The sequence below is a fragment of the Alosa pseudoharengus genome, unplaced genomic scaffold, assembly GCF_046254945.1.
Source record: "Alosa pseudoharengus isolate Yale_2024_CS ecotype anadromous, Long Island Sound unplaced genomic scaffold, YU_APseudo_1.1 YU_APseudo_1.1_scf_22, whole genome shotgun sequence".
NCBI lineage: Eukaryota > Metazoa > Chordata > Actinopteri > Clupeiformes > Clupeidae > Alosa > Alosa pseudoharengus.
This window is the reverse complement of record NW_027468680.1, coordinates 30495778-30608475: the sequence shown is the minus strand read 5'-3', so window position 1 is coordinate 30608475 and position 112698 is coordinate 30495778. Positions and strand designations below refer to the sequence as shown.

At 41.3% G+C, this 112698-nt stretch overlaps 7 protein-coding genes and 1 pseudogene across 10 annotated transcripts; 4 read left to right on the top strand and 4 right to left on the bottom strand.

Moving 5' to 3' along the window:
- Positions 1-2622: 2622 nt before the first annotated feature.
- Positions 2623-6125, top strand: ccdc28a (coiled-coil domain containing 28A). 2 transcript variants are annotated; one of them, XM_076299681.1, is made up of 6 exons: positions 2623-2762; positions 3330-3490; positions 3696-3859; positions 4101-4255; positions 4657-4679; positions 5043-6125. In XM_076299681.1, the coding sequence occupies exons 2-6, from the start codon at positions 3339-3341 to the stop codon at positions 5095-5097; spliced, it is 549 nt and encodes a 182-aa protein (XP_076155796.1). In that variant the 5' UTR covers positions 2623-2762; positions 3330-3338; the 3' UTR covers positions 5098-6125. The 2 variants fall into 2 exon arrangements, with proteins under 2 accessions (XP_076155796.1, XP_076155797.1); XM_076299682.1 differs by having other exon boundaries at positions 3316-3490.
- Positions 6126-6479: 354 nt separating this feature from the next.
- ect2l (epithelial cell transforming 2 like) lies at positions 6480-33301 on the top strand. The gene is made up of 21 exons (XM_076299680.1): positions 6480-6817; positions 6903-7015; positions 7205-7367; positions 7512-7764; positions 9770-9897; positions 11762-11862; positions 11986-12076; positions 12233-12401; positions 15191-15319; positions 15547-15639; positions 17422-17598; positions 18147-18250; positions 19471-19605; positions 19742-19947; positions 20477-20624; positions 20848-20921; positions 22167-22323; positions 22626-22691; positions 24191-24279; positions 24576-24748; positions 32422-33301. The coding sequence occupies exons 1-21, from the start codon at positions 6647-6649 to the stop codon at positions 32550-32552; spliced, it is 2871 nt and encodes a 956-aa protein (XP_076155795.1). The 5' UTR covers positions 6480-6646; the 3' UTR covers positions 32553-33301.
- A 5972-nt stretch (positions 33302-39273) lies between these two features.
- On the bottom strand, positions 39274-58481 carry LOC143139108 (C3a anaphylatoxin chemotactic receptor-like). 2 transcript variants are annotated; one of them, XM_076299677.1, is made up of 5 exons: positions 57930-58475; positions 57552-57668; positions 41332-41381; positions 40890-40960; positions 39274-40760 (listed from the first exon to the last, which is right to left on the bottom strand). In XM_076299677.1, the coding sequence occupies exons 4-5, from the start codon at positions 40915-40917 to the stop codon at positions 39700-39702; spliced, it is 1089 nt and encodes a 362-aa protein (XP_076155792.1). In that variant the 5' UTR covers positions 40918-40960; positions 41332-41381; positions 57552-57668; positions 57930-58475; the 3' UTR covers positions 39274-39699. The 2 variants fall into 2 exon arrangements, with proteins under 2 accessions (XP_076155792.1, XP_076155794.1); XM_076299679.1 differs by lacking the exons at positions 39274-40760; positions 40890-40960; positions 41332-41381 and adding an exon at positions 56025-57107 and having other exon boundaries at positions 57930-58481.
- Positions 46328-48603, top strand: LOC143139443 (C3a anaphylatoxin chemotactic receptor-like). Its single transcript, XM_076300036.1, has 2 exons — positions 46328-46614; positions 46967-48603. The coding sequence occupies exons 1-2, from the start codon at positions 46611-46613 to the stop codon at positions 48055-48057; spliced, it is 1095 nt and encodes a 364-aa protein (XP_076156151.1). The 5' UTR covers positions 46328-46610; the 3' UTR covers positions 48058-48603.
- A 3367-nt stretch (positions 58482-61848) lies between the features above and the next one.
- Positions 61849-67241, bottom strand: LOC143139107 (Golgi resident protein GCP60). 2 transcript variants are annotated; one of them, XM_076299675.1, is made up of 8 exons: positions 66716-67241; positions 66195-66336; positions 65809-65949; positions 65149-65307; positions 64186-64354; positions 63840-63987; positions 63092-63364; positions 61849-62638 (listed from the first exon to the last, which is right to left on the bottom strand). In XM_076299675.1, exons 1-8 carry the CDS (start codon positions 66951-66953, stop codon positions 62436-62438), a joined length of 1473 nt encoding a protein of 490 aa, XP_076155790.1. In that variant the 5' UTR covers positions 66954-67241; the 3' UTR covers positions 61849-62435. The 2 variants fall into 2 exon arrangements, with proteins under 2 accessions (XP_076155790.1, XP_076155791.1); XM_076299676.1 differs by having other exon boundaries at positions 63840-63984.
- A 207-nt stretch (positions 67242-67448) lies between these two features.
- LOC143139106 (protein lin-9 homolog) lies at positions 67449-75561 on the bottom strand. Its single transcript, XM_076299674.1, has 15 exons — positions 75516-75561; positions 74684-74716; positions 74388-74473; positions 74152-74253; positions 73598-73728; positions 73370-73495; positions 72911-73068; positions 72291-72424; positions 71484-71609; positions 71120-71221; positions 70928-71008; positions 70711-70836; positions 69911-70093; positions 69261-69358; positions 67449-68721 (listed from the first exon to the last, which is right to left on the bottom strand). The coding sequence occupies exons 1-15, from the start codon at positions 75544-75546 to the stop codon at positions 68616-68618; spliced, it is 1623 nt and encodes a 540-aa protein (XP_076155789.1). The 5' UTR covers positions 75547-75561; the 3' UTR covers positions 67449-68615.
- A 9611-nt stretch (positions 75562-85172) lies between these two features.
- Positions 85173-86174, top strand: LOC143139214 (adenosine receptor A2a pseudogene; annotated as a pseudogene).
- A 753-nt stretch (positions 86175-86927) lies between these two features.
- On the bottom strand, positions 86928-109035 carry xdh (xanthine dehydrogenase). Its single transcript, XM_076299816.1, has 36 exons — positions 108988-109035; positions 108602-108659; positions 107654-107750; positions 107206-107314; positions 106438-106564; positions 106167-106228; positions 105829-105924; positions 105296-105391; positions 104918-105059; positions 104402-104494; positions 103940-104091; positions 103104-103197; positions 102332-102441; positions 101612-101796; positions 101220-101382; positions 100164-100253; positions 99647-99816; positions 99179-99305; positions 98136-98255; positions 97772-97868; positions 95838-95962; positions 95510-95643; positions 95305-95392; positions 95046-95132; positions 94490-94681; positions 93559-93704; positions 93099-93180; positions 92849-92944; positions 92259-92387; positions 92050-92124; positions 90601-90653; positions 90370-90484; positions 90008-90073; positions 89561-89749; positions 87196-87363; positions 86928-87014 (listed from the first exon to the last, which is right to left on the bottom strand). The coding sequence occupies exons 1-36, from the start codon at positions 109033-109035 to the stop codon at positions 86964-86966; spliced, it is 4032 nt and encodes a 1343-aa protein (XP_076155931.1). The 3' UTR covers positions 86928-86963.
- Positions 109036-112698: the final 3663 nt, after the last annotated feature.

Below are 112698 nucleotides of genomic sequence, written 5' to 3'. Positions count from 1 at the left end.
TCTACTATTCTGTAAGATCTCAACTTAATACATTAATTACTACTAAATATTTGTTTGTTCTCATTTCATTAATAGTATTAACAACTAAAATACATAAGTGTACCACCAAGTGCTTTATTTACAGTGTAAGTAGTCTATAAGGTAACTCAAAATGTTTCAGTGCTTGATCTTGTGGCTCCTTAGTCCTTCATTTCACTGTTGAGAGAACAGATGACATACTTTAAACAACTTCATGAAAGTCTTTTATTTTCAAATAACTGCCTCTCCCAGTTACATCCAGCTGTACTTACCTAAGGACTGTTGCTCTCTCTGCCCATTTTAGTCACACATTGCCTTTTCCTGTTCCAATACCCCATTTCACCCTGGGCAGGAAACAGCTTCCTTTTGAAAAGTGAATCATGACCTGAGATATAGTCAGGTGGCTGTGTTCCTGTCTCTTGACTGTTTTCATTGGATTGACCATGCAAAGACTGCACACAATCACCTCCATCAGTCAACAGCACGGGGCTAGGTGAGTCAGAAAGAGATTTGGTGAACACGCCGCTATCTTCTAACACCTTTGCCTCTGAATCGTTCACATCACTAGATGGCCAGTGTCCCTTCTGGTTGGTGATATCAATCTCTGGGTCGCTTAACATGTGGATGTCTCCTGCACCATCAGCTGGGCCACTCCTCTTTACCTCCTTGGGGAGAGGGCCATGCATGGCTGACCCTCTCCGGAACTTTACCCAAAACCGGCAGCTGCCCTTCTTTGGCCGTCTGGAATCATTTGTGGAGGTGCAGGAATCCTCTGAGCTTCCATCATACGGATCTATACACTGAAGGGGTGTATCAGCAATGTTACATAAACACACATTTATTGTGGTCTGCCTATTTACCTATCTATCTATTGTACTCTTATGGTTAGTACCACTTATGTTGTTTTATTTTATTCTTGTTTTGTGTTTACTTTCTATGGGATGGTTTGTATAATTTATTGTTTTATGGATTGAGAGTTATGAGTGGGTGGTTAACTGTTATGCATGTTTTGCCTTCTGTGTTTGTGAGCACACTAAGCCAAATCCCCATTAAACACATTGATATGGCAATAAAGTACTGAATCTTGAAATGGGGGCCTGCAGACCACTGATTGTTTTATTTTGCCAGTACCATTTGGAACATTTTCAATAGTAGCTGATCTTCTGTTTGTTATTCATTTGTTTCTATTGACATTAATCAAGTCTACAAATAAATGAACAGACTGGAAACACAGATACCAGCTGACTGTAAGAGGTCTCTGGTTCCAAAGTCAGGTGCTCTCTGTTTCACACGCTCAGTAATGTTCATCATAACTCACCACATTATGCCATCCAGTCGGTTTATGTGTCATTGATGGCAGTTTCTGTGCAGCTTTTCTTTCTGCTGCACTGCTGACATTGCCCTGACACCAAAGAGATCCAGACAGGTAAAGATAACATTGTAATTGTTTTCCATTGTGCATATAATGTTATTTCCATGCCATTGGGTGAGAAAGAGAAGGTGCAGTGATGTATCATCAGGGTTTTAAAATCAGTGTCAGGTGTAAATTAAACATTCATGAAGATAGTTGCTGGCTGCTGACAGTGATTTATCCATAGCCCCACCTTGCTGCTGGTGTCTGACCACCTAGGGCTCGCGTCGGACTCTGAATCAGAGCTTGAGTCCATTTTACACATTTCCTAATGCAAAAACATGTATTTTCAGGCGTGTGGCAGATTACAGTTCATTCACATATTTTGTTAACATGAATTAGGCCATTGGGTGGACATTTCAACTTTAAATGGCAATTAAGGAGAACCCCACCTTGTATTTAAATGTTAGTATATCCACTCTGTCTGGGCCTCTGTGGACATGTTTGTCTTCTCGATTTGCTGTAAAGGGAAAGTGGCAAAACACTGCTATCTGAAAGCAATCATTAATGGCGTGTGCAGGTGAATGAAGCAGTAGCACGTGCTTGAGGCGCGAGAAATATGCCTATAATCCAAAACGAATACAGATAGATAGATAGATAGATACTTTATTGATCACCAAAAATTCAAGCATACACAAAGTAACGTAAGTTCATGAAGCTATACTTGATTCAAGTGGTTACCTTTGCAATTATATTTTGACCGTCGCCTCCACGTTGACATCTTAGTGATTGGTGATAGACTGACAAGCGCCGTGGTCCTCTATCTAATCAGAACATGGCCTGCTTGCTTGCACAGCAGCAAACTTGGCCAAAAGGTTAAGCATCATTGTCCCTGTATTGTAAGCATAGTAGTCCGAAATTACTGACAATCGTGAAAATCTAAACACTGTTACGTTGTTTAATTGGTCCAAACAACTTGAAACTTTAATTTATTAAAATAGATCAAAATATTTAGTATTTAGAAATAGTCTGGTTATCTACACGCCAGCTAAGGCCTATAGCATAGAATGCAGTTATTATTCTTTGACATTGTCAGTATCTATTTACACGGTTCTACTTTAGTGTTAACTGTTAAACATACAGGTTATACTAAGCATTTTGCAGGCCAAATAGGCCAAAATTGTTTACATCCAGTGTAGTGCTGTGTGCGATGACGTATCTTCTACAGCTGAACGTAGTGATGACAGCACGTAAAGACCAGGAAGTGGAATGTCAACTCGCGAGGATGCGGCAGCTGTAGTTACTTTTAAGTTATATTTCAGTGATAAAATAGTGTCTGTTTTTATGCTAAGGCGTAGTGGAAACATCGTACACACAGTAACATTAACTCAAGGTTTGTTTACTTTTCATTGATATACTAAAGTTAGTGGTTTGTGTGCAGTCAAGCCAAATACAGGATTAGCTAACCCGACTAACTAATGCAACTCGTTTTTTAGCCTGAGCTAGACCTGTTGGTAGTGGTTCATGTTTTTATGAGAGCTATTGGCTTTCAGTCGTGACTATCTGCTTAACTTAAACTGTATATGTAAATATGTAAATTAATTTTGGTTGTCACCGTTTGAAGGATTGTTTTAGCAAAGTGATTTGGTGACGCATGGAAGATCAGCCGTTGATTAGCATGGTAGCTAAAGTGAATAGCTTGGAACCAAATAGCTAGACAACGATTTAGAACAGGTTATTTTACTAGTTATGTCATATGCAGCAGAGTGCTTAATGGTCAATTTACAATGTGTGTGAATAAGTATCATGGCGGGTGGAATCGTTTGACCGTTTTCTATTCAACAGTATCATTTGAAGTCGATTCATTTTCACTTATCATTTCTAAAACTGTGACTGGTGTATGGCACTGTTTTGTTTATGCTTGCTGTTCCGTTGACATTTTCAAGGTGTGTACACATAGGTTTGCACAATGGAGGAAAGGAAGATTAAACGTAAAAGCCCTAGGCCAGCCACAAACTCCCAATCTGGTCCTCCCAGCACAGCCAGGAAAAATGCATCAAGTAAAAACCTTGGCTTTAGTGGCATGGGTACGCATTCTAGTCAGAAGAACAAGTATAAAAGGTATGGATTTGGAACAAGTGAGCATGTAAAATACTGTGTTTAGATTATCACTCAACACTTTTCAAACACCCTTTTCCTGAAATAGCATATAGGATATTGTAATATACTGTAGAGACAATCATATAGCCATATGTGCACTGAAATAATAAGTTCATAGGGTTGTGCTGCCTTGAAGTGTTTGATCAATGGATACATTCTGCTTTAGGGGAATGAGAGACAAGCCAAGACCACAGAGCCAATCAGGCAAGAGCGGACAGACTGCCCCCACCCAACACACCTTCCTCACAGATGTCTCCGATGTCCAGGAGATGGAAAAGGGCCTTCTCAGTTTACTGAATGATTTTCACTCCGGTAAACTTCAAGCTTTTGGTAAGTCATACGCAACACCTGGTGTAAACTGAAATGAAGTGTACTGTTTCTTTTTCTTTTTATATGATGTCATCTAACAACAAGCTTTGGGGGCTTATTTCAATCTTTCTAAGTAAGAAAATAATATTTAGGCCGATTTCATCCAAAGCATTAGATAGATAGATACTTTATTGATCCCCAGGGGAAATTCAAGAATTATTCAACATCACAGCAATTCTGTCCCTCTTCTCTATTGGTTCAGGTAACGAGTGCTCTATTGATCAAATGGAACATGTCAGAGAGATGCAGGAGAAACTTGCCAGGCTGCACTTTGATCTGTACGGAGAGATGGATGAGAAGCCAGAAGACCAGCACAAGCAAGCCTGTGACGCCAACATGGATAAATTACTATTGAATGTGAGTAAAGCATGTAGGCAGTCACAACTCACTTGAGTCACGCATTTTACTCCAATATGTTATACATATTGTGATAAGTGATAAGTATTTTTCTTGGCAAACACCGCGCTCTCCCGATTATTCTCTTGTTTCTTTGTGGGTGCGTGATCCAGGGAACTCATAGAAAATAACAAATGGTCGCACTCCAAAAATATTTTCTTGCTTTTAATCCATTTAAGCACAGGGGTTAAAACACACTGACGAAGGCCATCAGGCCGAAACGTTTCTCTATTAACCCCTGTGCTTAAATGGATTAAAAGCAAGAAAAGATTTTTGGAGTGCGACCATTTGTTATTTTCGATAAGTGATAAGTAGAAATAAATTTTACTGATTGAAGTTATTTCCCCTGTTTTCTTTTTCAGCTGGAAGAGCTCAGTTCATCAATGTATCCTTTATCCTCTGTACTGTATGCTTACCATAAACCCCAATTCACACCAAAGATTTGCAACGAGATGAGCTGCAACATTCTATAAACCAGCAATTTGCTGCAACGTTCTAAAACCTTGCAACTGCGACTAGACATGGAGAATGCTTTGTGACTGCTTGCAACAGCTGGCAACGACGTGCAACATTTAATTCACATCGCTGCAACTCCTTACTGCAATGGTTTCGTCTCGTCGCGAATCTTTGGTGTGAATTGGGCTTAAGAGAGAATCCTACATTTCACCATAGAATGTTTTTATTGTGTTCATGGTAACTGTAATGGCTAAGCAGCAGATTGGAAATCCTTAACTGATTTTGCCTGTAGACTAAAGCTCAACCTTGCAGATAGTCAAGACGTGCCCCGGACATCCAGCATGTAATGTCCCAGGACTGTGCCATGCCTACAAAGGAGAGCTCCATTTGCTGTACATATCTCTTTACCTGCACCATCAAGCATCAAAATAGGGTGAAGCAGCAATACATATGACACATTATCACATGGATTCAGTATTATGTGAATGAGAGTGGCTTCAGGGGCATGCTTTGCTTGCCCCATGTGTGTGCGTCGTGTTAGATGACACACTGAGACAAATGCTCATTTGTCTTTGATCAAATGTGGACTATGTCCAACTGATCACAATTTGGGAATGATTCCCAAAGCATCTGTGGTAATGTCATGCCTTTGGGTGTTAAGGCGAGCAGTTTGAGTCCAGTCAAACTTCTTTATGCATATCTATGCTTTTGTCACATCAAGCACTTTCCTAATTAGTCTGTATTACCACTGTAATGTACTTGATGTTGTGATCATGCCAGCATTCACCTCTTACAGTACCAATATACTGGTGAGTTATTGTGTTTTTAAACCATATGTACACTCTTACAGTAAATGTTTTACCTACATGTATAACTTTCAAGGGTTTCTCAGCTTGCCTTCAGAGAAGCAGACGTTCTGACACCTTAATGGTTCTGTCTAGAACTTTTAAGTCTTGTAGAACTTGCCAGTGTAGTCTTTAAATGTTCCTCCATTTGATCAAACTGAAAAAACACTTTTTTCCCCCCTAAGAGTGTGCATTTGGTAAAATGTCCACAATGGGTGAAAGGTATTAACATATAACATGTAATGCACTGAGTAAAGGTATCAAAAGACAACAATATTTTACTATTTGCCTTACTTTTACGATTTTATGAAATAGTTTAATGTTTTAATTACAGCCTCTGAAACTAAGGTGATTGTAAGGTGTATTTTATTTTTTTCCTAATATTGTATATTTCAGATTTTGTTTACTTTAAATTTAAGGTGAATTTTAATAGAAATTATTGTCTTGGGAACGGGTTGATTTTTCCTGATTTGTTTGAATTTTATTTTTAGAGGTTTATGAATGTCAATAAAAATCAAATTCAGAGAAAACGTATTTGTTTATTATGTGTCCACTTCTCTCGAAAGACTCTGCATGCGTTCCATTTGCATGTGATGTAATAAGAAGAGATGGCCTGCATTATTCAATGGATAGATAGAAAAATGTGATTATTTGAGCCTTGCATTTCCACTTCGTTGGGTCCGACCCATAGTAAACACCGACCATGGAGGCGCAATTGTTTGGACCAGTAGCCTGCTTCCTTTGTTATTATGTTTCTAAGGAAACCTAGCTGGGTAATGTGGTACAACCATAGGTATGTGGAGAATGCTCGTGGGGAATACAGGAGTGATTCGCTCATAGGTTTATGCTAAAACATTGTCTGAAAACCTCAGAAATTGCTCTCTATTCAAATGTAGTTTCCTTTATGTTTGATGTCGACGCCAACCCTTTCGTTGCGAATTGTGTTACACTGCAATGATTTGCATTAGGTAATCACCAAAGTTTGTTCTGTGAAGCAATTGCAGAGGCCTCTGGATCTTTAGGCCTATGTGCCGTCAATTTGACTGGCTAGATGGAATTTGAGTCGCTAAATTCTAGCAGCAAGCAACGTCCTTGGCATCGTAGGTCCAGAGACTACCAACCCCCATTAATGGACGGAATCGACGGATTACTGAATGAAAATGTTTCGGATGTCAGATTTAGTGCTTGGACACCAATCATTAATAAATCATCAAATCAGCAGGTAAGCTAGAAACAGCCTTTTATATTCCCTGATTTGCCATCTAATGGAAGTATTAAGCTGCGAATGCTGTTGCCTGTTTTGTCAGCTCTTTCAGGAGAGAACAACTCTAATATTTCACTGGTTTGACCTGTGGACTGACCAGCAGAGGAAACAGTTTATGGATGACCTACTTTTGAGATGCTCCCATTCACAGCGGAAGTAAAGCCAATTAAAACGTTGACCATCACACTATTGTTTGTCAACTAATTGCATAACCAGAACAGACTATCTGTTATATTTGATAATATTTTGATAATTATAGACCTATTTGCCTGTTTATTTGATTAGGTTGTAAACCAGATAGTTACATGAGTTTTGAATTATGGCTATTCTTAATCATGTAAACAGGTTTGCTAGAGACTGGCTGATAGAAGTGGTGCCAATCAAACACATGGATTTCACATCAGTGCTACCTCGTTACCTCTCTCTCTACATCTTCTCCTTCCTTAATCCCATGGAGCTCTGCAAGGCTGTGCAGGTGTCCTGGCACTGGAAGTTTCTGGCAGAACAGGTGAATTGAAACCATAGTCTATCCTCATGCATTCCCCTTGTGTTGTTAGTGTAATATAAATTAAAGCAATCTTATATAGTATTCTGTATTATTATTTGTAATGATCAGTGTGTTGCTATTCTCAAAATACTTGATATCTGTTAGGACTGCTTATGGTCGGACAGGTGTGTGGGACGGGGCTGGTTCCTGCCATACACACCATCCAACAGGGAGTTTGGGGCTTGGAAAACTCACTACATCAACTGTGCCTCAAGCCTAGACTACCTGACACCAAGGGAGGCTGCGGAGGTGTATGGCACCCTGAACGAGACCGTTGGCGAGACCGAGGAGAAGAAGGAGAGACTGAGAGAGCACATGATACGAAAGGCCATCAGGGAAAAGGCCGCAGAATTTAAGAGTATGTACTACCGTATATTCCAGATAAGGTCCACCTGTGAGCCCAATATGCAGTTTTGATTCTAACTTTTACTTTTGGGTCAACTAGATAATTATATGATTTACTATTCATGTACACTAACCAAGATCTATGGTGAATGTCTGTAAATGTCTTTAATCACACAGTTGTTGGGTTAACTTAGACCTATAGCATGGATGTCAGACTCATATTAGGCAGTGGGCCAGATTTATAGAAGGAGACTCATCATGGTCATTATAATTGTCCTGAATGGTATCAGATTGTAGTTTACTACACCCACTTATGAGCTGTCAAGGCATATAAGTTTATCATGTACTGCATGTACGTACTGCTGTCATACTGCTCTTTTTATCCTAGCTTCCATATCAGCCTTTCACCAGCATAGAGCATACAGAGGGGAATAAGCATTGAACGCATACAAAGTATACTTCCATTGAGGCTATTCGCATGAATACCAGACATTAGTATTAACTCAAGTAATCCACACATATAAAAAAATTCAAACAATAAAGTAAGTAGAGTTATGACCATAAGTAGAGTTATGTCTACAGTAATTTCCTGTGTATTAGCGACATTGTGTTTAAGCTGCAGGACAGTGGTTTATGCAAGTTAAAAAAACAAAACCATATTAATACCCCCCGTGTATTAACCTCATAGCTGAAGAAATTTTGCAAAATCAACGTATAAACCGTGGTTAATAGTTGGGAAATTACAGTTGGGAAATAAAGTGGAATGACGAAAAAAGTATTAAATACGTTTAGAAAAAACAGTACACCAAGGCAAGGAATGAGCTGAAATCTATAAGTTGTTAAAGAGTAATTATCCCTCTTATCTGTGCAAATTAATATAAGCTGGGTTAGTACATATTGATGGGCTATAAAAAGGTTTTTCGTTACCAAGGTGTCACACAAGAAACATTTAATGATGGGTACAAGCAAATAGCTCTCCCAAGACCTTCGCAACCTTATTATTGCAAAACATATCAATAGAACTGGTCACAGATACATTTCAAAACTTCAGAATCTTCCAGTAAGCAGCATTAGGGCCATTATCTGCAAGTGGAAAGAACATCACTGCATCTTCCATTACTGAAGAAAAACATGTCGAAGCTTGTTTAAAGTTTGTTACCTAAAATTTGGACAAGCTTATGGAATACTGAGTGGATGTATTCTGGTTAGGTGAGAGCAAAATGTAACGTTTTGGATGTCACGCTACACACCGTGTTTGGATGAAAAATGGCACTGTTTTTCCAGGAGCATCTTGCCATCCACCAGGATGATGAGAATGAGACATGGCTAGACCTTCCAGCAGGACAATGATTCAAAGCATACAGCAAAGGAAACTCTCAATTGGTTTCAGAGAAAGGAAATCAAGGCCCTGACTTAAGTCCAATTGAACAGTTCTGACAATTATCAGGATTCACAAGAGGGACCCCTGGAATCTTCAAGATTTAAAGACTTGTTTAGAAGAATGGGCCAAAATCACACCTGAATACTGCGACTGATTAGTTTCGTCATACAGCAAATGTCTTGAAGCTGTCATTACAAATAATTTACAAGGGATTTAATAAATTATTTAATAAATAACTTACAAAGTATTTAAGACATTTCAGGAGGCACGTTCAATACTTTTTTCCTGTGTCATTTCACAATTACACATAACTACTACCTGAGTTAATACTAATGTCTGGTGAAAATGTCATGCAAATAGCCTCACTGGAAGTATACTTACTGAAGAAAATGTGTTCAATACTTCCCCGGCTAGGCCAACAAAATATAATTGTCAGTGCAGCAAACCTTATTTTTCCTGTTCTGCATCTTCCTACTTCAGGATGGTTTGTAGTGTTAGGTTTAATTAATTGATCGTATCATATCGATGCTTATTATATAACACATAGTCGATGTATAAGGCCTGTTTATGGGCTGTATCTAACCCCCAGGGCTGTATATTTGACACCCCTAACCTACAGGTTTGTGTTCTCCAATAGGAGGCTCAGTGAAATCTAGAAGAGCCTGGTTAAGTAACAGCTGGACCGCTGGATCACAGGCCAGTAGTGTTCATGGCCACCAGAAACCATCAGGAATGGGACTAACCTCATCTCTGGTCATTTTAGGGGTAAGGCAAGGACTTCACATTTAAGTTCTAGTGGATATTAATTTGGTGTATATGTTAAAATACATTATCATTACAAAATAGTATTTTGTCCGTTGTATTTTATTGGGTTGGTATCAAAATACTTATGTTATTAGTGTGTGTTTTTGTAGTTTTAAAAATATTGCCAACTATGTTTGGTAAAATCAATACTTTTGGTGATGTGATGACATAAAACTGCAAAAAAATAAATCACTGGAGCCTCTCACTGGTTGGTGCAAGATGAGTAACGTGTAGGTTGCTCACACACACATACAATAGACTCCCTCTCACACCAACCTCAAGTTTCTTGAGAACTTGAATCATTCAAAACATATATATATATAACATATACATATATAACATATATAAAAAGTTACGTCATGTACCACCTAAAGCAACACGATGGAAAATTCATATTTATGCCTCTTGGCTAGCCTGGCGGGTCATCCTATATCATTGAAATGTATAGTCTGGAATCGACCCATTCACCTCGCTTAATCCAAGGGGCAGTCTTTCAAACTGCCTAGGCATGCAATAGGCCAGCGCTACGACCAATCAGAACAAAGAGCAGGATGACGTTAGCTAGCAAATACATCCTTCTTCGAAAGGAATGACTTAAGTGCATTGTGTTGTTCAACTTTCAAAGAAAAGCACAAGTCCAACTCCTCCAAAGTTGACGCCAACGGCGATTCAAACAAACGCTCTTCGTTCGCCATAGCCACCTTCCTTGTTGTTCACCGTCGCAGGACTGTCGTCATCCTGTTAAGCCCGCCTCTCTAACAAAATAGAGCGCTGTGATTGGATGACGTCCACGGCGTCAGCCAATAGAAATCCCTATGGTTTGCTACTAGACGTACAGGCTGAGCAAATTAATTTGCCGCCGCTAGGGTGCGTCTAGATTTCTAGGCTGCCTCTTGGCGTCAATATATCACCATTTAGCGCTTACACAGTACCCAGTTAGTTAAAAACCAACAAAAGGATCATGATCCTTCCTGGACAGCATTACATCAAGCAATATGGGCATGCATTGGCAATGTCAGAGACTTGTCTCCACTTTGTACCAGTTGACAAGTTTAGTCGTAACTTTTTGAGTGCATCTCTGATACAGTATTTAGACTATGAGATGTAACAGGCAGGTCAGCATAATTTATCTGTTGACTGTTTGCAGGTTTATGGCATGTCTCATAGGCAGAGAAAAGCTGTTGCTCTCTAACACTGTCCACTGAATCAATAGTCAGTGTATTGGTGAAGGAATATATTAAATAGACAGATAACATTATGGATATGCAAAGTGATTTCATGCTCCCTGTAAAGAGTGTTTTTAGTATTTTCCAAATACAAACATACAGTATTTTATTTTGATACATGGCGTGGCTTCTATATTTTGTAGTTTATTTTTAACTTAAAAGTAGGGAATTTAATATTTTATTTTAAAGGGACACCAGGCAACGTTTTTCTGTTAATTACTCATCTTCGTAAGTTGGTATATGGTTAAATGACTCATTACAGGGCGAATGAAGACTCTCTCGCCCGCCCCTACTGCCTGTAGGAAGAATATCCCGCTTGCAAGATCAGTGTATCATACCCGCAGACCGAAGTTTACATCCTGCATCCACAGCACAGAGGCAGGCTAACGAAACGCTAGCGATTGTTACAAACGTGTGTATAATGGCAGAGCCGGCGAAGAAGCAGCGAAAACCATTGACAGAAGATGCAAAGAAAATGAAAAGAGCTTCAGACGGAGCGAGGGGGAGTTTTGTAGAGAAAAAGCATCAGACTTGCCTGGTGTCCCTTTAAAATACATTTTGATGTGTTTTTGCCCATCCCTGTTTTCATCTGTGTCTAGGAAAAGTGCCGGTCACAGTTGTCACTGCAAAATAAAGAAGATGTGGTTTTTCCAAGCAAAAGATCCAACATGGAGCAGACATCACTTACAACATCAATGAGGTATCTTAATCTGTCTGCAGCTTTAAAGTGAGACATTGCTTGGTAAGAATGAAATGCTGATTTGGTGTTGTGGCCTACCAAAATATGACACATGCTCAACAACACATCCTTTTTTCCACACAGGTCACATATTAAGCTGTCAAGTTTCAGAACATGTACAGGTCCAACTTGTGTTAACCTGGTCCTGATCTCATCCAGAGTACCTGCATATGAGGTAAGCCAGAAGAATGCTGACATAAATAGTTGCTGTATTTAAAGAATATTGTTTAGTCAGTAGTTCTTCCTCTTTTGTCTTTTCTTGCTCTTGTACAAGTTTGCGCAATTGCAAATACAAGAGCAAGTGACTTGCTCAACAATGCTTGTGTTGCAGCTGCTGCTGGCTGGCGCCCGTGTCTCAGTGGAGCCGCTGCTGTATGACCACAGCACTGCCACCCTGGAGCTGCTTCTGATTCAGGCTGAGAGGCTCACACAGGGCCGGAGGGTCCAGAGCATAGGCCTCATCACAGATGGGAGCACTGAGGAGATTCATATCATACAAGGTGTGATTACATCATACAGTAATACACATTTACACACATCCTCACAGTGTTGGGAAAGTTCACTTTCTACGTGAACTAGTTCAAAGTTCAGTTCACAAATTTTAAAATGAACTAGTTCAGTTCATAGTTCAATATTCAAAATTTTGAACTAAGTTCACAGTTCCAAAGAATGAACTAGTTCATAGTTCTTTTTTCATATGTTGTTGGTATTATTACCAGAGCCCATATAGAACACAGTTAATGGGATTAGGGTCGAGGATCTATCTTGACTGTCTTTTGATCTTTTATTGGCTTGCACATACCTTGGAAGGCTAGCCGGGTGCTTCAGTTCAATGTGCCGTTTCAGGTTTGCTGTGGATGTGACTGAAGTGCAGATTTTCTTTTTGAAAGCCGGCGAGCAAAGTTTGCACAAAAATTTAAGTATCCCCCATCCTCACCAACCTTGTTATCAAACTCATTTAAATGATCATTTGACGCCTTCTTGCTGCATGTCACCTTTCTCAAACTTCTTTGACCTGAGGCCCAGTCAAGGCATACTTTGGGGTCATAGTACTCACCCCCCATCAAATTATCATTATGATATCACAATTATTATTGGTATGCTATATTATTATACATGCACTTCAAAGCTGTCAATGTTTAAAGTGCTAAGATTGTTAACACAAGTTTGTGAAAACATGCACATCAGGACTTTAATTACATTAGTTTCATTGTTTTTGCATGGTTGCATTATGCTTGCATGAGAAATACTTCTCAAAGCAACAGCAACTATATGGGTACCATTGTTTTTGGATGTTTCCCTTGTGCAAGCATCTGGGAGGCAGAAAGAATATGCCATTTAATTACATTTCCTTTGAATGCCTGAATGTAAGGATTCAGGAAACACAATACCAGCTTTTGTGAATTGTAAATGGCGGATCAGATAGGCCTAAATCACTGATCTGGAGATCTTAGTAATTAAGACTAATTAATAGGTTTTTTTAGATTAATTTGGCCACTTTATATCATTACAATCATGCGAATAGTGCCCATTTAGCAGTGAGCAGGGAAGAATACGGAGAAGTGTCTCTGGGGCAGCTGTGGTTAGCACTTCGGACTTGTAACCGGAGGGTTGCCGGTTCGAACCCTGACCGGTAGGCCACGGCTGAAGTGCCCTTGAGCAAGGCACCTCACTGCTCCCCGAGCGCCGCTGTTGTTGCAGGCAGCTCACTGCGCCGGGATTAGTGTGTGCTTCACCTCACTGTGTGCTGAGTGTGTTTCACTAATTCACGGATTAGGATAAATGCAGAGACCAAATTTCCCTCACGGGATCAAAAGAGTATATATACTTATACTTACTATACATATATTAAAATTTGACTCCATAGAAATCTGGCACCCTATTGAAGGAAGTTTAACTGAGAGAGCGTGCAGTTCACAGACACCAGAATGAACGAGTTCACAGTAAAGTTTATCAGGCAGTAATACAGTACGTTCACTTCACGTTCGCCCAAAATATGAACGAGTTCATGAACTTTCGTTCAATAAACGCGCTCAGGCACAACACTGCACCCTCAATCTTTAGAGAAAAACAAAAAAAACGTCTGTTTGGTTGTCTGTCTGTCCACTCTTTCTTTGTACATGCATGTGTGGTAAAAATAAAGTATCAATCCACAAAGAACCAAAAAGTATCCCACAGGCAAGCCGACCGTACGGCAGAGTACAAAGCTTTATCCACGACACCGGAGACAGGTTGCAAACACACAAGCATTCTAGGCAAGCATGAGAACAACAAGTCTCTCGTAGACAAAGTCTTACCGATATTTATAGGACAGGGAATTCTTGAAAATGAAAGTAAAAAAAAAACTGTCATGATAAAAAAGTTAATTATAAGAAGGCTGTTATTACTCCAGACTCCCTAAGACAGTTGACCTCAAAGGTCATGGACAAGAGGACGAGCTGTGGAGGTCACAGCTAAGAGAAAAACAAAATACAAGGTTCCCACGGGTCTTTGAAATCCTTGAAAGTTTGCGAATCTGAAAGTTTTTGAAAACAGACATAAATAAATGGAGGTCCTTGAAAGTCGTTGAATTTCTTTTTGAGGAAAAAAATCCATACAATTCCGTCTGCTAATTAACATGTTTCCATTATTTCACCACCACTTCTGTCGATATCCATATGCGTAGGGCCTATGCCTGATTTACGTTGGTTAGAACTACACGGCCAGCGTGATTTCCCGCATGTAGTGTTTGTTGTCCAAATATTTAATTTAACATATTGATGAATAAACCAACAGGTTCATGGTAACAAGTTTAACTTTTCAGTTAAAAAGTTTATTTCAGCTAATTTTTATGCAAAATACAAACATGAAAAATAGAATAGGCCTACCATCTGTCAAATAAAAGAAAACTGAGACAAGGTATCCTTGGTCTGTTGAGGTAACATGATTTAACCATGCCCGCGCTTAAAATGTATCGACACATTAGGTCCTTGAATTTGAGGATATTGGGCCTGGAAAGTCCTTGAAAGGTCCTTGAACTTGATCTTAACCAAGATGTGGGAACCCTGAACTGAGATCATCCTTGTAATGTTTACATTTCTTTAAAGTGTACTGTAGACTAATAGACAACAACCACCCCAGTAGACATTTAACAGCTAAAGTGTTGTCTAATTACTGGAAAATTCCCTACACATGGCCATCCTTTGTATGGGCTCTGCACTAGTCAGATGACTTTGCTGTGTTGCTAGTGCTTGGTCTGTGATCTTTACAAAAATTGATGAAGGTGGATGTCTGTCAAATGTATTTACAGGACTGACGGTTAGTGAGAGCACAGTCCTTAACCCCAAGGTGAGGGAATTCTGGGAAAAGATATCAGGTTGGATCATTCCCCAGACTGAGGGGGGAAGCCTGGATATATTCCTACCTCTGGCAGCGTCCAGTGAGTCAAAATATGTTTTTTGATTAATCCAATTCATCGAGAGAAGATTATTTTATATGACATTGGGCGGTTTGAATTCTGCATGTAAGAACCCTCTAACCGGCAGTTGTATGGCTGTAGTATGTGGCCAAGATATTATACTAATCTTTCTGAATGTCAATGTGTTAAACCTCGCGTATGGGGTGACTTAATAACACTCTCTGGTCTATTCCTCAACCTACGGAAAGCCTCGGGAGCCAACCTAGTGAGGAAGCTGGCCTCTCTGACTGGGCTGGACATTAGGGTCCCCTCTGGCATCTGCACCGGCTCCTACCAGCTCAGTAAGTCCCCACTGGCTGTTAAGTCCTGAAACGCCAACAAATTACTACTGCACTTTCACATTCTGGTGGCTGTCCAATACACATTAGGGACTGTACGATATTTAGGGGGGGAGGGGGGGGGGCGGTCGCCAGACGATCGGGTTAAAAATGTTCTGCCTGGCCCTCCCCCCTGGTCAAATTTTTTCCCCCAGGGGCCTCCCCCGGCTCAAAAAAATTCTCCTAGGCCCTCCCCCCTACGTGAATCAAATAAAACTGGTCGAAAAATGACGTTTACAAGGTTAAAACGGCCAGCAAATGTCATAAGCACACATACACACACGGGGCTACAAACCAGTGTTGCGCGGGTTTGGTCACAAGCGGCCCGCGGTCGCCCGATATTTTAATCAACCCGACCGCAACTCAGACCGCGAATATTAATTAGGACAAAATTATACCTGACCTGCGATCCGACCCGCTTATTTACAAAATGTGTGCTTTTGGTTATAGCCTGCATGCAGTAGTCCATTTCTGTAAAACAAACTAATTTATTTGCAAAACTTTATGCAGTAGAAAGTACACGCAGGCATGCAGGACATAATGTTTGCGCAGGAGAGAGAATGAGAATAAGAGCGCAAGCACGCACGCAACCACCAAGGATTAGAACACTAGGATAAGATTTGGCCATGGACATACTTCTTTCGAAAATAGAAATGGGGAGGCAAGGTAGGGAAGAGAGATACATTGCTGGTCAAAACGTTAGCGTAAGAACTGGTTTAAAATGCTGAATGAAGCACAAAGCTTTACTAAAGCACATCCACTGTTTAAAGTCACAAACACAACGAACTAAGGTAACTTTTATGCATGCGCGAACCATACCGGTAGATATGGCTGTGTAGTCTGTGCCATAAGATTTATTCCTGCAGGCTGCCCGTTTCGGCTGTCATACTTTTAAATGGCTTCGCAAGAAGTAGGCCTACATAGACCATAACTTGTACTACTGTCATCTTCTTTAAGAACTTTTCCCAATATTTCCCATAGCCTATATCGCTTTTCCTGAAGGGGTGTCTTTATTATTTTAACTGGCGTCTTCAGCTTCTTTACTGTTGACTTACTGTATTGATGCTTTACTGTATTGATGCTAGCCTTCTCGTGATATTTTAAGTAGGCCTATTTGTAGAAAATATATATTTAATTAATTTTAACTGACCCGCCCGCAAATGACCCGAATATCATTAAAATATTTGGTTTATGACTCATAACCGCGGGTGACCTGCAAGCTTACGAGGGGAGTTGTGGGAGATTCAGGTAGGGTTGCGACTTTTTGGACTCGCCCATTCTGTCAAAGAGACGTGAATCATGTTTTGGCCTACAAACCTTTTAAAATATCGAAAACGGATCATTGATCAGGGTAAAAAAATATCATGGATCAGGAAAAAATTATTTTCCTCGGCCCTCCCCCCAGGCCAAAAAATTTCTCCTGGGCCTTCCCCTAAGGCTTAAAAAATTATCTTAGCCCCCCCCCCCCCGTAAATATCGTACAGTCCCTTAGAACATAACATTGGTTTATTCAGAAGAGTAAAATATTTAAAGTTTTCTACAATATTTAGTTCAGGCAAACTCGGTCAGAACTCAGAGTATGCACTATATCTCACTCTACCAGATTAGACTAGTATTCTTTTCTATTAGGGTTAAATTGTTGGATTAAAGAATCTGAAAGATTGTAGTGTATGCTCAATCTATAGACCATTCTATGTGAGTGAGAAATGGATTTACCCACATCACCCTTATTCTCTCCATCTCCAGTCCTCAGTGAGTGGTGGGGGGCAGGCCAGTTCCCTCCGCTGACGTACTTCAGTGAGGGGCCCCTGCTGAGCTGGTGCTGGCAGGCCGAGTGGCTGGAGGAGGCCCTTGGGGGCCTCAGGGAGCACATGGGGCCACAGCTCCACAGGCTGAGTAGGGAGACACAGGGCCGCATGCTGGGTGAGTCTCTGGGTGAAGATCTGGGATGCCTTGATGAACTTGAACAATGGCGCACTTATCTTAAATTGGGCATATTCAAAGACTTTTGAAGGATTATTTTTAAATGGACTTCCCTGGACACAATGGGGATAACAACGAGTAGGACAACACTATTTTACCATCAGTACAAATAGAAGGGTGCCTGGCCTTAAAAATCTGTGTGGCGATTAAAAAGTCTATTTGAAGTGCTGTCTTATATTTTTTTAATGTTCACTTCATGGAAGATTCAGCACCCATTTTTCAAGTTATTGAAGTGTTTTAAATCATGTTTTATACCAACTGCTTGAGACATTCCTTTTGGTATGGATAACTTTGCTAGTCTGTCAAAGATACTGCAATGTATATCATTGATACAACAATGTTTACCCAGCCCTTGTTTGCTTCATGTTGCTTTGAGCAAGTTCATTTATTGTGTTGTTCAACGTGGGTTCATGAGTTTCAAAAGATCTGGTTCAATAGTCACTTTTAAAATAAATCCTATTATTCTGTCTCTCATATTATCTCTTCAGGTCAGTTTCTGTGTGACAGAGTGAACCTACCAGACACCCTTGTCAAATCTGAGGTCACAGCAGCGTTGACTGAAGCCCTGATGGCACTGTGTGTAGAAAGACCTGTGAGATTATTTGAAACTATTATCTTTTACTATTATTTTACATTTTAAAACTATTATTTTTAAGTAATGTTAGTGTAAGTAGTGTTCATATACTGTTGGACAAAAGTGTCTGCCAAATACCATAACTATAATCATAACAATAATATTACTGTACATGTGTTCTCACCCATTACAAATCAGTATAGCTTTATTTACACTTACTGACCATTACCTTATTATAAAGTATTTAACATGGATAAAACACTGAAGACGGCACTTACAGTAATATCTATTGATGTTTACTAATCCTGAAGTTAATGGGCCCTATCTTGGTGATGTAAAACGCATGGTCATCTGGCGTATAGCTTAAATACATTTAGGGGTTTGTTCAGTCCACATTCGGGGTGGTTTTGTTATCAAACGTCGGGCACTTGATGCAAAAAGGTGGTTCTTATGTTTCTTAATCAGTCATGGGTGTGTTTTGGGTGTAACATCCTTTAAACCAATGAAAATGACATCTGTCATCAAGCAGCGCAACTTCAAACAGCGCATCGGTATTTTGATAGTCAGCGGCACATTTGAAGGAATCTGCTTGCACGCGAGACCGTATGAAACAGGTATTCCACTAAACCATGTTTAACTAAAACCTGTTTGTGACATCTGCACTCGTCAATATTTGAACTCATAGGCAAAGTGAAACTACCTTCACCGTAGTCAACGACAAAACACTTTACTTTCACTATTGACTGACAATGGGTTACCATCAAAAACATAGCCTGAAAAAAGCAACACTTACCACAATATTGTTCGAATGACTGAATAAAAAACCTCAGGACATTTATCTTGCAGAGGAGTTGCTGCTTACATCTCTTGACAGTGCGTCTTCAGCTGTGCTTCATATGCGCCTTTCGCTATAGACCAGGTTTTTCTTAATCAGTGGCGTAATAGTTTTTAGATGGTGTAAGATAGCGATTAATTGTTGTCGTTAATTGCCACACCCCTGGGTGCATTGTTTAATAAAAGAGAAGCGCATGGCGAAAAATTTGAGATAGGAATACGCTTTGCGTCGTGATAAGAATACGCTTTTGCGCTGCATTTCTGAGCATCCTAATAGGGCCCTAAATCTTGATTATGTTATCCAACAGATTAACTGATGTTAGTTAAGGGGGGGCTGATGTGAAACCTTAGCCATGGTCATGTGAGTGGTTGTCCATCAACTTCCTAAATGTGTGGTGGTGCAGGAGAGGCCTGTGGAATTTCTAGGGAGGTTCTTGCAGAGAAGATCCGAGGGCACTGCTGGCTTGGAGTCTGACACGGTGGGCCAGACCAAGAGCACAAATAAAGGAGTCCTCAGTCCACTCACTGAGCTGCCACAGGTCCGTGGTCATGTCCTACGCTGTGTATAATATTTCTTTCTTCTTCTCCTTCTTCTGCTTCATCCTCTCCTTCTCCATCGTCTCTTCTCTGCATGCCTGTCCCGTCCTCACCTCTCCCCGTCCATCTCCCCCGCAGGACATTGTCAGTGAGGCGGACAGGCGCTGGGCGGTGGTCAGAGAGCTGAAGTGGAGTGAGAGCCGATACATCCAGCGCCTCCAGAGTGTGAGAAGAGAGTACTACACCCCTCTCAGGGCGGCCCTGGACTCCAACCGGGCCCTCCTCAGCTCTGCCAACATTCTCATGGTCTTCGCTCCTGTCCTCGATATACTGGAGGTCAACAGGTAAGGGTTTGGTCTTTTTTGGAGAGTTATGTCCTGAAAGTAGAAGGCTTGGCCCTGTAAAAACCAAAGAAAAAAAAAAGAAAAGGTACATGCTGGCTGGAAATCTGGAAAAAATAGACACTAAGTGGAAGCCTTCTGTGGAGGCCACGTGTCTCAAGGCACAAAGAGGACTGATGTAAAATGAAGTAGCATAGATTAGAGTAGAGTAGAGTACAGTTAAGTAGGGTGGGAAACTGCTTTGGTTGGATTTTAAAAAGTCAGCAGATTGATGCAGTTGAACTCTGTACTGTGGGTATATTCTAGTTATAGCCAGTGTTGTAGTTTCAAACAACACTGTCAAATTCCAGATAATCAGTACTTATGTACATTATGTGTCAGTACTGTGACAAGAAGAATATTGGACAAAAGTATAGAATATTGTACAAAAATAGTATAGATAGATACTTTATTGATCCCCAAGGGGAAATTCAAGAACCTAACCTAAAGTCGATCCTCAACCCCCCTTTTCATAACAGTGTCTTCTGTGAAGTGTCTTTCTCAGGGACCTGACTGAGCGTCTAGAGGAATGGAATCCACAGCAGTGTGTTGGTGACATATTCAAAAAGCTCTGCACCAAGCTGTGGGTCTACACCAATTTCTTCAATAACTATCCGACTATCCTCAAAACCATAGACAAGGTAATGTGCTGGCACATGTTGGCGAACTAAAAATGTGATGTTTTCGTAACAATGCAGTCTGTGGTAATGCAGCCTTTACGAAGCCAATTTGATGGATATGAGATGCCATTCACTTATCACTTATCATGTTGACCTAATCATATTGCCAAGCAAACAGTGTGCAAAACATGACACAAAAATACTGAACGTGTTAATGTTTGTTAATGTTGCTGTCTTCTTACAGTGCAAAGAAATGCTACCTGCATTTCGATCCTTTTTGAAAAGGCACGATAGAACACCCAACACATTCATGCTGAGGTACGGATCATATTAATCCATGTGAGACATTTTTTAGTTGCTTATTAATGCTACGGATTCAACTTACATAAAACATTTATTAAATTCTTGGGATCATCAGATGGTGGCTTGCAGTGGTCTGACAACTTCTATTGTAGTTCTTAATTTACTAAAAGAGGAATCCCATGTTACTTTAACGACTGTTAAGCTGTTTTTGGTACTGTATCATTAAAAAGTTTTGAATCATTTTGTTGTAGGCTAAATGATCGGATGATCAGATGAATGAATAAAAGTGACATTTTCTACAACCATCACTCTTGTGTTTTAATGGCACATTATGATAACAATTCCTAAGTTAAAGGCACACTATGCAAGATGTTCACCTTTACGAAGCCAATTTGATGGTAAACAAACTTGTAATAGGTGAATCCTTCACCTAGCATAGCTATAGTCCCTACCGAGAAAACCAGCCATACGACTTCCAAGAGAGGCGCCCCGCCAAATCTCGTGAGAAACATTACCTTGTCAGTTTAAAGCTCTTTGGAGAGAGTTTTTGCCTGTTCTTAATTCTTCACCTCCACAACAAAGCATTTGCATTGTGTACAGGGGGGCTAAGTCGCAAGAGGTTTGCTATTTACAATAGCAGAGTAAAATATACATCACGACTCAAGAGGGAGCTCTACACTCGCCAAAAATACCTAAACCTGCATAGTATAACTTTAACATATAAGCCATTTATAATTCACTATAACCATCAATAATCCCATTTGCAGCTACGTTGGGGTGCATTTGAAATGTGTAGTTTGCTGAAGCAATAAATCTGCCCTTTTTTGGGCAACTTGAACATCGGCACTTGATGATTTGATCATGGTCTTTCAAAAGCAAGATTACATTACATTACATTTGGCTAACGCATTTCATTGGCTGACGCATTTGGCTGTGCCATTTTCATGGCACAAGATCAGAGGCTTTCCTCATACTTTACGGAACAGCACAAACTAGCCCCTAATCAAACTACAGTCAGAAGTGTCCAGTGCACAGTTGTGCTGGAACTGAAATTGTACCCACAAAACACCATTTATGTCTTGCCAGGCTTTCAAGGCAGAGTTCTTAAGAAGAAACTCAGTTCTGTGATCATGGGTGACACAGAATTGAGTTTCTTAAGTGCTCTATTTGATGTTCCTGGAAGCATTAGTGTAGCTTAAAGTAATGCACTGTATGTTTAATCTCCCTCCTTTTTGTTTTCCAATATTCCTCACCATGCAGTCTCCAGGAGCTGCTGCTAGCTCCGTCTGCTCGTGTTGAGGAGTATGTGACTCTACTGCAGGCCCTTTCTGTGCACTCCCCTCCTGAACACAAAGAGCACGGTCACTTAACGTCTTCCCTGAACACGATGTCCAGCTACAGGTCCTTCTTACGCAAGGTGCACCACCTACACAACCATTTTGGTGTAATTCTTAAATGGCATGATAAAAAAGACAGTGGTTATATTTTTTATTATATTATTTTTTTATATTATTAGTTATTTTAACAGCTGTGTGTACATTTGCTTGTTTGCATAATCAAGATGCTGAAATATGCCTGCCAATGTCCTTTCCTCAAGAAAATGCTGCACATATAATAATTTATCACAGTGTGAGGTATTGATTCAGTTATCTCATTTCTGTCTTCCTCATCTAAAATGTGTCCAATTCCCTTCACATGTTCCCCATGATCTGGTTTCAGTTGAAGAGGAGTGTGGACAGTGACGTGCGAATGCAGGAGACCCAGCGGATGATTCAGAGCTGCCCTGTAACATATTCCCCAAAGTCAAACACCTACATTATTCATGATAGCCGCCAGTTTTGACAGAGCTTAATAGGAAGAGACTCAGGCAAAGATGTATGAGTCATGCTCAGGGTTGCAGAGATAGACCACACACATAAAGTGTCAAGGGAAGTTAAGCCTGTTATTGCCCCAACAAAGTGTGTTACAAGGATACAAGGAAGTTTATTGTCACATGCATATAGTTACTGGAGGTAAGAAATGCAGTGAAATTATGTCTGGTGTCAGCCTATTTGTGCATTAATGGGGGGGGGGGTAAAAAGTGCAGTAGAAGAGGGGTTTAGTAGATTAAGTGGCAAGGGCTGCATAAGAAAGGTGAGGGAGGATTGGGATTGGGGGGGGGGGGGGGGGGCGGCACCAACAAGGAGCACCCAAGAGCAACAGGGGCAAGGAAAAACTCCCTTACTAAGGAAGAAACCTTGGGCAGATCCACGGCTCAAGGGGCTAACCCAACAGCCAGGGGTCTTGGTGTGTGTGTTGGGGGGATGACAAGGGAGATGGGATAGTGTGCTGTGTATGTGGGGAGAGGGCAGTGTGCAATATGTGTGTTGGAGAAGCTTCCTCATGAGACAATGTGCTGTGTATGTAGGGGAGAGGGGGGGGGGCAGTGTACTGCAAGTATGGTGAAGGGACTTACTATTGCAAGCAGAGTACTGTATGTATGATGTATGTGAGTGATGACAGATAAGATGTGTGTGTGGGCGGGAGGGGAGTGGAGCAGTGACTGTGTGTGTGTGTGTAGTGTGTGTGTGTGGGTAGGTGGGGGCAGTGTGCTGTAAGTAAGTAGAGGATGTGTGTTGGAGAAGATCTTGAAGACAATGTGCTGTGTATGTAGGGAGGGGGGGGGCAGTGTGCAGCAAGTATGTAGAGGAGGCTTACTGTAGCAAGCAGTGTGCTGTATGTATGTGAGGTGATGACAGTGATGATGTAAGTGTGTGTGTTTTTTGTGTGTGTGTTGGGGATGGGGTGGGATGGGGGGGGGGGGCAGAAAGGCTAGGCAATCAAGGACATGGGTAGATGGAGGAGAAATCAAAAATAATAAATAAAAAGTTCTATGGAGATGTGCAAAAGAGAAAGTCAGATATGTGTGTGTGTGTGTGTGTGTGTTTTGACGTGTGATGAAATAAGAAAATAAGTAAAAGGTCTGTAGCATAGGGTGAGGGATGTAAAAGGGCTAAAAGTCTTGTAGGTGTGTGTGTGTGTGTGTGGGGGGGGGGGGTCATGAGTGCTGAGGAGTGAATGAGTGCAAAGTCAGTATAGTGTGACAGTTCAGGGGTATGTTTGGCACAGCATTGCTTCAGTGTGCACTAGGGCTGTGCAATTAATTTGAATCAAATTCCGATCAAACATAATTGAGATACAAAGATTATTTTTCTGTATTCTGTCTTGCAATTAAGCAAAACAATATACAGTTCTGCAGTTTCTATTAAATATGGTGGGAATTGATACAAAACTTGTAATTTCAGAATTTAAAAGAGGGGGACAGATATTTAATCACAACACAAGATGTGGCATTATTGAAGTGCTCAAATGAGGACATCATTGCATCCCTCAGGTAAGACAAGAAGCCAGAGACAAAATGTAATATTTGTAATACGTTCGATCATCAAATGAATGAGAATGAGAAGAAAAGAAGGTAAACTAATTGCATTACTAACCAAGCCCCTAAGATAATACCGAAGTTGTTACAGATCAGCACAACAATCATTTTGATGATATGTGTTGTACATGACGCACACATAATCTTCATTGTAATAAGATAGGAAATCATATGACTTCATCAAAGAATCATAGACAACTTGTTTGTTGTTATTAATTCCTTTCTCTTTACTCTATGGTGCTTCTTGTCAGGATGTACGAGCAGGTCAGAGACTTGGGACTGTTCCTTTTTAATGATGCTCTGGTGCTAAGTGAGAGGCACGTCTCCAGCCAGCCATACAGCCATGCTCTCAGGACATCCCATACCTTTTTGGCCTCTGTGGCGCTCCATAGTCTTGTCCTCAGAGACATAGCTGACACCAAATGTAAGTGTACTATATGACTTCTCAATATCTCTGCAGTGGTGTAGTGGGGATTTTTAAAGTGGGGGTATGCTATTTTAATGGCATCATTGCAAAAACTGTCCCACTCGCACCTCCACATACATCGGTGTGTAAGGCCAAGGCCAAATTACCACAGGGTTCCCACGGGTCCTTGAAATCCTTGAAAGTTTGTGAATCTGGAAAAAAAATTCAAGGCCCTTGAAAGTTTTTGAAAACAGACATAAATAAATAGAGGTCCTTGAAAGTCCTTGAATTTCTTTTTGACGAAAAAAATCCATACGCTTATTAACATGTTTCCATTATTTCGCCACCACTTCTGTCGATATCCTATGCGTATGCCTGATTTACGTTGGTTAGAACTACACAGCCAGCGTGATTTCTGCGTGTTACCCTCGTGTAGTGTTTGTTGCCCAAATATTTAATTTAACATATTGATGAATAAACCAACAGGTTCATGGTAACGAGTTTAACTTGTTTAGAAAAAGTTTATTTCAGTTCATTTTTATGCAAAATACAAACATGAAAAATAGAATAGGCCTACCATCTGTCATATGACCAAAAATAAAAGAAGACTGCGACAAGGTATCCTTGGTCTGTTGAAGGTAACATGATTTAACCATGCCCGCACTTGAAATTTATCGACACATGAGGTCCTTGATTTTGAGGATATTGGGCCTGGAAAGTCCTTGAAAGGTCCTTGAATTTGATCTTAACCAAGGTGTGGGCAGGGATGGGCAGTATTTCTAATACATGTATTTAAAATACGTATTTCAAATACAAAATACTATTTTGTAATTTGTATTTTATTGAGATAATGAAAATGCCTTCGTATTTTGTATCAAAATACTTCAGTGTTGTGTATTTTTGTATTTTCAAAATACTGTAAAATACTTTCTGTGAAACACTGTGATGACATCTATCTAACTATCTATAAAGCACAAAATCTCTGTCTCTGTCTGTCTGTGGTACCCTTGCATGGTCAAGCCCCTCTGCTTCAGTAGAGAGTTTATTTTCCTTTGCTGGACTGCTTTTTCTAGACAAAATTTGTCTATGTTCTCTGATCTGTGAAATATTTCAGTGCTATGGTAACTTGACAAGATACCTCAAACGAGGACATTTCCAATTTTACACATTTTAAATAAGAAATTATTGATAATGTCATAATACTTGGCTTCTAATTGGCTTAACTGATTGGATGGTATTAATGTTTTTTTTACTTTTTTTTACATTGATAGAGGTTGTGCACACATCAGTTTCAGGTGTATACAAAATTATTCATCTGTGATGAAATGCTACCTAGCTTAAATTTCTAAATAAGTCATCCATTTGAATTGTTTGTCTTTGAATTATTGTCACTGATTCAAAGTGGGCAATCTATTACGCCAACTGGCTGGGAAGTGCAACAGTTGTAGAGTCGGCATTCCTGTTGCTGTAAAACAGTACATCTCTAAACTCAAACAGTAGACTAACAGTCAATAAAAGTGGACTGTCAGAGCAGATACTAAAAGCCATGCCGAGTGTCCTGTTCGCCCTTTCCATCACATTTGGTGCCTCTGCCTAGCCACATAGCCTGGCTAACGCCAGACCTCATCTCGTTGAGTTTGGGTCTGGGAACTACACATTAATTTTCTCGTATTTGAGACGTGGTTTATGAATGCCCAGAGCCGTTTATTGGGCGCTACGAATGTCTATCAAATGCGTCTGTACGTAGCTCATAACCGCTTCAGTGTGTCATCATTGTCTTGCTGTCCCCCCTCCGTTCTGTGATTGGTTCCTTTGTTGAGGTCCATGGAATCCAATCGTAAATGTGTTAGAGTTATATACTTTAAAGAACATTTCGAGCGATCACATAGTCTACGTTCAATGTTGCAATATTATCAGAAGGCCCTATGTACAATTGGCTTTTGAGCAGGATCTTACAAGAACATTTCAAAATGAATGGAAAGACACAGTGATGATGAGATTTTGCACTCAGCTGTAGCCTAGGCCTGATAGTGGTGAGTCTGTTATAGGCTATTTGCTTGTATTGTAGCCTATGCAACTATTCTATTTAACGCTGTGTGAGCCCCATGAACATATTGTTTCAGTTATCCAAAAGGCTCGAAGGATGCTCTTATATGGCAATTTTGGAAAAATAATAAGTGAGGTCAGTGCTCATGCCCCACCCCCACCCGCTGACACCGACCCTGGCATAGGTTTATATTGGGATGTCTAACATGAGGGGTCAGCATATCTAATCTGTTGACTGATTATGGAAGGAGTCTCTTGTTTTCAAGGGATGGACGAAAAAGGCTTTTAGAAAAAAGTATTTTGTCGTATTTTGAAAATACAAAAATACAGTATTTTATTTTGATAAATTTTTTGGCTGCTGTATTTTGTTGTTTATTTTGATACATTTTTAAGGTGGGTATTTGGTATTTTATTTGGAAATACATTTTGATGTATTTGTGCCCATCCCTGGGTGTGGGAACCCTGTTACCAGCTTTCGTGAACATGAAACCGAATTCAAAAAAACAATTAAATGACTTGGATTAGCTTCAAAATGTAATGTCTTCACCCAAACTACACTTTTCCACCAAAGTCTATGAATATGGTCTGTCGCTTTTCATTTCGTTGTATCATACAATAAACAGACAAACCATAATGTAGAGTAGCCTATGTAATCTAGCGTAATCTAATCTCCTTGACGCTCACATGCGGCATGGCTTCATTCATTACCACACGTAAACCATGGCAATAACAATAGCACATGCAGGATTCCCACGCATTCAACATGCTGTGGGCAGTGTAGCTCTCATCCTCCTTGACCCCTTAGTGCTGCTTTCGATATCATCAACCACAATGTTCTAATCTCCTGTCTGTCTGCTATTGGTGTTTCTGGCACAGCCCTCAATTGGTTTCAGTCATACCTGACCATACTAACAGCAAACAGTTTGTAACACTTGGTTCACATCAGTCCTCCAAGTCCCCTGTCACTCATGGTGTCCCCCAGGGTTCTGTACTTGGGCCCCTCATCTTTCTCATATACATCCTCCCTCTTGGCCAGATTATTCGCAGCCACGGTCTCAACTTCCACTGCTATGCAGAAGACATCCAACTCTATCTTACCACTCCCTCTCCCTCTGACCCCCACCACGCTTCCTCACTGACTGCCTCTCTGACTTAAAAGTATGGATGCAAAACAATTGTCTCAAGCTCAACACAGACAAAACCGAAATTCTGCTGATTGGTCCTAAAAGCATCCTCACCAAATCTCCCCGTCTCACTCTCAACATTGATGGTTCATCTGTCCACTCTACCCCTGTTGTTAAAAACCTTGGCATTCAGCTTGAATCCACCCTTAGCTTTGATCCTCATATCAAATCACTCACTAGGACTGCCTTCTTTCAGCTCCGTAACATTGCCCGCCTCGGACCCTTCCTTTCTGTTAGTGATGCACAGACCTTGGTTCACTCCTTCATTATGTCCCGTCTAGATTACTGCAATTCACTTTTCCTTGGTCTCCCCACTAAATCCCTTCAAAGACTACAATATATTCAAAACTCTGCAGCCAGGCTCCTCACCCATACCAGACGATTAGCACACATCACCCCCATTCTCCATCAACTCCAAGGATACAAGGATACAAGGAAGTTTATTGTCACATGCATATAGTTACTGGAAGTAAGAAATGCAGTGAAATTAAGTATGGTGTCAGCCTATTTGTGCATTTATGGGGGGGGGGGGTAAAAAGTGCAGTAGAAGAGGGGTTTAGTAGATTAAGTGGCAAGGGCTGCATAAGAAAGGTGGGGGAGGATTGCGATTGGGGGGGGGGGGGGGGGGGGGCACCAACAAGGAGCACCCAAGAGCAACAGGGGCAAGGAAAAACTCCCTTACCAAGGAAGAAACCTTGGGCAGATCCACGGCTCAAGGGGCTAACCCAACTGCCAAGGGTCTTGGTGTGTGTGTTGGGGGGATGACAAGGGAGATGGGATAGTGTGCTGTGTATGTGGGGAGAGGGCAGTGTGCAATATGTGTGTTGGAGAAGCTTCCTCATGAGACAATGTGCTGTGTATTGGGGGGCGGGGGCAGTGTGCTGTAAGTATGTTGGGGATGTGTGTTGGAGAAGCTTCCTGATGAAATAATGTGCTGTGTATGTAGGGGAGAGGGGGGGGGCAGTGTACTGCAAGTATGATGTATGTGAGTGATGACAGTGAAGATGTGTGTGTGGGCGGGAGGGGAGTGGAGCAGTGACTGTGTGTGTGTGTGTGTAGTGTGTGTGTGGGTAGGTGGGGGCAGTATGCTGTAAGTATGTAGAGGATGTGTGTTGGAGAAGATCCTGAAGACAATGTGCTGTGTATGTAGGGGGGGGGGGCAGTGTGCTGTAAGTATGTTGGGGATGTGTGTTGGAGAAGCTTCCTGATGGAATAATGTGCTGTGTATGTAGGGGAGAGGGGGGGGCAGTGTACTGCAAGTATGATGTATGTGAGTGATGACAGTGAAGATGTGTGTGTGGGCGGGAGGGGAGTGAAGCAGTGACTGTGTGTGTGTGTGTGTATAGTGTGTGTGTGGGTAGGTGGGGGCAGTATGCTGTAAGTAAGTAGAGGATGTGTGTTGGAGAAGATCCTGAAGACAATGTGCTGTGTATGTAGGGAGGGGGGGGGGCAGTGTGCAGCAAGTATGTAGAGGAGGCTTACTGTAGCAAGCAGTGTGCTGTATGTATGTGAGGTGATGACAGTGATGATGTAAGAGTGTGTGTTTTTTTGTGTGTGTGTGTTGGGGATGGGGGTGGGGGGGTGGGGGGGGGGCAGAAAGGCTAGGCAATCAAGGACATGGGTAGATAGATGGAGGAGAAATCAAAAATAATAAATAAAAAGTTCTATAGAGATGTGCAAAAGTTGGAGAAAGTCAGATATGTGTGTGTGTGTGTGTGTGTGTGTGTGTGTGTGTGTGTGTGTGTGTGTGTGTGTGTGTGTGTTTTGACGTGTGATGAATAAGAAAATAAATAAAAGGTCTGCAGCATAGGGAGAGGGATGTAAAAGTGCTAAAAGTCATGTAGGTGTGTGTGTGTGTGTGTGTGTGTGGGGGGGGGGGGGGGTCATGAGTGCTGAGGAGTGGATGAGTGCAAAGTCAGTATAGTGTGAGTTCAGAGTTGGGAACTGTTTGAGAGTGCTGAGGAGTGAATGTGTGCAAAGTCAGTATAGTGTGAGTTCAGTGTTCGGATGGCCTGGGGATAAAAACTTCTCCTGAGTCTCTCAGTTCTGGCTTTGTGACTACAAAGGGCGTCTTCTTGATTTCAGCGGTAGGAATAATCCATTGTTAGGATGAGAAGAGTCCTTCAGAATCTTTTGGGCTCTTAGGAGTACTCTTCTGGAATAGATTTCTTGTAGAGCAGGGAGTTGAGTTCTTATAGTACGTTCAGCTGAGCGCACTACTCTCTGCAGAGTACTACAATCTCTAACTGTGGAGTTCCCATACCAGGTGATGATGCTACCAGTTAGAACACTCTCAACCGCTGAAGTGTAGAAGGCCTTCATGATGGATGTAGAAACTTTGAATTTCCTTAGCTGACGAAGGAAGTAGAGTCGTTGTCTGGACTTCTTCAGAACATGTTGAGTGTTAACAGTCCATGTTAAGTCTTCAGTAATGTGGACACCAAGGTATTTAAAACTTGTGACTCTCTCTACAGGTTGCCCGCTGATCATTAGTGGGGTGTAACTGTAGTTCTGCTGCTTCCTTCTGTAATCCACTACCATTTCCTTGGTTTTATTGATATTCAGTGTCAAGCTGTTAGATTGACACCACTGTGCCACCTCATCAACCTGATCCAAGTAGAGCTGTTCATTGTTGTTACTAATCAGGCCCAAGATCACTGTGTCATCTGCAAACTTGATGATGGAGGTATGACTACTGTTGGCTTTGCAGTCATGTGTGTAGATGTTGTACAGCAGTGGACTCAAAACACAGCCTTGGGGAGCACCAGTGCTGATGGTTAATGAGTCAGATGTCAGACCCCCCACTCTAACCACTTGTGAACGGTTGGTGAGGAAGTCAAATATCCAGTGACACAGGGTGGTGTTCAGTCCTAAGGCCTTCATCTTTGTGACCAAGGTGAGAGGTACTATCGTGTTGAATGCTGAACTAAAGTCAATGAACAGCATCCTCACATAATTCCCATTCCCCTCCTCCAGGTGAGTTAAGGTGGTGTGCATGAGGTTTGAGATGGCATCCTCTGTAGACCTGTTGGCTCTGTAAGCAAATTGGAGGGGGTCGAAGGAGGCAGGGAGGGATGAGCAGATAATGTTTTTCACAAGCTTCTCAAAACACTTCATCACTGTAGACGTCAGGGCTACTGGGCGGTAGTCATTCAGTGGCTACCAGTTCCGTCCCGGATCAAATACAAAGTACTACTACTCGCCTTCAAAGCCCTTCACAACCTTGCTCCCCACTACAGTACATCCGCGACCTCCTGACCCCTTACACTCCTTCCCGCTCAGATCCTAGCCCCCAAACTCTGGAACTCCCTCCCCCAACCTCTTTGTGCCTGTCCTTCTCTTCCTTTATTCAAAGCACATCTCAAGACCTTTCTGTTTAATGATCACTTCTCCTCCACACCCAACACATACAGTAGCTCCATACAGATAACCTGCCTTTGCTGTATTGTTTTGTTTGTTTGTTGTTGTGTTTCCTTGCCTCCCTACTATGTAAAGCGACCTTGGGTTTGAGAAAGGCGCTATATAAAATAAACATATTATTATTATTATTATTATTATTATTATTATTTATTAGCTCAATTTGAGGGGAATCATATCAACGTCATTGCAAATGATTAAAATGCAGAGGTGCATAGTCAATAAAACAAAACAAAAAAAATAACAGAAAGAACATTGGGCAGGCAATTGCCAGTCATTGCTGTCTTTGAAAAGTTTTTGTTTGGATGAAAGTAGCTGCACCAATCAAAAGTGTTTCCTAAAGTTGTTTCGTGCGCAGGTTCACCGTTGGGTCATTACTTATGGTTATATAGTCTATCACTTATATTGGAGCTCCCTCGATAAAAATCACTCGTATAACTCACACATGCTTATCGTGTCATTTTGACCACTGGATTAGCCTACCTGCCTTCTGCAAAACACAAACGAAGGAATTGCAACAGTGGGCCATGAAGATGCCTGCTAGATTCGGATACAGGCAGTTGTATAATCTATGGTTCTCTAGCCACTTTCTAGCTACTTTTGGGTAACGCGGAATGACTAGCTGCATAGTTTTCTAATGCCTTTACGCATGGTGGAGTGCTACACCATGACGCTCATTCTTGTAACGAATTTTATGAGAAAGAGGCCTAATTGGAGACGTTTGCGTAATGCGTTGTTATCACTGGTAACGATTGTTATATTAATACTTTTTTGAACATCTGATCAATTCTGACTCTTCAGTGTAACTGCAGGTAGATCAGGTTGGCAAATGGAGCCAAACTAGCTGTCTGTGTGCTTGGTACAGTACAGGCAATAGTACATGTTCTTTTTCATCTGTCCTTTTGGCTTGTTCTTCTGATGACTTCAAGGAGAACTGAAACTGCATGTGTTGCAAATTTTTATTGTATGTGGTGCTACTACCAAATATGTTTTGCATTCAGTCTGCTGAAATACATTGACTCCGTTCTGGTGTTCCTTTCATAGATGTTCAGAACGCGTTTGTGCTGGAGGGCCCAAAGCGTCAGTGGATCTGTGCAACTGAGAAAGAGGACAACAAGCTCACGTGGCTGTCTGCCTTGAAGAGTGCCATCAGTGCTGCCCTAAAGGAGCGCTAGGACAGTGGTAGTGCTGGACTGCTTGGTTCATTGTGTGGATGGCTACAGATGAAGCCCTTGCCTTGAATTGATCTCAATGCAGGCCAACACCCGGGTCAAACAGTTAATGAAATGGATGACATTATGAAGAATGTCCTTAACTGCAGCTTCTTGTTTTTATTGACCCCTTCACAGTTCACGTCACAAGAAAAATGTGTGCACATATCGGGGTCAGAAAGCTTTCCATCCCATTGAATTGTGTGTGTGTGAAATGACTGAAATATCAAGAAACGTCAAGAAAAATTACGGGCCAATTAATCTCTGGCCACCGATGGATTACTGCACGGGCCTACCGGGCCCAGGCCCAGGGGCCCAAGGGGTCAGGGGGCCCTGAAGCTAAAGCCTTTGCATGGAATCATTGCCTCAATGTCAACAAATCAGGATGTAGGCTATGAATCTGATTGAATTTAGTATTGGCCATCCCCAAAATGCACCAGAATACAGGAAATCAAACAAATTAAAAAAGATTCTGGGGAGGACCCCCACCATGGTTTTCTTTCTGGGCCAGAAGACTTTGCAAACAAATAAGCAATAAATGATCATGCATTACAAATTTAGCCGTGTTAGAGTTAAGTTGTCGGCTTGTAGGCTGGGTGTCCAGTAAACAATTTCAAGCTTAGAGGGCAAACAACTTTTGTTTTTCATGAAATCTGCATTTTGAATTGATGGTCTACCCATGAGGCTGTAGAGTATCGCGACACAATAGTTGCAAAAAGATCTTGAAAAGATATGCTCAAGAGATCCATAACTTTCAGAATTTTTTTTTACTTTTGTTATGGATGAATATTATGTTTTGTTTTCATTCATGTAAATAAAATGTTTTTCTCATAATCAAAGTGTAATTTCTCATGTAACAGAATAGGTAGGAGAGTACTAATAGTACAATTTTAAATCACACTAATATTATACATAAATTGCAATATACTTATCTTAAGACTATACTTTTATTAACATAACTGCAAACTTTCAAGGCACTTATTGTAGTCAGGAAGTACATTTGAAGTTAATTTAAAATATTACAGAAGCATGCCAAATGAATAGAAATGAGGATGATAAGAGTGTATTCAAAATACACCACTACACTATTATTAGTTATACTGTAATGCCTTTTAAAGAAGCCCTATGCAGGTCTGGTTATTCCTTCGCTGTTTCTGGGTTTTCGCCTGATTTGGGCTCACATTTTTCACGACATAGCTCCCCCTGCAGCTTCGGTAGCAAGTGACTGCTACGCTAAACCCCCACTAGCCATCAATAAACCAAGCTAAACACATAGGGCTCACAATAAAACGGTCAAGCAAACACATTGTTCAAGAGACTATCAAATCACAAGTTCACCCAAGGGTAGGGTACAGCAAAAAAGCCAATAGATTTTAAGTTGAACTTAATACATAATTGAATACACTTAACTACACTTGGATTTGACGAAAAAAGTACGCACTGTACTTAGTACACTTTTAAAAAGTATATTTTTAATAGATTTTTTTTCACCTGGGCAATCAGACCATACCTACTGTAACCCAACACATACTCCCTCTCTTCCCTCCTCTAGGCCTACCTCCTCTTCTACCACTTCTCCTCACACTTTGACTACTGTAGTACTTAAAATACAGACACTTCTATCCTTTAGTACTACTGACAGATGCAGTGGTAATTCCTCGATATGGTCTCTTCACTGTAGCTTAAATGTTATTCTATTGCTGTCGCTGTAACTATGTAGCTTCAATGTTATTCCATTGCTGTAGGTCGCTTTGGAAAAAAGCATTTGCCAAATGTAAATGTAGCCAGGAATACTGATTAACCAGTGACTGGACTCTCCAGTGACCTCGACTGTACACTGTATTACAATATTAAATTAGGATTCATCCTTCCTTTATGCTTTATGTTACTTTCCTTGACAAGACCACTGAAACCTGGGACACAAATTCAGTGGTCAACACTGGGACCGACAAATGGTAACGTGTTGTTGTTGTTGGTTAGGACAAGAATGTGCAGAATAATGCAGCTTATGGTGTTGCTTTTGTAAACCAGATATGTAGTGTTCACTTGAGACTTCTGTCGTGGTGCGTAAGACTTTCCTAACACTTTGACACTTTGGGCTCTATCATGCGTCCCACGCCCTGTTGTTAAAGGGAATGTGAGATGACGCTCTGATTGGTTAATTGCACGTTACGCCCAAACCACACTCATGATTAATGTAGCTACTTCAGACCACCCCATTTTAGATTTGCGTCGGGCGCAACAGTCAAATATCCCGCCGGTAAAATAGCATCAGCGGCCAAGATCCGCCCACAAAGTGACTTGCGTTTTGCGCAAAGATACTCCCGTTTCAGACCGTTAAAATATAGCCCTTTGTGTCTAGGCTGAAGTGCTATGATTATGACAGTAGAGGAAACTTTCAAAATAGCAATGGGTTGCTTGACACTCACAGCATAACGTTATGTTACCAATTTGAGTCAGAGATTCAGGTAGAAGCTGGAGTGTATTGTGAATAGTCATTGGCAATTAATATGGATGTCAAAACACCATAAGGGGGCACTAGATATCTCCTAAAATGGACCGTTTTATTCCCCAGTCTAATTATAGGGTTATAAATTGGCTTGTAAAATAACATCTTATTATCAGATCATTTTTTGACAGACTAATGTTGCATACCTTCTATTATCTGACTTCTATTATCTATTATCTGATTACCTGACCGAGTGGCCACAGTTCGTCAGACTGAAAGAACTGTCTCTCTGACACTGATCAGCAGCACCGGCGCTCCACAGGGAACTGTGCTCTCTCCAGTCCTGTTCATCCTGTACACATCTGACTTTTGCTACAACACTGAGTCATGCCACATGCAGAAGTTCTCTGACGATACTGCAATTGTGGGGTGTATCAGGGACGAGCAAGAGGAGGAGTGCAGGAGCCTGGTGGAGGACTTTGTGCAATGGTGCAAACTCAACCACCTTCAACTCAATGATGGTGGTGGATTTCCGCAGGTCTAAGCCTGCTCTGCTACCAGTCTCCATTGATGGGGTCAATGTGGAGGAGGTAAACACCTACGAGTATCTGGGCTTACACCTGGACAATAAACTGGACTGGTCAGCCAATACTGAAGCACTCTACAAGAAAGGGCAGAGCAGGCTGTACTTCCTGAGGAGGTTGTGGTCCTTCAAAGTCTGCAGTAAACTCCTCAGGATGTTTTACCAGTCTGTTGTTGCCAGTGTCCTCTTCTATGCTGTGGTATGCAGGGGAGGAAGCACAAAGAAGAAGGATGCTTGGCGACTAGACAGGCTGGTAAGGAAAGCTGGCTCTGTCGTGGGAGCCGAACTGGAGTGCATCACTTCAATATCAGACAAAAGGACCCTGAACAAACTGATCAACATCTTGGACAATTAATGTCATCCACTCCACAGCACTATTACAAAGCAGAAGAGCTTGATCAGCTAGAGACTTAGCTCACTGTCATGCACAACTGACAGACCGAGGAAGTAATTTGTCCCCAGGGCCATTGAACTGTTCAATGCTTCACTTAAGGGTAGAGGAGAGATAGACTTCTCTGCATAGCCTGTCTGCCTCTCCACCTTCTCCATGATTGTGTACGTACTGTCCACTAGCCTACTGTTTTACTGTTACACTGTTTACATGCTACAGTATATTAGCACATAATGTATATCCCCTCCCTCCCTCCCACAGCCTGGATTGTGGCCGCACTTAATACTTTTTATTTAATACTGTAACCCTATTACTTCAACCTATTCTTGCACTGATATAGTTTTTATATTACTTGTCTACATTATTCTCTTGTATGTCCATATTTATTTTATGCTGGTCTCTAGACTTTATTCTTGCACTGTTGGACTTACTTATTTGCACCATCACCATGACACTCACTCTCATAGAGCACCTTACCATGCATACGGAACTACAGGTTTAGTCCCTGCCCTATTACTGCAAGCGCCTCATACTTGATCATCCTTAAGCACACTATGTGGATATTTGATTTAGTTTTTTTAGTATTTTTAGTATTTTTTTATCTTCTACTGTTTCTATTGTGCAGTGGGTATTTATATATATATATATATATATATATATATATATATACAAAGAGTTTATATATATATATATACAAAGAGTTGCTCATGAGATGGGTGAGATGTCAGAATCTGGTCACCAGCATTTCTACATTCTCTTTGCATTTTGGATATTTAGGACATTATTTAAAGGATTACTGTTAGTAGAATGAAAAGTAGGTCTTGTATTCTATGTAGGTCAAAATGGTGTCTTGAATAATGGTTGACTATTCAGAGTTGGTGACAGGTAGTTGTCCACTTTATCATACAGTACTTAATTTGTCTTTTCATACTTAGAGTATCAAAAACAGACTATTCTAATGCTGTCCTGTTCTGTAAGAAAACATACTTAAATATAGCTGCAAGCAGCAATGTGGGGGCCAAGCAGTTGAGCAGGAGTTGTCATGGCAACCCAATGTTGTTACATTATACACACACCCAATTAACCCCCCATCCCACACACACACATACACAGATAAACCTCCTTTCCCACACACCCTAATAGCCCCCCACACATACGCATGCCTCAAACATCACCAAATGTATTGTGCGTCCTCAGGTTGTAGTCACAAGTCCACATACCAAGTTTGGTGTCGATACGAGAAGGTGTTGATAATTATAGTGCCTCTAGTGGTCAAATGTCACTAAATATATTGAGCGTCTTCAGGATGTGGTCCCGAATCCTTGTAAGATTGGTGTCGATACGAGAAAGTGTCGCAAATTATAGCACCCCTAGTGGTCAAAGGTCGCAAAATTGATTGTGCATCCTCAGGATGTTGTCACAAGTCCACATACCAAGTTTGGTGTCTATACGAGAAAGTGTTGATAATTATAGCACCCCTAGTGGTCAAAAGTCACCAAATTTATTGTGCGTCCTCAGGTTGTAGTCACAAGTCCACATATCAAGTTTGCTGTTGATACGAGAAAGTTTTGCAAATTATAGCACCCCTACTGGTCAAAGGTTGCTAAAATTATTGTCTGTCCTCAGGATGAGGTCCCAAGTCCATATACTAAGTTTGGTTTCAATATGTGAAAGCATTGCTGAAATATGAGCCCACTTCTTGTGATTATAGCGCCACCTATAGGTCAAAAGTCATCAAATGTATTGAGCCTCCTCCTAATTGGGTCCTGAGACCCTGTACTGAGTTTGGTGTTGATACGCGAAAGCCTTGCTGAGATCACTTCACTTCCTGTTTGGCGGCTTTGCCGCCAAACGTGATTGGTCGTCACAGGCAACCGGTTTTGAATATATCTCCAAAAAGCAATGCGTTTATGAGTCATGGTCTGCCGATCATCTGCGTCAAGTTTCATGAAAATCAGAGAAACTTTGTGACCTTTGATGCCTTTTAAATGTTTTTGGTGAAATCCAATATGGCGGTCGAATCAATTATGTTGACGTCACATGTTGGCATGTGTCGGCCTAAGGACCTCTCAAGGTATTAACAGATATCACTAATATGCTTTAATTCCAAACACATGACCCGTTACAGGCCAAAACGTAATTTTGGTAATTATAGCCCCACCTATAGGTCAAAAGTCGTCAAATTTATTGAGCCTCCTCCTAATTGGGTCTTGAGACTATGTACTGAGATTGGTGTTGATACGTGAAAGCCTTGCTGAGATATCACTTCACTTCCTGTTTGGCGGCTTCGCCGCCAAACTTGATTGGTTGTGACGGGTGACGGGTTTTGAATATGGCTCCTAAAAGCAATGCATTTATGAGTCATGGTCTGAAGATCATCTGCGTCAAGTTTCGTGAAAAACGGACACACTTTGCGAACTTTGATGCCTTTTAAGTGTTTTTGATGAAATACAATATGGCGGAAGATCCAACATGGCGGAAATTGACGTCATGGGGTGCGTTGAGTTTGGCCTCATCCAAGACTTCCAAAGATGTTACGATATTTAAAATCGGGCATACGGTTCAAAAGTTAATTGCATGGATGCAATGTCAACTTTGACCCATTGGTGGCGCTAGACTGTCTGTGGTTCAGGCATAAAACTTGCTCAAATTCATTTTTATACTGTCCTGAATCAATGTGCAAAATTTCACAACTTTTTACTGTACGGTTCTATGGGCTGCCATAGACTCCAATGACAGCGGAAAGAGTGTGTAATAATAATAAGAAAAGGTAGAATCACTAAGGGTTGCCTCGCAGCTTCGCTGCTTGGCCCCCAATAATGTGATGTGTGATTGAAAACTATGTGAACTATTAGTTCAAAATATGTTCAGGGGTGGATGCCAAAGTGAGATTGTGCAACTGTGTTGCTGTGTGGAAATGACAAAGAAGAAGGTTTTTGCAGATTATGATCAGATTTCTGCTGATAACTAACTTTTTCATTTCCCCTTGAAGAGGTGATCATGTCCTGTTTATGTAGGCCTACACACTCTTCTGAGGGTGGAGGGTCGCGTGTACCTGCTGATTGAGAACAGGAGATAAGAATTGAGACAATGTGAAATGAAATCAGGAAATAACAGCACATCAGATTATGCAAGTCCTTCTGAGGCAAGTCAATACAGTCCAATAGGTAAACATTTCTGATCTGGACACTATGAACATACAAAGATGTTATGGCACTTTGTGAGAAAAAGACTTAAGAGTCTACATAAACATTTTCACCAGAATAGATACTGGTCGATCTTTATTGTCCACATGGGAAATGTATCAGTACAAAAGTCTAACAGGCACACACTATACATGGGACACAGACACATTATTTCACTAGCACCCACTACACAGCATATACACACAGAAGTCACTGTCATGAAGCTTTGGATCCTATTGTGAAGGGCAGAACACTTCTGCAATAAAAATAGAAAATACTTTTTATTCTCAGACTTTATTTCTCATAAACAGCAAAATGCAATACACCAAATGACACAGCATATTAACAAATATTTTCCAAAAGTGAATATCTTCAAAGCAGACCAAACCAAATCAAACAAGCAAGAAAAAAATATATAATTTGAGAGTGCTAAACACAGTATGGATGAAGCTTTTGAAGTCAACTCTCTCTACCCAGCAGTGGATTTACACCACAGCATCTGCTCATTCTCCTACGGATGGTGTCCTCCCAAAGGCTACCAGGGAGGTCAGAGTTCCTTTTCTTTGGTTTGTCCCTGAGGACACAGACTGGCGCGATGTGACCGAGAACTGGGAGGAGAAATAGACCAGATGCTCCTCAGCGAAGGCGTGCTCCAGCACCACAAACACTGAGCGCTTCAGCTTCTGCAGAAACTCCTCGCACATGAACATGTACAGAAAAGGGTTCATGCAGCTGTTCAGGAAGGCCAAGCTGGCTGCCACTGGAGAGATCTTTCGTGCCATGTAGTACACATCACCGTTGAAAAGGTTTGGGTTAATGCTGTGAAGGTATAACTGATCTGTCATAATGAGGTCGACGATTTGAATGGGTAGCCAGCAGATGAAGAAGGCCAAGATGACTGCCAGGATGACGAGGAAAGGCCTCATCTTCTTCCTCCTGTTGGTTCGTCTGGCACGGACACCGATGGCCACGTAACAACATGTGATTATGAGGAATGGGATCAGAAATCCAACCACAAAACGGAACACTGCAAGCTGCTTGGTTGTCAGTTTGGCTTCAGACTTTGCACACCTGTTATTTTCTACTCTGCGCGAGATTATGAAGGGAATGCTACATGCCAGGGCGAGGAGCCAGATAAACACACAAATGAGCCTGGCTTTGTTTGGAGTGCGTTTGTTGTGAGCCCAGACCACCACCCATATAGTCAAACAGCGGTCCAAACTGATGGCTGTCAGTAGAAAGACACTCGCAAACATATTGATAATTTGAATAAGACTGTTGAACTTGCACATGAATTCTCCAAAAGGCCATTCATGATTGAGGGAAAGACTGATGATGCTGAAAATGAGGAAAAGCGTGAAAAGGAAATCAGCAAACGCCAGATTCAAGAACCAGACGGAGTTAACAGAGGTCTTCATCCTGTGCCCTGTTACATAGATGACAAGGCCATTGCCAATAACACCCAGCACAAAAATTATACTGAATGTGACCATACAAAATATCTGTATGGAGTTGAGAGATGTTGGATTCTGGTTTGATGTTGTTCCATTACTTGAGGAGTTATCTACAAAATGAAAAAGGACAAAAAGAAATCTATCAGCCCAATAGCATCTTATATGCATAAAACACAGAGGGGCAAAAGGGTAGGAATTCAGTCTGCACATTCTAGATGTGATGTCTCTGATATTCTTACCCATAGTGAAGTGTTGCTGTAAGGTCATCCAATGTATCCAACACCATACAATAGGAGTACCAGAGAAATGTCTAAGAAGTGACAAAAATGGCCCACAACATTTTAAACATGGAGATATTGTATCACAAACACAGTGATATTGTAATATCACTGGTAGCATCTGATATTATCTGATTATCCAATATTTACATATTTCTGCATATACAGACATTTCTTTAAACAGATAAACCACAATTACAGTACCCTAGTAGTATCTAGTTACAAGTACAGGTAAATGGGTGGGCTAATATATTAATAAAATCTACTGTATGCAAATTATGAACTGACATCTCTTATGTATAACATGTATTTTTAAAAATCTGAATGCAATTTTACTGTTATGGAAAAATGTATTCAGGAAAAATGACAATACTTCGCTTACAATAATTTAAGGTGTGCTTACCACTTGAGTTTTTCCCCTCTTTCCTCATGTGTCTCCAGAAGCATGAAATACTGTAGAAGAGAGAAAACTCATACAGAGTTCAGAATAAAAACAGGAAATCCACAACAGCTCGCCTGCTCTTGCAGTAAGATCAGATAACGCCCCCTGTGGGGCTGAATTCATGATATTACGATACATGTGTGTTGAGAAAGAAGCTGGTGGCAGAAGAGAAACGGGCCAAAGAAGAAGGTAGAGCCCTAAATTATATAATATTGTAGGTCTAATGAATTATTTTTTAAAGTGTCATATTTTTGAATATGTTTAAGGTTACTGTTACTATGATGATTATCATTTTTATTATCATTTTATTGTTTGTTATTTTGTTACTGCTATTTTTAATGCTATTGTAATATAATGTTGATAATGTAATGCTATTGTATTGTTTTATGTTGTTAGGCACTTTAGATGAAAGTGTCTACTAAGTACCCCTAACCATAATCATAAATGAAAGATGGTGTCCCTGACAAAGATTGAGTTTACATGCACATCAGTATCCCGGGCATGATCGGGATTTTTAAGTATTCTAATTTTGTGTTTGCACATGTAAACATCATATCTCGATTTCAGAACCCTAAATAAGCCCTTATTCCGATTTTGAGAAATATTGTATATGCTAGCTGGAGTACTCCAAAAGAAACCGACATACTGCTCCACACCTTGGCCAATCCAAACTTTTCTCATCTGTAGCTCACTGTTGGTGGAATGCGCTACCCATTCCTACAGGGTCCTACAGGGTCATCCCTCTAATTTCAAAAACCTCCTGAAGGCCCAACTCTTCCAAGAGTAGCCTACCTCCTCTCTTAGCACAATTAACAGATGGACATGCTTAATCTAGCACTGCTATTCTATTCTATGTGAGTAGCCTAGTACATATACTTTTTCATTTGTTTCACTTTTGATATGCAGTTCAAGAGAGGGATTTCAAAAAGTGGTGGTGACGAAATGAGTCATGACAAAAAGTGGTTGCTTAAAGAGTGGAGTGCATGCACATCTCCAAATTTAAACAGGTGCTGGGTATAAGGCTTAGCCGACAATTGAAAAATAAAAAGATACCCGCACACTGTTTCTATAAGCTCCCAGAGTGGTTGTACTAATAAACCACTCTGGGAGCTTATAGAAACAGTGTGCGGGTATCACAACCACTCTGGGAGCTTATAGAAACAGTGTGCGGGTATCTTTTTTTTTTTTTTAAAGTGGTTGCTTCACATCACCACCTAAACTGATGCCTTCCTCATACTGGAAGAGTGTTTCAGCAGAATTCTAAGAAGAAAACAGCTACTCTGCCTGTGTCCACTAGTTAGTGGGTTTGATCCAGCAAGCCCACTATTGTTCTTCTTAAGTTTACTTATTAGTGGGTTTGATCCAGCAAGCCCACTATTGTTCTTCTTAAGTTTACTTATTATTAGTGGGTTTGATCCAGCAAGCCCACTATTGTTCTTCTTAAGTTTTCTTATTAGTGGGTTTGATCCAGCAAGACCACTATTGTTCTTCTTAAGTTTTCTTATTATTAGTGGGTTTGATCCAGCAAGCCCACTATTGTTCTTCTTAAGTTTTCTTATTAGTGGGTTTGATCCAGCAAGCCCACCTTGTCGTTTTCGCGGTATTCCCGTTTTTCTGCGTTTTTTGGGCCCATTGAAATGAATGGCGGAATGTTCAGAATTCAAATTTCGATTGTGACATCACAGCTCTAATTGCTTAAGCTTGCACCTGGAAGAGTTCTAAGCCACCTGGCAGAGCTCTAATGGGCTGGGCTGGGCTGTCTGTGTATATGAAGGTGTGTGCATGTAACTTTTGACCCGTATGTCCGATTTTCATAAATGAGGTACCGTTGGAATCCTTGGATGAGGCCGAGTTCCATGCCCCTGATCAAACCCACTCTTGCAGTTCCTCGGAACCGCAATTCTAGTTATATCTTCTTTTTCACCCACTTTTTGGCCGAACTACTGCTCCTAGACCGTTTGAGCTATCGACGCAGTTCGAACTCCAAAAATTCAGGCCCGAACCGGTGTAGCTTGCTTGTTACTTTCGTGTAGCTGGCCCTTGTCGTTTTCGCGTTATTCCTGTTTTTCTGCGTTTTTGGGCCCCATTGAAATGAATGGTGGAATGTTCAGGATTCTAATTTCGATTATGACATCACAGCTCTAATTGTTTAGGCTTGCACCTGGCAGAGTTCTAAGCCATCTGGCAATGTCTAATGGGCTGGGCTGGGCTGTCTGTGTATATGAAGGTGTGTGCATGTAACTTTTGACCCGTATGTCCGATTTTCATAAATGAGGTACCGTTGGAATCCTTGGATGAGGCCGAGTTCCATGCCCCTGATCAAACCCACTCTTGCAGTTCCTCGGAACCGCAATTCTAGTTATATCTTCCTATTCACCCACTTTTTGGACGAACTACTGCTCCTAGACCGTTTGAGCTATCGACGCATTTCGAACTCCAAAAATTCAGGCCCGAACCGGTGTAACTTGCTTGTTACTTTTGTGTCGCTGGCCCTTGTCGTTTTTGCGGTATTCCCATTTTTCGGCGTTTTTGGGCCCCATTGAAATGAATGGCGGAATGTTCAAGGATTCTAATTCCGATTGTGACATCACAGCTCTAATTGTTTAGGCTTGCACCTGGCAGAGTTCTAAGCCATCTGGCAATGTCTAATGGGCTGGGCTGGGCTGTCTGTGTATATGAAGGTGTGTGCATGTAACTTTTGACCCGTATGTCCGATTTTCATAAATGAGGTACCGTTGGAATCCTTGGATGAGGCCGAGTTCCATGCCCCTGATCAAACCCACTCTTGCAGTTCCTCGGAACCGCAATTCTAGTTATATCTTCCTATTCACCCACTTTTTGGACGAACTACTGCTCCTAGACCGTTTGAGCTATCGACGCATTTCGAACTCCAAAAATTCAGGCCCGAACCGGTGTAACTTGCTTGTTACTTTTGTGTCGCTGGCCCTTGTCGTTTTTGCGGTATTCCCATTTTTCGGCGTTTTTGGGCCCCATTGAAATGAATGGCGGAATGTTCAAGGATTCTAATTCCGATTGTGACATCACAGCTCTAATTGTTTAAGCTTGCACCTGGCAGAGTTCTGAGCCATCTGGCAGAGCTCTAATGGGCTGGGCTGGGCTGTCTGTGTATATGAAGGTGTGTGCATGTAACTTTTGACCCGTATGTCCGATTTTCATAAATGAGGTACCGTTGGAATCCTTGGATGAGGCCGAGTTCCATGCCTCTGATCAAACCCACTCTTGCAGTTCCTCGGAACCGCAATTCTAGTTTCAAACTGGAGTTCTTTGAAGCTTGGAACAAAATGTTTTGCAATCATGAGCTTGTGCAAATCGGACAAAGCCTACACCCTACCCAACTCCAAACTGCCTTTTCTCAAAACCTCATCTCAGATATCAGAACTATGTCAAATGCTCCCTATATGATTTATTAGGGTGTTGTTATCCAAAAATGTAGAAAATTGCAAGGCTATTTGGAAATAACTTTTATTGTTGTAACATAGCCGACAATGATATAACAATCAATGGTGTATATGGGGTTGGTTGCAACCAGTGTTGCGCGGTCTGCCCGAAATTAAGCGGTTGCCCGCGGATGACCGCGGTCACCCGCGGTTATGAGTCATAAACAAAATATTTTAATGATATTCGGGTCATTTGCGGACGGGTCAGTTAAAATTAATTAAATATATATTTTCTACAAATAGGCCTACTTAGAAAATCACGAGAACGCTAGCATCAATACAGTAAAGTCAACAGTAGGTAAAGAAGTTGAAGACGCGAGTTAAAATAATAAAGACACCCCTTCAGGGAAAGCGATAGGCTATGGGAAATATTTGGAAAAGTTCTTAAAGAAGATGACAGTAGTACAAGTTATGGTCTATAGGCTTACTTCTTGCGAAGCCATTTAAAAGTATGACAGCCAAAACGGGCAGCCTGCAGGAATAAATGTTATGGCACAGACTACACAGCCATATCTACCGGTATGTATAGGTTCGCGCATGCATAAAAGTTACCTTAGTTCGTTGTGTTTGTGACTTTAAACAGTGGATGTGCTTTAGTAAAGCTTTGTGCTTCATTCAGCATTATCAACCAGTTCTTACGCTAACGTTTTGACCAGCAATGTATCTCTCTTGCCTATACCTTGCCTCACCATTTCTGTTTTCGAAAGAAAGATGTATGTAAGATGTCCATGGCCTTCAAATCTTATCCTAGTGTTCTAATCCTTGGTGGTTGCGTGCGTGCTTGCGCTCTTATTCTCATTCTCTCTCCTGCGCAAATGTCCTGCATGCCTACTGCGTGTAGTTCTACTGCATAAAGTTTCACAAATAAATTAGTTTGATTTACAGAAATGGCCTATACTGTCACACTGCATGCAGGCTATAACCAAAAGCACACCTTTTGTAAATAAGCGGGTCGGATCGCGGGTCGGGTATCATTTTGTCCTAATTAATATTCGCGGTCCGAGTTGCGGTCGGGTTGATTAAAATATCGGGCGACCGCGGGCCGCTTGTGACCAAACCCGCGCAACACTGGTTGCAACGTATATGGGTTTGGATTAATTATTATCTTTTTGGCTTAGCTAATGTCCTTTACTTTGCCCTGCAAATTAATTTTCCTGACTAGCTCCAAGACCCAGTAACTTAATTATCAGTTGTTCATTCAAAGGCAACACCCTGAAATGTATCTCATGAGACTGTTTCCTCATAGAGATTATCTCCATCTGGTGGTCTATTACTCGCTAGTCAGAGAACTACACTTTCATTCATCACCAGCAGCTGCAGCTGCATGAACAGAAATGACTGGGCTTCCTGTCACTCAGAAGACACAAAAGGCAAGTGCTGTCTCTTCTCTTCTACAAAGTTTCTTAACAAGAAACAGAAAAATGTGCTATGTCTACATTAGTATTGTACAGAATAAGTATTATGTATGTGTTCAGTGAAGGAAGGTAGGTTCCTGCCTTATTATTGTCATGTACCAGTGTCCTTATACAAACATATCCAACATTAAACAACTGAATTGGCTGAATTTCTGGCCTGAAATTGTTTTCTGAGAAAACAACCATCTGTTTATCAAACCTTTTTTTGACATAAGTAAATGATGAAAGGGTAGTCATATTTCTTGTCTTCACAATGTGACATTCAATCCGATTTTGTGCAATGAGATATTGAGATCTTGTGTGTCTCTTTAGACTTTTTAGACATTCTACTGAAACGTCTACTGAAAGCAAGAATATTGATTACGCCATGGGTAAGATTAGCATATAAAAAAAAAGTTTCCCTTATTTTGCTCCTGCTTCCTTCTCAAGTCAAATCAACTTTATTTAGTGCATTTCATACACAGAGGTCATTCAATGTGCTTTACATAAACAAAAGCAATAGTTGATAAAAGCATTCTCATAACCTGTAATTGTATTTCTTTTATATGCCATTGCTTGAGATTATCTCTCTTTTCTTGTACTGGAACTAAGTGTTGCACAAGCTAGTCAGCAAAACATAATCTGCTCATACTGAAGTAACTATTTGCAGATGTTATTATTAAGGTGTTATGAATGCTTTACTCTGTTTCCGAAAGTTGAAACGTCCTATATTTATTTTTCTAGATAATTCATCAAGACATGAGATATCATCGAGTTCCCCTCTGTCAAACAACACAACTTCGAAAGAAGAGGAATCTTTGTCCCCTATGCAAATAATCTCTCTAATAATTTACTGTGTCATTTTTGTGCTGGGTGTTATTGGCAATGGCCTTGTCATCTATGTGACAGGATACAGGATGAAGACCTCTGTTAACTCCGTCTGGTTCTTGAATCTGGCGTTGGCTGATTTCCTTTTCACACTTTTCCTCATTTTCAGCATCATCAGTCTTTCCCTCAATCATGAATGGCCTTTTGGAGAATTCATGTGCAAGTTCAACAGTCTTATTCAAATTATCAATATGTTTGCGAGTGTCTTTCTACTGACAGCCATCAGTTTGGACCGCTGTTTGACTGTATGGGTGGTGGTCTGGGCTCACAACAAACGCACTCCAAACAAAGCCAGGCTCATTTGTGTGTTTATCTGGCTCCTCGCCCTGGCATGTAGCATTCCCTTCATAATCTCGCGCAGAGTAGAAAATAACAGGTGTACAAAGTCTGAAGCCAAACTGACAACAAAGCAGCTTGCAGTGTTCCGTTTTGTGGTTGGATTTCTGATCCCGTTCCTCATAATCACATGTTGTTACGTGGCCATCGGTGTCCGTGCCAGACGAACCAACAGGAGGAAGAAGATGAGGCCTTTCCTCGTCATCCTGGCAGTCATCTTGGCCTTCTTCATCTGCTGGCTACCCATTCAAATCGTCGACCTCATTATGACAGATCAGTTATACCTTCACAGCATTAACCCAAACCTTTTCAACGGTGATGTGTACTACATGGCACGAAAGATCTCTCCAGTGGCAGCCAGCTTGGCCTTCCTGAACAGCTGCATGAACCCTTTTCTGTACATGTTCATGTGCGAGGAGTTTCTGCAGAAGCTGAAGCGCTCAGTGTTTGTGGTGCTGGAGCACGCCTTTGCTGAGGAGCATCTGGTCTATTTCTCCTCCCAGTTCTCGGTCACGTCGCGCCAGTCTGTGTCCTCAGGCACAAACCAAAGAAAAGGAACTCCGGGTTCCCTGTTAGCCTTCTCAGGAACAAGACCATCTGTAGCGGAGTGAAAGGATACAACCTCAAGGCAAACCTCTCTGCAGATGAGATGAAATAAATGGAGCTGCTTGCAGGGAATAAATAATTGGGAGAATTGACCTGCCCATTGCTGGCATGCTGCCAGTCATCAGGATGCCCACGTTTTGTCACCCTGGTTGTGCCCTGTGGTTGGCTGTTTCAATAAATCTGCCTCAGACATCCCGCGGATTTCACCCTCCTATTGGAATTTGTGCGGTACTCTTGTTTCTTCCTGTCTTGAGTTGAATGTGTGAAACTAGTCTCCACTTTCCTAATTATTTCGATATGACAGGAATTAAGAAAATCATTTTAAATACACTCTCATAAATTCTTTTTTTCATATGTATAAGGTTTGATAGAAAGTTTTCATATGAAAGGCTGCAATATTTAGTAGCCAAATGATTAGCATGCCTGGACTCTTATCCGTCCTGAACGAAAATGCATTTGTTGATTCAGTGTGCTACATGCTTTTCTGTCACCTTTAATATACCCTGTTACGTCTGTTGTTTTCAAATAAAACTTGCTGCATTTTACCTACTCTCCTAAACGAGCATCTCGTCGGTTATTGGTTGAAACACTTTATTTTGCCTTTGAGTGGTTGCCAACCCTTGTTGATAGCAATTGTTTTTGTGTACAGATCTCGGAACCTAGGCTACCTACAGAGACGCGTTTTTTTGATGGCCTGCTTGGGGCAGGCAGCTAGCGGGTCATTCGGAAAGATTAGATGAATGATCATTTATGTTTGGGCCTGAAATCGCTGATGCAACCTTTAACTGGCATTAGGCCTACAGTGCAAGAGTGTTTCTAGTCATGCAATTATGTACCTGTGTCTGCAAGTACATTTACATGAATTGAGGAATTATATGAGATATAATCAGAAATTAATATATGCTATTTAAGAAGATGAAGTATTGAGTATGCAGCGGTACAATATATTGACCTGCCATTTTCATTGGGCACATTTTAGGTCACATTTTACCATCACCACAATAGCAACACCTCCCCCTACTGGTGATTCTGCCACATCACCACTTGACTGCTATACTTCTTGCGGGATATTCTTCCTACAGGCAGTAGGGGCGGGCGAGAGAGTCTTCATTCGCCCTGTAATGAGTCAATTAACCATAATACCAACTGACGAAGATGAGTAATTAACACGAAAATGTTGCCTGGTGTCCCTTTAAGTAGGCTATCGTTCTGTATTTTGTTGTGCTGCAACCTGTATACTAGATCCAGAAGGTAGCCTAGGTTTGATTAACCTATGGTATACTAGATTCAGAAGGTAGCCTAGGTATAGGGTTACCACACGTTCTGCTTTTCCCGGGATTGTTCTCTTTTTTTAATGTCTGTCCCGGAAAATTGATAATCTTTCCCGGGACACCAAATGTCCCGTTTTTTGGTGCAAAGGCACGGCACTTCTATTTTTCTTCTAAGTATTCCCTAGTTTCACTTTCAATAAAACCTACGTTCCGCTCCTGCAATCCTACTATATTTCTTAAGTTATCTTGATTGTATCCTGCTGTCGGAGGCAGGCATGCGCTTATTTGATTGGTTGTAATGCAGACCTGCGAAACGAAAGTTTACCTCAGCATACTGACAGCATCACCTAACAACCGGCCGCGCGCAGCCAGCATACAAGAGAGTGAGTGCGTGCGGGTAGGCAACAGATTGGAGAGGGTAGCCTAGTAAAAAAAAAGAAGAAATTTCGGTTCGATTTGGTTTGATAAAATGGGGCGCGAGACGGAGGAGGATATAGGCTAAAATCAAAGTCAGGTCGGCAATGAATGTCCCGGATTTTCACAAATCAAATGTGGCAACCCTACCTAGGTATGATTAACTTATAGATCCAGAAGGTAGCCTAATGATTAACTTATTATGACCGCTGCTAGCGAAGCTAGCGAAGCGGTCATATAGGGATTGTCAAAGTTTTTTTTTTTTTTTTTTCGTCATCTACTTCCTGAATTTTTGGTCAACGATACCCGGGACACCGAACCACCGGGGCACATGAAATTTGGTGGGTATGTAGCCCCACTAGACTTTTACGGAAAACATTTGTTTCGTCCCCGGGGTCCACTCCCCCCCGTGCTGGGCCCCCGAACGCAAAAAAAGCAGTTTTTCCTAAATAACTACCTGAACCGTGTCACCGAGGATGAAGAATATTTTATGGTATGTTGGTCTCAAGGGCCCACATCAATCTGGCCCATAATCACCATTTTTTGCACCCCCCCCCCCCCCCCCCCCCCCCCCCGGTAAAAAATGAAAATGCAATATTGTTCTGCTTTAATCGCCACTATCTTCAGTTAAGATGTTCAGAACTGCACCAAATTGTATGTGTATGATTGACCTGGCATTCTCTGGGGGTATGCCAAGTTTCGTAGAATTTCATCCATGGGGGGGGTCTTAATTTTTTTTGATTATGTGTACATTTAGTGACTGTACACTCATTGGCCTGTAGATGGCGGTGCACACATATACACATGCACACACACACAGGCACCCACATACTATCGGTATTAGAACGGCCGATACATAATTACAAATTCAGTAGGATTAAAAGAAAGCCAAAATAAATATTCATCATCATCATCATGGCTGCATTTCCAGTATTGGCGATAAGTGGTCGTTTGTCCCATAGCCGTGGGAAGTGGGGCTGCGGCAGCACCCCCTGCAGGAAAGCACGCGTATTTATGTGTCATACCACTTCCGATCAGAAAAAAAAGCTCTCCGTCCCCCTGTCTATTATTCTATTATACACTAAAAATGTTACATTAGACCTGGGAGATCTAAACAAAAACTAAACAAATTAACAAAACAAACCTGAGGGAGATATCCTATGATGAGCTTTATGGTACGACAATATGCCATATTAAGTAGCTGAATATTACCGTGAGTTTCCCAAGGAGCTGAACACGCGGGCCGCCTCAATCTGCAGCTTAAAATGATGCATAATGTTATCGGGGAGTCTCGGTGCACCACGGTGAAAGGTGGCATGGATATTTAGTAAGCTCCATCCAAACAAAAGCTCTCTTCAGCGAGGTAGATGAACTTATTCATCTGTGTCTTTGCGTGCCTGTTTCAGTGGCTTCCTCAGAGCGTTCTTTCTCTTCTTTTTGAAAGTGTTGGTTAAAGGCTACACTGTGCGTTTATGATGTTAGCATTTGTTGTAGGCTATATTTGTGATATGTGGATCAATTTAATGTAGGCTAGCCTATGAATATTGCGTTGTGTAGGCCTATATGTTATGCATATGTTTTGAGTCAATGTGTTCTGTCTATGCTGTGTGATAGGGTCTTTAGCCTTTACCCATGTCAGAAGCGTCAATAATTATTACGTTTTATTAATGTTGGTGTTCAACAGTTTTATATTTCACGTGTTCACCGTCGATTTCGGTGCAAGGCTACAGCAACTTTGTTACCTTACTAGTGTAGCGTCAGATAGCAGACGGATACTTTGTTTGCGTTAGTATCAATCTGTGGTTTGCGCATTTTTTCTGTAGTGTAGCCATAATGTTCTTGACAGTGATGTATGCCTGTGCTGTGTGTCATGCAATGCCAGTATGCTGTTGTCCATTAACAGAGAAAGGCGTTTAAATAAAATACAATAACTTTTTTACCATTTCAATAAAGCCTATCGCCCCCCCCCCACACACTACAGCACCCCCAACGAAAACTCACTTCCCACGGCCCTGGTTTGTCCACTAGATGGCGCATTGTTGCAGTGAGACGTAATTTTGTTGGAAGTTAAACGTGGGTTGGAATAACAATGGACGCTTCCTACAAGGACTATAGTTTACCGCAGAGAACGTCTAATAAGGATAGGATGATGTTCACATGAAATGTAATTCCCATTTCTTCTTGAAGCCGAAATAAATCTGAGGATGTTTATCGGACATGCTTGGTTTTTACTGCAGTTACGTTAATCTTATAATATCAATAAGGACCTAGGTAATGTTACCGTTGGTGTTGGTTGAATGATGGAGGCCAATTTGATTGATTGCATTTGTAGAAAACTATAAATGCGGTTATACCAAGCAAATTGATAGCAGCACTGTAATTGTATCTTTCGACTGTCATTTGTTGCACGTGCTACAAAAATCATTCTGTGCAATGGAAGATTTACCAACGTTACACCGGTCTGATACAGTTTTGCCTATACATGCGTGAGACTGAGACGCCTGTTTATTTTGTTTTAAGTGCGTGCAGGGTGTGAGAGGGGAATCGATGTGCTTTGATTCCAGCTTGGTAGTTGTAGTCTGTGAAATTAAAAAGCACGTGTGTGTGAAGTATCCAAACAATGACACCTTCATTTCATTATGGCTGCTTTAGCAACACACCTTAAGCTACTGTGTAGTGGGTCCCATTTAGAAGTGGCTACTTCATTCGCGCTTTCCTTGACTCATGGAGCTGCGTGAATTTTATTACAACTTTTCGCCACGGTATGGCAGTTTAAGTCCGCTTGATACTGTAAGGCGTAAGCCATTGGTTTCCAAAGGAGATTTTATTTGTGTCGCCAGCATAGCCTATTGACAATTTATGTTGTAAATAGGCCTACCGTATAAGCCTACCTGTAGCTTATTTTCGCGGAACGGATGTACAGGACTGAGCGGCGGTCATATTTTGTACCGCTATGCGGTACATCTAGTTGTATACTAGATCCAGAAAGTAGCTTAGGTATGATTAACTTATATTGTATACTAGATCTAGAAGGTAGCTTAGGTATGATTAACTTATAGCCTATAGATCCAGAAGGTAGCTTAGGTATGATTAACTTGTATTGTATACTAGATCCAAGTCAAGTCAAGTCAAGTCAGATTTATTTGTATAGCGCATTTAACATGCACAGAGTGCAACCCAAAGCGCTCCACATATAAGACATTGTCATTGACACAGACTAACAAAGACAATAGATGCCGGACGGAGCGGCGTAGTCGCCAGCGTACCCGTGACACCAAGACATACATTTAAGAAATAACAAACACAAAAGATGCCGGACGGAGCGGCGTAGTCGCCAGCGTACCCGTGACACCAAGACATACAAGACATACAACAAACAAATTAATAAATAAAATAAATAAAAAATAAAAATAAAATTAGTCCAATTTCCAACCGGCTGAAAATGTCCAAGGGCAAAGATGACCCGCGTGAAAACTGCGCACAGCTGTGTCTTCACGATGCAACACCAACAAAGTTCTTTATAACTGACCAACCCGGAGAATTCACTGGCATCCAGAAGGTAGCTTAGGTATGATTAACTTATATTTCTGCACCCCCCACCCCCATCCCCAACACACACACACTTACATCATCACTGTCATCACCTCACATGATACAGCACACTGCTTGCTACAGTAAGCCTCCTCTACATACTTGCTGCTCACTGCCCCCCCCCCCTCCCTACATACACAGCACATTGTCTTCACGATCTTCTTCAACACACATCCTCTACATACTTACAGCACACTGCCCCCACCTACCCACACACACACTACACACACACACAGTCACTGCTCCACTCCCCTCCCGCCCACACACACATCTTCACTGTCATCACTCACATATCATACATACAGTACTCTGCTTGCAATAGTAAGTCCCTTCACCATACTTGCAGTACACTGCCCCCCCTCTCCCCTACACACACAGCACATTATTTCATCAGGAAGCTTCTCCAACACACATCCCCAACATACTTACAGCACACTGCCCCCCACCCCCCAATACACAGCACATTGTCTCATGAGGAAGCTATTCCAACACACATATTGCACATTGCCCTCTCCCCACATACACAGCACACTATCCCATCTCCCTTGTCATCCCCCCAACACACACACCAAGACCCCTGGCAGTTGGGTTAGCCCCTTGAGCCGTGGATCTGCCCAAGGTTTCTTCCTTGGTAAGGGAGTTTTTCCTTGCCCCTGTTGCTCTTGGGCGCTCCTTGTTGGTGCCCCCCCCCCCAATCCCAATCCTCACCTTTCTTATGCAGCCCTTGCCACTTAATCTACTAAACCCCTCTTCTACTGCACTTTTTACCCGCCCCCCCCCCCCCCTAGTTGCCTACTAGATCCAGAAGCTTAGGTATGATTCACTTATACTAGATCCAGAAGGTAGCTTAGGTATGATTAACTTATATTGTATACTAGATCATACTAGATCCAGAAGGTAGCTTAGGTGTGATTAACTTATATTGTATACTAGATCCAGAAGGTAGCTTAGGTATGATAAACTTATATTGTATATTAGATCTAGAAGGTAGCTTAGGTATGGTTACTTGCATGCGATGCTGTGAGATCTGGCCAGAGGCGGACAGAGTACACAGCTTCATTACTTGAGTAAAAGTACAGATACCCTTTGCTAAATTTTACTCAAGTACAAGTAAAAGTACAACAGTCAGATGTCTACTTAAGTAAAAGTACTGAAGTACTTGTTTTTATTGAAGTACTTGAGTATCAAGAGTACAAGAGTAGCCTACATTTTCTAAATATTGCATTACTACTGCCACAGTGCTTACATTTATGTACAGAAACGTCCTACATGGAGTTATGAAAAATGTTCATGTTAATACCTTGGAGAATGTAAAAGGAATTGAAAGTAAAATCAAGTCATTTTCATCTTTTTACCATGTTGCCAGGGATGGGCAGTATTTCTAATACATGTATTTAAAATACGTATTTCAAATACAAAATAGAATTTTTGTTATTGAAACACTTGAAGCGAAAACTATCATTAACTTGTTCGGAAAACTTAAATAGTCTGGCGAGGTGGGGCCACGGGTTGGCACATTCCCAGGATGGACCTGCTGCGTCTTCATCCATTGTTTCGTCCATGGTTTCGTCTTATCTAAATCTGACCATGGAGTTGACTTTGGCGGAAAGCTGAAGGTGATTGCTGATAGGCTGTCCCAATCAGTGGTGCCTGCACAATCCAATCACGTTTGAGAGGGAAACAACAAATTGAGGGTTTCCGAGATTTTTCTTTTTTCCTTTTTTTTTTTAGAAGAAGTAACGGGTACTCACGGTTATGGATAGAAATTTAGCGGAGTAAAGAGTACAATATTTGCCTCTCAAATGTACTTGAGTAAAGTCATGAGCATTCCCTAAAAATGATACTCGAGTAAAGTACAGAACCCTCAAAATTGTACTCAAGTACTGTACTCAAGTAAATGTACTCCGTTACTGTCCGGCTCTGGATCTGGCTGCTGTAGAACGCCCCCCAATACAACCCAGTTACTCCATACACAGCTCTATGTTGCATTACAGCCACTGTTAATACATTATATATTTCCTACATGTACACCCCCTCCACAACAACATATGCATAGTATGTTACATGGGTCTGTCAGAGACACAGGCTTCAAGGAGTGTTTAGGGACTGTGCATTATTGTTATAATTAATGGACAAATGAACCAATGAACAACTAAACTGTTAAAAAGGTCCAAATGAGGGACCTCTGGTCTGAAGCTGCGGAGCTGACTACCAAAATACAAAACCTTGCAAACACAATATGCCTGTTCTGATCAAACGTATGCAGTTTTGCCTTTTAAAAATCCAAAGGTGATTAGAAGTATGTGAAGAGATTGGTTCCAAAATGCTATATTTCCATTTTAAAAACATTGATAAGTCATGTTATTTAATTGTGTATTTCAGGTAATATCAATGAAAATGCAGTTGAGTTGTTTTGTTGAGAAATTACTTGGAGAACAAAATGTAAATTGATTAAACAAAATGAAAATTAATTAAAATGGAGGCTTGCGATGACTGCCACTCTGATATAATCTTTTTGCATGTGTGCTACTCAGACATGGCACATAAGAACAAAGTGGTTGCATTAAAACAATGGAACAGTCTAACTTGTGTTTTTAAATAACCAAACCAGTTCTAAACACATCTGTTATCAAGCTTTATTTTCAAAATGTCATGCAAAATAAAAAAAATGACACATGAGAGAACAAAATGCTAAGGCTATAGCCTACACCATTGGTTCATAGTCCAATCTGTTGGGGTGGGATCCAGAAAGGACCACGGGGTGGGAATCGAACCCGGGTCGCCGGCGTACGGTGTAGGTGCCCCAGCCAGTTGCGCCACGGCTGGGGCCGACAATTTAACATTGTTGTTCCTCAGCCTGAGTTCGTGCCGAAAGTCCTCACACATGCATGTATACAGAAAAGGGTTCACACAGCTGTTGAAGAAGGCCAAGCTGACCACAACTGGAGATATCATTCTGGCCCTCTGATGCAGAGATTGGTTATAGTGCTCATGATTATAACGAAAGGCATACTCTTGCTCAATCATGATCAAGTCGTTGATGTGAAGAGGTAGCCAGCAGATGAAGAATGCTAAGATGATTGTCAGGATGAGACTAAATGGCTTTACCTTCCTCTTCTTCATGCTCTTCAGCCTGCTGACACGCACAGCAATGGCGACATAGCAACATGTGATCACAAGGAATGGGATCAGAAAGCCAATCACAAATCGGAACATGGCAAGGTGCTTCATGGACAGTGGATCTTTATTTCGTACACATTGGTTTTTCACAACTGTGCGTGGCTCCACAAACGGAATGCTGCACATCAGTGAAACTACCCATGTGGACAAGCAAAGGATCCAGGCCCACTTTGGTGTAGAGTTGTTTCGAGTCCAGTGTACAACCCATGTTGCCAAGCAACGCTCCAAACTCATGGCTGTGATTAGAAAAATGCTTGTAAACATAGTGATTATTTGGACTAGAGTGTTTAGCTTACACATGAGAGCTCCAAAGGGCCATCTATAATTGAGGGAAAGACTGACAATGTTAAAAATGAGGAACAGCGTGAAAAAGAAATCAGCCAACGCCAGATTCAGGAGCCAGACAGAGTTAACTGTGGTCTTCATCTTGAAGCCTGTCACATAGATGACAAGGCCATTGCCAATAACACCCAGCACAAAAATGATGCAGTAAATTACTAGAGAGATGATTTGCATAGTGGACAAAGATCCCTCTTCCTTAGAGATTGTATTGTTTGACAGAGGGGAACTTGATGAAATTTCATATCTTGACGAATTTTCTAGAAAAATAAATAAAGGACATGTTTAAATTTTTTGACTGTTTAGAGCATTCATAACACCTTAAAGGAGAATTCCAGTGATTTTTCACATCTCTGTTTCTCAAGGTCACATGAAGATAGGGGCTCATGAACATAACCCCAACAGCACCGTAGCTGCCTGGTAGTTCTAGCTGCTGGCTGCAGCAACTGGAGCTAGGGGTAAAACCGATTGGTTTCGTTTTTTTCGTACCGACAGTACTCGGTGACCTCGAGAAACAGAGATCTAGGCTATGTGAAGAAGCCAAAATTGTCCTTTAATTATAACTCTTCTACAACTATTTTCAACAGAATATGTTTGGCTCAGTTCCACCTTTAGACTTTGTTTGGCATTTATAGCCATTGATATGCAAAACATTCCACTGGAGGAAGTGGGAACTTTTGTGGAATATCATGTAGCTGACTTACCCATTGCCGATGTCACTTTTGCTTTTTATGTCCTACTGCAGAGACAAAAACATATAGTCTGGTGTAGCCATCATTTCCTCAAATTGTGTGGGCGGGTTCCATTTGGGCAATTCCAGGCTTAAAGAGACATACAAGTGTGAAATAAAAGTATCAGTAGCCTATACTCTCATAATCTGTCTCTCATTGGCATGATCTTTTGTGTTAGTATCGCAAATGAATAAAAAATAAAAACAGCATTTATTTGAACATTAATGTTCATGTTTATCTGTACTATTTAAGGGCATATTGTATTATTGTTTTATTAAAAATACTGTAAACTGTATTAAGGCTTGTAAATTCATCAAGACATTCAAGAACAATTAAAAGGATGGAACTTACTTTTGTTGGTTCAGTTAGATCCAGTCAGATATCACAGATCCCTGAATGAAGCACTTTCTTCACTTTTTTGATAAATAATTTATGAGTCTGTTTGTCTGAGAGAGAGAAAGGGAGGGCAAGATAAAATACAAAATATAAGTCCTCTTAGACTATTCCAAATGACGCACAACTTAACCACCCTCTGTATGACTGTTCTGGAAATGTCAGCTGCTTTATATGGAAGCACAGCATTTGCACATTATTTGTATTATCATTTGCATGTTCAGTGTGTTTACACATAATCTCAGGGGTTAATCTCACCACATATAGGTTTAAGAACAACCACAACGTCTTTGCTTCTTGCAATATATGCCATAATGAACGTTTGTAAAAATATGAACATCCAAATGATTAACTGATACAAGAATTGCATCAATATTTGTTTGTTTTATTTCGTCCCATTTTGGCTATTTCTTTTCACGTTTTCAATAATAATGATCAATGAGTGAATGAATGAATATTCATGATGATATAATATGAACACCACAACCAACCATAAACTACATAAACTTGTAGCAAGTCAATGTGATTTCATACAGACTCCATAAAGAGAATCCCTGTTTTGTCATGTTTGTGCCACTGCCACCATGATGCTCTGTGAGAGAGTGCTTTGAGGAAGCAGCAGTATATCCTGGACTCTCAACTTAAGGAGCCCAGTGCATAAAGAAATAATTGCAAAATGTTCTTGGAAACTGATTTGTAGTCATGAATCACAGTCACTGGCATTCTCCCAACTCCCCTTATTTGTCTCCTTTGCTTTTAAATGGTGGGGGAGGGAAAGTAAATCTTCATGGTCCACCTTTTTTAAAATGGCAGTGCTAAGTCTGTCAACAAGCAAAGTTCTCCTGCTACAACTATAGCTATTGTGTGGCATGTAGGAGCATTAATCTGACTGATCAATGTTTGCATTGATGGACAACTCAATTCTAAGAACAACCTAGGGTCTATTTTTGGATGAAAATGAGTGTCTTTATGAGTGATAACATAAACAACCAAACAGCATCTAGTGATAGCATTGGGAGCAAGCTTTATTCACACGGTGCATACAGGCATTTTGTGCCTTATTCACAGAGCGGCCATTGTGTAAACCAAAAGGAGGCTAAGGGGTACACTGACTATAGCTGCTTTCAGAACTGCTTTCAGACCTGTAAGTCTGCATGTTCTGTGGATGTCAAGTGGCTGGGCCGTGGATCTAAACAACATAACCGGCTATTTGGAATTCTGAACTTAGCTGGCTCTTACACTAACTCCCCTCCTAGTATTTCCGATGGACATTATGTAAATGAGCTCGTGTCTGAACGAAGCAAAGAACATGCGGAGATTCTGTTCATATGCATCTTCAACCTGTTCAACCATGCGGAGATTCTGTTCCTGTGTGTCAGTGTCGTTCACACATAATGTCCGCAGGTTAGCATCATATCTGAATCACCCGAAGGGTCGGACCTCCCTTTGACAAAGATCCACATATACTGTGGAGGTTGTGTCTGAAGCTTATATCATTAATGCATTTTTCGCCACCTACTGGTGAATTCATAGAACACAACAATCCTATGATTTGTGTACCCTGTAGCCTCGTTTTGGTTTACAAAGGCCGCCCTGTGAATAAGGCGAATTGCTACTTTGAGCCACTGACCAGGCTCAAAATATCAGTACACTTCTGTGATACTGTGGAGACAAAGCAAATACAAACTGAAGTAATTTTTAAGGGTACAGAAAGGATATAAAAGGATAATAGTACAGTAATGCATTGTCACTATGCAATACAGTAAAATGATTGTGCCACAGGTGCAGTAGTGCAAGGATAAAAGGGGTAAATTAACACATGGGGGAAGTGGGGGGGGGACTATAAATAAAGGGAGTTGTAGGAGAGACTGTACAGTACCACACATGGCCAAACTATCAATTTCAATTTCAATTTATTGTGCTTATAGAGCGCCAAAACATAACACATGTATCATGGCGCTTTACAGAATGTAGGCAATCAGAGAAAGAAGGAAAGAAAGGAAGAAAAGGAAAGCAAGAGAGAGGCCCATGGGTAACAGGGGCGAGGAAAAACTCCCTAGAATTGGAGATATATATAGGAAGAAACCTCGAGCAGATCCACGACTCAAGGGCCTGACCCATCTGCCTAGGGTCAGTACATGACAGTAAGGTCTGTATACATGACAAATGCATATGATAGTCGGGTGTAGAGAATAAGACATGGTGTTAAGCACTTGAGCTGAAAGTTACAAGAGGTGGGATGATTACGTATCCGTTATGTTAATTCGTTATTCCTGATTTAGTGACAGAAAGTTCAATAGTCCAGCGTTGGGATTGTCCAGGGGAAGGGAGTTTTCGAGGGGCATGTGGTGGGTTGGTGGATGGGCCAGTAATCCGGGCAGAGTTGTCATAGGCTGGTGGTGGGTCGCTAGGCTGTACGAGCCAGGAGTCCAGATAGGGGGCAGTAATAGGGCAGTCGAGGATGGGACTTCAGTATGGACTTCCATACTGCACACATATACAGCCATACATACACACAGACACACACATATGCACATACACACAACCACTATACTTGCAAGGCATAAATAAAACCTCATGGCTCATAGGCATGGGACATTTAGGATTCTGATAGCTTGTGGATCAGGCACAGGTGGACTCCAATGAAATTGCAGAACCATCTCAAGGACCATTGATCATAACAAAGGGTCTGAAATACTTATGTGAATGAAATATTCTTTTATATTTTTATACATTTACAAAACACTCCAAACACCTGCTTTTTTGTGGAGTGGGGTATTATGTTTAGACTGATGAGGAAAAAAAATAATTGAATCCATTTTAAGATGAGTCTGAAGCAAAACAAAATGTGGAAAACTTGAAAGGGTCTGGAAACTTTCCAGTTGTACTGTATAAACAATTAAAAAACTATCAATAAGTGGGTTGTATAGGCTAAGCCATGTACAGGCTTTAGGGCAGACCGAGAGTTCCATGATGATGTCAGCATTGTGAAAACTATGAGTGGAAAAGGGGACAAAACTGGTGGATTTTAGGTACCTAAGCACCTAGCGGCCATTGTAAAGTTTAGGTACCTAAAGAAAACTTCAGAAGTTTGTGCCAGTCACAGGGCAGTGATTAACCTCACTGAGGGCCTACAGGGCTATTGTAGGCCCTGGAGTGCAACCAAAGCTTTTAGGTGGTGGTTAAAGCTGCAGTTGGCAAGATTTTTTTATTCACTGAAACTGACACAATGCCCTGACAGAACAACATAAATCAGCCGGTTTTAGACAAAAAAAAAAGCACTTCTACCTCCACCTAGATCCTGTTATTTGTTTTACAAAAATCCACAGCTCCCGGTTCTTCTGGTCCAATCAGAGCAGGGCTGTGTGAGATCTGACTGTCAATCACAGTCTGGTGCAGTCTGGTGAGCACTGACGAGCACAAACTCGATGAGAGGATGCTCGGTGGTAGTGGAGGAGGGGCATGAGAGTTGTAAATATTCAAAATTCTGGCTAAGTCCCCTCAATCTGTCAGACTTGCCAACTACAGCTTTAATGTCAGGATTATCAGCGAGTGTTAAGTTATTGTGCAAAAAAGCAAAGTCTTCCTGTATGAACTATGCTACAGCTATCATATGGTATGTGGGAGCAATGCACTGATCCCTCTGTGGATCCATTTGTGGTTAAGGTCTTCCCCATGGTGTTAATTTAGCCATTTAAATGTGTGTAGTTAAATTAACTGAATTAACTTTGGTTAGATTTAAGACTTTGCATTTCACCCATCATTCAAATTAGGGCCCATATGGGACCTTCTTCTCCTTAACCACATTAGATTGGTGCATAAAGAACAAATTCCATTTTCTTTGGTGTTAATTTCTCAGTGAAGACATTGAATTGCAATTGTTTCATACATTTTTTATTTAAGTTTTTTAAATTAGTTTTGTTTTCATGTGTCTGATGTGGATACTAAATTGGTTACACATTAAATGATATTCTTCTACACACTTATGAAAATATATTGTACTTCAGTGCTATTAATTTCTTTACTTCTTAGCAGCCAAATCAGTCAAAAGAAAAGAAGTTATAATTATGCCTATAATACAAGTAGAATGCTTGAAAATCATTAGTGGGGAAAACAAACTCCATGCACTGTGCTCCCCATATATCAGTCCAGCTGATGGCTCTTCTTTTAAAGAGAAGCAGTAAAAGTGAAGGTTTGTGCTGAAAGGTGATTTTAAATTAAGAGAACAACTGCTGTGAAGCTATTCTAAACATTCTATTGCACAGTCTATCTTTGTAACTGTCATCTCTAAGTCTAACCACCAACATGAGGTCCACACCACCAGATACAGCTGAAATAGGTTACTGTGTTAAAATATTTTGTAAAAAACATGGACGTAGATCTTTGTAATGCCTTCTAATATTTAAAAAAATAATAATGCTGTAATGCAACAATGGTTGAGCTCCAACAGGTCAGCTCCCAGCCTTATCTTGTGTAGTAGACCCTGTAGTAGACAACCTTGGACCTCCAGAGGGAGTAGGAGTTGTCGAACTTGAGCAGATACGTCCCCTGCCCTGGATACTGGTGGCTCCCAGCATACACTTCCTCGTGGCTATCCCGCCGATAAACGGGCACGACTTCCTCGGTCAAAGGCGTCTGAGTGACCTTTGCTGTCTCTGGAGGCTCCCCTTTGAATTGAGAAACAAATAGTGAGAGGAAGAAAGTTGATCTAGTTCTAATTTTTATTTTGACTGACTTATACTAGCAAATACTATAAATCACAGAATTTTAAAGTGAAAACTGGACCACACAGAAGTTCAAAAAAGAAAATATTTACTCAAAAAGGTGCACAAGACTACAGAGTCTGAGGAAGATGTAATATACATCTGAATGTCACAAAACGTCTGTATGCTCCATGAAAAATGCCAAGGCCTCATATAAGGCTGCATATTATCTTATCCCACTGGAAATCCATTTAAATTGTAAATACACTGTGACTAACACAGTGCCTATATAAAACACTGGAGACACAGTAGGCTGGTTCTAATTGTTGTAATTTACCATGACTGTATGTAAATGTAAACATACTATACCCAACGATTTCATAACATATGAGTGAATGTGTGGATGTCCATGCTCACCATTTCCTGTGTCCTCATCACTAGGTTCAATCCCGGTGCTAACACTGCTGGAACCAGTAGCCAAATTTGTCCACTCAAAGTAGAGCCCAAAACCAATGTCATAGTGATCTGTGGCAAACTCCCAGAACATATACTTGCCATCTTCATTGGTAGGAACACGTATTGTAACCACTTCACCCCTACCAACTGTGATTATAGAGTCTGGATCATCGTGCATCTTTTCCTTAAACTCTTTGATAAGTGGCCTTGTCCACATGGATGGGGCCGAAATCCCTTAAAACATGAAGGACACAAGGAAAAGTTCAGCACAGGCATGTTGTTGAGAGCTCTCTAAAGAATGACTCAAGGTCAGCGTTTTGAAGAGATTCTAAAAACTTCAATGGAAAAGAGTATCTGAACTGTATCAATCAATACATACCTTATGACCTTTCAGTCATAAGATATAATGCATTTTTGCAGATGTCGGCAGCACTGTACTGCAAAGGTCAGTATCATTGTGCTGCAGGGTCAGTATCATTGTACTGGGTCAGTATCATTGTGCTGTGGGGTCAGTATCATTGTACTGGGTCAGTATCATTGTGCTGCAAGGGTCAGTATCTTTGTGCTGGGTCAATATCACTGTACTGTGGTGTTGAGCACATCAAAGAGTTGCTTCCTAAACATGTACTGAAGGTTTATTAAGACATCACTCTTATTACAAAGTTCTCAATGGAGTGCATTGTAGGCAATAGGCATCAATCAAACATACCTGGTGGTGTAGCAGTGTCTCTTTCTTCTTGTGAAAGGGAGCTAGTGTCCAGATGATCATTCACACTCTCACTGTGAGGAGCCGCACAGGCCTCACTTTGCTCTCTGTTATCTGGAGACTCGACCTGTTGGGTCTCCAAAGTAGTCTGCTGGATAAAAAGGCATGGGTCTTTAATATGCTGTAGACCGATGACGCTCAGTTCTACAGGAGGTCTAGTTACTGTAGCTGGGGCAAACTACAGAGACTCAGTTATGACATTAAATCCACTTGTGCGTCTGGAATACATTCCAAACCACAGTTAAGCAATTCCTCTTGTTCAGCTGTTGAGTAATTTGAAACACTGTACCTGTTGCTGGGATAGTTGCCATGCCTGCTGTATGTATTGCTGGTAGTGTTGCTCTTGCAGCTGTTGGATGAGGAAGTGCTGCTGCTCTGGGTCATCTGGGCACTGCTGGGCAGCGTACTGCTGGAACTGGACTGATGTCTGGGCATTCAGGGCTGCCATGATCTGTTGTCTGTCATGGCAAGGTACCCACCCATGATCATATACAATCACCGATAATGCTTTTAAGATTAATTTTACTCTAATGATTTTCACACATTGTTTATACAGTATCATGGAACTGGGGGTAAATTAAATACTGAGTGTGAGTGTTTTTGTTGTAGAAATGTGACAGCAGCAATATGCTTGAGGTTTGTGATCAAAAACTTGGCCCGAAGGTAAATTTACTAAGCTCTCAATTACTTCAACTGTAATACCCAGAGAGCAGACATACTGTAGGGTTTGTCCACAACGGAAGGCAGCTGCCAACTGCCTTGCTGCTTTCAACTGTCTAACGAGTCACTTGTCATTCGCCTTATTCAGGCTGCGGCCATTGTACACTACAGGGTACACTGACTATATAATTAATGCATTTTCGCCCCCTCCTATGGTTTGTGTACCCTATAGCCTCATTTTGGTTCACAATGGCCGCTGCCTGAATAAGGGGAATAAGAATTAATGTGCCAGCTATGAACTTTGTTTTGGATGGCCTAGCAAGATAGCAACACAGAACACTGTTGCCAGGACACAGCAGGACACAGGACAGCTGACTTTAATTAGTGAGTGTTGAAGCAGAGACATTCTGAAGAATTTTCCCTTGAAGGCATCATGTACACATTATGTACACTGCCTTCAAAATTCAGCAAAATCAAGGTATCTTAAGGCAGAATTTTACACAAACATTTGATTTGGACATGCCTTGATGTCTTGCTGCCAACTAATGTTATATTAGAAGGCAGGACTTTTAGCGTGAGCAAGCCCACTTACTTCTGCTGTTCCATCCGTAGTCGCTCCTCTTCCTCTCGTCTCCTCTTCTCCTCCTCACGCTGCTGTTGTTCCTGCTGCTCTCTGCGACACTGTTCCTCTTCCTGTCGTCGTCGCTCCATCTCCTCTCTCTCCAACCTGAGTCGCTCTTCCTCCTCCTTTCTGCAGTCAGCAAAGAGAAGACATTACACTCAGCCTTTGGAAGAGGTTTTTGAAAGGTCAAAAGGTAATGCTAACATATCCTACACAATGGTTTGTCTGATTGTGAACAAAAGATTAGGCAAGAGCTTAGCATTAATTATGACCACACTGCAGCTTTAAACCAGGTCCAGTTGGGGCAGTCCAAGTGATCAAGGCAAATAAAAATCAATGGGTTATCTGCTGCCATCTCATCCAACTCCCTAATGACTCTTTAAGACTTGCATTTAAGTCCAAACAGGAAAAACCAGATGTATTACACCTGGACTGAGACTGCTGCCTTCCGTTTACATGACCTACTGTCTTCACACTAACAAGATGTGGAGAAACAAACAGATTTGGGCCATAGAGAGACAGCCTGGGACCGCTTGAAACAAAGTCAGTTCCAGATTAGTACTAAGATGTGTGGGAACCAAAATAAGAATTGTGGCTCTGCAAAAGATTGGAAATGAAGCTGAGGCTTACCTTTTTCTCTCCTGTTCTTCTTTTTCTATCTTATGAGATGTAACATAAGGAGAGAATAAAGGACAACAGGTGTTCAGCAGCTTAATGAATTCTGCCATGGCATCTTCTTTTGTCATTTTGCCAAGGCTTGCCCATACTTTCCTGTCAGACCAATGAACAGAAGTGAATCAAATTGCACATTATATGAAACATGGGATGAATTACAAGCAACCTGGCTTTTAGATGTGGCCTAACCACTGTGAAAATGTGTGTATAAAATAGTTGAAAATAGTATTGTATTATTGAACATTTGTATTAAGTATTTGTATTAAGCTACATAAACATGTGATTTTAAGACCAGATTTGCACTTGTATATCTTCACACTGGTACATTTCTGTTGACATACCTTCTGTCATTTCCTAAGACATCGAAGAAACCTACTTCTGGACAGGCATCAGGGTCATATGGCCCTTGACATGCCTGTTTATGCAGGGCAACCAGCTTCAGTTTTTCCTCATAGGTTGGTTGGAAAGCTTTGCCATCTTTCTCTTTAAATGTAAAACAAGTACTGTCAGCAACTAGAATCACCTTGGAGAACATGATGCTGGTGAGTTGACATATTTGGTGAAACACTGACTGAAACTCAGATAAGGTAATGAATGTGTTGAACACAATTTGTTACCTGAGAATACTGATTGTCAAAACAAAATTATGTGCAGAATAAGACATGAGTCTTAGGTTTGTAGCCTACACAAACACTAATCACAACTTAAGTTGAAGCAAAATGTCTGTTGGGATAGAAGTATAGACTTACAAACATTTCCAGCCGTCTGAGACAACTGGCTAAGTCATTCATCCATTGTTGGCTATTATAGGCCTATATTGTCAATAGCCTAAATTAATCTGTGTATGATACATGGTTATTACCTTTCAGAAAGATCAGTGACATATCAAACAATTCCTCCAGCGAGAGACCCCAGTTGTTGTCTATATACCAATGTGCCACATTTTCATCGGGGCACAAATCCGTCTCTGTCCTTTCTAAGGACTGCGAAAGTTCCACATGGGCACCGACTTCCGAGGTCGTCTGTGGGTTGTCAGAACCATTCTGATGAGCAGTGGGGCTACCGCTGTCAGCCTCTGTTTTAGGCACTTCCATAGTCATAGCTCCACTTCGAACTGTCAAACAAGGTGGCCACGTAGCCTACTGCCTTCCGTACTCACTCCCGGAAATGCTCTTATTTGTCGACTCTTTACGCGTACACGTTTAATGACAGAACCTTGTGCGTAAAAGTCAACACATTAGCTTCAGCGAAAAGCACTGTTCTAATAGCAAGGATTAGGCTATAGTAATAACAAGTGTCATTCACAAGGCGGTATATACGGTTGACTTAAGCAAGGTATGCACCTGGCCAGTAGGGTAACAGGTGTAACAAAAGACACTTGACTTAAACTTGTGCTGGCGCGGCCACTACGTTATCACATCAGGCGCTGCGCAGATCTGGCTGAACGTGATGCGTTACGCAAAAATCCAGTATGCTTCACGTATACCTACAGCCAGATCTGCGCAGCGCTGCATGAAGTTGAATGAGCCTAGGAAACCTTGATGATAATACCTAAGAGAACAAAGGTTGGCCTGGCATGTTCATGGAGACCAATGAAAGTGGGAGAAATCATTTTAATTTCACACATCAAGGGAAACAAGATTTTCGAAGGCAGTTTTGCATAGGGAAAATGTGCACCATTTTGGTTTAAGAGATTGACGCACCATAAATGCAATAAAATATACTTATAAATAAGATCTTATGTTGGGAGATCATTGCAATTTAAGCAAAATAACTACTGGAGGAAAGTATCTACTTTTAACATACATTTCCAGAATTATGGTAATAACTGTACAAAGACTCGTGATAAAAATCATTCAAGTATTTACACAACACTACAGCCATCTCAGAACTCCAGAGATGATTATAAATACTTATTCGGACTTATAAGCACACTACCGGGAGTACAAAAATAGCACAGAATATTGTTAAAGTATAAGGCTGTAGATTTTTTTTCAGGTATGCATTTCTGTGAAATCACTCATTTTGAGTGTTACAAATGTACAGAAATTAAAATTGAAAAGATGAAACAAACATCAAACAAACATCCCATGCAATTAAAAAAAAAAAAAAAGCATCAAAAACCCTTCAGCAAAACACAAACCACTGCTCTCTACAGCCTTGTATGCAGAGATTTTGTGTAACGAGTCCATTACTGTGCAATGTCAATTCAGAGCCCCACATCATCTACTGATACAAATCAGCAGACCCAATTACAGTTTGCAGCTGTAGAAGAAGAAACAAATAACTTTCATAAATGTGCTAAAAAATACAAGTGAGAATGAGGTTCAAAGTGAAACAGACCCTTAAAAGGGAGTTGAAGGCCAGAAGTGCAGCTATGGACAATCAAAATGTTTCTACTTCCATTCAAGGGAAGCAATCAAAACAGATCAATGTGAAAAGCTCAGCATGGAAACAGGGCTGGTCCTGGGAACAGCGAGTGATGTATGAGAAGAGGGTGAAACAGTCCATTTCTTTGTAATCTAGTGTGTGCGTGCATGTGTGTTTAGGAGGTGAACCCTGATTATGTGTGTGCACTATGCAAAAATGTTAACCATCTCACAAATCTCTTGCATAAAACTCTACTCATTCCAACTGGCCTATCAAGAGTAATGTTCTCTGGAGGTTTTGAAATTGCACTTCTTGCTGTCCGAGGTATATTAAGATTATGTCAGAGGATATGTACAGAGTGATCTTTAGATATGTACTAAATGCTGGAGGAATTAAGCGCTGTGGGTGTTGTTGGTGGTGAAGGCGTGGAGGTTCCCCAGCTGACTCAGGCCGCTCTGGATGTGGGACACATGAATCTCCACGTTGTTCTGGAAGCAGCTGTGCAGTGGAGAAAAGCACGCAGTCACAAACTGAGGCAGGGAAGGTAGGGCTGCTTGATCATGGCAAAAATCATAATCATGATTATGTTGGTCAATATTGAAAACATGATTAGCCACATTGTCACCCTGCATTTATATATATTTTTGTTTTAACCGTGGATGTCTAACACACCACTGCAATAAGAGTTGTAGCACTATCTATCTATCTATCTATCTATCTCTCTTTTTTTATTTTTGTAATCAATGCAAGCAAAGAAAGACCATAACTGAAATAATAATAAAAAAGATTAAGCTAAATGCACAACCCTAGGGCAAGCTGTTCAACCCATAATAATGATACTTCATTGTTTGTGGAAAGCACACAGAAAGATAATCTGAGTACACAGGCACAGATTCTCATAATGAGGCAGGTCTCAAACAAGGGAAGTTACAAGAAACCCAGTTTGCAAAATAAGAATGATCACTTCACTGTTAGCTGGATGAAAAGTTTGGGTGAAAATGACATGGTAATAGAATGCAATTAGTGAAAGCTCTTACCTGGCATTAGAAGTATCAATTGACTTTTTGATATCATTGAGTGAATCGGTCAATGATTTAAACCCAAAGGAATTCAAATCACCTCCCTCAGCCAAACACTAAACAAAAATGGAAAGTAATTATTTCATTTCGCATGAACACACAATATCACCAGAATTATTGCATGCTATAATATAATGTAATTTAATCTAGCTGACTAATTCAATGACCAAGCATCTAATCAAATCAACCTTCAAGAACAGTTGATCTTTGATAATGTCTGAAATAAAGTGTTTATTTGGACCAGCACAAAATTCAACACATTTAAAACATTCGAAACAGGGTCTAATTAATCAGAAGTATGCCATCTTTTGAAGTGAAATTTAGAACAAGAAAAACTCTGGCCCAGCCGATCAACAGTGTTTCAAAAAAGCACTGAAAGTTACGGGGTGCACTTGGCTGATGAACTGAAATATCCAGGACACGTAACCACACACCTTAACACACACACACAACTTAACTAAATATCCAAAATCAATTAATCCCACAAGGAGATTTGAAGCATGAATTAAAATTCAATTCATAAATATTAATTAATTAATCCCATTCATGTCATTAATCCCTAATCTCCAAATGCTCTCTGTGACGGGGATAGTGTGCTGCCTCCTTGCCTTGATCTGCAGCAGCAGTGTGGTGAGGTTGGAGATGAGCTGGGTGAGCCGTGGGCTGTGGACGCAGTGCTGACCGTTGGGGAGGGCGTTGGCCTGCCTGACCATCTTTTGAGCCTCTTCCTCGCAGCGCCGCCGCACGTCAATGGCCTCCTCCGCGGGCTGAAGGCCCTGCTCTGGAGCCAGCTGTGGGGGAGCTTACCGAGATTAACGCAACGCAATAGTTCTTTGACCTCAACGTAACGGCTTCAAAGTCATACTTATAATGTGGAGTGTGGCATTGCCAATGTGTGCCCAGAACGCCATTGGTATTGCAATGTAGTGTTATGACAGCAGGAACATGACCCCATTTGTCAGTTAAAGATGCACTAGTACGGCTAAAGTGCTAAACATCATTGAAAATCGAGAAATACTAATTCTTCCATCGTTATTTTATGTCTTACAGTTGTGTTCCTCGTGTTCAATTTTCCTTTAAAGCCTATTTCAAAGAGTCATATGAAGTTCCTAAAATTAAATTAAGACAATTGAAAGGTTCATCTCCTAAATGTCCAAAATCCCTGACAAGGTGCAAAAAAAGGTCTCCTCCAGTAAATGAAGATCTAAAGACACAATCTCAATCTAAATGTTAGTCATGATCTTCATATTACTAACCTAACTAACTAAAGTTCAGTTACACAGTACACCATGTTTGACATGAAAACTAGTCAGGCAGGTTAATAAAGTGGCATGTGAGGACAGGCTTCCAATGGTAAATGATCCATAGCCTACATTGTGTGTATATGTCTGAAAGGATGGGTCATCACCTTATAGCAATACTGCTGAACTTCATGCAGCACTTTATTGAGGTCTTTGTTAAGCTGCTCAAGGTCCAACACAATGGTAGCATATCTCCTTTGAAACTCGTATTCTATTGGCATTGCATATGATTTCTGTAGAAACAGATCATGGCGTTAACATTTCTCAACACACTGAGAAAAATACATTACACAAATACATCTACTTCTCAGAAAACACACATACCAGTTTTTCAGCTTCTGCATTCATCTCTTTTAACTGTTTTATATGCTCCTTCTTAACCATGAGGATCTTTGATAACCGTGTCTGAAATAACAAAGTTTATAAGTTAATTGATTATTAATCAGCACAAAATTTAATACAATCAAAATCAGGGCCTAATTAATTAGAAATACGTAATCTTTGGAGATGACTCACAACTTGTACAAGAAAATTGACTGGAAAGCCGCCAAGTGTTTCTCCCTCTGATGTGGTCAGGGTACTCTTCCATGGAGACTGACCGAGCAAAGGATCATTATCCTGCAGATAAACAAACAGCAGAAAAAAGCATGAGCATTTGTAGAAGAAGGCAAAATGAAGGGTATTATCAGTAACCCTACTGAACTTTAGCTCTGCATCCTGGTGACAAACAAACCAACACAGCTGCACCATGATGAAGCACTGCATTTAACTTAAGACATTTTTATAGATGTAGATTTGTTTTTGAATATACATTTGAGCATATGTGTTACCCTAACACACAAGTCTAGTGTAACCTCTATTGGGCGTGAAAGGCTGATACCATTAGTGCAGATGGGGCTGATGAGGGGTACGGTTCTCGAGTGGGCGTCAGGAAGGTGTGGAGGCGGGCTGGACGCTGCTTCTGAGCAAAGGCTGAAAGTGGCATAGTTTCACCTGGATCATGGCTCTGGAAGCAGAGGATAACAGAATATAGTATACAGTATAGTATTATACACCAAGACAAAAGGTTTCAGACAGCAACTTATTAAATGTCCTACTGTAGCCTACTGAGAAATAGGCCTAGGAAGCCTAGTCATGCACAATATGGTTCAGATATCTAAAAAGAAAAGTACAAACAGTGCAGTGTCACTGTGCAGCATGTTACTATTGATTGTATAAGTATAAGTATATACTCTTTTGATCCCGTGAGGGAAATTTGGTCTCTGCATTTATCCCAATCCGTGAATTAGTGAAACACACTCAGCACACAGTGAACACACAGTGAGGTGAAGCACACACTAATCCCAGCGCAGTGAGCTGCCTGCTACAACAGCGGCGCTCGGGGAGCAGTTAGGGGTTAGGTGCCTTGCTCAAGGACACTTCAGCCGTGCCTACTGGTCGGGGTTTGAACTGGCAACCCTCCGGTTACAAGTCCGAAGCGCTAACCAGTAGGCCACGGCTGCCCCACGGCTGTGTTTGAAGCTGAAACCTGAATAACCTCAGTTGTTTTCTGATTAGACCTAAACAGCTACAGTTCAATTCTCTCATCTAAAATGATATTACGACACAGTATGCAAACAAGCTATGATGAAAATGACACCAGGCCTGCAAATCACGTCACGTACGAGCAAGTGGTCGACAGACTTACAAGGACTTCATAATCCGGAACTGTGTGTGTCCCTAGACCCTTTCTGTCAAACGTGACCCTGTATGTGGCTGCACCAGTGTCCACAGCGTCGATTTGGCCCGTGAAGAGGCCGTCGTGAACACCTCTCAGGCGAGCTGGAGAAGGGATGGGTGTTTAAGTTTCCCACATTTTCACAAAAAGTGTGGTAAGAAATGACATTGTCTAGGAGGATATACAACACTCATCACTGAGGCTAGCTGGTCATTTCTGCTAACTAGCACTAAAAACTATGACAAAGGGAATTTTTTGGTCTCTAGAATACATGACTCACAGAGTTGGACATGCCTTCCTGCTATTTTTTTTACTGCTCATTAAGGGGATCGCGTAAGCCTGAGCATGGCCCAGTGATCAACTGTAGGACATATTTTATACTATTTGAAACAAAATAATTCTAAGTGTCTAACTGCCAGGATCTGTATTGTCCTCATGCAGTGATGATGACCTTAAATATCTAAACACATAAACACTGCCATCTGCTGGAATTAGTTCTAGTCCTCCACCCACCCAAACAAAACACCAATGCTTGCTAAAAAATGCTCAACGTAAACCCCTGCCACCTAGACCTTTCCACTAACTCTTACCTGTGACTTTGGTTCCTATGACCAAGGGCAAGGGGATCTCCTCGGGCAAGTCTTTGCATTGTGCCAAGTCTGCGAGCTTGCGCTGCTGCAGAAGTCGAATCTTCTGCCTCTTCTGCTCCAGGGCTGACCGCTCCTCCGCAAAGAATCCAGATGAACACCTGCCCAACACAGTCACAGTTCACAGTCAATCTACTGCAATCAAAAATGACATTTACAATGAACAGTGCAATGAACACCGACTGAGGCCAACAGTTGCCTGGTGAAGCAAACAGGATTAAACTGTGGCTGCACCAACAAGTCAAAATGATACAAACACCAGAGATTCCACTGTATTTTTTTGAAGTTATTATTCAAAAATCCTTATTTACATAATTGTTAATGCATAAAACTAGAAGTATACAGTGATGCACTGCTGATTTGAAACCTCAAGAGACACCAGAGTTACATATGCTGCATCACCTTCTAGGTTTTCCCATCAATCTTCTGATTGTTGCCCATTCAACTCTTGTCAACTTCCTTGTTTTTAGCCCTGGGAATGACTCTTTCAGGCAGAGGCAGAAGTCATTGTCTCCTTCAAATAAAGGTCTAGACAATGTAGGGAAAGCAGTTAAGTGGCAGTGTGTGGTTCATAGAGAAATGTCATAAATAGCAGAGAGCTATTAACAAAAAAAGTGCAGGGTAACATACCCATCAATGTTTGAATAAAACCATTCGTATATGCACCACTTGTGTGCTTTAGGCAATTTCAATAAATTCCTTAATCTCAGTCCAATCTTCTGAGATGCCTTTTTGTCTGGGACTGCAAAATCAGCAAATTTCTGGAGGGAGGATGGTAAAAGTAGAGAGTGATGATGTTGCTATAACTTGTAATGTAACTTAATCTCCAGGGACCATAAACCCATGAGGACAGTTGCAGACTTAGGAGGGCTTAGTTGAGGCATTTTAGTCATTTAGAGATATTTATCTAAACAGCAATACATTATTATAAATAAACACAATCTGTGCAGATAAATAAAAATGTCACAAACATAATGACTTTCTTTACTATATTCCCAATTCTATACAATAACATGAAACAAAGCAAAGGTGAAACAAAATTCTGGATAAATTTGTTTTTGCACAAACATGGTTATTGTTAACAGAGCCCAATCTTTTCTAGGTCTCTAGCAATAAGTTGTCCATTTATGATTACAATCGATAACATCATGTTCACTGGTGTAGATAAATACATAGACTGTAACCTGTGGCATAGTTGTCACTCTATGACTCCTCCTAGGCGATCTGGAGGTGACTGGCCCTTCATCCTCCTCAGACAAAACACGGCTCCTCTTTGAGCCCCTGGTCTGCAATTAATATCAGAAAGACAAATGCTGAGTGGCCTCCAAGCAGAGATTACTACTGTATCATTAGGCTACTCCATAAGAAAACTACTAAGACTAAGGCGCAATAAGAATTACAGAAAAGTGGTCAGGCCTACATTCTCCACAGGTGAAAAATCTGCTCTTCCCTTTGGAGATCTGGATGAGCCATGTTTCTCACTCCAAGTGTTTGATAAACTTCCTTCTGAAAATCAAGGTTTGAAACAAATACTTCATGATGATAGAAACATAGTGCACAAAAAGAATGGATGAAAGATTTCGAACAATTATAGAGTTAGGACCAATATTGCTTTATGGCTCATTAAAATTATTTGTTTTATGGTTAATACAAATTCTTATGGGAAATTGAAATGTTTATTAGCCTCATCAGTTGCTGCACCGTGGGTGGCATTACCTTTCAGACTGACAAGAGCTTTTGCTGACGAACCTGACGGGAGAAAGGTAAACTGTTAAATGGAATGTCAAGTGTGTTCTTTAACTTACTGTATTTAAAGCAAACCCTCTTAGATAAATTGTGTTTAAATGATTAACATTAGCAAGCTAACATCACCTAGCTAGTGACAAATGTTCAGACGAAAAAGGCCTAATTTGTTATGAAATTGGTGTCGACATAATAATTTACGGCCAATACGAACTGCAGCGCCGGGGGTCGGAGTCAATGTCAATGTCTCCAGCTGCTTCTTTGAAATCTAGCCATCATTAATCGACAACATTAACCAAGGCCTCCAGACGCAGTATTTGTGAAATGACAGCCAGTCAGATACAGGTATACAAGGCTAGTTGGCTAGTTTGGAGCTAGCTCTAGCTACGAAGGTATCCAGTAGCAAGTCAACTATCTTAGCTAGGACCCTCATCAGCTAGCCACAGTAGCTAAAATAAGTCGAATTAACAGACAGACAAGCCAACTGACGTATGTCTTAAAATAGTTCACGAGAAGCCAAAACCGGGATAAAACAAATCCGAATATTTAGCTGACTAACCAAAAAGCAAAAGTCAAAACAGAGCAAGTGAGAACAACTGGTAGACGAAAGTCAGCAGCTGGTCCGAAGCTGAAAAACAATTTTTGCAACAATAATGTTAAGTGGTTGTAAACTGTGTAACGTTGAGTAAATAACCACACAGCGTCTTGTCAAGTGGCCATCACGCTGGTACACGGTCGTCTAAAGCTGAAACATAGTACGTCTACAAAATATCCACCAGTGTATCGTCGTTAGCTGGTTACTCACTTTCGTCCAGCAGCTGTTCCATCTCCGCCATCTTGAATCAGCCGCGCTACGTTTTCAAAGGCTGCCGGTCGGGGTGCATTGTGGGATGGAGACGGCTGAAGAGGGCCATTCGAAAGGAGTGCACACTGCAAACTACAAAGTTGGTTCTTTCCACAAATGGCCAATTCCTACCTAGGGAGTTGCTAAAATTTGATTAATATCAGGAAGAAATTTTCTTGAAAGGAATCAATGCTTCATAAAACACAGAAATCAAAAGATGAAATAAAGAATCAATGCCTTAAATTAAGGCTAGGGCTAGGCTACCTATGTTGAATGATTAGGCCTGATAGAAAACATTGCCGGTTTCAGATTGATAATAGTCCAGTAATAGCCTACTATTAATATTATCAGGGTGCGATTTGTAGGGGGGGATGGTGAGGATTTCCCACCCTCTGGTTTTCCTATCCCTACCTCTGCTAAATTATTTTTAATCGTCGGGGGGGACATTTATCCCCCTCTGCCCCTCATATTGATTAAGTAAGGATAAATGTATAGAACGCCGGTCATTGTCGGGAGATAGGTCCCGACAGGGCGAACCGGACCCCGACGCGCAGCAGAGGGGTCTTGTTCCGCCCTGAAGGGACCTCTGCTGCGCGTCGGGGTCCGGTTCGCCCTGTCGGGACCTATCTCCCGACAATGACCGCGGCGTTCTATACATTATCCCGCTTATTACACGGCTACTTACCAAAACGACACAATAAACTCCCCACGATATGACTCTTTAGCCTACATAGCCGAGGCTATAGCCTATTTGTTACCGTTTAATCATGGCTTTTGCTGAGAAACATAGTTCGCAACAACACACGCTGAACTTGAATCAAACATTCTTTAGAACACAGCTGATCAACCGTCTGCTTTCACTTTTGAATGAAGTTCCAATCCTTGCGTAGTGATATGAAAGAATTGACTTAGAAGCACAAAGCCCATTTTCCTTGACAGCGGTCTGTTATAGCCTACTTAGCAACGGTCTGTTATTCAGAATTAGCAGGCCGCCGAAGGTTGGGAAGGCCCATTCAAGTGAATGGAGCATTCTGCAGCACTATGAAGAGCCGTGTAATAAGTAGCATTAATCAATATGAGGGGCAGAGGGGGATAAATGTTGTCCCCCCCGACGATAAAAAAATATTTAGCAGAGATAGGGATAGGAAAACCAGAGGGTGGTAAATCCTCACCATGTAGGCTAAAGAGTCATATCGTGGGGAGTTTATTGTGTCGTTTTATAGCCGTGTAATAAGCGGGATAATGTATAGAACGCCGGTCATTGTCGGAAGATAGGTCCCGACAGGGCGAACCGGACCCCGACTTTCATATAAGTAAAGCGCTGCAACGTGAGAACAGTCTAGTAGGCTAGCCTACATAATAATCTGACATCAGAAACGCACCGTCACCGTCAGCACTGATGCTGCTGACACAATGGCTGCGTGAAAAACTTAATTTGGCCTTGATCGTGCAGGACATTTCAGAATGTCGAGTGTGTAATCCATCATAAATGGCTAGGTTCAATGGAAAAGTTAGCTGGACAAATGAAAGAAAACGAGAAGGATTCAGTGAAGCATAATAATGTTTCAGAACCTTCAAAATCATTTTTTACAAGAAGGAGAGCCTTTGACACACGCACGCTACGGCCAACGTCACGAGACTGTCATAATGGATAGAACACCAAGCACTACATCAAACAGAGCTCCCGTAGCACAATGGACTGTACGTCGCTGTTTAAAGCACTTGAAGCATTGTGCCAGCATCGCAGGTTCTGATCCTACTTCATGACGTGACCTTCCCGTTAATTTTACCGATGTCCGGTAGCGTAGTCAGTGCAATCGCGAGGGCGTGCGTGCGTAGGTGCGTGCGTGCGTGCGATCTCGCGATCTCTTAAGAAGCCAATTGCGTGACTGTTTGTTTGCTGTTTGCCTGTTGTGCTGTTTACTGAGGGCACTCATATTAACCACTGATATCGATTGCAACTGCCGGAGAAATAAAAATCATTTTTTACGAGGAGAGCCTTTGACACACGCACGCTACGGCCAACGTCACGAGACTGTCATAATGGATAGAACACCAAGCACTAGGCTACATCAAACAGAGCTCCCGTAGCACAATGGACTGTACGTCGCTGTTTAAAGCACTTGAAGCATTGTGCCAGCGTCGCAGGTTCTGATCCTACTTCATGACGTGACCTTCCCGTTAACTTTACCGATGTCCGGTAGCGTAGTCAGTGCAATCGCGAGGGCGTGCGTGCGTAGGTGCGTGCGTGCGTGCGATCTCGCGATCTCTTAAGAAGCCAATTGCGTGACTGTTTGTTTGCTGTTTGCCTGTTGTGCTGTTTACTGAGGGCACTCATATTAACCACTGATATCAATTGCAACTGCCAGAGAAATAAAAAACATTTTTTACGAGAAGGAGAGCCTTTGACACACGCACGCTACGGCCAACGTCATGAGACTGTCATAATGGATAGAACACCAAGCACTACATCAAACAGAGCTCCCGTAGCACAATGGACTGTACGTCGCTGTTTAAAGCACTTGAAGCATTGTGCCAGCGTCGCATGTTCTGATCCTGCTTCATGACGTGCCCTTCCCGTTAATTTTACCGATGTCCGGTAGCGTAGTCAGTGCAATCGCGAGGGCGTGCGTGCGTAGGTGCGTGCGTGCGTGCGATCTCGCGATCTCTTAAGAAGCCAATTGCGTAACTGTTTCTAACTGTATGCTGTTTGCCTGTTGTGCTGTTTACTGAGGGCACTCATATTAACCACTGATATCAATTGCAACTGCCGGAGAAATAAAAATCATTTTTTACGAGGAGAGCCTTTGACACACGCATGCTACGGCCAATGTCACGAGACTGTCATAATGAATAGAACACCAAGCACTACATCAAACAGAGCTCCCATAGCACAATGGACTGTACGTCGCTGTTTAAAGCACTTGAAGCATTGTGCCAGCGTCGCAGGTTCTGATCCTACTTCATGACGTGACCTTCCCGTTAACTTTACCGATGTCCGGTAGCGTAGTCAGTGCAATCGCGAGGGCGTAGGTGCGTGCGTGCGTGCGATCTCGCGATCTCTTAAGAAGCCAATTGCGTGACTGTTTGTTTGCTGTTTGCCTGTTGTGCTATTTACTGAGGGCACTCATATTAACCACTGATATCAATTGCAACTGCCGGAGAAATAAAAATCATTTTTTAGAGGAGAGCCTTTGACACACGCACGCTACGGCCAACGTCACGAGACTGTCATAATCGATAGAACACCGAGCACTACATTAAACAGCGCTACCGTAGCACAATGGACTAGACGTCGCTGTGCAAAGCACTTGCATTGTGCCAGCGTCGCAGGTTCAAATCCTGCTTCGTGAGCTGACCAGCCCCGTCACGCGGTCTTCCGTTCATTTTACCGATGTCCGGTAGCCTGCGTGCGTGCGTGAGTGAGTGCGTGCGCGCGATCTCGCGATCTCTTAAGAAGCCAATTGCGTAACTGTTTCTAACTGTATGCTGTTTGCCTGTTGTGCCGTTTACTGAGGGCACTCATATTAACCACTGATATCTATAGGCCTTCATCACGGCAGCTGAAGCAGGGCTGTTCAGTTTCCTTTTGGCAGGCAAACCACAGGTGTTCCTAAAAACATTAACGAGGCCTCTGGTTGAAGTAACTGTGGCCGAATCTGACACTTAATTAGAAACACCTGTGCTCACACAGGAGCAGGGCGGTTCACTTCCTACTTCGGCTGCCGTGATAAAGGCCTATTGCAACTGCCGGAGAAATAAAAAAATTTTTTACGAGGAGAGCCTTTGACACACGCACGCTACGGCCAACGTCACGAGACTGTCATAATGAATAGAACACCAAGCACTACATCAAACAGAGCTCCCATAGCACAATGGACTGTATGTCGCTGTTTAAAGCACTTGAAGCATTGTGCCAGCGTCGCAGGTTCTGATCCTACTTCATGACGTGACCTTCCCGTTAACTTTACCGATGTCCGGTAGCGTAGTCAGTGCAATCGCGAGGGCGTGCGTGCGTAGGTGCGTGCGTGCGTGCGATCTCGCGATCTCGTAAGAAGCCAATTGCGTGACTGTTTGTTTGCTGTTTGCCTGTTGTGCTGTTTACTGAGGGCACTCATATTAACCACTGATATCAATTGCAACTGCCGGAGAAATAAAAATCATTTTTTACGAGGAGAGCCTTTGACACACGCATGCTACGGCCAACGTCACGAGACTGTCATAATGAATAGAACACCAAGCACTACATCAAACAGAGCTCCCGTAGCACAATGGACTGTACGTCGCTGTTTAAAGCACTTGAAGCATTGTGCCAGCGTCGCAGGTTCTGATCCTACTTCATGACGTGACCTTCCCGTTAATTTTACCGATGTCCGGTAGCGTAGTCAGTGAAGTCGCGAGGGCGTGCGTGCGTAGGTGCGTGCGTGCGTGCGATCTCGCGATCTCTTAAGAAGCCAATTGCGTGACTGTTTGTTTGCTGTTTGCGTGTTGTGCTGTTTACTGAGGGCACTCATATTAACCACTGATATCAATTGCAACTGCCGGAGAAATAAAAATTTTTTTTATGAGGAGAGCCTTTGACACACGCACGCTACGGCCAACGTCACGAGACTGTCATAATGGATAGAACACCAAGCACTACATCAAACAGAGCTCCCGTAGCACAATGGACTGTACGTCGCTGTTTAAAGCACTTGAAGCATTGTGCCAGCGTCGCAGGTTCTGATCCTACTTCATGACGTGACCTTCACGTTAACTTTACCGATGTCCGGTAGCGTAGTCAGTGCAATCGCGAGGGCGTGCGTGCGTAGGTGCGTGCGTGCGTGCGATCTCGCGATCTCTTAAGAAGCCAATTGCGTGACTGTTTGTTTGCTGTTTGCCTGTTGTGCTGTTTACTGAGGGCACTCATATTAACCACTGATATCAATTGCAACTGCCGGAGAAATAAAAATCATTTTTTAGAGGAGAGCCTTTGACACACGCACGCTATGGCCAACGTCACGAGACTGTCATAATCGATAGAACACCGAGCACTACATTAAACAGCGCTACCGTAGCACAATGGACTAGACGTCGCTGTGCAAAGCACTTGCATTGTGACAGCGTCGCAGGTTCAAATCCTGCTTCGTGAGCTGACCAGCCCCGTCACGCGGTCTTCCGTTCATTTTACCGATGTCCGGTAGCCTGCTTGCGTGCGTGAGTGAGTGCGTGCGCGCGATCTCGCGATCTCTTAAGAAGCCAATTGCGTAACTGTTTCTAACTGTATGCTGTTTGCCTGTTGTGCTGTTTACTGAGGGCACTCATATTAACCACTGATATCAATTGCAACTGCCGGAGAAATAAAAATCATTTTTTACGAGGAGAGCCTTTGACACACGCACGCTACGGCCAACGTCACGAGACTGTCATAATGAATAGAACACCAAGCACTACATCAAACAGAGCTCCCGTAGCACAATGGACTGTACGTCGCTGTTTAAAGCACTTGAAGCATTGTGCCAGCGTCGCAGGTTCTGATCCTACTTCATGACGTGACCTTCCCGTTAACTTTACCGATGTCCGGTAGGTAGTCAGTGCAATCGCGAGGGCGTGCGTGCGTAGGTGCTTGCGTGCGTGCGATCTCGCGATCTCTTAAGAAGCCAATTGCCTGACTGTTTGTTTGCTGTTTGCCTGTTGTGCTGTTTACTGAGGGCACTCATATTAACCACTGATATCAATTGCAACTGCCAGAGAAATAAAAAACATTTTTTACGAGAAGGAGAGCCTTTGACACACGCACGCTACGGCCAACGTCATGAGACTGTCATAATGGATAGAACACCAAGCACTACATCAAACAGAGCTCCCGTAGCACAATGGACTGTACGTCGCTGTTTAAAGCACTTGAAGCATTGTGCCAGCGTCGCATGTTCTGATCCTGCTTCATGACGTGCCCTTCCCGTTAATTTTACCGATGTCCGGTAGCGTAGTCAGTGCAATCGCGAGGGCGTGCGTGCGTAGGTGCGTGCGTGCGTGCGATCTCGCGATCTCTTAAGAAGCCAATTGCGTAACTGTTTCTAACTGTATGCTGTTTGCCTGTTGTGCTGTTTACTGAGGGCACTCATATTAACCACTGATATCAATTGCAACTGCCGGAGAAATAAAAATCATTTTTTACGAGGAGAGCCTTTGACACACGCATGCTACGGCCAACGTCACGAGACTGTCATAATGAATAGAACACCAAGCACTACATCAAACAGAGCTCCCATAGCACAATGGACTGTACGTCGCTGTTTAAAGCACTTGAAGCATTGTGCCAGCGTCGCAGGTTCTGATCCTACTTCATGACGTGACCTTCCCGTTAACTTTACCGATGTCCGGTAGCGTAGTCAGTGCAATCGCGAGGGCGTAGGTGCGTGCGTGCGTGCGATCTCGCGATCTCTTAAGAAGCCAATTGCGTGACTGTTTGTTTGCTGTTTGCCTGTTGTGCTATTTACTGAGGGCACTCATATTAACCACTGATATCAATTGCAACTGCCGGAGAAATAAAAATCATTTTTTAGAGGAGAGCCTTTGACACACGCACGCTACGGCCAACGTCACGAGACTGTCATAATCGATAGAACACCGAGCACTACATTAAACAGCGCTACCGTAGCACAATGGACTAGACGTCGCTGTGCAAAGCACTTGCATTGTGCCAGCGTCGCAGGTTCAAATCCTGCTTCGTGAGCTGACCAGCCCCGTCACGCGGTCTTCCGTTCATTTTACCGATGTCCGGTAGCCTGCGTGCGTGCGTGAGTGAGTGCATGCGCGCGATCTCGCGATCTCTTAAGAAGCCAATTGCGTGACTGTTTGTTTGCTGTTTGCCTGTTGTGCTGTTTACTGAGGGCACTCATATTAACCACTGAAAAACACACAAGCCTACGCCTGAATTACCACAAAGGAACCATTCAATGTCAGAATCAGAATCAGTGCTCAGAATGGAATGCTAATAAATATTGCTCTGGCAGTTGAAGTTCAAGTAATTTATTGTCATAGGCTACTCATAAAAAGAATTATAATGAAATGCTTGTGCTCAAGAGACAGTTTAACCTTAAAGAATAAATTAAAGTAGTAATTACTAAGATATATTGTGTGTGTATGGGGGTATTTTGTGTGTACTGTAGGCCTACTGTCTCTGTGGCTGGTTAGGGAAAGTTCTTACAGTCACCCTCAATGTAATCAATGCATTTGCATATGTAGCCCATTACATACTCAGTGTAATCGTTAATGTTGTCAGCAGCAGTCTGAAAAACTGGGGGAGAAGATTAGTTCTTGTTTGAGTTCAACATGGTTATGGCCCTGGGGATGAAGCTGTTTCTGAGTCTGAGTCTGCCTTCCAGAGAATGGGTGTGCAACGTCTGTGATGATGTTTCTTGCTCTGCTGCTCTGAGGCAACGAGAGTTAGATGTAAGGGTGGGGAAGGGCCGGCCGGCCAGTTTCTGTGCAGTCTTTACCACTCTGTGCAGCCTTTTCCTGTCTGTTACATGTCAGCAGGCCCTCAATGCAGGCAATAGTAGGTCTCCAGCAGCTTGCTGTCCAGTGTGTTCTTCCCCTCAGGAAGTGTTCGCTGCTGGGCCTTCTTGGTGACTGCCCTAATGTTCTTGGACCAGGAGAGGTCCACAGAGATGTGGGTGCCAGGAATCAAGGTTTTTACCCTCTCTACACAGACACAATTAATGTAGAGGGGGTTGAGTTTACTACTGAATATAAACTACTCTTGAGAGATACAGCTGACAGATCTGTCTTTCTACACTAAATAATGCTGTTTATGATGTCTGATGTAACATCAAATCACATTTCACATAAGAGTTTAAGTTAATAATTTTCTAGATAATTCCACATCACTGTATTCTAGTGTCAATAAATAATAAACACACATCCTCCTTGACTATTGTTATATGTTCAAATGTTATCAAGATCAGCTTCCTCAATGCTATCTCAGTAGAAAAGCAAACATTTGTTTCAGTCTCCCCTTTCAGGTGAATTTCGTCATTTCGCATAAGAAATATCCCCTCCTTCTTAATAGACCGCCCATGGTTTAAAACCTTTATTGTTTTTGTTGATATTTAACACATATTTGCAATGCATTATCCATTTTCAGGGATTAAGACCGTTTTATAAACTTGCTTGCTTACATAGTCACTACCTTACCTTGTTCTCAATGAACAGAACCGTATTTTATCACACTGCCTCCAGCTTTGTGCATCGCCTGTCACGATTTCAGGATCTGTTGGTAGGTTATTTACTGTATATTCACTTACATAATTTGCATTTGAATAGTTTGCCTCTTTTAGAACATATACAACAGAAATATGTGATGTACATGTAAGGTAAGGTAAGATAACTTTATTTATATAAGGCATTTTTTAGCAATGTAAACCACTAGGCTATAGAGGAGAGCTGTTCACATCACATGTATTCTACAACTGTATGTAGAAACGCATACAGAATGTTCAGAAGAATAGTTTAAGATAATCGTTTTCAAAACATTGATTCAATCTTAAATTTAAAATGAATGTCTGTTAATGTCTGGTAATGTAATTAATGCAAATGTGAAGATGTTGCTTATACAATAATCAAGTTGTTCAGCATAACCAAATATAATGTTTCTGTGCACAAATGCACAATGAAGATGTTTCTTGCATAACATGGAACCTGTTTGAATAAAACCTACTCATAATCTTTAATTGATCAGACATGGAGGTAGCACTATGTGGCCTATGGCTTATCATCAGGGTCTGTTTTAATAAATAGTGGGCATATAATGAACTGATAGCAGACATGAAAGCCACAATCTTAGATTAATCATTTAGTTGCATGAATTGCAAAGTTCTTTAAAAATGTGACTAGTGTAAACCTACATTTCTTGAATGCAATTTTGAAACATCGATCACTGTTGTATTGAATTAAAGCATACATTTATAGAATTTTTGTTACTGTTAAGCATGTTACTGCAGTACTGCCTTTGTAACACCAGGTGGTGTTATACCAGAGTTTGTCTCAGCCGCTTTGGTGCATTTCTCAGATCTGAAATTCTCAAAACGTCATGTTCATCCTTCACATCATCTGACTTGGGCACATTAAAAATCAATTTTTCATTATTTTGAACAAACAGCAAATGATGTTGCACATCCATGCAGTTATTTATAATCAAAACCTTACCAAAACATTGCAGATTAAATAGTACATTCTGATGGCACTGACATTTTCATAAACTAAGGCTTTTGAGCAAATTATAAGCTTTTGTAGGTAATCCACTGTGGTGCAGTTTGTACAAATTATTTTGAGAAATGTACGTATTATTGTGCACACATTAATGATTCTAGGAATAAATTAATTTGATTCAAGAAATGCGCCAAAGCGACTGTGAAAAACTGTAAATAAACAGGTATTTGATCATGTTTGGGGTTGCACAATGCACTATTACAGTAGTATTTGTAATTATAGCAAACTGACTTGATTTCATGTATAAAATATCACATAAATCTTAATGAAAGCTGCAACAAAGAAGAAAGCAAATGGCTTTCTGTGAAGAAGTGAAAGACTGAAAAACTGTCCTCCCTTTATTTACAGGGAATTATTGCACTCAAAATGAATGAAACCCAGAACATCAGTATGGACATTTATTCAGCCAGAGTTCCCAAGCTCTACTTAGATGGACCCTACATTGCTGCAGAGCTGGTCATAGCAACTGTCTCCACAACAGGGAATTTCCTGGTCTGCCTTGCTGTCAAGCTAAACAAGAGGCTCCAAACTGTCACCAACTACTTCCTGGTGTCACTTGCCGTGGCTGACTTCTTTGTAGGAGCACTGGCCATCCCCTGTGCCATCCTAACAAAACTCGGCGTGCCTTACCACAACCTGTATCTCTGCATCCTGATGCTCTCAGTACTCATCATGCTTACCCACACATCCATCTTTAGCCTACTGGCTGTGGCAGTGGAGCGCTACATAGCCATTCTTCTACCCCTCCACTACCAGAGGATTATGAGACCCTGTAATGCTAGACTGATCATACTTGTCACTTGGGTCTTGGCTTTCCTGACCGGCTCCATACCTCTGATGGGCTGGCACAAGACCCCACCTCAGTCCAGCCACTGCTTCTTCGACTGCTTCATCGACTTGACCTATATGGTGTACTTCAACTTCTTTGGCTGTGTGTTGGTGCTCCTGTTGGTGATGTTCATCATCTACGGGCACATCTTTGCCACGGTGCGGCGGCAGATGAGGCGCATCAATACGCTCCAGACTGCTGGCGAAGTCCCGGCGAGCCGAGCCGCCAGCGTGCGCCGTGAGGTGAGGAAGGCCACGTCCCTCTTCCTGCTCCTCTTCCTCTTCACGGTCTGCTGGGTGCCCATGCACGTAGTCAACTGCTTCCTCCTGTTGTGCCCACGGTGCACTGTGCCAGTGCCCATCATGCTCATGGCCATCATCCTCTCCCATGCCAACTCGGCCTTTAACCCCCTCCTCTACGCCTATAGGATGAAGTCGTACCGCCAGACCATCAAGAGCGTGTTCCGGAGCTGCAGAGCGACTGTCAAACCGGAGAGTAGCAGAGGAGATGGAGACACAGCCAAAAAGACCACTGCTTAAATGTGTTATGAAGACGTACTGAGGAGAGATCCCTTTTAAAGTGTTTCATTCGAAGAGATTTGGACACATTCAATTTGTAAAAAATGAGTTTGCCAAAAGTATATTCTTTCATGAAGAATACTTCAAGACGAATATTAATGACAGGTCACATTTTACTTTGTATATTTATTTGTAAAGACACATAATTTTTGACAAATAGGATTTTTTAAAAATAATTCATTAATTCATGTCTGATAAAATTGCCATTGTTAACCGGTTGATATGTGTAATAAATATTACCATATGTGCTCAAATAAATCTATTTTAAATAAAGAGTTCAGTAATCAGTGTTGTTCAGTAATCACTGTTCTAATGTGAATAAGCTGTCTACTACTGTAAATACTTAACTATGTAGTACTGCATGTAGGAGTATGTGACATTTTGATGTACAATGAATAAAAATATTTTAATTCTGAATGTTTCAATGTATTATCTCAATTGAATCATTGCACATTACATAACATCCAGGTGGACTGACGCAACTCTTGTATTTAGTTAAGACAAACAAAACAGCAAAGTACAAAGGTGGAAATAAGGTGTATGTCCTTTTTGTGCTAAGGACATGGCAGAAGGCTGGGTCTTTCTGCACCATGCATGATCCACTTCTTTTCCAATTCAACTCTGTGTCCAGCATACACACACACACACACACACCTGATTTGTGGCAGACATCACACACTCACTCGCAAGCACACACACACTGTGCGAGATCTTGAAGCGGCTGTAGCTCTTCAATCCACCACGTGTTGTTTAAACTTGGACAGCCCAGGGTGTAAAGGTACCAGGCTTTGCATGAGGACACTGAAGCAGAAACAGAAACACACCATAGACATATACAAAACAATAAAGCAATAAAGCAATACAAAAATGCACAGTATGTTTCAATGAATGCTATAGCAAACCATTAGCTTAGCTCTTACAATAAACTCTAGTAACCTATTACATAATTCATGTGAAAGTTATTACTCAGTAAGAGACGTACCAGTTTTGTGAATCGGTCTTCACAGGCATTGCGGATCCTCTCAGGGGTGGCAGGGCTGTCCAGTCTGAATGGGCCACACAACCCTGACTCTGCCCGGGCCGCGGCAACGGCCTCTTTGATGGCGTAGAACACAGAAGCAGCCAGGAAGAGCGGTGGCTCTCCTACAGCCTGTTCAGGAAAAGGGCGGAATATAAGAACTATAGAACTAGAAAAGCTTTCATTTGTCCAAATTAAAGTGCCCATATTATGAAAAAATCACTTTTTCTGGGATTTTATGTGTTATTGTGTGTCTCTGGTGCTTCCACACGCATACAAACTTGGAAAAAAAACACCCATGCTGTTTTGAGTGAGATAAGGGTTTCTGAATGTATCCTGCCTTCAGCCTCCAGGGTGAGCTGGTCAAAATCGGCAAGGCTTTTGACGTCACAAGCCGAAAAATTTAAATATTCCCACCCACCACCTCCTTTTAGGGCAACTACGTTACGTGAATATAATGGAAACCTATGGAGCTGCATCGAAGTGGGCAGGGAAAAGGATTTATACTTACTAAATCGTTGAACAAACGTGAATAAAAGGCACAAAGGTGTAAGAGTTATCTGTTTGTTCATGGGATTCATTCTAATTCCATCACTTACATATTTCCTACAACTAGGTGAGATAGCTAAGCTTATGTTGTAGGCTACTGAAGTTCCACTGTTAGATAGCTAGCTAGCAAGCTAACCGTTTTACATAGAGATTATGGTAGGCTAAGTGTTAGCTACGGGCTATACTATGTAAAACGAAGGTGTAGTTAGGGTTGCCACCTGTCCAGGATTTTCCTGATTGTCCAGGATTTTAATGGTCTGTCCAGGAAAATAAAAATAAAAATCATGGACACTGAATGTGTATTTCAGTTTAATTGAAGCGTGCCTACGTCCATAAACGTATGCACAACCTTATTGGCTCTACAGAAATGACATAGCATAACATGGGTGGTGTTGGTGGGGGCACGCACCGTGGAAAGTTTATTCCACATAAGCAAAAAAGCAGAACCTAATTATGTATTCCTCCTTTTTTCTCAATACTGCCCCCAGGTGTCCACAACTAAAAACTGTTGAAAATACAACAAAATAATAAAGGTCTGCTATTAAATGAAGCAATTAACTAAACTAATTTTAGCTATACAATTGTCGCTTAGAATAACGGTTTTTATCTTGGGTTAGATGTGCGAAAGGCGCCGTTGCTTACAAACAAAAAGGTCGATTGGATGGTCAAAATGTCCAGGATTTTTGTCAGACACAGGTGGCAACCCTAGGTGTAGTAGATGTTAGGGGATTTTGAATTGGCGTGTTTCAGACGTTGCATAATCAATGCCCCACCTCTCCACACCAAGCCTACGAGTTCAACTGTTTTAAGCCTACATATCTCAGAAAATAATGCAGATACAAGCTTAAACCTTTGCACAGTAGTTGTTGGGTAATATTTAGCATTATTGATATAAAGTATGAGGCAAAGCCAAGATGGTCAGGCTAGGCTGGAGGCATTTGTTGATTTGGCACGAATGACCCTGGTAACAGCTAATGGAGTGGGGAGTGGATAAGTGAGCAGCAGCTCATTAATATGTAATGAGCAGCAGAAACAGCACACTTTGACAGGGACTGAAAAAGAGTGTAATAGAGGTAGGTAAGAATCTTTTCCTACAAGCTATTTCCAGCAAACAACTTCAGAAACATGTTTTCTGGAACTCATAGACCTATTTTAACTTGTTGAAAAATAGTCATAATATGGGCACTTTAAAGTATCAAAGTCAGAGAGTGTCAGAAAATACAAAAGATTGTATTGCTATAATAACATTTTTCAGTAAAATGGGCTAAATTATCAAATATGGCAAGGTTTTCCCCTTGCTTGACTATTATGGCATCAATAGATCCTCCCTGATATTGTGTGCATTCCTGAATGATCTTTCCTGACATTCTGGCTTTCCTTGTTTTTCATTTTGCCTAATGATTATTAAATGTCTATTACATTTATCTTTCATCCATGATCCTATGGGGGCAGCCGTGGCCTACTGGTTAGCACTTCGAACCTGTAACCGGAGGGTTGCCGGTTCGAACCCCGACCTGTAGGCACGGCTGAAGTGCCCTTGAGCAAGGCACCTAACCCCTCACTGCTCCCCGAGCGCCGCTGTTGATGCAGGCAGCTCACTGCGCCGGGATTAGTGTGTGCTTCACCTTACTGTGTGCAGTGTGTATTTCACTAATTCACGGATTGGGATAAATGCAGAGACCAAATTTCCCTGACGGGATCAAAAGAGGATATATATACTTATACTTATACTTATACTATCAATGAGGTCCATATGAGTTCAGTTTTTCGACCCCTCTACCTTTGAGGAGAAGATGGCCCTCTCATTGGGGGCGTCCCTCAGCAGAGACACGCTCAGTTGGGTGGGGATGTCTCCAAAGGCAGGGATCTTGTACATGCCGGGGCCACGGGTGAAGAGGTAGCCCTGGGGGGAGTAGCGCAGCTCCTCCAGAGTGAACAGGCCCACGCCCTGCATGAACGCTCCCTCCACCTGATCAGCGGAGAAGCCAGTTAACATCCACATCAGTCATGCAAACCACTGCTGCTCAACTCTGCTTACTTGTGTAGTCAGACAAAGTGTTGATGAAATACGTATTAGGCTAATATATTAGATTAGGATATTTCAAAGATTGGATATGAGAAAGATGATACTAGAACATGAACATCAGGTTTTAATCATCAGTCATGTAAAGTTATAGTAAAGAAGCAAGAGTTTGTTTATTGAAGGATAATAATGTTGTAACTGCACCTGTCCAATGTCTAGGGCTGGGTTGAGACTTTTACCAACATCCATCACTATAGAGGTGTGCACATTCTAAGAGACAGAGGGATAGAAGACTGAAATCAAAACCAGTAAAAAAATACAGTAGCCTTGCTAGGTATTTAAACCCACATGAATTGTGAATATATTGTGAATATTTGTTTTCTCCTATACTCCCCGCCATGCTTACAGTAAATAGCATGGACATTTTCAGGGAGATACAACACATATACTGTATCAGGGACTGATAAGGGATTCTGTTCATGTTAACGAGACAACTGACCACCACCTTATGCCCAGCTAAAAACAATGTCTCCGGTCACCAAAGGTGACATGCACCAGTGTGTTACCTTATGGCTTCCTGTCAGACAGTCAATCTCCACCTCTGAGCAGGCTACACCGTAGCTGAAGTAATTAAAGGGTCTTCCCGAGTTACTCTCAAAGTCATAGCCCAGGTCAGGGGTCCTGCAATGCAAAGTAATACTCCATCATAAGTTCCGAATTCAACATTACACCATCATTGGAATGTGCAGAATGGGATGATCACATGTGGAACAATCAATGCAAGATGTATAACTCACTTGTAAAACCCGTTTGCTGACAGGTTGACCCTGTCAAAGTATGCAGATTTAACCTGTAGAAAAGCATAGAATAATAGCACACAACTCATAAAGGATTCCTTGTAAAATCACCTATAACTGCTATATACTGTAAGTCACAATCAATTAATACATATGAATTAATAGTAATTAAAACAAGAATTACCAACACATTTTACACCAATATTACACTACTGACCATTCAATGCCAGATACAGCACATGGCAACAGTAATATCATGGCGCCAAGATAAGGACTACCTCCACATCTACCATCTATCTATCTATAAAGCAAGAAGCGTCTGTCTGTCTGTCTGTCTGTCTGTCTGTCTGTGGCACGCATATCTCGCTGACCGTTTGTCAGACTGATTTCAGATTTCAAACTTGGCAGGTGTCTTGCTATGGGCATGAGTAAGTGCAGTGCCAAATTTGACGTTGTTTGAATAAGAAATGCAAAAGATATCGTTAAATATATCGGTAAAAGTAGCCACTCCCCCTCCCACACACCACTGTACTGTAATCTACCAGTGAGGATAGAAGCAGGGCTTTGGCAGAGCTGGATCAGTGTAGGTTACACGGTTAAAAACGTAACATGTCTGACCTCAACAGTAAAGTGAACTCCGCGGATTTAGCAACAATACGCCAAGACACACAGGTATGCAGTGGCTCTTCAAAATGATGTAAAAAATGATGTGCAATAAACGGACACTTCGAAATAGCCCAGGCTACTTTGGACTGTCTTTAGACTTTGAATAAGCAAACAACAGTTCCAACTGCAAGGTCCTAAATTGAAACGAGCGATGATGGTCCCGAATTAAAGAACGTCTCAGAATGCTACACATGCAAAGCATAACCAGCGACAAGCAACGAGTGGCAGACAGAGTGTGATGTCACTTATAGGCCACCAGAGACTGTTTTTGAGTCACACCGCTGCAAATTTCATATGATGCATCATTCCACAAAATGGTTTGTTTTCGCTATCATCAAGTTATTCAATAGGCTAAGCATATAGCCTTGACTCAAAACAGCTGTTAGGATTATGTAATTTTGATTTGTAAAAAATGTCACATGTAGCCATGCTTAAATTCTGCTCACTTCACATGTATTATATTTTTATATTATCTGTAGGCCTATTCATTATTGAATGCTTACCTGGAATTATGTTTTTCCCTATTCTATTTTTCAAGCAGGCCTACCTGCAGGCATGTAATTGGGCTACAGGAATAGCATGTTTGAACGGGCACTGCACTAGTGTTAGCTAATCCACCATGGAGGCTAATAGAGTGTGCTGTACTTATGCCCAGTTTTTGTGATGCTAAGCAAATGAGTATAATCGACTGTCACTGGATGGGACACCAGTCCATTGCAGGTAAACCCCTGGCTGAAGCTGGTGCATCTATCCAGAGATAAATATTCATTATGGGTCACTGACCCAGTCTTCCCAGGTGCCTGTGGGGTTCTTGGCCTTGTATGGCTCTATACGTTGAAGTAGTGTCTGGCATGCGTTCTGGAAGAGAGGAGGGAGCATCATAATATTACACAAAAGCTAGACAATGAGTCACCATTAAAACCAATGATATGTAGACGTCTTATCTTGAAATATCAATATTCACAATAAGTGATTATTTTGGGATGCCTTACGTGAACGGCCATGCCGTTGAGGTCAGATGAAGCGGAGGCTGCGGTGGGGCTGGTGTTGGGCACAGTGCTCGTACTGGTCTCTGTGATGTGGATCTTAGAGCTGGGGATTCCCAGTGTCCTGCTGGCAACCTGAACAGCCACACAAAATGCACCAGTATTAGTGCAGGAAACAACCAGAGCCACTGGGAGAGATCCATTTCCTTTGACCTATAGATCCCTCATGTGCTGAGTTCATGCAAAGGACAAGGCAAACCAAAGGTTGCAAAATGATCCTGTGTCCCTTGTTATGTAATTTCCAAACATGTTTGCATTAGGCTTTCTTCCTGGACCATCCTAGTCCCTGTGCTGTACCTTATGGTTGTAGTTATATTCTTATAATCTGGAATCTCATAACATTATATGTTGTCCAATAGCAATACATGTTTTTATTGGAATCCCAGTATCTCATTGAATGCCATAAACTATAATGTACTCACATCTAACAGGAATGTTAAAGTTTCATCTCATAATCTTTCTTTAGCTACCTTTTAGTATTTACCTACTTTAGTATGGATTCTGTCTCACACTGCAGGTATGTTTTCTGTCATTACCTGGACCATCTTAGTGTGCAGACCCTGTCCCATCTCAGTTCCTCCGTGAGTCAGCAGCACTGATCCGTCTGTGTAGATGTGAACCAAGGCTCCTGCCTGTTATTGCACCAGTTGGACACATGAGAACACAAAATCACAAACTATTTGTCTTTAGCAGTATGCAGACTGGAAACCAAACTCACACACATGGCTCTGATCAAGAAAACCTGACATCAAAATCAATAAATCATCATAACATTGTTTAAGTGACCTGGTTGAGGAAGACAGCAGTGAAGCTGATGCCAAACTTGGTGGGGATGATGCAGAGACCTCTTTTGGTCCAGCGGTGCTGCCTGCGAGCAGAAAGAGGGAGCTCAGCAGTGTAAAAGCAGTGACCAGGTCCATTGTGTCTTACGAGGTGTAACACACATTATTCACTTTGTATAACTGGTCTGGCAGGAACTTTTGGATGCAATATTTTTTATAGAAAGGCTGCAACAGAAGCTAAATGAGTAAAATTAATTCAGTTTCTTAATTAAAAATGTAGTTAAAGTGCCGATGTAGATAAAGTGCAGTCTCTCTGTCAATCATCACCATGGCCAACAGACCCGTGTGTGTGCCAACACACAGAGTAACTAAATGTTCCCCGCCACTTACTTATTAAACTTCTCCAGATCTGCCTTCCGCCACTTACTTATTAAACTTCTCCACATCTGCATTCTGCCACTTACTTATTAAACTTCTCCACATCTGCCTTCCGCTGGTGATAGTTGGATATTTCCAAACACTCTTCCCAACAGCGGTCAATGGTGAACTGTTGCAAGCACTGGTTGAATGGAGTCAGATCTCCCTGCTTGTAGAGATTCAACCTCCTCACCTGTTATAATACAATAATTAACACAATTACTTGATGCCTGTTTGAAAGGTACAGTAATATCTGGAGTTTGCAATGAGAACTGATGTGTGGAAAATATCTCTGTACTGTTATACTACAAACGCTAGTCAAATGTATAAAATTAGCTTTATAATTCAAGTATTGTTGCATGCTAGATTTGGAAACACAAGGATGTTGTAAAGCTGGTATGAAAGTACCATAAAACACTCCTAAAACACAGAGTGTTTAACACCTAAAACACAGAGTGATATTTTTTACTATGATCTGGAGATTTACCCATTGTGTTTCTCCAAGGCAGGTTTTTTATGTTTATGATTCACAAAATAACAACAATTTCAAACTGTAACATAAAAACTATTACTCACAAACCATGACTGTAAGGAGAGTGCATTAGAATAACAGAATACAAGTCTTTTTAGGGCCTGTGTCCACTAATCACGTATTTTGCGATGATAGCGCCCTCAACCGCATTTTCAGAGCGCTTCGGTCAAGTGTTTATTGCTTCTAGGTTACTGTCATCGAGAAAGAAAGAAGAACTTTCAGCACTCTGAGCGCTGCAGAAAAAAATGGTCAGCGCCGAGGGCTTTTTTTCAGCCGAGGACTGTGAACGCTGAACTTCATCTATACCAATTTACCTCTTGTTACAAATTCTTGTTATAATCCTATATCAATATTGTTCTTGAGATGCTATGATGACTTCTTCAAAACCATTTTCAGATGGGCCGTTGAGCATTCATAATATGTTTTTGGTAAACATTGGCAGTCACCTCTTCAGATGGCAAGCCACAGGCTAGTGCCACATCACTCATCCAGCTCTCTGCCACCATCATGCCCTGGGGTCCTCCAAACCCTCTGAAGGCCGAGTTGGAGGGCAGGTTGGTTTTACACATGTAGCCTGTGCCACACATGTGTGGGATGTTGTAAGCGTTGTCCATATGAAACAGGGCCCGTTCCATGATCTAAAACAAACACAGGGATAAAGGACACATACAGTAAGGGCACTTTTATACCTCAGAAAAAATAGTTTTTTTCTTCTTTGACAGCAAGGCTTAGACTAGATTCACCCAAAATCAGAATCTAGGTAGGTATAAGGTATTTTTAAGGAAGTTACACAGAACAGGACAATCTCATTTTTCTACTTACAAGCATGCAGCACAGACAAATCATGGAAAGCAATTCCATGCAGGACGTTCTATGCAGGAGGCTATGCATGAATATAAAGGTAGCTACTAGCTAACATCTGAAACTATCTCAGCAAGCAGCCGCATAAGAGGGCCTAGATGGAGGGAGGAAAGAGTGTTGAGTAAAAGATGTGATAAGTACGGATAATGAGAGATCCAAGGAATTCCCAGCATTGCTGTAAAATGTCATCTCTACAGCTCTGACTTTTCCTGACTTCATATAGCCAACCTGGGAAGCAAATGGACATTTCAGATTAGTTATATGGTCTGGGAAATTTAGATTAACAGTGAATCCTTGCTAAAACAGATTCATTTTCTAGGCCAGTGTGTATCACTGTATATATAAGTAAAATGAAATAGAAGGCAGTATTCTACTGATGATGAAAACGAGAACATCTAACCTTGTAGCGACCAAAAAATGGGTGTCGACCACCAGTAACAAGCATATCCTCATCTCTGTCCAACATGCAGCGAACAGGTCTTTTGACTCTAGGTAGAAAACATCAAAAAACAATATAATTCAATTTCTCAATTCAATGTCATAATTTACGTTAATATCTGTAAACATACAGACATGACATTATACCACAATCCAAAAGTACGTACTTCTGTGCTGCGATGGCCACCACTGTTGAAAGGATTGTACTTCTACTCTCCTTGCCACCGAAGCCGCCGCCCATTCTCTTTACACGACACACAACCCGATTGGCTGGCACCCCAAGTGCCTTAGCAACCAAGGTCTAAGGAATAAAGCACCATTTAAAATATTCTAAACTAACACCTACATTAGCAGTATTCTCCTCTATAATTATAATGCAGAATAAAAGTGACAAAATGAGGTACATATGTGAGGCATGAGGTATGAGTTTTTGAGAAAATGTGTTTTCATACACACATGCTCTAATGCTCTAATGTTATGACAGTCATGGCTGACCTGTGTTTTAGTGGCGGCTTGTGTGGACACAAAAAGCTCCATCTCCCCGTCCTCACCCCGAGGAACAGCCAGGGTGCAGTTGGTCTCCAAGTAGAAATGCTCTTGGCCTCCAATGTGAATCTCCCCTGTGGTGGCCCAAACGCAATACGTTAGGCCTTAGCGATTCTCCCTTGGGTATGTGCACACGGACGATTGCAAACACCAAGGAATTGTGGCAGTTGTTCTTATCATACTAGTTTGCTTACACACACACACACACACACACACACACACACACACACACACACACACACACACACACACACACACACACACACACACACACACATTTCCTTGCACACATGCCTTTCACATTTATTGGCATTCCTGGTAAAGTTGAGTAAAAAGAGGTATAACAAAATCATCTTTTGGTCATTTATCTTGGTCTCACAATGCAAACAATGAGGAAAAAGTCCAACCTTGAAGGGAAGGAAGCAAGTTTGTCACATTACCAGTTGATTGGAAATGTTTAATTATTGTTTTAACTGTAAATATGGGCTGGTGGTAGCACAGTGGCTAAAGAACTAGGCTAGGATGTACTAGCCTGTGGGTTCAATGGCCGCCTTCCACCGTCCTGCCCTTGAGCAAGGCATTTAACCCCGAGTTGTTATGGGAAGACTGGTCCTCGTAATATAACTGACAGATGAGTGAGTCGCTTTGGATAAAAGCCTCTGCTAATTGAATAAATGTAAACGTATATGTTCATCTGAGTGCCTACAGTTTATATTGGGAGGCAGTTAAGCACAAACATTGTTCACTTTGTGTGTCTTTATTAGTAGTGAATGTTTTCTCACATGTACTACACTGTAACAAGGCATCCACATACATCTTACTACAGTTATACATACAAATGCCATTGTTAAATTATGATTTTTGCTGTTAGCATACAGTAACATAAAAAAATACATATAAGAGTCAGTGGTGGCTTATATATTATTTTACCCCTTTGATGCATGGTGTCCACAAACGTAGACAGTTAAATATCTTCTAATTATTACACAGCTCTTCAGAGTGCTGCAGAAAGTTCCATTCACATGAATGGGCCTTCCCAACGTTCAGAGGTCTGTTAAATCTATATAGTCACGGTTCCAAAGTATATAATGACCGCTGTCAAGGGCAACGTGTTCTGTGCTTCTGAAGTACGTTCGCTTATTGCTATTGAATTTCATTGAAAGTGAAAGTCAGCTAGTAAGTCGTTGCCATGCAACACCTGAAACTGTCAAGTTCTATCTGTGTGGCGAACTATTTGTTTTGTCAGCGGAAGCCACAAAACGGTAGCAAAATAGTTTTTAAAGACGCATTGTGTTAAGTTTCTTTTCTCGTTTTGACAAGTAGCCATATAATAAGCGGGATAATGTATTGTCCACCGGTAATTATTGGAAAATAAGTCCCTTCAGGTGGAAGCATAGCCTACCATGTTGGCATGTTGTTGCAAAATCCACGGAATCATACAAGCAGACTGTATACAGAGGTAGTCTTTACTGTTGAGGTCAGACATGATAATCATCCAACCATCTTGCACTTGCTTAACTTTTCACCCATGTACACTGATTCAGTTCAACCAAAGCTCCGCTTCTACCCTTTCTGGTAGCCAACAGTGCTGTGTGAGACGATCAATATCTTTTATATTCGTATCTAAACAACGTCAAACTTGGCACTGCACTTACTTGTGCCCGTAGCAAGACACCTGGCAAGTTTAAAGTATTTCGGACGAACGGTTCGACAGATATGCGAAGAACAGACAGAAAGACATTCCTGTAAGTTATAGATAGGTAGATAGATATTATATTATATTATATTATATTATATTATATTATATTAATAATATAACATAATACAATTGTACCTGTTTTAGTCAACTTTACCAGAGCAGTCCTTGTGAAATATCACAGTACCTTGATGAATGTGATCTGATTCTTTGAATCCTTGAGAAACATCTCCTTTTTTTATAGTCCGTACTGGCTGGTAGAATGACTGGCTTTCAATGGCGTCCTGTTTGAGGGTAGAAAAAATGAAAATCTGAGGGTGGAAAATCTGAAATGTGGAAATGTATTTAACCTCATCTCCTGATTTGGATGAATACCATCAATTTAGTATCTGAGTAGTCGAGTGAAAACCAGTTTACATAACACTGACACAGCATGGTAGGAAACTAGCAGAGCCTTACAGAAGAGAACATCAAACATACATTAGAAGGATCATTAGAATGACTCTCAATACATATGGTGGTGTACAGTATGTGTTGGGGTGTGCACCAACCTGGATGGTGACAACAGGTTTCATCTCCTCATAGGAGATTTTCACGGCTTTAGCTGCTCTCTGGGCGTGTGCTTGTGTGTCAGCAACCACCGCTCCCACTATGTGACCCACACATGTGACCTAAAACACACACACACACACACACACACACACACACACACACACACACACACACAGAAGGGGGATAGCCATGCTAGCATCATTATAACACATCATTTTACTACTCAATAGTCACATTTGGTAAGAATGACTTGGCAGATACAACTATGTGAACCTATAGAGAAAACCTGCTTCTGCTTCTACGATAAGTAGGTTAGTCCATAACTTAGAGAATACTGCACTAAATTCACAATTGTAAAGATTGATATATATATATATATATATATATATATATATATATAGATAGATAGATAGATAGATAGATAGATAGATAGATAGATACTTTATTCATCCCGAGGTACATTTTTGAATCTTCTTTCTTTAGATCTTACTGATGAAGGATCTAGAAGATGAATAACTGCACTACTGATTGCAATATAAAGTATCTAAAGGACCATTTAAATCTTTGATTAACTGTTTGCCAGGAATAACAAAGTCAGGTGAGGATCATGGCATACTAGCATGTCTTCATACTGTAGTGTCAGTGTTTAGAATAGCATCACTCACTCAACAAAAGAAGCTGATGAGACTTTTTTATATAATGTATTAATTCAATTAGTTAATTATTGGCAATAAGTGTTTTTGTGACCATACAAGATAGAAGACATGTAAAATCACCAGTTAGCATTGAGGTTTAGGAGGAAAGTACTCTAATGCTTAACTTACACATTTGTCTCGCTCATGACAGTTCTGGTCACGTTTCATGAATGCGGGCCATTCATGTGAATGTGTGTCATGTGTAACGGCTGGCCATTCAAATCACTGAGTCATTTGTGTACACAAAGAAATTGATTTTTTCACAGCATGTGATTTTCACGACATGCCCCCTCCCTTTCCACCACTGGCGCTTGCACAATGTAGTGTGAAACGGCCCGGGATGTTACCGTGTCCTTCGCTAGGACGGTCTCGTCATAGACCACTGGCCCGGTCATGTTGCTGCCACGAATATCCTCGAAGGACACAAAGGTGACTACTCCAGGAACGGCCAAGGCCTCTGCTGTGTCAATGGATCTGATGACCACACAGAGACAGGGTTCTCAATAACTCATGGGATGCACAACTCCTATTTTCCACTTTTGTTTCCTTTGTTTTGCTGATGGTATTTCAAACACCGGCATTGCACCACCAACAATTTCACAATTCAGAATTCTGTTCTGTTCTATCTCAGACAATTCCTCTGATAGCTTTCAGTTTTTAACATACTGTTGGGTAGTGAGAGGAAGGGTGGGTTTTTGTTGTGGATATCTGATACACATAATAAGCATCTGCCCTGATAACACTGTGGTTTCACTTTGGGTTTCAGCTCATAACGGAGACAGCTTAAACACACTAGGCTACATGCTTGAACTCACTTGATATGTGCGTATGCTTTAGTGCTGGTGACCAGAGCAAGGTGGAGCTCATTTTCATAGCAGGGGATGTCATCACAGTAGATGGCCTCCCCAGTGGCCTGCTTCAAGGCAGAGAGGTGCATTATGGGCCGTCCGATGACATCGTCGGCATTCTGTCCAGGAGGCACTGTCTGAAGGCATTTTCAAAAGTTCAGTGAGAAATGGGGGATCATTTTTTTAAAGTGGAATCTAGGTTTAATCATTGGTTATTATTAAGTGCATCCAGGTTTAAACATTGGCTATCAACCTTCTTTTTTGGACTAAGACATTACTAGTGCTAAAAAAGCTTAACAGGTGGCCAAACAGATGCACTTGTTGTTGTAACCATGAAGCCAATGATTAATTCTGGAAGTTACAAGCCTTACAAGCAATATTTCATTCATTTCATCGAAGAGATATTGGAAGATTATTTAGAGTTTTTCAATTTTCCTGAAAGGAGGGAGGATAGGTGAGAGATATTCCATAGCCAGTGCTTTACCTGGTAGAGTTGGACACTTGAGGGAGATTCTGGGTGAAAGATCTCTGTGGCACTGCTGTAATCTGGCCGCACATCCTCCACAACCACTCCCTGTATAAAAATGAACACAACATGAGGATCTACATTTTTAACATATTAAAAAAGGATCTTTGTACTTTCAAACCAAAGTTGTTTTTGGTCTGTTATTTTCAGTGTCAGATATATAACATATAACATATATGCTATAACATATCAGATATAACATAACAGATCAGGTAATAAATTATATTATGGTTCTTCAGAATTCTGATGAAAATTCTTCTACAGAAGTTTGACGAAGTGGTCCAATAATTACGGAATGGCAGACAATACAATAAGGGCCAGATGTACGTGCATTTGCGTACGTAGCGTTATCAGCGCCATAGCCAAACCGCAGAAAGCGAACACAGTGGATCTTCAGTTTACGTGCTATTAATCATACCTGTAGATTGGGTAATCAGTGATTTTCTCCGTCCCCTACCACGATATACAAACGTTCACAACTGAACACATACTTCAATCACAAGCGCAGTTGAATGAAGTTAACTGATGACAACATTAAGGAATCAAACCTTTAGTTATCTATGAAATAATACAATACATGATAAAATGACAACAAGCAGTGAGATAATGAAGAACAGTAGTTCTACTCAAACTACGCAAATCTACCAAGTAGGAAAGTTTAAGTGGATGATGTGAAAGTGAATGTAAATAGTAAAAAAATAATGTTTATAGTAAAAAGATGCAAAACTGGTGCTCTGAATAGTCTTTGAAAGTTCCTCTTATTGACACATTTAACCACAATTTGGATTAACACCTGCTTTTACAAGGCGGAAATATTTCACTGCAAAACACGTGCACTTTCATGGGCAGTTTTCGTACATACAGGGGAATATCTAATTAGGCACATGTTACGCTTCTCCTCCCATCTTTTTACACAAAACTCCCACTTTCTCTTGACCCTCCTATGAATGCATCTGCATGACGCGGAAAAGGGCAAATTGCCATTCTCAGCTTTCGTGAAACCAGAGCACTCACATCCTGAGCCAATTTATGCTGGACAGTCAGGTAGAACTTGAAGAAGAGGCTGATGGTCAGGGTGCATCTGTAGGTCACCATCCCTCCTGGGACCGACGGAGCCAGAGCCATTTCCTCAGCCAAGGACATACAGGCATCCTCCAGCAGCCCCTCACTCCAAGGCCTGGACAGCAGGGGTCAGACTCAGATCACATTCATAAGGGCTACATTTGTGTCATGAATACAGTTGGGTCTTGCTGTTCTGACCATAGTAATGATCAAATAAGCCAGAGACCATAACTGCAGTCAGAATGGCTAACAACACCAAAAAATCAAAACAAAAGGACCCATAGAAATGTATATGTTCATTTGTATAGCATCACTGTCAACAGACATAAGTAAAGTTGACATACCTGCCAATGAGTTTGTTGCTGGTGGCTTTAGCAAGGACAGTGGTAGGAGCCATTCCTCCATAGCTGAGCTGCAGATCTTTCACAATGTTGGAGCCCTCTTGAAATGCCACGTTCATCCCACAGGTGACAATGGCGATGTCATCCTCTCGACGGGGAGACTGTTTGAAGGCAGAGAAGTACTGGCCCTGCAGCACATACAGTAAACACATAAGTCACAATCTGATGTCACTATGTACACATACTACACATACTGTACAGTGAGATAAAGAATGTCTTATTCTAACAGAAACATTTGTGAGATACACAATGTTATGTGTATTATTGCAACCTTCACCCACAGCTGATTCTATGTCTTACATGGTTGATTTAGTAATGCTACAATCCATGTACTGTATGCACAAGTAAACATTAAATCAAGTAAAATATCTGAGGGACTGAGGGGAGATCAGCCTTATAGGTAACACTTTACGGTAAGGGTGCATGAATTATCATGAATTCATTAATTAATTAATTAATTCATGATTAAAGTAAAGTGCTACCAAGTTGGCATTACACTTGTAGGGGTAGAGATTGTTTGGACACGTTCCTCCTGGTAGTGAGGCTGAGGTTGGTTTGTTTCTGAGTTTTGAGTTGGTTTTGAGAATTGGTTTGTTTGAAGGAACATGCCAACTTTGTGGGAAAAAAGCGTATTTGCCCTCTTCATGAGCTTGCATGTTTGACCTTTTTTGTGTATGGGATCTCAATTGACAACAGAATCTCTTCAGGCTTCAGGGCAGTTTTCCTGTAGCCTGGGAAGAAGCTACCATCCATCTCAACCACACGTGTTCCTCCTGCAACAACAAGTTCTTTGGTTTATGAGAGGTCATGTCACTAACTAACTGTACATGTCTAAGCCTTTTGGCATGTAATGAGCCAGTCTGTCATGGCCATAAAGATCACCACATTCACATAAACACACTCCCAATATCAATAAAAGGGATTACTGTAAATTATCAGTGTTGTATACCTGGGCTGTTTCGCAGGTTTGGGCATACAGTGAGTTCAGTTCATAAGCAGGTCATAATGCACCAAGTTGTAAATAAATAACTTTCTTGAATAGTTGACTATATAGTTAGAATAGTTAACACTAGAACATTATCTTTATTCAGCAACACATGACAGACTTCAAAACAATCAATTACATTGGATGTGGCACAATGCTTCAGCACTCCCCCACCCCACCATTAGACATTTCTACAGTAGAGAGTCTGTGTGCACACATCTAGTCAGATATCTATAAATGTCTAGAAATATTTACAGTTCACAGTCCCGGCTAATTTCCTGACCCAGAGAGCAGCGCAAAGATTATGAGGCAGGACTGCCCACTCTCTGGCCCTATCCCATCACTTGTGCATATCAGTGTGCCACCTTATCAGTGCAGTTCATATAAATGATTACCCACCCACTGCCATGTGCGGGCTAAGACAAAACACAAAAACACGGCTCACCGCACCTTTGGACATGAGGGTTAACTTGCACGCTGCAGCCATGAATACAGGGTTGAGGTCAGAGATGGGGCTGGCTGTCATAATGTTTCCTCCAATGGCCTGGAGAAAGACGGGGCACATATGACCACATAACACTAAACTGTTCAACTCTTAGTACAATAAGAGGTATGCAGTGCAGAATATTGGTGTTTTTCTTTTAAATACATTCTCTTGTCTCTTTGTCTAAGCCACAGAAACGACAGAGACAGAATGTTTATTGCAAGCAGACAGAACGCCCCAGGAATGTATATTCTGTCATTATATCTAACTGTGAGTGTTCTAGATCTGGGTTCATTGTCTTGGCTTGACTTACCAATATTGTGCTGTGCTGTGCTGTGCTGTGCTGTGCTGTGCGTGGAGCAGAGCTACCATAACTCTGCTGTAACATCCAGAATAAAGAACTACTCTTTCGCAAGCCAGTCTCAAGTTTTACCTGCTCTCGCTACATTGTATTAACATTCGATCAACTCTGTCAACTCGGTGTCTCCATTTGGAATTAAGGAGACGGTTTTTAATAGCATTCTTCAACAGTATCAAATGTCCACCATGAGTTGGTTATATTTGAATAAAGATACTACACATATCATATCAACACATACACTAACCTGACTGTTTTCCAAGAACTGACTTTCCTCATCTCAGCATTCAAATATTTTTTTTAGAATGTCAGAACTTTTCTAATGTTGATTAACACATATTTCTATTCTCATATTTTATTTGGATAGTGGTATGATATTGTCTATGTATCAAGTGATAAAGAATTTAGTTTGAATTAGTTTGGAGAAGTGCATCAGTGACGTACCGCGACGTTTCTGATCTGCTGACCAGCGAACCAGCGCAGCTGCTCCAGCACGGCCTTGAAGACCTCGGTCTGGTGCGCGGGCAGCTTGGACACTGCCGTGCGCAAGACATCCCCCAGCACTGTCAGTGTGCAAGAGGCCCCAAAAACGATCCCTGTGTCACAGAAATGCAAAGACGAAGGAAAATCTGAACGAACAGTACACAGCAGTCATGCGTACTAACACAGACATGGCAAACAAAAACATGGCTACATCCCCAAACATGAGGTCAAATAGGGGATTATGGCTATTGCTACTCCAAAACAATAATTTCACACAGTTTAACAAAAATGCGAAACCAGACCAACCAAAAGTGGGCGTGAAGGGCAGGGAGGTTGTGAATGAATAAAGTAGTGTTCACTCCCGATATGATGCAACACTGTGAAGCCAAAGCAGGCATCTCTAATACAACACTACATGCTTACCATCCTTTGTGTGTTCAATGCTGTTGAGCTCTGGGATGTAGGCAGGAGCAAGGATGACTGGGTACAGCAGGTTTTTAAACTTCATCTCAATGCCTACAACACAGTGGGATTCATTCATGAAACTACCTCAATTACTACTGATTTCAACAAGCTATGATAACATGGAAGTTATTATAAGACTTGGAAATCTGTGGAAAATCTTGAAAAATGAGTTGCCTACAGATTCAAATACAGACAGTGGTCATATAAGAAAAAAAAGGAATCCATGACAAAATGCTAATGTAAGCGTCTACAGTAGATAGCATTGCAAAACCAGCGCTGAGGTCATAGTCTTTGTTAACAGATTCCTTCTTTCACAACAGTAAATAATTTCCCTGGTGGGTTTAGCAATACCTGACCACAAGGCATGGATGCAATTGAAATACAGTATAGTGTGTGTGTGGACCTTGCCCTGCTCCATCCATCCGTTTGAGTCTCTTTTCTTTCTCTGTTCTTTGGCAGGTGAAATATGCTCACCTACTTCTGTGTTCCCGACCACAAGTTTGGCCTCTGGATAGCGAGCTTTGAGGTCCAGGAGCTCTGTGAGAGAACTGGGCTGAATCCACAGCACCCTCTCTCCTTTGAATTTCAGCTCTTTCTGAGATTGCTTACTTATGTTCTGCAAATGAACAAATAACTCTGAATATGCATAGTATGTTTTCTATATTCTGTAGCGGGCTCAGAGAGAGAGAGAGAGAGAGAGAGAGAGAGAGAGAAAGAGAGTGTATGTGTGTGTGTGTGTATGTGTGTGTGAGTGTGTGTGTGTGTGTGTGTGTGTGTGTGTGTGTGTGTGTGTGTGTGTGTGTGTGTGTGTGTGTGTGTAGAATCTGCCCTGAGAACAGTTGTGCCACTAACCATCAGCTCTGGTGGAAATATGACTTCTTGTGTTGGATCCAGAGGCCTGAACTCTGATGGATCATAAAGTGGTTGGAAAGAGATAGATGAATTCCCCTGCAATAGAACACACACAATTATCAATGGCTGCCTAGTTAATGATGTTTGATGGGGAATAGATCGATCAATATGGCTAGTTGTAGGGTTGTGAAATAGTATTATTCTTTTGGACCTGCCTGCCCTGTGTTCCTTTTTTTCTGTGGTAGTCCTCCTGACCTTCAGAACACGAGTAAGACTCAGTTCAAACATGTGATCAGATTCCTAGTATGCTCTGGGAGTGCAAGCCAGCCATGACACATTGATTATAACATAAACGCAAACGATCCGCTGAATACTCTACACCAGAGAGAAACTACCTTAGCAGAGCGAAACGTGGTCAACTTCAGTGACTTCACTTTTCAAATGGATAACTTTTCATCACCGTGTATTTACAATGTATCTGTCACAAAGTAATTTAAAAAGATGATTCATCAAAGTCAACAGGCTTGACTTACGTTGGTGTGTCCATTGGTTGAGTCGCCATTAGTATGATTTCCATTAGTGATACAGCAGCCATTTTCCTTTCCTCTCCCCCCACAGCAGCCCCCCTCCTGGAGCCATGCGGGACAGAAATAGGACAAAAATCCAGACATATCGTATCTACATTATTTTACCAAAAAGACTATATTAAACATCCAAACCAAACTTTTCTGATAACCGATGGCTATCTATCCAGCCATATGAACATTTGTATCATGGTTTATCTCATTATTTCAAAGTTGACTTCCTATAGCCTGTTACAGTAAAGCTCAGGAATTAGCACTAAGGTGATCACTGATATATTTAACCATACCTTTGTAAATGTCTTGTAACCTTCCAAAATCGGTCTGTAGCCAGTGCATCGACAAAGGTTACCTGTGGCAACATATAAATATGCATATGTAAACACTTTATACAGTCTACCGGCAATGAACAACATTCATCAATAAACACACAATATCAAAATAATACACTTTTGTGTAGTCTATATCTGGCACAATCCAAACAAAACCAGAAACACATTGTCAACTGCCGTCAGGTTCTACATGCATTAGATATACAGCACACATGCTGTCATGTCCCACCTTGGAAAGCTTCCTCCACATCCTGCATGGATGGCTGGGACTTGTTCCTGAGCAGTGAGTACATGGACATCACGATGCCAGGGGTACAGAAGCCACACTGAGAACCGTGGGCTTTGGCGATCCTCTCCTGCAGAAAACACCCAACACCAAAGCCAGTGTTATGCTAGTCATCAGATTGACCATCAGGGTCAACAGAAAGGGGACATATGCTACATGGAGAAAACTGAGCAGTTTGATAAAATATATCTTATTCTAATAGCAACATTTGTGAGATCTACAATGGTACAATAATTTCCTGTGCATTAGCCGCAATGTGTATAAAGCGCAGGGCAGTGTTTTATGCAAAAAAACAAAACAAATAAACACGTTAATAAACACGTATTAATCGCACCTGTGTATTAACCACAGTGCCCGATAGTCCAATGAATCAGAATCAGATCGTGCAAATCATAAAGAAGAATGGAGAAAAGAAATGCAATCCCAGTGTATTTACCTCATAGCGGAAGACGTTTAGCAAAATCAATGTATAAATCTTGGTTAATAGTCGGAAAATTACGGGTATGTTTATGTTTACTATTGCATACTTCACCTCAGATGATTCTGTCAGATACTGGGTGGAGAAAACTGAGCAGGTCAACAGCTAAGTGGACACAGTGTTGCAAGGGACATTGCTGGCTGCAACAGGTTGTACTGTACCAAAGGGGACACTGATTCACAATATCATGTCTTGAATTAGACATGAATGTACGCAAATGTTTGCAGTCTTGCCTGAACAGGATGGAGTTTACTTGCGACGCTGCCGATGCCCTCCACAGTGGTGACCGCACAGTGGTGTAAAGAGCAGAGTGGGGCTAGGCAGGCATTCACCGCATGGTGCCTAACAAGAGGGGTAGTTAAGGACACAGAACGCCAGGGATTGTCTCCTTAAAATCAGTCAACTCTGTCTCTCACTTCCTCAAAATGTCCAACTCTGTCTCTCATTCCAGCAATGACAATTTCCTGTGGAAAATGTGTCAGTTGTGCAAGCAGTAATGCCTGTGTGTGTGTGTGTGTGTGTGTGTGTGTGTGTGTGTGTGTGTGTGTGTGTGTGTGTTTGTGTGTGTGTGTGTGTGTGTGTGTGTGTGTGTGTGTGTGTGTGTGTTTGTGTGTGTGTGTGTGTGTCTCTGTGTATGTTTCATATTGTGTGAGAGCAATAAAAGCTGTCCGAAAAGGATACACAATGCGATCCTGATGCCGGTGGAACTTGGAGACCATGACAGTGCAAGCCCCACAGCCTCCCTCAGCACAGCCCAGCTTGGTACCGGTCAGACCCACTGACAGAGACAGCCGTTAAGGAGCAGTACACACCAGTAATGGATCAACAGGGATATTTCAGAAACACTACAAGGATAACGTGTCAGCATCAACAAATCCAAAAACCTGTCCTGCACCTGAATATATACAGATGTTTATAACACAAGGCAATTCAAGGCCATTAGGAGACAAAAAATGCAAGAGCAGATAAGGAAAGGCAGAGACAAGGGAGAATGAAAATACATGCATGTTTAGATTTAAGTCACAAAGTTCAAGCTCTTCAATCTTTAAGTTGACATGAGACCATTTCATCTCAGTTTCATTGCTTTTTAAACATATATTCAGGAAAAGTATTGATTATGGCACAAACAGAACATTGTGAAAAAACACTACAGCAGGAATGCATATGTTAGGAGGATTATCAAAACCCAATTAGTAGGAAATCAAAACAATACTAGTAATGTCAAAGTGCTTGCATTGAATTTGAAGCAATCCTTCTTCAATTTTTGCATTCCTAATGGTATCTGCATTTTTCAATATTTACCTTCCAAATGTTGGGTATTTAATGTAGTATTTACTGTTACCTAAGGTCTCCTTTGGAATGTAGCTTGAATGTTATTCCTCATTTTGTAAGTGGCTTTGGATAAAAGTATCTGCTAAATAATAATAATAATAATAATAATAATAATAATAATAATAATAATAATAAGTAATTGTAAATGTAAGTGCTTTAAATTAACACCGGTATCTCAATATTTCATTATGATCATTATAGCCTATGGGCTGTGTTAGCCTACATATCAAATGGACCAAAATTGTATTTAAATTCAAGCAAAGTGCACACACAAAGGAGATACTATTACATGGATACATTTTCTTCTGAGGTAAGTCAAAAGCGTCATCTCTGGCTCTGCATTTCGCTCCAAAATCTGCAATACACGATACATAGATGTTCAAAGATTATGTTCAATTTCGTTATAACAGCTGAAATTTGCCTGGTAACAGCAGACGGATATCAAGCAGAGATGTAAAAGTTCGGCTTCAGAAAGTAATAGTCATTTCATATTTTTGTTTCAACCCTTCACTTAGGCAGCTGATTCTAGTACAACTCTTAAGCTAGGTAGATCAGCTAGTGAAATCACCTGTGCGAACAGGTACCAATAAAAAGGACTTTTACTTTCTGAAGCCGGACTTCTACATTCTCTGCATATAAGCTAACGAATTGGAGAATATTCAGGGTTTCCCCCCACTACTAACCTTTTTCCCATTTACAAAGAAAACAAGTTCGTCCCCAGATGGTTCCATAGCATAAAGTTTTTCCCTGTCAGAACTCATCACGTTTTTGTAGCAGTTGTGCGCCGTTGTTGTCGGAGAATGGATGGATGTCAGACAGTTTCTGCAGACAGTGAATGATCATTTCACAGCAGTGTTCAGCTGATGGCTGTCTAGCACGTGACAAGGCATATCACAAGCCTACCTATAGCCTAAAAGGTTAAAGTTATGAAATGGAAAAATTAGACATTACAAATCCATTGAGCGCAATCCGACAGATACATATTGCCACCAACTGGTTACATTTAAACAAATTCTGAAAAATATTCGAAAAAAATAGGATATATTTAGGATAAACTGTCAATAAAAAAAACAACCATCGAAAAAAAAAACACGATGAAGATTTGGACCACATTCATCACTGTGGAAATAGTCAAGTCAAGTCGGTTTTATTTGTAGGCCATAGCGCATTTAATTAACCCAAAGACAATAGCTCAACAAGCTCTAAGGGAGGTCGGATTACTTAATTTATACTTGGCTGCTTCAGATAATCCATAAAACTGCATTCAATTTATTTATGGAGCGAGGCAGGGGCGTCATGCAACCCAACATTCTGGGGGGGGGGGCACAATCAGGGACATTGCGATTGTTTTCTGGTGTCGCAATTCGCTACCTCCGACGTTCGAACACTGTAGTTCCAACAACGTTGTTGATGCTGCAGCGATAGATGTCATTGGTGGAAACAGTGTCAACGTGTAATACCCCACCCCCTAGAAATGTTCTGTCACGGCCTATCTCGACATGTTTCTAATCTAAACCGAGTGATTAATGCTGGTATTGTCATTGCCATCAGCCAAAACCTAAGCCTATTGCAAGCATATAAAACAGTTAACTTAAGCAGACCAATATGAGTCATTATTTGTGTTAAATATCTATGTGTTGGAAAAAATATATAGCCTGGACAAATATCTGGGTATCCCATGGGTTACCAACTGTCTCGTGGCTTAACGGCAGCGCGTGGGTGCACTGCGCGCTCGGTCGGAGTTGGCATCCTATCTTTTCTTTTCTTCTCTGAGTAAGAGTAGGCCTACGAGACACAACAATAGGTTTTGACCACACATATTTGGGGGCCAAGCAGCAACCCATAGTGTTTCTACCTTTTCTTATTATTACTATAATTATAATTCTTCTCCACTGGAAGTCTATGGACGGTCTGGCATTTGGGCAGATGCCAGAAGGGCCACGGTCCCTCGTGGGCCGGCCAATCACGGAGCGGCATGCTTGTCGGGTTTGCGCGGCCCATTTATCGTAAAGACAGTTTTACAATATCTCTCGACCCACTATCAAGCATCAATAGTGTTACATGGCTTCGAATTAGCCATTTATCTCTAACTCCCTTTTCCTCATTCATGGTAGGAACCTGATCAGTATTTATACCAGACATGAGTCTCTACACTATAGTCATGGTGACCCTCAATATTTACATCAGTCTACATTCTTTTGTAACCTTATTCAATCAAATGATTTAAAAGTGCATTGTTTGAAATTGGAATACAATAAATATGCTGCCTGTATCTTTTATTTTATTATTGGTTTACAAAAGTTAGGTTACATGAAGCAATGACTTCTGGGAATTTCAAAACCGAATGAGTCTACTTCCTTCAGCACGGGGAATTGCCGATCTAGCATGCCTTGATCCTCGGAATTTTCCCCTTATAAAAGCTAATAAACTGCCCCCAAATGCACTTCGAAACATAAGAGAATGTTTGCTTAAATTCAGTGAAGGTGCTACGGTTGAAAATCTACAGTCGGAATTGACACATCTCGCCACGCACTGGGACAGCCTGAAAAAGTCTCCTCTAAACCAGTATAGGGGAGCGCGGGGCACAAAGTAACACTTTTTGGTTATGGCTAAATAATTCTAAAATAATTTGAGTTTCACTAGTTATACTTTTTAACAAGCAACATACATATCTCTGTTACACATATACTGGACGTTTGTTTGTAGGAGCTACTGTTCTTTTACAATTCTACCGAGAGTGGCGATAGGTGAAATGTTACAACCTGCCCCATATGCGGGGTTAGTTGTAACACTCATCCCAAAGGCTGTTTTTAATTAAATTAATTCAATAAATGTATCTGAATGTGTATGATAGAATAGGATCTGACTATTTATGATACATAAGTCATGAACTAACAACAGACGTGTGTCGAAAATTGACTTTATTTTCTATACGGAGAAATAACATGAGAAATATGCGCCAATGGAAGCTAAGAGTCTAACCAAGGTCAATCCTGCCAAGAAAAGCCCTCAAACCTGAAAAATACATGAGGCAAAATGCAAAACATCACAAAAACTAACTAAACTAACACTAATACGCGCATATTTTTGTATTGCAACATCATTATACAGTATGAGTGGCTTAGTTGTAACAGCGCGTTACAACTAACCCTGCTGGGTCACGTTTGTTATAAGATGAGCTAGCTCCTGCTATGAGTTGGCTACATGTTTCAAAACGGTGTTCATTTTTAGCCTACAAGATGGTTATTAAGATGATACAAGATTGGAGTCAGTGAGCTGCACCCACAACTCAGTAATGGAAAGACAAGTACCACCTAGACATTTACGTTGATGTCTTCAAAAGGCGTTTTGCTGCAGATCTACGTGGAAACACGTCCATACTGACTGAAAATTTGTGGAACACTGTCTTATAGTAGTGTGATTAACTGGCCAATAGCATGCCTCGATCAACCCCCTGCAAATAACAGGATAATTTGGAGGCCTTTATGCTGATGGCGACAGAGAAAGAGGTCCTATAATGGATGAGCAAGCTCTTCGCACCTTGTTAACTGCATGATGTTAATTAAGACACGTTTGTGGAGCGGCTGCTCTGATGGGTTTCCCGTTTACCAACAAAACTAGGCCTACATTCGCGCGCAGCCGTGGGGCAGAAGACGCTTGGTGCCACAGTGTTATAAACTTGACTTAAATAGTCGGCTGCTGTAAGCTACAATCGGATTTTTTTTTTTTTTTTTTTTTTTTTTTTCGTCCCCATTAACGTTGGAAGGGTTGGAGCAACAAAGTAGCCTACTTTATTCACGCCTAACAGCCTATATCCATTTGGTCAACTTTATCCAGCCCTAAAAAAGCTAAATTTAACTTTGGTTTACTTGTAGTTTACCGTGTAGCCTAACTTTAAACAGTGTGCATGCTTAACACAAAGCATAGCCTACTTGTGCTTCATTCATCCACACATCCAGCTCCTAACGTTTTGACAAGCATTTCTACCAATTGACCTTGTTCCTGCTCATCTCTAGCTTTGCTGTCTCCATCCTTTCTGTTTTTGTTGTTTGCAAAAAATATATAGTATTTATTGGTAACCAGCAACAAGTGCAATTTGTTAATCGCTGTCATCCTCTCTCCTGCCAACAAAAATGTGTTAGGCCTACGTTCCAAGTAGCAGTGCGTAATTCTGCTTCATAAAGTTGAACAAATACATTTGGTCATATAAATAGCCAGTTTATGGTCTACAGTGTAGTTGGTAAGTTATGGTAGGCCAACTTGGAGTGAATATACAGGGGGAATTCTTTGTCTAGCCAGAGACTTTCTAATGAGGAGACACAGCACTCAAAAAATCCTCCATAGAAATGCATGGGGCTAGTTTGTCACGCCAATATGGCCGTTGTCTACATATA

Bases quoted from the DNA above. Each gene is read 5' to 3' on its own strand.
- ccdc28a (XM_076299681.1), top strand. From the start codon at position 3,339: ATGGAGGAAAGGAAGATTAAACGTAAAAGCCCTAGGCCAGCCACAAAC. The intron at 4,256-4,656 runs GTGAGTAAAGCA...TTTCTTTTTCAG, and splicing joins TGGATAAATTACTATTGAAT to CTGGAAGAGCTCAGTTCATC. The intron at 4,680-5,042 runs GTATCCTTTATC...TTTTGCCTGTAG, and splicing joins GAAGAGCTCAGTTCATCAAT to ACTAAAGCTCAACCTTGCAG.
- ect2l (XM_076299680.1), top strand. From the start codon at position 6,647: ATGGAATTTGAGTCGCTAAATTCTAGCAGCAAGCAACGTCCTTGGCAT. The intron at 15,640-17,421 runs GTAAGTCCCCAC...CTCCATCTCCAG, and splicing joins CACCGGCTCCTACCAGCTCA to TCCTCAGTGAGTGGTGGGGG. The intron at 19,606-19,741 runs GTCCGTGGTCAT...TCTCCCCCGCAG, and splicing joins CACTCACTGAGCTGCCACAG to GACATTGTCAGTGAGGCGGA.
- LOC143139108 (XM_076299677.1), bottom strand. From the start codon at position 40,917: ATGACCTTACAGCAACACTTCACTATGG. The intron at 40,761-40,889 runs GTAAGAATATCA...TTCATTTTGTAG, and splicing joins ACAGCAACACTTCACTATGG to ATAACTCCTCAAGTAATGGA.
- LOC143139107 (XM_076299675.1), bottom strand. From the start codon at position 66,953: ATGACTATGGAAGTGCCTAAAACAGAGGCTGACAGCGGTAGCCCCACT. The intron at 63,988-64,185 runs GTACAGTGTTTC...CTTTTTATCCAG, and splicing joins GGCAACTATCCCAGCAACAG to CAGACTACTTTGGAGACCCA. The intron at 62,639-63,091 runs GTGAGCATGGAC...CTCAATTCAAAG, and splicing joins TGATGAGGACACAGGAAATG to GGGAGCCTCCAGAGACAGCA.
- LOC143139106 (XM_076299674.1), bottom strand. From the start codon at position 75,546: ATGGCGGAGATGGAACAGCTGCTGGACGAAA. The intron at 74,474-74,683 runs GTAATGCCACCC...CTTGATTTTCAG, and splicing joins AGCTCTTGTCAGTCTGAAAG to AAGGAAGTTTATCAAACACT. The intron at 74,254-74,387 runs GTAGGCCTGACC...TATTAATTGCAG, and splicing joins ATTTTTCACCTGTGGAGAAT to ACCAGGGGCTCAAAGAGGAG.
- xdh (XM_076299816.1), bottom strand. From the start codon at position 109,035: ATGGAACCATCTGGGGACGAACTTGTTTTCTTTGTAAATGGGAAAAAG. The intron at 92,388-92,848 runs GTAATGACAGAA...GTGGCTGTTCAG, and splicing joins TGCACACTAAGATGGTCCAG to GTTGCCAGCAGGACACTGGG. The intron at 87,364-89,560 runs GTAGAGGGGTCG...TTTCCTGAACAG, and splicing joins GGGCCATCTTCTCCTCAAAG to GCTGTAGGAGAGCCACCGCT.